The sequence below is a fragment of the Carex rostrata genome, chromosome 13, assembly GCF_964058835.1.
Source record: "Carex rostrata chromosome 13, lpCarRost1.2, whole genome shotgun sequence".
In the NCBI taxonomy this organism is placed as follows: Eukaryota; Viridiplantae; Streptophyta; class Magnoliopsida; order Poales; family Cyperaceae; genus Carex; species Carex rostrata.
In genome coordinates, this window is record NC_135930.1 from 2,199,467 (window position 1) to 2,323,948 (window position 124,482).

Genomic DNA, 124,482 nt, shown 5'->3' on the forward strand with positions numbered 1-124,482 from the left:
AATACCAGTCCAAGGCACCGCACGCGTAGTAAGCAGGAAAAGCCTCTCCAGTCCAAGAGATGTAGCCTTCTTTTCAATATAATCTGACAAATAAAAAAATTTATGTTTTGGTCTATATAATATAAAAAAAAAATTAGAAAGACAAAAAGTTTTATGCTTTGTATTTTTTGATAAAAAAAATTAAACTTTGTATTAACAAAAAAAAAAAGTATTTCTCATATTAAACTACATTTCTTTTAGTCCCGATTTTTTTGTTGTATATGCTTAATATTCTCATTCCAATAGCAGACTTAATTTGAAATGTATACATTTCATTCCAAATTCGAAAAGAAGAGAACAACAATTCAACCTTTTCAGTTAATTTATTGGAATATTCAATAACCAATTAAAGAGCAAAGGAATAACCAGAGAGAGAGAGAGAGAGAGATACCCAGCTTCCCTTGGCAGTCGCTGCCAAATTTTTCAAAAAAAAGAGAGAGAGCTACCCAGCTAACCAGCTTGGTAGTCACTAGTGTCACTACCAAGTTATTATCAAAAAAGAGAGAGAGAGAGAGAGAGAGAGAGCTACCGAGAACCTGAGGCGGGTCAAAACAGTGACCAACTCCAAAAACCCACACAACAGACCACACAGACGGGGTCACTACTGACTCGACCAGTAAGTGAGAAGGACAAAGCAGCAGACCGTTTGGAGAACAAAAAAAGAGACGCATCCCTCTGTGTTTTTCTTCTCCTAGTACAAAGTCAGTGGATGCAAGGGGAAAGAAACTGTCAGAACTCTGTGAAACATTAAATTCCCCTGAAGCGCATCGCGCATGCTAATGTTGAGCTGGTGCCAACCCACTCACAGGCCTGATAGTTCAGCTAAGAGAAGTGCTGGGAAGAATAAGGCCCTAAAAAAGCCCATTTCGGCCACAAAAATTCAAGAAGGCTTAATTGAAATCCAAATTCAATCTAGTCATGCAGCAGATCTAGCAATGGGCCTGGGAGTCAATCCAGGGGACATAATGGATGTTGTTCAAGAAGATAATGAATCAACGAAAATAATAACAGAAAAGAAATAGAAGATAACACAGGAGATGAACAGGTCTGTCTGGACTCCCAGTCAGAGGAAGAAGAATATGAGGATGAAGAACTGGACTTTGATCCAGAAGAAGATTTAGACTAGGTCTAAAAGTCTTCAAAGAAGTCAGTTTGTTGTATTTAAAATTTTTTTAATGTATTGGAAGCAAATGAAAATTTTATGTTGGAATGTAAGGGGCATGGGCAGTGCACAAAAGATGAATGTAGTGAGAGATGTGATAAGGTCGTCTAGGTGTGAGATATGTTGTATTCAAGAAACAAAAATGAACACACATGATTTCAATTACCTTTCTCGTATTTTACCTTCTTTTTTTGACATAAATTGTGCGGTGTTGTATGCACTCGGCACGGCGGGTGGATGCCTAGTTACTTGGAAGAGAAGCCATATATGAATTGATCAACAGTTGGACAACAAGACACACAGTGACGGCGGTGTTAAAACAGATAGCAACCGGAAATGTGATAGCGGTGACATCAGTTTATGGACCCTCGCAGGACCAAGAAAAAATTGTTTTTTTGGAAGAACTGCAATCGTTGGCTGAACACATTCAAGTGCCATGGATCCTAGCCGGTGATTTCAACATGGTGAGATTTCTCATCGATCGATCGAGGGACATGAGAGGTATGGACTTAATGTGTCGTTTCAATGATCTAGTAAGGCAAACGGGGATTGTAGATATTCCCCTCAAAAATAGAATATTCACATGGTCTAGTAAGAGACCACAACCAGTTTTTTCGAAGCTAGATAGAGTTTTTGTATCAATACCGTTCTCTAACAATTTCCCAATTATAACTCTAAAAGCTCTCGAAATGACAATGTCGGACCACGTGCCGTTGGTACTTCACTGTAGAGAAAACCACACCACATGGAAACCTTTTAGGCTTGAAAATTTTTGGTTGGAATATCCCCAAGTCAAACAGATTATAAACGATATATGGATGGCACCTGTGAGTACTAATAATTGAGCAAATGAGTTTATGTTCAGAACTCAGAAGTTGCAAGTGGCTCTTAGAGCTTGGCATTTGGCAAATTTCAAGCTTTCAAATGAAGAGCTGTCGCTATGTAAGGAGCAAATCCTTCATTTCGACAAGTTAGAAGAAACTCGGCCACTGGAGCAACATGAACTCAGGACCCGAATTCAAATGAAAGAAAAAGTTTTCCAATTGACAAACATAATTGAAGCGTGTTGGCGGCAACGGTCAAGGTGCAAATGGCTTCGAGAGGGAGATAAAAAAAACTCGGTATTTTCATGCATATGCATCGGCACGGTGTCGAAAGAATCGAGTGGAAGTAATCATGGATGAAAGGGGAGGGGCAGTAAATGACTCTCAAATAAAAGAGGTGTTTTATAACCATTTGCAGCGAACCATAGGCACCACAAATCAGGGTAATATTCTAGAGTTTGACCCTTTAATTTATTCTCTACAGAACGAACCCAGCTTTGAATGACCTGGATGGTCCTTTCACTGATCAAGAAATAAATGGAGCAATTGGGAATATGGCAAAGAATAAGGCGTCGGTCCTGACGACCTCACCGCTGAATTCATGCAAAAGAATTTGGAAGCATTATGGCCTCAAATAAGACAAATAGTGCAGGACTTTCATGGTAATCGGTTGGACCTGAGAGTTTTGAATCAAGCAAATGTGGTGTTTATTCCAAAGAAAGATATGCCGCAAGAAGTGTCGGATTTTCATCCGATTAGCATAATCAATATCATCCCTAGCTAAGCTAATTTCAAAAATTCTAGCTACAAGATTGGCACTGAAGATGCCGGAGTTGATCTCGCGCGCCCTTCCAAACGGCCTTCATTCGGGGTAGGCAAATATCTGAAAATTTTAATGCGACACGAGAGTTGTTGCAACATATTGACTCGATTAAGAGGCCGGCTATATTGGCTAAGTTTGATTCACAAAGGCTTTCGACTCACTAGAATGGCTGTTTCTATTGAGGGTGCTCGAAGCAAGGGGTTTCTCGACAACTTGGATCTCTTGGATTGAAAAATTGCTAGTTACAGCATCATCAAGGGTTCTAATTAATGGAGAGGCTTTGCTTTTTCTAACACACCGCAGACTGCAGGGGAGTCTGGCAAGGAGACCCGCTTTCGCCTTTGCTATTTAATTTGGCGGTCGATGTACTACAAAAAATGATTGAGGTAGCCAATAACACTTTGCGGGTGCCGATATCCGATAGAATTCCAGAATCAATTATTGCAATGCAATATGCGGATGATACGGCTTTCGTGGCAAATGCAGACTTGGATACGGTAATACGGACCAATCTGCACTATGCATAGACCAATCTTCATATGTAAATGTACTTATAGTCAATCTAAACCAATAACAATGTTTTTTACCTATCTAAAAAAAATGTAAAATTGGTCTATAATTACAATTTCATATGAACGTCATATTTAATTGTTTGAATCGACTATTTAAATTTTTAAAAATTATGACATGGATTTATAGCACTAATCGATTCATAATATACATATATATTCAATACAAAAAAGGAAATATAAGTTATTATTCTCCAACTCCAACAACGGTTATTAGAATTTTAAAACACTAACAGATAGTTTTCATTCAAGAGGGGACCAGTTGGAAACTAATGCAGGATTCGAGGATTAAATTGAAAAGTTTAATTTTTCTCAGCAACCTGAAAGGGGAATCGAGTATTTATTTTTCTTGAACCAGTTGTGTGTATTGCATCATCTTTTGTAGGCAACTCCAAAAATTCTAAATTAATCATACTAGATCTTTGTCTTTATAGAAATAATTGAATTCGTAGTAATATTTTAAAATGTGATTTTTTAAATATGTACAATTGGTTAAAAGTTGCTGGCGTGTTCAGGGGCGGACCCAGTGTATATCAGGGGGGACAGCCGCCTTCCCTCCCCCTCGGATTTTGAGTTTTAGTGGTGATCTATCGGTACTGATTGACTTTGCCTCCCCCCCCTTCTTCGGAAATTTTTTTGCCTCCTTCTGGATGTTTGATTTATAATTCGGGTTAAATTTAGTATTAAAATCAAAATAAATTTCTTGAATCATGATTGGTAATTAGAATTATAACTTAAACATCAGAAATTACAAGTCAGAGCATTGAAAAATATAAGTCAAAGCATTGTTTTTTATCAAGTACCCAATTAGTTAATGGATTTAAATCCGATAAGCTATTTCAATCCGATTTGAAATTTTTTTGTCCCTCCTTGCCGAAAATCCTGAATCCGCCCTTATTGATATTATAGTGACATGTCGGGTTATAATTGTTTTAAAAATCTATAAAATAAATTTCAAATGAACAAATTCAAATAATTGAAACCGACAATTACATACAAAACCGTTTAATTACATGCTCGGTCACATATAGTAAATTTTCTTTTGCTTATTTGCTTGATTTCTGAAAGTTAAGGAACTTATTATTCGATTATTGTGCTCATATTGTATTAAAATACTATCAAGACACATTGTGATACATTACAACTCGATGTAAATTTACAAGAGGATGGCTCAAATGCTTCATTGATTTAGTGCTCCAATTATGTTCAACATTTTTATCTTCATTTTAAAAGTCAAAATAATATGATTTTCATATTAAAATCTACTAGTTTTATTTTAATATTTACTAATTTTTAGATGGCTACAAAATCACTTTTTTGAGAAGATTGTGGACCATTAAAAAATAATAATTTTATACTTGTTTAAAAAAAATAGTTGGTTGAACTATCTACTCATTGACTTAAAAAAAAAATAGTAAAAGATTTTAAAAATTGTAAAATTTGATCTTTTAGTATATTTTAATATAGCAATAATATTGAGTAGTTTGAATTTTGAAAAAAATAAATAAAAATGTAGGACATGATTGAGACATAAAAATAAAATGGCATTTGTGTTTCTCTAATATATTTTGTACCATCTCTGTGTAAATCACTGTGTGACCAAGTAATTAATATATTATTTATTTAACTCGTTGTGTTGCTCTAATATATTTTTGTGAAATTAGGTCATGGAGTTGGTAATTAAGGAGCTTATAGTTTATGAAATTGACCTCTGAGTTTAGCAAAGGCTGAATAAGATATTTTACAGTTCTTTTGACATTGCCAAGAGACAATATATAACTAGCTAGGATACTTGAACAAAATACTCAAGAAAAATAAGATCATCCAATCATGTCCTTTGGGATGCATGGTATATATATTTTGGATCCAATTTTAGGCGAACTAATTATAAGAATAAATTCAGCTGAGACTATTTTTTCACAATTTCTGTGAATAAAAGAGAGGTTCATTAAGATAGTAACCAACATAAATTAATTATTATATTGACATACTTGTTCAGTAATTATTTTTGTTAAACTACTAATATACATGTATTATAAGTAATCACGTGTATCTTATGCATACAATATATATGTGTTTATATTCAAATTAAATTACAAGATGTTGGAGTGTTCCGAAACTTTTATTAGAAATATAAAACAAAATTAAGATTTCAACATTGTTGAGTTAATTTTGTTATTTATTTTAAAAAAATTGAAACACGTAAAACCAACTATTTTACTGGTTTCGATTATCAAATAAATAGTCAATTTTGTGAGTTCACCTGTTTTTCATTCATACTATAGCTAGTTGAGTTCGATTTTCTATATCTTTTGTTCAAATTGAAGCTGGTTCGGTATCAATTAAGATTGAATTTAAATTTTCAACATTCAATTTTTGACTGTAACATTCAGCTTATGAGTTCATATTCAAATTAAATTGTGAACTGTAATTAGAATATAAAAAATTGATTAAAAAAAATATAAAATGAACAACTCATTTTTAATGTAATATTTTTTTATTTATCTAAAAAAAAATAACTTGGCTCCGAGAAAAAACAGATCTAATCCAGCTGAGTTTTTATTGAGAAAATAACATAGTTGACTAGGTTTCAATTTTTAGACAATTATGTGAATTATAATTAAATTTTTATAAAAAAAAAAGTATTGATCTAGCATTTGATACATTACTATTTTAGTAAATGGTTTTTTCTCGTAATATACCATAAAATAATTATCATGCATTTTACATTTACTATTTTAGACAATGATAAAGTTTAAAATAATTATCATTCATTTTACAATTACTATTTTAGTATAAAATGTAGATTGTATGTCAATGATAAAAATTATCATTCATTTTACATTTTTTAGTACTTTATTTGTCTTAGTTCAACATGAGTCGAAAATCATTTCTGAACCGTAAAACTTAATGTCAAAGTTTAATTTATCAAATTATGCTTTATATTAATCACCGGGTCAATATGATTTCAATTAAAATATACAATTGTACGTAGATAAAAAAAAAACCTTTACTAAAAAAAAAATCAAAAGAATCAGAAATACCTCTACTAAATACTTCTATTATTATTTTAACCATTAAATTTTGATGCGAAGATCATGAGACCAAAAATAGAAATAATAATAATAATATGAGTAGAAGCTCATCAAGGTGTTTGGTGAGTTTAACTCCAAAACCTATTAAATTAGCTTCAAATAATAAATCTAAACCGTTGAAACAGATTTACTTTACGAGTGATGAATTTACATGTAAAGTTTTTAGAATTTCAAATTAATTTTGTATAAAGTCAAGTGATCAAAAAGTATTAAAAAAATAAATGCACTAAAATTAATTTATAAACCTTCTAATTTTGACTGCTTGACTTTATACTAAAATAATTCGAAAATATAAAATCTTTGCATGTAAATTCATCACTTGTGAAGTAGATAGATTTTAACGATATAAATTTATTGTTTGAAATCGATATAATATATTTTAGAGTTTAATTCACTAAACACTTTGGTGAGCTTACAAAAACCCTAGTTTTACTAATAATATATAACGTTTGCTTTTTTACTATTCAAGTGAATCCTGTGAGTTGGATCTATTTGCACTAAGCCCAAAAAACCCAGCCCATTTCATAATAAGCCCATCATGATTTTAAGTGTCCTATGCTATAACCGGCCCAATGACTCATTCTTGACATGTCTAAATCAATACGTCTAGATCCAACTTTTGCAAAGTATATACATCAATGATATGATTTTAAGTGTCCTATGCTATAACCGGCCCAATGACTCATTCTTGACATGTCTAAATCAATACGTCTAGATCCAACTTTTGCAAAGTATATACATCAATGATATTATTAGAATTTTTAATCTGAAGTAGCAATTTTTAATTCAGTTTTAAAAATGTAAAAGAGTTTCTTATTTAGAAACTATATATGAAAGTTTCTTATTAAAAAAACTGTTTATGAACGTCACACTTATTAAATAATTGGATCAAATTATTTCTCATTTTTAATTTATTATTGATGTGGCTTAATAGAAACACTAAATTAATTTCAAAGATATCAGAGTTTAAAATTTTTAGAGATCTTGATTTATAAAAAATGATTAATAATTATTTAAAAAATTATTTAAATTTGGGATATAGATGCTCTTAGTTCGTAATCATTTAAGAATCAAAAGGTCCGATGGCAATAGACTAAATTTTGTCCGATGATTGTTTAGAGTGTTTTCTAAACAGAATTGACCCAAAATTCAGAAAAAAAAAAATGTACAAATTGTAATCATACCCCAAAATTCAAATAAATACTTTTATGTAGAATCAACTGAAACAACTCGTGGTAGAAAAAAGAAGAATAGAAAAGCATCCTACCAAGATGAGCAGAAGTAAAGATTGTGTTAGGAAACGGCGCGACAAGAAGGCGCTATATGACGAAGAGAGCAATTTTCTAGGCTTAATTCATCTAAGAGTATCTACATCTCTGATACTATGAGAGTTTATAATCCAATTTTAGAGATGTGAAGGAGTTTTTTATTTAGAAACTATGCAGGAGAATTTCTTATTAAAAAACTATTTATAAACTCTATACTAGCTAAATGATTGGCTAAAATTATTTTTCCTTTTAATTTTATTGCTGATGTGGCTTAATACAAACTTTAAAATTAATTTCAGGAATGTGAAAATTAGAAACTTTAGAGACTATAATTTCTAAGAAGTAGTTAACAGTTATTTAGAAATTTATTTGAATTGCTGGGATATAGATGCTCTAAAGTAACTCAAAATTTGAGTTTGGATTTGAATTGTCTGATCAAAATCCACACTAATCCAGATCGAGGTAAATTCACATACTCCTTTAACATTAGGTAAATCCACTCTAATAAAAAAATTTTACTATTTTTTTAGATTTATTGAAAATCATTGTTTTTGAATGGTCCAGAATTTTCAGATCAAATGATTTTCTAAATATCTAAAAAAATAGTAAAATTTTTTTAAAAAAAATGTAAAATTTGGTCTCCAAACACATATTAATATGGAGAACAAGATGAACGGTTCGGATCGACCGTTAGGATTTTGAAAAGTTGAATATTAAGCCGTAACACGGACCAACCCGTGATATGCATAGTACCATAGACTCACTCCAAAACATATGCTTGCAAATTAATTCAATTTTTTTAATCTCACTGTTAACTATCTCTTTATTTTTTATTTTTACAAATTATATCACTTTTTTATAGTTTATTAAAATTTAAAAAGTATGAGAAAATTTATTTAAATATATGAATTTTCATATTGAATTTTGTTAATTAGTATTTATATCTTAAATTTCATATGACTCATATCCGACAATTATTCGTTTCGCATCCGTATTGGTGGATTATCTACTTACGTATTTGTTTAAAGCCACATTGAAAATTGTTGATCCAATAGTGGCTTAACAAAACAGTAAAATCAGCCGCCACCGTTGGATCAACAATTTTCAAAGTGGCTTAATAAATAGTAAAAAAATTCAGAAAAATGTAAAATTTGATCTCCAAGCACATATTAATATGGAGAATAAGATGAAATGTTCGGATTAACGTTTTGAATTTTAAAATTTCAAATTTGGACCGTATGCATATCAGGCCATATGCATACGAATGCACACTAGTCACTCTCTCTCTCTCTCTTTATATATATATAGCAGATCAATCCTTCAACGTTTGAGAAAAAAAATAAGAAGTTGAGAATCCGCCCAACCAAACCCATGTTAATTCCTCCCTTCCCCTCCTTGTGGCTGCCTAACTCTGACTGGAGTGAATAATTGGGTTAAATCTCTATTTTGTGTCACATATTTTAGTGAGGCCTATGAGCACAGACGGGCAGCTTTGGACTAAAACAACTTGTAACAATGATGTTGGTGTATTTGAAATTGAGTTATTTTTTTGGTAATTCACGTTGTCGATTTTGATGAACATAAAAAGCTGTTTTCTCTGTTTTTTTTTAAATTTTTTTTGATAGTTTCTATCGGTACACATCTGTATTACATCTTTACATCAAAAAAACTCAGCAAATTAAAATTAAAAAACTGGAAAACAGAAAGGAGAGAAATAAATGTAAAAAAAGATTAAAAAAAACATGAAGAGGTGTTTTCTCTCGGTAGGGTTTGAACCGGTACTTTTACAGGTAATTTAGTTGCGATGAATATCAGATTTCTTTGTTTGAGTAGTCTCTTGAAAATAATAGTGAAAAAGGATAAAGAGTTTATAATTGATTTTCTTCAATATCTCATTACAATATAAACATAAAGTATATGTCTTACAATTAAGACTATTTTATTTTTGAAAACTTTCACAGGGGCTACGAAGTCATGAAGGCCTTAAAATCAAGACTCGACCGCTATTTGTTACATGTAGTTTGTCTAAGTATCAAATGCATATTTCATGCTACAACCACATTTATCATTCATTTATCATTTTTTTGGTACTTAATTTGACTTAATTCAACATGACTCGCAAATTAAAAACTGCTGAGAGGAAAAACTTTATGCCAAGTGTTATTAAATGATACTCTTTATCAATTAATCACTAGGGTCAATATGATTTCAAATTTTAAATTAGCAATAAACAACCAAAGATCACAAAATCCTCTATCGAAGACTTCTATTGTTATATTGACCATTAAACTTTTGATGGGAGATTCATGAGACAATGATATGACATGACATTAGATTAGTATTTGCATGATAAAACCATTTATTCTTCCATCGATACACAAAAAGCATTCAACCCATTGCTTCAAATATGAAACATAAATAAATGAAACTGGAATATCTTTTGTTCTTGTAAATTTACCGAGACTTATACTGAAAATTGTAAAAATAATAAAATAACAAAACATATAACGAATTAATTATTTCTTATTGCACAAAGCCCAAAAAGTCCAGCCCATCTGGCCCAAATTGACTCATCCTTGAAGGGGTCCGATAGCTGTACAGAACGTTAGATTTGCATCAAAATTGGTGTGAAAGTTTAGATTCACGAGCAGTTCACAATTTTTTAATATGACACGAATCTTGATGCAGATAAACGGACCCGATCGTAGATGGATACATCCCGCTGAACCGGATGTTGGACTCGCTCGATCTTTTTCTTTTTTATTCTCTCGCTATTGTTTCGCGTAAAGATTTTAACAGAGCAGTTTGGGCTTAATGCATAGCACAAAACATATACAACGCTGTTTTGATTCTATAGTAAGTGCGCTGCACGAAGTCAAAACTTCTCTGTTGAACTATTTACCTACTCTCTTTCCTGAATTCGCTTCCTCTGAGATATCTCAATTATTACTTGTTTCTATGAAAAATCTCAATCGTTCCAATACGTTCTACACGTATCTCCAAGCAAAATTATACTGGCCCCGTGCTATTCTCGAATAGACATCGTACACGTCGGTCATGCAAAAGTTGAGATATCTCAGAGGATTTGCACTTTTTCTCTCTCTTGGTACACTTTTATAGAGCCATTTTAACTTCCTGCAGCACACACCTTATACAATGCTGTGTTAATTCTATAGTCATTGCGCTGCACGAAGCCAGAACTACTCTGTTAAACTATTTACCCCTTCTTTCCTCGGACCATTCGCTTGGTTTAGATTCACGAGCAGTACACTTTTTTAATTTTAACACGAATCTTGATGAAGATAAACGGACCTGATCGTACATGGATACATCCCGCTGAACCGGGTGTTGGACTCGCTCGATCGCTTTCCTTTTTTATTTTCACGCTCCTTTCCAGGTGAAATATAACAGAGTAGTTTTAGCTTTATGCAGCGCACAAACTATATACAACGATGTTATGATTCTATATTCAGTGCGTTGCATGAAGCCAAAACTACTCTGTTAAAGGTTTTTTTCCTCGGACCATTCGCCTGGTTTGGTTTCGAGTGAGAGCGACTGAGAGATCTCAAAAACACTGCGCTGCTCCAATTTCAAGAAAGAAAGAAAATGGGGTAAAGGCGAAAGAAAAGGGAAGAAAAAGAGCATGCGATAAATCTTCTATAAATCGGTGCTGTTTCTCATCGATCTACCTCATCAAATTCGAATCTAGAGCACGAATCGCGGTACTAAAATCAAAGGATTTAAGCAAAGTTTTGAAGGATTCAATGGATATTGTCTCTGCAGTTGAAGAATTCAATGGGTATAATTCAAAGGATTTGAGCAAAGTTTTGAAGGATTCAGAGAATTCTACCTTGAATTGGAAAGCTAAAGATGGAAGCGTAAATCAGGTACTTATTTACTGGTACTGACCAAAAAATTGGTTTTCAATTGTGTTAATTTATAACCAAACTAAAGATAAGAGAAGAATTTGTGCTGTGTTAATTTATATCCAAATACATTTGTTAGGTGTTTTTGGAGAAAAACCCAATACTTCAATATAGAGATTAGACCTAAATTATCTACAGGAAGCAACCAGCACTAATGCTGAACTGCTTGTTTAGCGTGATATTAGTAGTAAATTGTCAGATATCTTGATTTTGCCCCTGAGTTTACTATTTTTTACTGAGACCCAATAAAATCAGGCAAGCTCAATGCAAAATGTGTTAATTTATAACCAAACAAAAGATAAGAGAAAAATTTGTGCTTTGTTGACTATAGCAATTGTTTAAGTCTCAATCAAATCTGAATTACACAACAAAGCAGAAAATGGCTTTATCTGAGTAAATTTTTTTAGGGTTTATGGAGAAAAACCCGATATTTTAATATAGAGATTAGACCTAAATTATCTACAGGAAGCATTTAGTGCTTAGTATTTTTGAGGTATTACTAACACCAAACTGCTTGTTTAGCGTGATATTAGTAATAAATCGCCATATATATTGATTTTTCCCCTGAGTTTACTATTTTTTCTGAGACCCAATAAAATCAGGCAAGTTCAATGCAATACCTATTAACTTGTTTCGGACATATTCAGTTGTTAATGAGAGATTGGAGTAATATTGGGATTTGTTCTTGCGTTAATAATTGGTCGCTCTTTGATAATAACCCAATAAATGGTGATGTTAGTTGAAAAATGGGATTGTTGGGTGTTATTTGCACGTGCATTTAAATATTCGGTGCAATTTTCACCAAACGTTTTTTTTTTCTTTTCTATTGCTAGCCTTGAAACACCTTTTTTTTCAATTTTATTTTTGTTTCTTCTAGATTGATATAGAGAAACTTGCTGCTGCTCTTCCCTTAAACCTCACAGCTGTTCTACTTTCGCCTAATGATGGAGACAGAGATTTTGCTTATGTGCTTCGTGGGGTCCGCCTTTTAAATACACTGTCTGATGTGGCTATTCGACATGCTAGACTTGAGCAGGTCTTTTAAATTTAATGGATAGTTTATATTTATGCTTAGAGTAGCTGAATTTATCTGTTATATAGAGAACTGTCTGCATTTCGTCTCCTTTCCCGGAACTAATATATCTCTGTTTCACTATTTGGGGGTAATTTAGGGATTTTGTTTTGAAAAATTCCATAGAGGGCCTGAGAGAAGGAGGAATAGTTGATCCTCTCAATCAGGTTCTAAAAGTAATTATAGATTTGCAAGAATATATCAGAAAATTTTTAGGCTTTCGCAGTTGCACTTTAGAGCATACAACATATTAAGCAGGCACATGTTATGAATTGTCTGGTGTGAGGTGAATAATTGTTTGTGTTGTTGTATGTCCCTTGAAATGTTCATTATTTTGAAGACTTATCTTATATATTTTTTATTTGATTTTTTTTTTTTTAAAGATTTTGCTTGATGATGTCAAAGTATTGGAGCAAGTCATGGATTTGGTATTTTTCACCATGATTGTTCTTTCGCACAGATACCAGGTTTGTCTCATTTGATACCGACAACTAGTAATCTCTTTCTGTAAATAATTTGAAGTCACAAAAAGTAAAGGTCCAAAAAATGTATAAATTCACAATAGTCTAGTGATTTCATTCTTTTTTTTACTTTCTATAATTATTTTTTACCTCATTTATCAGGGTGGCAATCTTGATTCTGCTCCTATTATTCGCACCACTCTAGGTGCTTGTGTGCTTCATCTATTGAGCAGTTCTCTCACCTCTCAATGGAATGAACTAGCTGTTGTTCTTCTTGCACATCCAAAGGTGTGATCTTATTTTGACTCTTTCTGTTTGTTTCTTTTTCTTTGCTTGATTTATGTTTAATCCAAGAGTAAAGGGTTAGCAAACGGTAATTTGGTTCAATGAAGATTTTTAATTTTTTTAATTTAAGTATTATTGTAGTTTTTTCTCAAAATTAGGTGATTTAAACGCTCATTTGGGTGATATGACTTACTTCCACAATGATTGTTATATTGATGTTGAATTGTGGCTTAACTTCACAATTCATTGCCAAGCGGCGAGTTCATGCATAATTGGAAAATTGAGTTGGGTTCTATTGGGGTGACTAGAAAACAAAGTTCTTGGTTCAGGCTTAGCTGTGAGATATAGTTCCTAATTTATTTGAACTGAAATTGAACAGAGTGCTTTCCGAGTTGAATGTGGTTAGGGGTGTTGAAATGATCAGTTCGGTTAAAACCGAATCAAAATAGTCAAACAAAATTTATTTTGGTTTTAGAAAATCTAAATGAACCAACCGAATTAAACTTGTAAACTGAATCCAAGAAAACCGAAGTAAATTTCGGTTTGTTTGTTTGAACCGAAATAAGAGAGATTAAACTGAACAAAATATTAAAATACTGAATTTATTAAAAAATTCAACCGAACTGAACCATTTAAACCAAAAAACTGAACCATAAAATTTGTTGGTTCGGTTGAAAACCAAATAAACTGGATCCAATGAACACCCCTAAATGTGGTCAATTGCACTATAAAAGGTGCAGTTAGGTAAACTGTGCACTTTGATTTATATATTTATTTCTTCTTTCTTTGTTATCTCTAATGTCAGGTAGAGAGATTTGTGGAATCAGCCTTTGGCAGCCTTCATGAAAATACTAGGCTTTTTCGTCAGAAGCTGACAGAGTTATCTAGTGAAATTGTTGCTGATCAATCAAAATTACCAGATGCCATGAAAGTGTCTCACTTTCTAAGCCAACAGTGCGAAGCCTCCTTGCAATTTCTTCTCTCTCTATGCCAACAAAAGCTGTTTCGGGACCGAGTATTAAAAAACAAGGTACTTATTAATAATTTTATTTACTTTTCAATGATGAGTGAGGCCATGGTACTATGCATATCATATTGGTCCGTACTATGGACTGATATCTTTATTTTTGAAATCCAAATAGTCGATCTGAACTGTTCAACATGATCTCCATTTGAAAATCTACTTGTAGATCAAATTTTACATTTTTTAGAATTTTTTTACTAATTTTTAAAATAGGTAGAAAATCATTCGATCTATAGATTCTAGATAATTCAAAAGTAGTGATGTTCTACCTATCTTAAAATATTGTAAAAATATTATAAAAAATGTAAAATTTAGCCTGCAAGCACATTTTCATATGGAAAACATGTTGAACGGTTTAGATCAACTATTTGAACTTTGAAAACGAAAATATTGATTCATAGTACAGACCAATCCGCGCTACGCATAGTACCATAGCCTCACTCTTCAATGAATACAACATGAAGGCAGTATATTTGCCTAAAACAGCAATTAAACCCACAAATGCCGAAAAAAAAATGGTGAAGTTAGAAACCGAAAAGGTTCTCATAAAATGGTATGTACAATAACATTGGGAAATTATGACATGTTTAATTATGCAGGAACTGTGTAAAAATGGGGGAATTTTATCACTTGCTCGTACCATATTAAGGCTAAGGGTCCCAGAATGCTTCCAACACTCTTCTGAAATCATTGCTTCTGTCTCTCGATTCAAGGCCAAAATTCTTGCACTTGTGAGTACTAACACCTCCACTTCATAAAGTAAAAGAAACAAATGGACAAAAAGAAAAAGACAAAAAAGAGTATACCAAAGCTTAATTTAGCGTCTTCTATTGTACAGTTGTTACTGCTATGTGAGGCTGAGACAATATCATACCTTGATGAGGTCGCTGGATCTCCAAAGAGTATGCAATTGGGCCAGTCTGTTGCTTTAGAGGTTGGATCTCTTTTATTATTTTTTTTTTTATAAAAGTGTACCTATATCCACCAATTTCATATAGAAACCATCTAACAATGTTTTTTAGTGGTACCAAATGACTTTGGATCTCTTTTATGTATTTACTTACCTCTTCATTTGCTTGTGTAAACCTTGTTTTGTGTTATGCTGGAACTCGATGAAAATGCAATCCCAAAGAAACTTGCTGAAATTTTATGAAATATGTTTTCTGTTCAGTTTCTTAATATGTTGAAGACAGCCTTCAGGAGAGAAGAATCAAAACATGCTAATGCATATAAGAAGAATACAAATATGAATATTCCTAGGGGATTTCTGCTTATTAATTCACTTCGTCTGGTTGATATCTTCTCCGATGACTCAAACTTTAGGTTTTCTTTCATGACCACCACTGTAAGTATCTTGTTGCAATTTTTTTTTTAACATACTAAATGTATCTTTTCAGCACTTACTCTAACACAAACTAAACTTTTATTATAGAAGAAAAATATGCTTAGCAAATTGCAATATAGCAGAATCATTGTCAAGTTTCCTCTACAGATTACCAAAATGTCCTCCATAATTGCTTTCACTTTGTTTCTCAAGTTTATCCTAATGTAGCTCTCTACATATGCTAAAACCAAATTATTTGGGCATGTTTAGTAATTCATGAGAGGATGTGTAGGTGATATTTGTCATATCATAGAGCATCATTTTGCTTTTAGGGCTATTCATTTTATATTGATGTTTTGCAAGGAAAAAATGAGATAACTAGAAAGTAAAGAGGAAGTATAATCTTTTAATAGGTTCCATTTATGAGCGAAATACTAGCAACACCTCATGAAGACTTTGTCTCGAGTTGGTGCTCTGTCAATCTACCAACTATAGAAGAAGAGGCTAATCTGGAGTATGACGTGTTCAATGCAGTTAGTTTTGCTGCAACTGCAATGGCAGGTGGTGCAATTAGTGAAGCCAATTTTGCGTGCCAGCTCAGCCTTAGTAGCATGCATGCTGTCACTTATGCGCAGTTGAGAACCTCATGCATTGTCAAAATCATAGCCAATTTGCACATCTTTGTCCCCAATATATGTGAAGGTCAACTCTTAAACCCGTTCCTTTATTTTTCTGAATGAGTGAGGCTATGGTATTATGCATAGCGTATATTGGCCCGCGCTATGGACTCATATGAACATGTAGACTCAAGCCAAATTTTATATTCTTTTAGAATTTTTTTACTATTTTTTTAGATAGGTAGAAAATTATTTGATCTGAAAATTCTGGACCATCCGAAAACAGTAAGTTTCTACCTTTTTATTAAATAGTAATAAAATTCTATAAAATGTAAACTTTAGTCTACAAGTATATGGAAATCATGATGAATGGTTTGGATCAACTGTTAGGACTTTTAAAATGAAAATATAGATCCATAGTACTGACCAATCCGCGCTATGCATAGTACCATAGCCTCACTCTTTGAATTCCACTGGACAAGTTTTTTTATTTTGTCGAACGAGGAATTAAAGAAATAAATTATCAAGAAATTCTTTGTCCCTAGTTTGTCAAATTTTATTAGTAGGATATAGAAAAAGAAATTTGAAGGATCTTGTTGAAAGACGACACCCAAATTTGAACTGGAGATAAAGGGTTTGCAGTCCCTTGCCTTACTGCTTGGCCATCCTGCCAAATCTAATCCAAAATCGATAAAAATAATTCAGTTTTTTTTTAATCATATTTATTTTGCTTATATCTTTCCGAAAAGGAGGGGAGGATTTCTGGTTTTTATTGTATTCATTCAATTGAAATCATTTTCTTTGATGAATTCTATTTCAGAACTTTTCTTCAACCTGTAATGTTTTGACCATCCAACCAATACGTGCATGATGCATTTATCCTTGTGCTCATGCTTGTTTTAGCTATCCTTTATTTTTTCTTTGAGTGAGGCTATGGTTATATGTATATTACGGATCAGCCCGTGCTATGGATCCATATTTCTTTTTCAAACAGTCGCTCTAAATCTTTAAACATGATCTCCATATGATAATATACTTAGAGAGCTAATTTTACATTTTTTATAAATTTTTTTACTATTTTTTAGATAGGTAGAAAATCACTGCTTTTGGATGGTCCAGAATTTTTAAATCAAGTGATTTTCTACATATCTTAAAAAATAGTAATAAATTTCGAAAAAAATGTAAAATTTTGTTTGCAGGGACATTTTCATATGACGATCATGTTGAACAGTTTAGATGGAATGTTTAAACTTTAAAAACGAAGATATGACTCCATAGCGTGGGCCGCTATGTCATATGCATATTACCATAGCCTCACTCTTTTTCTTTCTTTTCTTTTGTACGTTTGCATACATATACATTTCCATCCATGCATAGTGGTATGGGACCAAGCCAACAGCAACCGGCCTGCAATAAAACTGAAAATATATAAATAACTGATTGCTGCCCCTCTGGTATTTCTGAGTAATTTTGTGGGTACTAATCTAACCCAAACTTTGTATGTGGTATTGGCAGAGCATGAGAGAGATTTGTTTGTTCGTGAGTTTCACAATCACCTAGTTCAAGAGAGACCTATGTCTTCAGCAGCTGAAGTTTGCAAAAACTTGAGTAATTTTTAATTTTTGCACTATTGTTTTGAATTTTGTACTTCTTTTGTTGTTTACTACCTTCAAGGATCTTCACCTATCATATCTTGTAAGTGTTATGAAAGGAAACAAAAACAAAATTGAATAAAAATGCTGGAAATTTTTCTGATTGGTCTGCTAGCAGTATTATATCAGTATCTGTCCTGACTTGCATGCTGTTAAAATGACTCATAAATGATAGTTTTTTAAAGTAATATGTTGTACTTACTGTAGGTTCTCTGGCTGAGTATGTAAAAACACTGATTCCAAGCTTAATAAATCAGGACGATGTGCAGCTTTTAAGGTAACCAAATCATTTCGTTGAAGTTTTGTAGTAGAAGTGTAAAGTGGGTGGGGCCAGGAACTGAGTGATACATTCATGATTTCAAGGAGCCTAAATATATGAACTCAAAAGTGCCAAATGAGAGCAAAATATATTGGTACTGTTTGGTCAGATTCCATACAATATACAATAGTGATATGTGCAGTAGGTAAAACTTGAGAGTTGAGATAAAAATTGATTGACTTGTACGATCTATAATTTTCATTTCTTGAAGCTCTTTTGCAGAGTGTTTACTGACACTCTAAGAGGTTATTGCAACTTGCAAGGTGGAGAAAGCACTACTGAACAGGTATGTTTTTTCCAAGATTTATTATGATTATTTTTTCACCAGTATGGTCACTTACAAAATTTCTGGAATTTGACCTAACTGGTATAATACCGATATTTGACGCAATTATCTGTTTTGAATTGTTAAGGCGGGGTCAGGTGAACTTGCAAAGGTACCGAAAGCTGAAAACATGTACCACACTGAGCAGTCTTTAATGAATTTGGCTGCTGCTTTCAACTCAAAGGTACTTGTCCATAAATAATTTGTATTTTTCCAATTCCTTCATTAATGAATGCATGTCTTACAATGGAAAGACAAGAAAGAGAACCTGTTTGTATAAAATATTTTTGAGTAGAACTCGTGTTTATTAGATAAAAATTTATAAAATGTTTTTGAGTTTACAATTTTCTTCTTCTATAATTAAGGATGAAAATCCTAATGAAGTCTTTTATTTGTGTTATCTGATAGAGATTGAGAGGAAATACAATTTCGTTTAGTTTGGGTAGAACTCATGTTGCTTTCATTTTTGGTCTTGGAACCTGTTATGCTGTAATCTTAGAATTAAAATAGTGTTCTTGTATATTTACTTATATTCAGTATGTCGAAGGTATTAGTAATGTTGAATTGACTTTCACTTTAGATCAACTAAACCATAGGTTTTATGAATTATAGGGCAAGGTACCATGCAGCCTAACCATTTCATGTTTTAACCAGAATTCTATATCCTCATAAAATTTATATTTCCCTGCCAAGTAGAATACAGCTCTGTCTAAATTGTAGATCACTTAAAAATATTGCCTTTATTTTTTAGAATTTCACCCTTTGAAAGAAGTAACATTTTCTTTGTTTTGCTGGATGTTAACTCTTATCTTTTTTCTTTTGTAAATATTGTTCAAAGGGTATGGATATTGACCCGAAACCCGAACCAGAGAAACTTGATATCGACAAAGCCACTGTTACCAGGGAAAATACCAAAGAAAGTGATCCAAACGAGGACGAGAGAATAGAAGCCTCAAACCCAAATTCACAAGACCAAAGGAAGAAGAGAAAGAGAAATATCATGAATGATGTGCAGATAAAACTTATAGAGAGGGCTCTTTTGGATGAACCCGAAATGCAAAGGAATGCTGCTGCTCTTCAGACCTGGGCAGATACTCTCAGTAACAAGGTAATACATGTCTTTCTAAATGTTGCTTATTACAGAGTACTGTTTTCTTTTTTTGGGAGAATTTCATATATATCCCTCAAAAACCTTGAAATGACATATTTCCCCTCTAAAATCATAATATCACATTTACCCTTCTAACTTTCAAAAAATCACACATTTACCCAATATATATGGGGTACTTCAAAAATTTAAAATAAGTGTTAATAGAAAAGTCAATAAATTTGGTAAATTTGTGAGTTTTTGAAATTTATAAGAGTAAATTTGACCTTAAGAGAGATGATTGAAAGAAAAATATGTACTTTTTGAAGGGCTTATACCAAAGGCGAAATTGTTTCAATTTGACTATGCCAAATATTTTGGGTTTATTTTGTACTCCATGGTTGTTAACACAGGTATTTACCTTTAAGAGGAGTATTATAGGTAATGTGTCGATTTTTCTGACTAATACAAAATTGTTAATAATACTTTTTTCAGGGCTCAGAAATTACGCCATCCCAGCTGAAAAATTGGTAAGATAATATTTTTATCCTTTCATTTGGCACTTTTGGCTTAGATGGATTTTACATTGCCTTGCTTTCCTATGACATAGTTCAAATTACTTCTTATCTCAGATAGCAAATATTTGAAAATGCCTAAAGAAGTATAGAAAAACAACTGTACTAAATTCTGAAATATATATATAAATATATATATTTTATTGCACAGGCTGAACAACAGAAAAGCCCGGCTTGCACGTGTGGCCAAAGAAACCCGGCACACATCTGAGGGAGAGAACCCTGATAGCCCTAATGAAGAGCAACCCAACATGCCTTCCAATTCAAAAACGGTAAACCAATCCAAACCCGAACCAAAACCATTTATCTCAAAGCTTGACCAGTTGGTTTATGAACCGGGCATGATTGTTTCAATTTTGGATAGAGATCGCAATGAGGTTGGTACGGGAAAGGTGTTTCAAGTGGAGGGAAGGTGGCAAGGGAAGAGCTTAGCGGATGCGGGTTTGTGCGTGGTGGATGTAATCAATTTGAAAGTAGAGAGTTCAAAGGAGGTTTTAAACCCCTCTGAGGTTACCGGTCGGACTTTTGAGGAGGCAGTGACACAAAATGGCGGTATTATGAGGGTTGCTTGGGATACCGAGAAATTAGTGCCATTGTTGAATTTTATTGAGGTTTAGGGTTTTGGTTTGGCTGCTGTTGCAGTGAATATGACGATTAGGTTTTTAGTTTTTTATTTCCAACTGCAAGTAGGGTTTAGTTAAAGGAGGGACTAATTCATGGTTGTTAGTCTTAGAGGTAGTGTTCGGCAACCATGGCTAAGGAGTCTTAAGCTCACTGAACGGGTGTTCCTTTATTAAGCTTAATGTCACCTCCTTAGGGCTCCTTTTGCCCACCTTTCTTAAGCTTGCCCAAGTTTTTAAGCCATGGAATCACATCGCTTAAGTATTTTGTCAAGTTTAAAGCTTTGTCTTAAGAAAGTTGCTTTTTAACTTTATTGCCGAACGGGTGCTCCTTAGTGCAGCTTAAAATTTAAGATTCATATGGTTGTTGAACACTACTAGAGAGATTGCTGATTGAGTTCTCTTTCTGTTTTACTTATAAATTTTAGTTTTTAACTTCTTGTAGTTTGGTTTATTACTTGGTAAATTTTAGTTCCTGTGTAAATAATATTTTTTCTTAGGGGAGGGTTTCTAATGTTTTCATTTTTGGACCTATTGGAAGAACTCATTTTTCTTTTATTTTCATTCCAGTAATGGTAAAATGGGTTGGAGTTTGGACATTTTGGTTTGAGGGGTTTGATTTGTTTGTCTTGCATGAAAGTCTAGTGATAGTACTAGGGGTGCAAACGGATCGGATATGGATTGGATAGTGGTAAAATCATATCCGTATTCGTTTTTATTTTTCAGATACGGATACGGATCGGATATTAGATGGATACGGATATTGATCGGATATTAACCGGATACATACGGATATCTGCTTTTTATAATAGTAAATAACATAAATTTTTTCATAATAATATTAAACTATATAGTATATATCTACTATTCGGATATGAATAATTGAAATTTAAAACCGTATTCGTATCCACATGGATATTTGGATATCGGATATCCGTATCAAATTTTCGGATGCGGATTCAGATACGGTCGGATAATATCTGTTCCGTTTGCATCCCTAGATAGTACTAAATTATATTAGCGTTGATTGCAACCGACTCTGAGATAGGGGTGTAAAGCGTAAACGGTTGGATATGGATTGGATATTGATGAAACTGTATCTTTATGTGTTTAATTATTTGGATATTGATATATCTGATTATTCGGATACATATATGAATACGAATAGTTTTAAATATGGATATAGATCGGATATTAAACGGAAACGAATATGGATTGGATGGATACAAATATGCATATGAATATAATGTGGATAATTAAAAATAAATTACTAATGTACATTCTAAAAAATAGTATCTAATTTTTTTTTTCATTCATAAATTGTATCTAATATTTTTCTTAATAAGTTTGTTGGTTATAAAATATGTACCATATTACTAAAATATTACTAAAACAATAGTTACTAATCATATTATAGATTTATATTGTTCATTAGAATATACAAATCAAGATTGACAATATTATTTTCTAAGCATATAGAATAAAAAACTAAAAGCACCTTGAACCAATTGTATCAATGATCATATGACTTTAACTTCTTTTGAAACAACTGCATTTTCCCGCATTTTGGTTTTATTTCTACTCTCTCAACAAGATCATTTATCCATACCATGCAACTAAACATATAAATAATAAATCATTGATATAACAAAAAAGTTTTAAGTAATAAATAATTGGTATATATATGCACTTTAATAAATTAATTTAAAAACATAGAATCTTTGTTGTGGAGTATGATGTAAATAGTCGAATACAAATAGTTATCAAACCATATTCCTATCCGTTAGAATTTTTCTGATATAGATACAAATATGGATAGCATAGAATACAAATATAGATCAAATAATTTAATTAATTTTCTGAATTTGATTCAGGACAAAATCGGATAATATCCGATCCTTTTACACCCCTGCTCCAAGATATTGCATTCTTAGATTAAAAACATTATTATATTTCAACTATCTGAGGAATTTTTTTTGTAAACCATAAATAATTAAATGAATTTTACGGAACCAATATGATGACTTTTTTTTTTTTTTAAAAACCATAAGGACCGTGGGAACCGTTCGGTCTCACAATTGCCTTTTCCCCAGACCGTGAGAACCGTTCGGTCTCAAATTTTTTTTTTTTTATAAAACATAAATTTTTTAAATTATTATTTTTTTTTATTAAAATATTAGAAATGTTGAATATATTTCTTTAAAAATAGATGAAATACAATATAATTTGATTTATGAGAAAGACTGCAACAAATAACCCGGATCAATATTTTTCAGGTCGGGTTTTTCGCGGCTGTAAGAAAAATTAATATATTTCTTTATGTGTTATTGGAAAAAAATAAAAATGCTTAGATTCTGAGTTATTGATCCCGGTTCAAAAGTCACTTCTAGGTAATCCAGAAAATATTGTTATCCTTCTAGGACATTTAATTTATAAAAAAATGTATCTATTTTGAGAATTCATTTTGAATAACAATCATTAAATAACTTAAAGTTTTTGTTTTTTTTTCAAAAATAGATACAACTTTTCATAAATTAAATGTACTAGAAGGATCACAATATTTTCTGGATTATCTATAAGTTACTTTTGAACCGGGATCAATAACTCAAAATCTAAGCATTTTTATTTTTTTTCAATAACACATAAAGAAATATATTAATTTTTCTTACAGCTGCGAAAAATCCGACCTGAAAAATATTGATCCGGGTTATTTGTTGCAGTCTTTCTAATAAATCAAATTATATTGTATTTCATCTATTTTCAAAGAAATATATTCAATATTTCTAATATTTTAATACAAAAAATAAAAAAAATTAAAAAATTCCTGCTTTATAAAAAATAAATAAAATAAAATTTGAGACCGAACGGTTCTCACAGTTTGGGGAAAAGACAATTGTGAGACCGAACGGTTCCCACGATTCTTATGATTTTTTTTTTAAAAAAAAGCCATCATATTGGTTCCGTAAAATTCATTTAATTATTTATGATTTATAAAAAAAATTCCTATCTGAGGGCCCGCTCATTTAGTAATACGACATCATTTTGATAATTTCTTATCAATAAAATTAATAAAATAAGATGTACAAAAATAAAAAATGTTTAATTTGCAATATTTTTGGAAATATCAGGATCAACAGTCCTGATTTAAAGTTTTTGGATCGGAATTTATTAGTCCTGATCCAAAGTTTTAATATTTTATTATTCATTTCGAACAACTTGGATAGGAAAAAAAATATTAAAATTATAGATCGGGACTAATGATTCCGATTAAATACTTTGAATCAGAATATACTTTTTAAAAACGTTGCAAATCAAACACTTTTTTTTATTTCTATACATATTATTTTTATTAATTTCTATAAATAAAAAAAAACACCATCATTTCCATTATAAGTATGCACAAATATATAAACATATATGGAGCTGAACTGCAAGTGGGCCTTTTTTTTTTTTTTTTTTTTCTGGACCATGTGACGGACTTGCCAAGAGGATACTCATAGATTTGATTCTTGTATCCTTTGATCGATGAAACAGGTCGTAAATCGATCTGATTAAAAATCTAGTAATCAGAGAAGTTGTCTTGCGGGACCCGCCTTCATTTATTAGGAAAGCACCACATAGATGAGAGTGTGAGAGTGGGGAAAAATGGGTGATTGAGGTAGGATTAGGAAGTAGGGTATTTGATCGAAGACGTCGTATTAGACAAGTGTTTGGCGGAGGTCGGTGGTGGTACCCCGGAAGGCCTTCCCAACATACTCAAAGGGATAGGTAACATGCTCCATGAAATCGATGTTTCAATTATATATAGTGCTTGTGATTATATTCATGGATTGTGGTTCTTTATTTGTGCATTGTCAGATTTAACAGTGTTCCGAATTGGATTAGTATCTTTAATTAGTCTATTGAAACACTACCAAAGTCAGTCTGCTTTGTTGGTTAATTTTCGCCCCAATTTTTAATTTGTTCCCTAAGTTTGAACAAAATTTACTCCAGGAATGGAGTTTGCCCATTTTTTTTTTCTCATTTATGAACTTAATTTATTTGCATTACAATGAGGCACCGGCTAATTAATATCTGCAGTAGCGAGGTGCTAGAATGTCAATTTACTTATTGAAAAATGCTTGGGCACAAATTGTGCATGCAGGATTTGTCGGGAAATTTTACAAAATACTCTCCTTTTATTCAATTTATCAAACAAATTAAAATACCCCTCCTCTAAAATAATTAACAAAATGTCTCTGTGAGTTCCAATTTCCCATTTCTCCCCCTCTCCCCCTTTCTCCTTTCTCCTTCTTAAGTATAATCTGCCAACATTTTGGAGGACAAAAAAAAAAAATGATTATTTAATTATTTTTTTTCAATAATTACAGTGCCATCCGATATATATATATATATATATATTTTTATTATTTTCCTGTGCAAATCAACTTGTCTAAAAACTCATTAATGCCTAGTAGCTTATTACTTTCCTAACCTTTACAATATTCTTTTGCGAAATTTTGCATATTTCTATGCTTAATAACATGAATTGTTTAATCTAAGTTGGTGTTGCTATTTATTTTTACTAGCTGATAGCTATTATCAGTTCTCTCAAAAAAAAAAAAAAATTATTGAAGCTGGACTTGGACGTAAATTGAACTCAAACAATGCGTTAACTCCTTTTGTATCTTAGTTTTATCTTAACGATCTGCTTTGTTTAATTATTATGAATTTCTGAAATGCATAGATTAAGGAGTCTATTGTCTGGAGTGTAATTAAATTCACTTGGGATGGATCGTATGGAGATTTGAGGTAAGTTTCTTGCCTTACAGTATAAAAGTATTAAAATTTACCACTAAATAACATAAAAAATAGTAAGCAAGATATGGTGCATTAAATATATTTTTTAATTTCATAATTTGAGAACATGTCATTAAACCGTAACAATTGTCTTACTGTACATTAAAAATTACAAGTTATAATTAGAGAATAGTTTGTTAGTCTATGAAAGAATTGTCTAATAAAGAAACGGGATACATTCCTAACATATTCTAATAATTTTGATCATTTTCATTAAATATATTTTATATTATATATTTTGACTAATATATTGCTGCTAATGCACTAACAATTCGATCAATTACCTCAACAATTCGACCAATGAACTAATGACCCGAGCTTATGTCGGATCAAGCGGTCCAGTTATGATAACACTGAAAATTCCAGCTACACTCCTGGTCAGCCTTTGCCAGGCTTTCAAAAAAGAAAATTCCAGCTACAACCATCACACACGCAAGGCGCTAAAATGTCATCAACTGTTTTCCTTTTTAACCAACATTTTTTTTTTTACATTCAGCAACTGAAAGGTACATAAAAGTAGTAATTAAGCCTCATATATATACATTCTTCTAAACTAAATGTCGTCGACTTCATCGTGTTCATCGTGTCATCCATGATCCATGTACCAGGTGGACCCCTTTTAGTGAGTGTGAGGATGTCAGTGGGCCTCGAATGTGCACAGCACTGCTATTGGTTGAGATCTCATGCGGCTTCAGCTTAAAAAAAAAAAAAAAAAGATTTATGCGCATTCTGTCACACATCAATTATGAGCATGTTGCTGAAAAAAAAAATTAATGTGATGTCAACCATATGCAACACTTTTGATATGGCGTACCGGTTGATCAAAATTATAAAACCCATATTGTATTATTTCGTTAAGAATTCATTTGTAGACTTCTTTATTTTTTTTATAAGCTTCTTGATATAAATTTAAATGTAATTGTTTAATTTTATTATTGCCAATATACTTTTTTTTTACTGTAATAATTCATCAAAGAAGAACGACAGGTAACAATTAATGATGTGCAGCTTTCAATTGTCATAGTAAAAATATAAGCAATAAACTAACACCAAAAGGAGTAAATGATGCGTTGGTTTGAATTATTTCTCTTTGTCAATTATGACAGATAGTGCTCTTAACTTTCCTGTTTCAAGAGGTCATTTTTATTTATTTTTATTAAAAACCGTATGTATTTTTATTAATGAGGATAAATGGATTACATATATCAATTTTGTATAAGTATATATATCAGTACATAAAAGTATATATAGCAGTCATACCAATACATAAAAATATTACAACGGAATCCTCTTTTATAAAATTAGACAAGAAAAAACTGAAAAATAACTAACCTCCAAAATAACCTTGTCATTTGAACTCTCTTGCCTTTCACATGCTATCAATTCATAGGTTTTCTTAACAGAAAAAAAACCATTTGTAGTTGGAGAAAAAAATAAAACGGTCAGAACCTTCACCTTGTAATGGTGGAAAGACATAGGAGACAATTTGTAAACATTTACTGTAGCCAAACAATTCAATTAATTTCTCCACATTCCAACTCCCACTTTCTTGCTCAGATAATTCGGCCACCACCATTTGCAAATTTTGGTTATTCCTTACCGTTGGCAAGAAATCCACAACACCTTTGAACCACGGCTGCCCATAAACCCTACAAGTTGCACCATCCCCTAGCTTCCATTGCAACAGAGGTAACAACAGATTTTGAACACCCATAGTAATTTTCCAAAAAATTGTACATTTCGTATTTCTTGACCTTTGCCATAGGGTACTTCTTGGTAAATATTTAGCAATCACAATTTTCACCCATTGCGCCTCACTATTTTGTGCGACCTTAAAAGGGCTTTCATAAGTAAAGACTCATTTACCTTTTGTAACTCTCGAATTGCTAATCCACCCATATCCAGCAGCAGTGAGACGTTTCTTTTGAGGATCTTGGTAGGACCAGAACTGAATCAATTGAATTGAGAGACAAAACTCATGACATCAAAATAAATAGGGACCACAAGAGTTGTACTTGTATCCCCTAATCACCTCTCAATGTGTCGCTCTCTTGCAGTTGTGTCTAAAGAATGTTCATATGCATATTTTTTCATTTTACATGATTTTTAAATGTCCAAATTTACTATTCTAACACTTAACTGACTATACTACCCTTTTGAACAGTCTGATATTGGGGCATTGCTACAGCCAATTTTTTACATGAAAATGTTATTTCTTTACATCAATATGCTTGTCAGGTCATGAATTGCAAGTGTTCAGGGCTTGGTCAATTTAGTGTGTTTGTGTAACTCAGTTTTGGTGACAGTGATCAGTATACTATGCAGTCACATTTTACCAGTATGGGATATCAAATGAGATATGTAAGGATTATAAAAATAGTTTTTGAGTTGCAGCTGATCTGGGTCTTGTTCTAACTAAATGTTTCATGTGGTCAAACTAGTACGCTTGGGTTACATATTTGGAATGAAAAAAAAATATGATCAGTGTAAAACAGGAAATGCAACATCAGAATTTGCACCAGCTTGCACCAATTTCCACCAGTATTGCTGCAATTTTGGAAGTAGTACATAGCTTCTTTTTATTTAATTTATGACACCCAAATTGTACATACTTACAAGGATGGACCGTGAACCATAATCCAATTATCAAAACATCAAGATTTGTAATACAAAACTCAGCAAATCTCGTTTTAAGACAATAGTAATTGGTTCAGGCAGGAGCTGATCCAATAACCCATTAGACAGCTGTCTGCTGTAGCAAATCGTGAAATGTTCGCCACATCAGCAACACAAATGGCCAGTGGACTTGTCAGCTTATGACCCTTTATTTCATAACTACGTTTAACAACAATGGACTTCTGCAGAGCTGCAATTTGGGACTTCTAAAAAAAAAACCTTGTGTTATTCAACTGAGGTGATTTGTGATCTTATTTACTAGTACTGGGATGACTAAAATGGGTACCATCTGATCACCATAGGGGCTTAGAGAAGTACTTAATAGAAAAGACCAAAGGTCATATTAGGACTTCCAAAAAAGTTGCCTAATGGCAGTCTCAAGTCCATGAAAAACCAATTAAGTAAATTACGTGATTTTTAACTCCTCTTTACCGGGGAATAACTAACCAGGCATCACAGGCAAATTGATAGAAGGTATCAGTAGGAACCACTAAGACCTTCCCGTCCTTTATTACGTCAATTGCCTCTTTTATTGCATCGATTGCCTCTTCAACATGGTCCTCAGATGATAGGAGAATGAACTCAAGCTATGACCCAACACCCATCTGTAGTTGTTTTGCTCTTTGTGTCATTCTGACAAGCTGGGCCCCACAATAACGCGTCTGATATGAGGAAGATTGAAAGCTCACTGTGAACCACTAAAGGAACAAACTATAAAGAAATATATGCATTACTACTTTATTGTGTTTATACCCCAGTTCGAACTGGTACCAAACTGTACCAGTTGTGTGCATATACTGTGCTGTGAAAAGGTGCTCATCTAACTCTATATTTGAACCAGCAGCTTTTCAGCGGGGAATTGATACAAACACCTGAAGTGCAAAAAATATTTTATAGCAGCCACATGCTGTAGTTTTGTAAGTAGAGTAAATTACATTTGTTCACTCATTCCTTGATTTTTTAATCACGCAAAAGAATAAAAGAAAATAAGGCACGCAATTAATACCAAACCAATTGTTAATAAAATACTTTAATGAATTGAAAAAGGCATGACATGAATTGAAACCATCAAACCATGAAAGGCTTGTTATACTGCCACAAAGACCTTCTGATGCTACATCAATTTTCAAACACCCAGATTTTCCATGTTACAAAATAAAATAAAAATCCAAAACAGTACTATTGAATACTAATTTTTTTTTATCAAATTATTCAGCACATTAATTACAGGTGAAACTAGTTTTGTATTTAATAATATTGTTTTACTAATGTAAGAATTTTTCTATTAATAGTCCAACACAACTACCAAAAATGATAAAATAAACAAATTACATACCTACAGCCGGACAAGGTCTATGAGCTGAGGTGAACGAAACGAAGTAAAACGAAAAAAAACTTAAAAATAAGATCTTAACTAGGACTTGTTGAAATTTAGGGCCATTGAGCTCTGGCTCGAGTTTTCCAGATCTGTCTTGTGAAATTGAGGCCGGTACCAGTTCTGCACAAATTGAATATGCAGTTTTTAGGTGAAAGTATCTTGATGTTATTGGAGTCCAGAGATAGCGTCGATGAATATGCCGAAGGAGGAGAGTAGCAGATTTTTGGGAGATGAGCGGATGAGAAGTATGAGAAGGAGAGGGTGTGACGGTGGGAAGGAGGTAGAGCGGAGGGAGGAGAAGGGAGGCGACGGAAGAGGAATATTCTGGAAGGAGGTGCCGAAGGAGGAGAGTAGCGGTGGGAATGGAGAAGGGGGCGAAGAAAGTCACGAGGAAGACGAAAGGAGTGAGCGGTGGGACCGTAGGATTAGGAAGGCCTTTTTGCATCTTTACCCCCAATGAAAGTTATAATATGACCACACTATCCAAAGTATTTGATCTGGACAGGCTTAGCTACCAGCCCATGCGGTTGCAATAATCTTCTGACGGGCAACTAATTTTAGTTGTTGTAATTGGTATTATTTCGTTGCAATAAATATTTTCTGCCGCAATTATTTTGGTAGCAATATAATTAATGTAATGCAACTAACTAGTCTAGTAGTTGCAATTAATAGGTCATTGCAAATTAAAGATTAAATTTGCAGTAGTAACGTATTTTTGTGAATTTCACTTACATTAATTTTTTAGCAAAAACTGAAACCCTAAATCAGTGGTAAAACTATAAGTTCCTCTTTGTTTCATTTTTAAATGACATTTTTGTCAAATCACATTTTACAATGCAAATGATTAATTGTAATTTCAGATGCCCAACATATTGAATGGTAAATATCACAGTTTTGATCCATATTGTTCTCACCGATGGTTGATTTTGTGTTTAGGTCTGTTACAAGATTTTGTGTTTAGGTCTGCTTTTGTAACAGGGATATTCAATAGAAAGTTGATAATTATACTTCAAACAAAGTACTTGTCCGCGTCCCTCAACCTTCTAGAATGTCGGTGACAAAAATATCAGGTTTTACTTCATACAGCGCAATAACAGTACCAATTTTTATTTATTGTATAGAATTTCGCTGCATGAAGAGAAAAACGCTCTAAATTTGAACCAAGCAAAACAAAAACGAATCCCCGAATTCGTCACCGAGCAAAAATTTACAGCTCTAAATTTGAACCAATCCCCAAGCGCGTCCCCTAGTACGAAATTTACAACTCTAAATTTGTACTAATTCCCGAGGGCGTCCCCCAGCACATATTTTTTTTCATTTGTGCAGAATGTGTCAAGAACAGTACCTGTGAACAAGTAAAGCATGTAAACCAATATGTACTGGCAAGCAAACAACATAAACAAAGCATTAAAAATTCTCTGATTAATATCAATACATGTGAATTGTTTCAGGTTCTAAAACATGTCTAACACCAAGACCAATACTTGTGAACAAGTATCAATAAGAAGTCTGCAATTTTGTACAGAAGTTTGCATCAAGAAAAATGTTATCGGGTTTTGACAATTCCATCTCCTATATATATATTTCTAGAAATATGAACAAAAAAGAAAGAAAATTGGAATACAAAGGAAAAATGAAATAATGTACCTCCAAATAATAGATTCAATATAAGAAATGTCGAAGGCACGAAGAGGATGGAGTCAGTTCTATAAGCCAAAAAGAAATGCAGACTTGTATGTCCTTGTGCGCTTCCTACAATTTAATTGAACAAGACATCAGGCTCCTGCAGCTTCATCATCATAAGTTATTATCGACCAACAAATATATTTCTGATTTTAAGAGTACATTAAAATTTTAAGAATTATACTAAGCAAAGAGGATATAAGTTGAACAAACACATGAAATTTGAATCTGGACACTGCAAAAGAACATAAATAGAGTTTAAATATGTACTAGCTTTATACATTCATGAAGCTATTGGGAAGAATAACAGACTTGATGACAAGCTTTCATGTGCCCTTCAAACAGCAGCTTTATAAATCCAGGATCGCAACAGTAACATCTGCACTCAGTAACAGAGGTAGGAAGGCTATTGTTTGGTAGCGAATGTGTTAGGAACAACACCAGTAAAGCATATAAACCAATATGTACTGACAAGCAAACAACATAAACAAAGCATTGAAAATTTGTGCATATAAACATGTGTTTACAAACACATTTTAAAGCATTTAAACCTGTATTTACAAACATTGAAAAATCTGTGTTTACAAACATATAAACATGTGTTTTCAAACACATTTTAAAGCTTATTCTTCAAACACATTTTAAAGCATATAAACATGTGTTTACAAACATTGAAAAATCTTCATTTAATAGATTAATTGTTCAAAATGAAGACTATTTTTTTAGTTATTAAATATCAAAAGCTGTTAATTTGCATAATTAAAATTTAAACAAATCTCCCACCGCGTCCTCGAGTTAACTGGGTTTAAATTGTACTTTAAAGTACGTTCAAGTACTTATAACTAGTTTAACTAGTTAAAGTACTTAAGTAGTTAATTAATGATTATAGGACTGTTAACAAGCTGGGGAACTAGCTCGGGGATTAGTGATTACAACTCCTCCTAACAGATTGTTCACGAAATTAAAACGTAGAATAAAACCGTGCAAAGCTAACATTTAAAACAATCAATGTAAAACAGCGATTCGTTAATTAATGACAAATTAATACATTTCCGTTATTAGCAGATGGTTAAACCCAGTTAAACCAGTTCGGGGACAAGCTCGGATTTGATGGCTCCGAGTACCAGAACATTTCTCTATTCAATATAAGCAATATTCTAGCTAGATCGGGGTTTGTTGTAGGTATCAGTCCTAAGATTCGGTAATTGCTAATTACCTGCTTGCATTCAATCTAGATTTTTGGTCAATTTTGAATCAAGTGTACAGTTTTGAGTTCAATTCAATTTATTATGTATAGTTTTGGGTTTAATATCAGTTAATTATCCTGACAAAATTTATCCAAGTTGCCACCATGGATGGTGTAATTTTGGTAAAGACAAACAACTTTGGAACTTTTGTCTAGTCATAAGTATCAGAGACTTAAAGATAGGATCGAAAATGAATGATTTGACAAATATTACATGAATAAAACGTGAAAACCAGTAGAAAGAGAGACATAAATTGCACAAGGGTAAAATAGGAATCAATACATTTGACTGGTAAAATTGAGAAAAACAATATATTTTGGTAGCTTAATTTACATGCATTATTGCTCTAAAAACAAATTTCCAATCAAAAGATCGCCGTACGCATATTTTTTTTTTTCTAATACCTTAACTAACTGTCGGTATTACATTTCAAATTTCCATGCAGTATTGGACCTCAACTAACTGTGGGTCCTACATTTCAAATTTTCATGCAGTATTAAACCTCAACTAATTGTCGGTCCTAATTTTAAATTTTTCCAACAACACTGTTCCCTTTTATAAATGCAAATACTCAGTATTTAATGCAGAAGGTCCCTTATTTCATTCAAATTAAATGCTTTGAGATTTATGAATAATATAGGGCATTAAAAAAATTCCATTTGTTATATGCTCTTGATTTAGTTGTGTACCTTTTGCATGGCTGAGAAAGAGTGAGTTGCACTCACTTCCAAGATTTGAAAAAAAAGAGCGAGTGTGTTGGTTGGCATATTTAGTCAAGTACTTAAATGAAAACTAATTAATATAGGATTATATAGAATATATGGACCATGTTCATTTAGTCTGAACCAGTGCGATAGACCTCTCCATTTCCCACTTCCAACATAACCATGTACCCAGATTTACAGACGACTGTTAATTAACAGAAATCATGTACAATTTATACAAATCATACGCAGTTCTTCGTGAATAACCGTGAATGATACTCTTATGTACACAGTTATTTTAGATGAACCGTGGACAATTTATATATACATATTTATAAAATGTTTCTATTTAATGTGCTAGCTTATCCATGGTAAGTATGATAACATGTCATAAATTTAAGAATCGTACAAACGTATTTGGAAATTGAGTAGAGTTAGAGACGGTTTGTTTATAATAACTGTGTATGAAGGAATACAATCTTGCACGGTTGATCAATAAAAAACCGTGTCTCCATATTTTACATAATGTTTTATTGGAAATTAGCTGGAGACGTGTACGATCTGCCATGTGTGGTTAGTGTTTTTTTGTAGTAGTAAGGAGCTTTACCACTTATAAATTAAAACCAATTAATTCAAAAGAAAAATCAAAATTAAGTGGTAGCATCAAATTATAATGAATGTCCAGGCAAAGGCATATGTTCTTCAAATAATATTAGCATCTTTAATAAACTTAACTTACATATTCCACAATTGAGTGATTGTAAACCATTAAAGAAAACAAATACAAATTTACATCAGCCTACTATATTCAACCTGTTTTTGGAAAACTTACCGCCTTTGGAAATTAAGATACTTGATGCAAATACAATAAATGAATCCGAAGAGCATAATTGCTACAATGTGAAGGGATATGATTAGATTGAAGTACTTGTCATGTAACCCAAGATAATCCCTAATGAACTCCTTTACTGGTATGTCGGGTCCTGGAGGCACTTTTACTAATTCTGTTCTATCACCTAATTGAGAAAACATGAGGCCATATACTGTCCACGCAGCAGGATCTGCCCAATATAACCACCTCCACCAAGGTGGTATCATCTGTATAAGCAAATTTTAATCATCTCCTCTATCCAATTAAGGGCTTAATTTTCAAATAAATTCAGATATAGTCTCTGTGATTCATATTTCATTTACTTCATAATCAAGCCAATCAATGAACTATCAAATTGTTTATTATCCTACATACAAAGGACCAACAACCTTGCTGAATTTTGGAACAATGAGTTTGCCTAACATAGCTTGCTAGTTCATTTGCAAAGTGGATCTGGGAAAAGATAAACTTTGGTAAAAACATTGTTCAAGTATTTTGGAAATTTACCAAGGATATGAATAACAACTATTTCATTATATATTAAAAAATGCTCACAAGTTTACCTTTATGGAAATGATAAATCCAGAGAAGACATTCCACAAAACGAAAACAAGAAATGCTACACCTCCTGCTATTTCTATGTTTGGCGTCAGAGCAACACACATCATTCCATAAAGCGTGTAGTACATGAAACTCAGTGTTATGAAAAGTATGAACCAGAGAAATTTCACAACTGTGAATTGAAAACCGACCATCGAATAAATTATAGTACAAAAAATAAACACCTGGACCATCATGTATGGTACTTCTATCGCCATCTGTTTAAGGAAATAAAATAAACAAAGAACTGTTAATTCATCCTTCTTATGATGTTTCAAAATGAGAGAAATATATGTTTTTACATTGCCAAACTTCATCAGATCATATTTGATACCTGGGCAATAGCATATGGCACGGAAGAGTACATGCCAGCTGATCTCTCTCTATAAAAAACAGCTCTCTCCATTGCAATAACAGGTTGCATCATGTTAGCATTTGCAAACCCCAGAAATAATGCTGATCCATATGCAATTCCGAGGATGTTAAACACGTCTTGCTCACTTGTTCTGTTTCTCAGATATATTAAAACATATTTTTTTAACTAAGACACATAACTTAGAATACCAGATTCTGGCATTCAGTTTTGGTGTGCTGGCATTTTAGCGAAGATGGGTTGAACTGAGATTTGATTGCACAACTAAGAGAAAATTGATGGTAAAAGCACTTTGTTGAGGCCTAAATTGTAGAATAGTTGAATAGCTGAGGGTTGATCTAGACAGTTTTGATTACAAATAAGGCCAGTTAGCAGAAAAGCAAAAGAATCAAGGTATACTTGACCAAATTGGATGTGGCATTAAATATTAGCCTCATTTTCTTTTTGTTTGTTTTGATGAAGGGTGCATAAATGAAAGACAACGATTGATTTTGGGATATATAAGAATTACTTAGGTGTGGTAAAATGTGGTTATATTAAGGCAGAATTAGCAGAAAATTAATGAGGATCAGTTAGAATTTTAACTTACATGTCGGAACCAATTTGCCAGAATACAGTGCCAAGCAAAAGTGCCATAGCAAAAGTGTTCACAAAACGAGCAACATTATGATCTGGATTCTTCCAATATGTGCAATTGTTCTTCCATAGACATGCGAGGCATTGAGAACTGAAACCCTGCCAATATCTCTTTGGAAAATGGAGATCTCTATTACCTGGTTTTGGCTGGTCCAATTCTTCAATTAAAGCCTTGTTGCTCCTGCCAAATATTATAACATTAACTTAGTATAATTAGGTCTTTTAGGTTTAACTTTTCAAATAGAAATTTTAAGCTTCGTAAAAACAAACAAATATACAGACATACTTGTAGAGAGAGGAATTTTGAAAAATCTCAGCATAATCGACATTTATCATGTATTCCATTGTTTGCGAAGAAACATTAAGCATCCAAGCAGCTGGGTTCTGGTCTTCTATTATTTTCGGAACTCCTGGTATAGACTACATGCCACATCCCAATTTAAAGTTTATACAACATAAACTGTCAATTTCCAAGTAATAGTTATTGAATCAAACATATTACCTCAAAGTATTGTATCATGTTGCTTGAAAATGGGCCCAAAGAGCCGCTGTAGAGAAGCTGACCTCCCTTTTTCATTAGCATCAACTATGGAAAGGTAATATTGAAATTAGTTTTGTAGCAATCTTGCAGAATAAACTATTGCACCAATCCTTGTGCTCCTTGGTACAATATGCACATTTTATGTGAACTCGTCATCCCCCAAATTGAAAAACATAGGACATTTTGGAAACTTCTTACCTCATCAAATGCTTCAAAAATCTCGATACTCGGCTGATGAATGGTACAGACGACAGTTCGGCCTGTGTCAACAGTCTTTCTTATTGCTCTCATGACAATGGCTGCAGCTCGTGCATCGAGGCCGGTTGTCGGCTCATCCATGAATATAATTGAAGGGCTAGATATCAATTCAACTGCAATGGTTAGCCTTTTCCTCTGTTCAGTTGAAAGGCCATTCTGTCCAGGCACACCCACCATTGCGTTTCTCAGGTTCGATAGTTCTACTAACAACATCACTTCTTCTATAATCATCTGCGGGAGAGAGAGATGAATAAAATGACAAATGACATTACTGTTGACAAATAGAGTTAAAGTTCACTCTTAAAGGACAAATTTAACTCCCACATCAACTATTTCATTTTATATCACATATGCTCTTGGCCTCCCTTATCTGATTAGGTCAACAGAACTCCCTAATAAGAGGAGAAATCAGTATTAATGATTAAAGGTGATAAATCAGAAAGTTTACATGATATAAATAATGTACATAAAGTATACTAGATCAGCAATGAGCTACAATGCATAATAAGCCGGAATGCTACATCACATCAATATCGTAGGTTTATTAAGACAAACGTTTATTAAACTATATAAATCAGGAAATGGTTAATTAAACTAAAATTTTAATTTGATGAACAATTATCATCTTTCGCTGTTTTAGTGAGCCTAATAGTTCCACAAATATAATTTCACTATAACATAAGCCACTTACATATCTTTCTTGAGGCTTGACATTGGAAGGGAGCCGAAGCAGTGCACAATACTGCAAACTCTCATAGACTGTTACAAACGGGGAATGGATATCTGTTTGTTCACAATAACCTGATATCTTTGAGAAAGTCTGTTGGTTCTTCTGAAAGCCTTCTATGCTAATGGTGCCTTCAATATAGCCTCCGGTTTTCCTTCCAGCCAAAACATCTAATAATGTGGTTTTACCAGCCCCAGTGACTCCCATTAATGCAGTTAATACACCAGGCTGAAATGCACCACTTACATCGTGCAAGAGTTGAAGTCTTTTCTCATTCACTCCATATTTTTCCATTTCCTATTGAAAATAAATGTTAAAATCAAATCATGGCTATCATTGAAAAGTAACAGCAATTAAATTCTTTACCTTAGGCATGTTGACAAAATAACTAATATGCTTGAACACAAGTGTGAGGGGTTGAAATGGCAAAACAACTTGCTGACCTGGAGCCAACCCACTTTTACAAGCAAGTTCAATCTCCTGCATTTCATTCTCTGGTTTAATGGCTTGTCTCTTGTATGGGGCTGCATGCAACAAATCATTAAGCTTGAAATAGGAAATGACAGTTGATCAAAATTAAATGAAAGAAGAACCACTCGTTTTCTTTTACACCATTCAACATTTCATAATCCAATTCTAATTAAACAAAACAAACCCTAAGTACACCAAAATATTCAAGTAAATAAACAAAAATAAATATACAAGAGAAAATTATGACAAAAGAGACATACGATTGAGAAATTCCAAAGCAAAGATACTGAGGATATTGAAAACAAGCGAGAAACCAAACAAGGCAACGACAGAAATCCAGAACCAGTGCCATGCTGTAAACAAGCCTCTAAATTCAAGCACAGCCTTGCCTATTGTGTCCGCTTTCATATTTCCATAATGAAATTCCTGTCAAGCAAAATATGCTTTTCAGTTTAGTTTTTTGTACATACAAGTTTTTATGGGAAATTAATCGGTACATACATATACTGAACCTTTACTAGTATAATTTGGTTAGTGCTAATGCTCCTTATCAAATTTGACTCGGCAATGTTTTTAATGACTCGGCACTGTTTTGGAATTTTTTAACACAAAAAACTATCAGCCCTAACATTTAACAAATTATTTAGAATTTACAATTTAGTTTGGCTTACTGTAGACCATCGGCTGTCGAGAAATTCATTAAGTGCAATGGCATTCAGTGAGTATGAAAATGGAGATATCCAATAACCCCATTGCAACCATGGTTGAATGTCGTCTGAATGAAAAAAATGATATTTTAGAAAAAATAAAAGCTCCTCTAAATTTCCAAAAAATTGCAAAAAGAACTCTCTGATTTTTATAATAAAAGTGAAAGTTGTGTGTTTATTCTGTAGGAAACTTCAAAATGAGTCAACAGTTAACTCCATAAATTGTTGGCTTCACATTGTTTTGCAAGTAATTTAGTAATTACTAGTATTGTCCTTGATTACCATCATAATCAATATTAATTTCAGTGTCACTCTCTTGAAACTTTTCTTCCTGAAAAGGTGATTGAAGTGCATTTCTACATCTTAATTTCTACAATTTGGAGTTTTCTGCATAACTTAAGGTTCTCTAACAAGTCATTTAAAATGTATGATGTCAAATTTATGACTTAAAGATAACTTTGTAGTACCTCCACTAATTAAGAATCCTGCAAATAAGATAATGGTAGTAAGAGCAGCAGTGGCAACTACATTGGCCACAACTTGGGTTCTTGTAACTGTGGCAATGAATCGGTATAGACTCATTGACATTTGATGGATTGCAAAAAGGATCAAGAAGTGACGAAAAAACCTGAAGGAAATAAATAAAAAGAACAAACTATTTATCATTAGTAATGGGATTTGTATGTGATTTTGACAAGTTATCAATCATATGAATTGATACTATGGCACCAACTGGAGCAAAAAAAGAATTTACCTGGTGGGTGAAGGCGTGAAACCAATACCATAATAGGTCAAGCCAGTATATATACCCGTCTCAAGTAGCGAACTTGGTATGCTCAATATAAAGATTGAAGAAAGGACCACCCAACCAGGTAAGTTTAACAACTCCCTTTGCTTGAAGAAAATTGGTAGTCGTTTTATTGTCATGGCCAATTCTGTCATTCCATTAAAATTCACAACCATAATACCCATAAATGAAGCCCCAAGATATATGTTTCCATCCATCACAGTTTGGTGGTTCATCCTTGTGCGTAGAAACAATGTTGTTATCACAAATGCAACAAAAGAAATCTGTATTGTTTTGAAAATATGCAGAGGTGAGTTTCTCTTTAGGAGTAGTAGTTCTCTTGAAAAACATGCCAAGAAGATTTGCCATTTTGAGATTCGCCAAATTTTGATTGATTTGGTTGAAGAATTGGTGATTAATCTGTTGTTGCTTTGGTTTTGGATCATTCGGCTGATACAGAAGGATCGAAAGGATTCAGCCAATTTCTTGGTTGATTGATAGTGGTACTCACTGGGGTTCCCGGCCCAATATTGTTCTTGATCTTTCTTTGAGGTAACCTATCAATAGTTAAAGTACGTTACTCAAGTTGAAGAGAGAAATGTTCTAAGCTCAACAAGGATATCAGTTATAGCAACGACAATTATACCAGTTCTGGTTGTACTGATTTTATTCAAGATGGAAAATACACCATGACAAGCTGGCTGTAGACTTTTCCTTAATGCTTAAATAAAATGTATTGATGCAGTTATTTGGTAAAGTACCTCTAGAAGAAAATCAGCTACATTTTTCCTCTTTGGACATTTAAATCTGATGGAATCAAAAAATTCAGTGGCATATTCACGAGGACCTTGATATACAATTTGCCCCTCGCATAGCAGTATAATATCATCAAACAATTCAAATGTCTCAGGAGGTGGTTGAAGCAAGGAGATAACCATAGTTAAATCCATTAAATGTGCCATTTGTTTTAAATATTTTATTATGTCAAATGTCGTGGAGCTGTCTAGGCCAGTTGATACGTCGTCCATAAAGAAACACCTTGCCATACCAACAAGCATCTCACCTACGACTCAAAAAATAAAAAAATCTAGAAGAAAAGACTCATATTTTGTATCATATAACTAAAAGAAATTGCCTCCAGTTTTTTGCTGGAAAAATGGAATAACAATCATGGTTGTGCGTACCAATTGTGACTCTCTTCTTTTCACCTCCTGAAATTCCTCTTCTCAGTTCATCTCCTATTATTAGATCAGCACACTCATTTAATCCAAGCATCTGCACAAAAGTCTACTCAGAGATATTCAAAAGAAAATGTTGAAGTATCCAAAGTACTATCGCTAAAACATATACCTTGATGATATAATTTGTTATAAGGTTGCTTCCATCTCCACATGTGGTGGCCTAAAGACCATAAAAGTTCAGATTTTAATCAAACCAATAATGTGAGGGAACAAAATTTGAATATATATAGAAACTATTGATGTTTAACTTTACCTTCACAAAAGTATCAAATTCTAAGTCCATTTTGTTGATTGCAGCCTTGTTCCTTCCAATATTTTCTCCCAACATTTCTACAATTTTGCATATGATGCCATGTTCTTGAAGATGAGAAAAATGATATCTAGCAATTGCTTTAGCATATGGTAGTATACTGTTTTGTTTTAAGAAACAAAATAACAAAATTGAAACACCAACTTTGTAACTTTCTAAATTATAGTTAAATCTAAAAACCATTAATTAACATAAATTTTGAACAGAACATGGTGTCCAGATGGTCAGTGCCACTGCTGTTCAAAGAGAATGGGTTCAAATCCAACGACGGGCAATGGGCACGGAGAATTATAGATAATTTCACTAGAGAAATAGGAGAGTAGTTAGGAACATTAGGGTGTAGAATAGGGGAATGAAAACATCTTTGGATGCCTGACCTTGCCCTTCTGAAAGAAGGCCTTAGATCAAGAACAAAAAAGAAAATATTTCAAACAAATAAATAATTACTATTTACTGTATAAAAAAACCAGCAGGAAGGATTCCAAAGCTATGGTAATTAATTGGAGTGCAAGGTATTGCCCACAAGCAATTTCATTAACTAATAAAGAAAATATAACTTAATATCTAATCTTCCAAAAACCAATCAAGGTTATAATGACAGATTCGACGCACTGGGAAATTGTGCAAAAATTAAGGGTGGAAAAATAAAGGGAGTGCTACTTTATGTGTTATATACTTTATATAATGTTGTTTGGTAGTATTGGAGGAGCAAGTAAGAAGCAGGTGAAGTTGGGGGCAGTCCTAAAACTGGAATTTAGCATCTCTAACTCTTTTGCATGTCTTGTTCTGGACAAGATGCTAGCCCACAGTGCTAGCCCAGGTTGAGGAGATCACGGAGATCACAGAGACTGAGCTTGGAGACTATGTGGACTAAGATGGCAGGATTATGCTGGATAGAATTATGGATTTGTGTTGCTTCAAATTGAAGGCCTTTTTTATATATATTTTTGCCTTTGATGGATAAAATGTGGTGTGGTTTTGTATTGTTATGACTGAAAAGTAGGGTTTGGATTGATTTTTCCAGGGTTTGCTTTGAGAAATTTTGTTTGTGATTCTGTAGACTGTTGAAATTAATGTTTTTGGAAAAAAAAATATTAAATGGGTCAATTAATTAGTTAAATTGTTAGATGAATGTATTTGGGATTTCTAGATAGATTAATTGTTTATGATTTCAAGAGTCATGTTGGGGTGTGCAATTCATGCACTTGGTATTTGTGTTGTGTTTAATTATATTTATATTTTTGAGTTTGTAAAAAGTCACCATATGGCCTATAAATAGGAATTATATGTTATTTGTAAGAGTACTTGATCAACATAATAGAATATAATTTCTGCATAAGACTTATTCCCTTTTCTCTTTCTTTCTTCCACTAAAATACTAAACAAAATAACGGTAGTTTGGGCCATGATGAATCGAACAATTGTGGAAATGACGGGGACCATGATGAATGAGAAGGGCTTGCCAATGACATTTTGGGCCGAGGCGACATACATTTTACTTGTTAAAGCGATGTCCTACGAAGGTGGTTGAGAACAAGACACCATTTGAGGTGTGGTCCGGTGGTCACATGCCATCGGTGAATCACTTGAAGGTTTTTTTGGCTTTGTTTGCTATGTGCATGTTCCGAAAGAAATGAGGCACAAGCTTTAAGATAAATGTGAGAAATGTGTGTTTGTTGGTTATAGCACAAAATCAAAAGGCTATAGACTCTTTAGTTTGAAAAGAAATAAGATGGTAGAAAGCTGGGATGTGATATTTAATGAAAAATACAAGTGGGATTGGAAAGAAAAGGGTGTAGAGAGTATTTCTTTTCCGATCCACGAGGAGCCACAAAAAGAGCTAAATGATGCTAACATTCATGAAGAAGAAGAGCAACCACATTCTCCAACGACAAATGACAGGTCAAATTCATCTTCTCCAAGTGCAACACCGGTAAGATTTGGAAGATTAAGTGATATTTATGTTACATGCAATTTTGTGTTGTTCAACCAGAATGCTTTGAGCTAGCAGTTGAAGAGGAGGTGTGGGTAAAATAATGGAAGAAGAGAAAAAAATAATTGAAAAAAATGAAACTTGGGAATTGGTTGAAAAATTGAAAGGAAAGGATATAGTCGGGGTGAAGTGGATTTATAAAACAAAAACAAATCCGGACGGTTTGGTGCAAAAGCATGAGGTAAGGTTAGTTGCTAAAGGATATTCACAACAACTCGGAGTTGACTATCAAGAGACGTTTGCACCGGTGGCAAGGCCTGAAACAATAAGGTTGTTGATTGCATTAGCTACAAATAAAGGTTGGAGGTTATATCAACTTGATGTGAAGTCGGCTTTCTTGAATGGAGGTTATATCAACTTGAAAGAAGAGGTGTATGTTTAGCAACACTAAAGCTTTGAAGTCAAAGGTGAAGAAGCTAAGGTGTACAAATTGAAGAAGATATTGTATGAGTTAAAGCAAGCACCTCGAGCATGGTATGGTAATATTGATGCATACTTCACCAACAAAGGATTTAGAAGAAATCCAAACGAGCCAACATTCTATGTCAAGCATGGTGAAACCGGTATGCTTATTGTTTCTCTTTATGTTGATGATTACCGGAAATGATGAGAATATGATACATAAATTTAAGAATGACATGATGAGAAAATATGAGATGAATGATTTGGACTTACTTCATTATTTCTTCGGTATTGAAATTGATCAAAAACAAGTTGGTGTTTTTATTTCTCAAAAGAAGTATACCAAAAATATTCTCTCTAAATTTAAAATAGAAAATTGCAATCCGGTAATGACACCATTGTTGGTGAATGAGAAGTTAGTAAATGAAGATGGTAATGGTGATGTTAATGTGGTACTTTATAAAAGTTTGATAGGAAGTTTGTTGTATCTTACTACTACAAGACCCGATATCATGTATGATTCACGATTATTATCTCGGTTTATGCATTAACTGAGTAAATGCATTTTGGTGTTGCAAAATGAGTGTTACGTTACATACAAGGGACCAAAGACTTCGGTTTCATGTATGAGAGAAATGAAAAAGAAGATGTGGAGTTGTTCGGATTTTGCAATAGTGATTAGGCTGGGAGTATGGATGACATGAAGAGTACATCCGGGTACGCATTTACTCTCGAATCATGAGTATTCTCGTCGGTCTCGAAGAAGCAAGAGAGAGTGGCACATTTCTCTACGGAAGCCGAGTTTGTATCGGCAAGTGAAGCAACTAAGCAAGTTGTTTGGTTGAGAAAGATTTTAGAAGATATGGGGGAGCAACAAGATGCCGCCATGGTTCTATTTTGTGATAACAAATCCGCTATTGCCATGTCGAAGAATTTGGTATTCCATAGCCGAACAAAGCATATCAATTTCAAGCATCATTACATTCGAGAAACGGTTGAAAATGGAAAAGTTCTTATCAAGCATGTAAAGACCGGAGATCAATTGACAGATATTTTCACGAAAGCACTTCCATGTGACAAGTTTATTTATCTTCGGAAAATTATTGGGTATGACAACCAAAATAATTAGGAAGTGTTGAAATTAGTGTTTTTGGAAAAAGAAAAAAAATATTAAATGGGTCAACTAGTCAAATTGTTGGATGAATGTATATGGGATTTTTAGATAGAATAATTGGTTATTATTTCAAGGGTCATGTTGAGGAGTGAAATTCATGCACTTGGTATTTGTGTTGTGTTTAATTATATTTAGGTTTTTAGGTTTGTAAAGGTCACCATATGAGCTATAAATTAATAGAAAGTATGTCATTTGTAAGAGTATTCCAACATAATAGAATAAAATTTCTGCATAAGAATTTTTTGTCTTTTCTCTTTCTCTCTTTCACTAAAATACTAAACAAAATAACATAGATCTTGAATAGGCCAACATAGATAGTACCATGTTATGATCAGTAGTTCAGTATGCATATTACAACGTAATGTTTTCCAAGCTAATCAAGAATGAACTAGTGTCATAAGTGCCTCAAAAATAAATAAAGAAACGAAGATAGGGAACTTACCAAATGTATTATTTGTTTGTAATAAGTGAGAAGAGAAATTAAGAGTTTCTCTAACAGTCATCTCAGGATGATGCCAATCAAACTGACTGACATAAGCTTTCATGTGTTGAGGCGTTGATGAATTGAGCTCTTCTCCATTGTACATGATTTTTCCTTTTAACTAATTTAGTCAATAAAGAAAAAAAAATGTTCAACTATCAACTAAAGTGCAATTTGTTAATTAAAAATAAATAAAATAAATGAAAACTTGTTAACTGCATACTTTCATATTAGAGCAGATATTTCCTGACAATGCTTGTAGAAATGTTGACTTTCCCGACCCTGGAGGTCCAAGCACAAGTGTCAACCTGATATAAAAATAGTTTTTTTTTTTAATTAATTACATTAGTGAACTTAGAGAGAAATCCGATTGAACATTACCTCGATGGTCTTATCATTCCGCTTAATTCATTCAAAATTCGAATAGGATATTTCTTCTTGGCGTACAAACAAGACCACTTTACTATCTCCTGTAAACATAATTGAAAAGCATCTTTTGAGATTTGACTTGAACAACATGAAAACAAAAGTAAAATTTTATGAAACGCACAAAAGCAGACAAAATTAAACGATCAATCTAAAGACTTCAGTAAATTTGAACAATTATTTCCATTTAAGCTAATATTTTAAAATGTTTCACATTAACTTAAGAAGTCACTGCTTGTTTAATCTAGGAGGAATATTTCTCAATTAATTCTACAACATTTTCAGTAAAGCCTAGCGCTGTCAATGGCACCCTTTTACCCATTTACCCGACCCGTATCGTATCCGAAAACACGGATATGGGTAAGATTTTTTTTTTCGTTAGCTCATCGGGTACGGATAAGGGTAACGATTTTTTTCGTTATCTTACCCGTTTTCATATAATATAATTTAAAAAAATAAAATTATATATATAAATATATATTTGTATGAAGATGATACATGATACATGCAGTAAAATTTTGAATTTTATTAAATTTTCATAATACAAATTAGTTGTATTAATTATTATTATTTTATTTTCTTGTTTTGAAAAATATTTTATCAAAAACACAAATTAAAATGTCAATGTTACTTTTTATCTGTTTACCCGACCCATACCAAATTCGAATAGACAGATAAGGATAAATATTTTTTTTTCGTTATTATAGCGGGTACGGAAAATGCCTCCATCCAACTCGTATCGTATCCGTTGACACCCCTAGTAAAGCCACTCCAGATGTATGGTTCATATATTTTTTTTTCTGATTCAATGTGTACTATGTTGTCTTGGTGTCTTTTGGTAATCAATACAGTCACAACAACGTCTGGCTTCTTTAATGCGAGTCTTTTAGGAATGTTTTTTTTTTTTTTTTTAATTTCCAGTTAAAGGAAGGAAGGCTTGCAATTACTGATAGTTATTCTATCTGCTATAAAGCTCCAAAATATTGAAGCCATTTCTTTACTAATTCCACCTTTCCTTAGCATTAAATTAGACAATTCATTTTCCTATTGGATTCCCATTTTTCTTTTTTTTTTTAGAAAACTTGATAGAAGCTACCAAGTGTTAGATTCCCATTTTTTGTTCTCTCTCTCTCCTCCCTCTCTTTCACTCACGCAGTGTGCTATAAACTTAACAACACCTTTTATTAACTTAATGTAGTTGGGCCGGGCCATGCAGAATGGGCGGGCTGGGTTGGACCTTATTTAAAACAATCACCAAATGGTACAATTAACTTCTGCAAGAATTGTCAATGTACGTTCATTTTTGATGTACTGTCGTGTTCAAGGGAAAAGTTTAGGTCCAATCATGACTCTGAAAATCATAATCTGTCACTTGACAGTGGAATCGGATCAGATGAATTGGTAAGAATCGTCCAAATCAGATTGGAAACTTCAAATTTTTTGACAAAAACTTGTTGTGTAAGAAAAAATTTGGAAAAAATTGAGAATTTTATTTTTTCATAAATTATATTAAGACAAAATTGAGCCTCAATCAATTAGAGTAAAGCATTTTACTCTAAACTAAAACTAAATTAAATGGGAGTCAATTGAGCCCCATTCAATTAGAATGCATCCGCCCCTGATTCTAATGACGTGCAACTTGGGATTAATGGTCGTTATGGCTTATAGGAACGTTTAATTTTTTTTTTTTTTTTTGTGATTCCTGTGCGGCCTTGTGCAGCACGTCAGGAGACCTAAAATTGTGGAATTTGAGCTCTAATATATGTTCTCCTCTCTCAACCTTGGAGTGTGGTCACTACGACCAACTTCTTTCTATTGGTATGGATATATATATAATGGCAATAACTCATTGACAACATGATGCACATACAAAGAATTTTGGTGAAAAAACTATTCCTATTCTATTGCTCGAAACCTTTTCCTCATGCAGTTGTATGTCTCTCACATACCTAGATAGCATTTATTTAAAAAATATAAAAAATATAAAAAATAATAATAATAATTTATTATCCAGAAATTTTTTTTGATAGAAAGGCTAAAAGCCCGTTTCTATTACCTAGAAGCTAGAACTTAAACAGTAATATAATAATTTACTTGAATATTAGTTAGAAGTCCATATAAGTTTTAGTGAATCAAATATTCCTTGTTCATATCGATCGTGAAAGTGAATTAATTATCTATAACAAATTAAAAATATCACCTTAATTTTCAGTCGTAGCATATAGAGTTTAAAAAAAAAAAATTTGTATAAATTATTATCAATACTTGCATAAGCAACATATTATGTTCAAGTTGATCAAATTATAGAAGACAGATAGAAAGAACAAATTTATGAAAAGCAAGAAACAAAACACAAAATCTAATTTATACCAACCTCAACACCATTAAGAGTAGCATTTAGCAAAGTCGGAAGAGCTTGACGACCAGTCTGCATCTCTGCCTCGACTGTCAAATTCTCAAACCGAACTTCTACTTGTGTAGCTTCATCTCCGCACATCCTATATTAATTTTAAAAATTAAATAAAAGATATATTGTCTTCTTAATTAAATATGAATATCTACGAATAACTATGCGTACATTGTGTAATTAACCCTATATTTTTATTAGTATGATTAATAAAGCCTGCAAAAATATGTCGATATGTAAGAAGTTATGCAAGAATTAATAGTAGAATAGGCCGGGTTGTACTTATTCTAGATGTAGTTATGGAATATATATATTCTTATTCTAGCGTACAGTAGAATAGAGTGGGTTAACCGAAGGGACTTCCAACCTTTAGTCAAAAAGAACAGAATTATAATAGCAACTTATTTTTTCAATTTTTTTTTTAATTTTAGTGTGTAAATATTTTTTCAATTATTAATATAATTATTAGTAGACATTGAGGTCATTAACCTACAAAAAGTAAAGCCTACACAAAATCTGAATTGAAATTCTGTTATTTCAAATTCAATCTTTTATTTGTTTTAAGATTCGTACATAATGCTATTGAAATTAGTGCATTCTACAAAAAACAAAGGTTGGATTTGAAATAACAGGTCCTTGCAATTCCAAAGGATCACACCAGATTTATTTCCATTTGTGGTTAGTTAGTCACGTACCTTTGATTTCTCTCCCTGAGCATCCTAAGGAACTCTTCATTGTCAGCATGAGTTAAAGGTGGCTCGTCTCTGCTCTTCATACTCTCTCTCTCTCTCTCTCTCTCTCTCTCTCTCTCCCCTCCTTTTAGTACACTTAGCAGTAGTTCTTAAGTTCTCTCTGTTTTTTCCTCTTAAGGAAGCTGCTGTTTTTCCTTTTTAAGAAGCTAGACAGCAAAGTATTTTAGCAGTTCCTAAGTTTCACTTTCTTTGAAAATTTTGGCAGGTGGCAAGTTCTCTCTCTCTCTCTCTAAGCTGAGCTAATCTAGCTTGGCAAAGTTCATATTTTGTTGCATAGTGCCAGATTGATATATATAACGTACTGATGAAAGATTTATATGGACGCATAATTTACACATTTTGTTGTATTCAAACTAGCTAGCTAGTATTTTTCAAATATATATCATTCTATGGATATGCGTGCATATATGTCTATTGCAATACTTGAAAATAGTTGAACAATATTATTTAACCACAACGTGGCCTTCAAATATATATGTCATGTACGGCCGAAACTTTTTTAGTTAGCATCTCATATTTCAAAATTTTAACCTAGAAAAAATAAATTATAAGGATGACTAGGTGCAAGGTATTAAACATCAGCGCATCATAGATATTTTTACAATAAATATCGATGTATTGTTGTCGGATTAACCATGGTATAAATATTTTTACAATAAATATCGATGTATTGTTGTCGGATTAACCACGGTATAAATATTTTAACAATAAATATCGATGTATTGTTGTCGGATTAACCACGGTATAAAACATCGGTGCATCATCGATGTATTGTTTATAACATTTAAATGGCTATAATTATTGGCAAGAAGCTCCATTTTTAAGCATATGACCTATATTCGGACAGCCCGCGAAGAGACAAAATTAGAACTGCAAAAATATGTCATTAAGCAACCAAAACTTCATTTGAAGTATATCTGATTCTCAACCCTTGTGTATTTTTCTTTTATTTCAATCAGAAACGACCCATTAATTATACATCTAGAAATTCAATTTGACAATAAAGAACATTTTAAATTAAGAACTAATATTTAGAGATTTTTTTTCTATTTTATTTATGTCATTCTACATAAGGCCTTAGATTTAATTAAATATTAAAAAAAAAAGAACTACACGTAGCCAAATTCTGCACAAAGCCTCTTACTCTACAAAAATGCTGCGTAAATGGTTAGAATGAGGTTTTCTAGAAGTTAAAATTCTAAAATTATAGGGGGGTTACTAAAAGAATGTTGGCATGGGAGACCAATATTTAAAATTTTGATACATGTGCATATAATTAAGTCTGACTTATTTAACTAAATATTACGTATCTTATCCCATATCTCCTCCAATATTTAATAAATATACGATTCCGTAGAATATCACGCGAAGCACGCAACTAAAAATATATACGATTCTCATGAATATCACCTGCAAAATGTACAGCTAATATACAAAGTCAAAAACAAGAGAAAAACAATATCCCAATGGTTTTGTTATATTACCAACTGTTGCTTGTTTCAATTTTACAGTACAAGCAAATTAATTAAGCACATATGCTTTGAAAATGGGCCCAATGTCAGATCAATTATGCAGAAGATAAACTAATCCTCATATTGTTCAATTACTTCAATTAATCAGGTCTAGTTTAATTGGTTTAAATCAATCTGCTAGAGTTTGGATTAAACGATTCGATCAGTTCTTCCAGTTAAATCAATCGGTTCGGTATATTTTTTAAACTATGGTTTAATGGTTTCGTTTGATTCAGTTTTTTAAAACTGATTAGACCGAACCAAACTAAATATTTAAATATATCTTTAAAAAATTCAAAAAATTAAGAAAAATATATTTATTTAGATTATTAATCTTCTTTTGACGTTAACTAAGCACGGACCTTTAGTGAAATACCAAAGTTATTTGCGGTGCACTAGCAAAGTTAAAAATTATTAAATGTATCTTTGTTTTATTGAAGGAACATTTGGCACCCACGATGAATTTAAGACAACAGGCACCTGTATGGAAAGACCGACCCGCCTTTATGTGACAGACGATAAAGTCTCCATTGACCCGATATTGCGCAGCACTAGGTTCCGTTTCTCAATAAGGTGGGTTTAAAACCCGATATTGCGCAGCACCAGGTACAAGCACTGTCTTTTGACGTTATGGAATGATGATTTGATGTGTCGATTAATGATATGGTTACTACTTAATTTGGACATGGATTGTGCTGCAATTTTTAATTTGAACATCCATTGTGCTTCAATTATTAATTTGAACATGGATTATGATTCAATTATTAAAGTATAGCCCAACGTGCAACTATAACACATCCAGTTGTACCAACCACCGTGACATATATATGCTCAATGCATTTAATTTAAGAAACAAATCTTGTGATCGATATTAGATAATAAGTAAGTTCATAGTTTAATCTAACTGGATCACTTTCAATCTTATATTATATATATGCATGCAGCAGATGTCTTGTGTTCATCGGTGGACCAGAGCAACTGGCTGATGAGATGCCCCTCGACGTGCTCCGGACACAACGAGCCATCTTAGGTCGAGTGAACTGAGTACGACTATAAGACGTATTTGCAAATGTTGTTTTTCCAGAAAATTTGGGTATAATTATGGAGCAATTCGGAAATTTTTGTAGGACATTGTTACAAGTTTGTTAAATTACCAAGATGGTAAATTTTGTTAGTTGTCTAGTAAATTGTAGTACAAATTTAAATAATTTTGGAGCAATTTGGATACAATTAATATCGATAGGATGTAATTATATCCGACACCTTGGTTGTAATTTGGAAATAAATAGGTACCATTAATTCCAGTAAAAATTGGATAATTTTAGTACCATTTGAGTAATATATTTTAAATATTTTGGGCAAATCTTTTGGTTAACCATTTATTTGAATTACAATTTACTATATTTGGTCAACCATTGGCCTACCCTCAACTCTAAACCTATATCTACGACTGGCAAAATTAAATTAGTTCAAAGAAGAAAAATATTTCAAGTTAGAAATACTGTGGAATGGTTTCTCTTCCCGCAAGACCGCAACCGTAACCCCTTTATTTATTTTTATTATTGTGTAAAGTTGTGGGATTAAGATACCAAACTAATTTAATATGCACAAAGAATTATCCATCAAGATTTAGAATCTTCGACCTCACAATGAAGGCATTGTTTTTTCCATTAAACTAAAGGTTGATTCTCTTTTCAACCCCTTCTATAATCTGACCATTGTCACAAACAGCTTTTTCTGCACCGAGCCATTGCCTCTATGCAGGCAAAACCAGCATAGACCCCGTTGCCTCTATACGGATTCTCTCTGCGTGAATGGTATGGTTAGAAGATTTATGAATTCGATGGTAAAGTTAATTTTAATTAATTGAGATGGTAATTACTAAAAAAAAATTCGGCACGAGTTTTTTTAGTTACTGATCCAGATCTGAAACTATTTTAAAATCTCCAAAACCATCTTGATCCAGATCGAGAATTATTTTCAATAGTGTTTAGCCAAAAATTGTTCTATGAAATAATAAATTATTAACTATAAACAATTAATATATCTTATAAATGTAGTCGTGTGCTCGTCGTGTCATGTTCAAGAGAATCCTATATTATTAAATATTAGAGAAGATATATCAGAGAAGATATATATGTATCTTTAGTAAAATATGTCAGACTTATATATATTATTAAATGTTGGTCGTACAAGCCAAAATTTTGTTAGGTACCACCCTAAAATTTAAGAATTTTGAATTTATCATTGATTTCTATAAAACTTCATTAATTCTTCCTATTCACGCAACCTATTGCTTCGTAGAGCCAAGGGTCTCTATGTAGAATTTGGGTGCGTGGAGTTTATTTCTATGTTTTAGAAAATTGTTAATTCTAAGGCATGGTATAAAATGACATAAATAAATTAGAAAAATCCTTCAAATATTTGTACTTAATTTAAAAATTGCCAAATTAAATTTCCTAATGAATAATTAACGGACCGTTTCTGGTTGAAATAAAATAAAAATACATGACTGTTAAAAATCAAGAACTTCAACCTAAGTTTTCAGATGCTAAACGATATTTTTTGTAATTCTTATTTTGTCTTTTTGCGAGCTTTCTGAAATGGGGTCATACACTCAAATCAGAGTTTCATACCAATAGTCCAATAGTTATAGCCGTTGAGAGGTTATAAACAATGCATAGAAGTCTATTGAAAAAAACATTGATGATGCGCCGATATTTTGTGTATGATTCTTTATGTCATTTAGAGTTCAGATAAAACTCCCAACCAGAGATAGAGGGAAGAAGATAGAATGGGAGCCAATTGATCTCTTCTTTAAAAAGAAAAATGTATTTATGTATGATTCTTTATGTAATTTAGAGTTTCTCTATATAAATTTTTTATATGATTGATTTCTATATGTATTTTAATCTCATAGTTTGAAACTCTTACTCTGCCGTGCTACCAACTGTACTCAAAATAAATACAAGGGACTGAGGAGAGAAACAAACCCACAACATTTCTTACGATTTCTACCTTAAGGTAATTAAGTTTTATTAATTCTTCTCTGATCTTATTTAACTTTCGTAGTATAGGTATATGTTTAGGGTAAGCCAATAGTTGACCAAGTAATTGTAAATTGTTATTCAAATAAATGCGGAACCAAAATAATACCATAGGTTTCCCAAAATGTTTAAAAAATTGACCCAAAGAATACCACAGCTCATCCCAGCTGAGAAACACATGCTCTCTGCGCGCGCGCCGCATGCATACAAGTAAGAATTAATTTGATATAACTAGGTCAAAGCTTAAACTTGTTATCTAACTAACATCACATTATTTTTCTCTTAAATTTAATGCAGTGCCTATCTCATGGGTGTCGGCAGAACGGGATGCGTTAAGGTGTATATATATATATATATATATAGGAGAGTTCCAATGCCTCATCTTTTTCATACCTCATCACACTTCATATTTTATATCTTTATTTTCAAAGTCCAAATTGTCGATCCGAACTGTTCAGCATAATATTTATACTAAAATATGCATGGAGATAAAATTTTATATTTTTTGGAATTTTTTTGCTATTTTTTAAGATAGGAACAAAATCACTGTTTTTGAACTGTTCAAAAAACAATGATTTTCTACCCATCCTAAAAAATAGTAAAACATTTCCAAAAATTATAAAATTTTATCCCTAATCATATTTTAGTATGGATATCACGTTGAACGGTTCGGATCAACAATTTAGACTTTAAAAACGAAGATATAACATATGAGGTATGATGAGGTATGAAAGGCATGAGGTATTGGAGCCCTCCTCTCTCTCTCTCTCTATATATATATATAGTGTGAGGCTACGCTACTTTGCGAATTAAACGGGCTGTTCTAAGTTACGCTCATATCTCTAATTTCGAAGTTCAAATAGCCGATTCAAACCATTAGATGTTTAATCTATATTAAAATGTGCTTGAAGACCAAATTTTATATTTTTTGGAATTTTCTTACTATTTATTATTAAGATAGTTTGAAAATCGTTATTTTTATTAAAATTCTGCGCCATTAAAAAACAGTTATTTTCAAACCATCTTAATAAATAGTAAAAAAATGTAAAATTTGGTCTCCAAACACATTTTAATATGAGCTATTTAGCCTTTGAAACTAGACATATGAACGCGAATTAAAACAGCCTGTTTAATTTGCGAAGTAGCGTAGCCTTACTCTCTCTCTCTCTCTCTCTATATATATATAATAGTTAAGTTCAAAACATTTTTGTCTAGTTCCTGAACAAATGATTTTTTTTTTTTTTTAAATTCAAACAGTCGATCCAAACTATTAAATGTTCAATCTATATTAAAATATGTTTGGAGATCAAATTTTATATTTTTGAAACTTTTTTACTATTTATTAAGATGGTTTGAAAATCGTTGTTTTTCAATAGTCCAGATTTTTAATAAAAACATTGATTTTCAAACCATCTTAATAAATAGTACAAAAGTTCCAAAAAATATAAAATTTGGTCTCCAAGCACATTTGTTTTTCAATTTTCAAAGTTCAAAATAACGATCCAAACCGTTCAAGGTAATCTCTATATTAAAATGTGCTTGGAGATCAAATTTTACATTTTTTTTGAATTTTTTTACTATTTATTAAGCCACTTTGAAAACCACTAATCCAACAGTGGCTTAACAAAGCAGTAAAATTAGAAGTCACCATTGGATCAGCGATTTTCAAAGTGGCTTAATAAATAGTAAAAAATAGTTAAGCGAGAATTTAACTTGCATATTAAATGGGACGAGGGTTAGAATAATTTAGAGTAGATATTAATTAGTTATAATTACGTAATTTCATATTAGCAGATCCAGTACGAGTCTGATCCATGGACTGATCTAGCTAACATGCAGTTCGGAGCATACGCGGATCTCGCTGATTTCACAGAGGGTTAGCCATCGCGTCTTCAGCCATTCAGGTGCTGAATTATCTTTTTTGTGGGCATACTCTTACCAGTCCATCCATCTGACTTGACATCCGCACTTTATTTTTAAGTAGTTGCATTAAAACTATAGAGCATGTTGATCCTTTTCTGCACTGTAGATAGAATTGCATAAAACCTGAAAAACTCGAATTTACTGTATTTTAAGAGTAGAGTAATTAAATAATATTATATATATATATATTTCTTATTAGAATATTAGGTTATTAGTTGTCTTCTTCTCGTAGAAGACAATATATTATTATTTTACATGCATATGCATGCATTGGTGAGAGCTGAACAGGGCCGAGTGACTTCGTTCCATCTTGTGTCACTTGGTATGGGACGACCCGATAGCCACTGAGCCGAGCTTCACTTGATTCTCGGATGGCCTTAGGATTTATATTATATGTACTAGTTGGAACTATATATATTTTTCGTTTCATTTTATATTTTTACGTGCACCGGTTCGAGTCCGGATGTATGAACGATTCAGGAGTTTTCCCACCTACATTAGGAGCTACATGCCTAGGACGGATTACCCCATCGATGGTTCGAGGCCCCGATGGCATTGTTTCAGGGCTGGGCAGTTGGACTGGTAGCCTTGATATTATGCTACACGGTTCAAGGCCGTGACGTTGTGTTGCACGGTTCGAGGCTGTCGCTCTTTAGTGCACCAGTTCGAGGATGGCACTACTTACTGATCCCGTGAATCTGGTCGGATGAATGGAGTTCTCTCATGCTCATGAGGGATGAGATTGACTATTTTTACGACTTGCATTGTATGATTTCTCCTATTTTTTATGTTTGATTGATGAATCGTTTAGGCGAGATAACACACTGGATTTAGATATAACCATCTGCTAGTGTGCTAGTGTAATGCTAATCTTATGGGCAATGCGCGATCTCATTAGGCAACGTGTATCATTGTTCTCTTATCACAGTACTTGGATTATATCGTTACGGATCACTTGATCCTATTGGCAAAGGTATAATCATCGGCAAGTGTGCTAGTGTAATGCTAATCTTGTGGGCAATGCACGATGTCATTAGGCAACGTGTATCATTGCACTCTGATCACAGTCCTTGGATTATATTATTCGATTCTTTTGGCAAAGGTGTAACCATCGGCTAGTGTGTTAGTGTAATGCTAATCTTGTGGGCAATGCGCGATGTCATTAGGCAACGTGTATCATTGCACTCTGATCACAGTGCTTGGATTATATCATTCAGATTCTTTTTATCCTATTGGCACGGCACGAGGTGATTTACTTAAATCCGTAATATTATTATTATTATTATTATTATATTTGTTCACACGGTGCTTTAGTACTGGACTCCGAATTGAATACTATCTGCTATTGTATTTTGATTTTGAGTTTATTTCGCATGTTAGCATATTAGAATAATCGCATCATGGTATTAATTAAAAGTATTGTTCATCTATTAGATATATATATTAAGATATGTTCACACATGTGCATATTTAATTACTGGCATGATTGTACGCAATTTTATAAATAAAAGTGCTTTGACCATAGAGGATCCTTGAGGGGATAATTCTGAGTCACATACTGGGCGATTAGTCGCTCACCCACAAGTTGTTTCGTGGGTTTTAGGTATAGCATCTGGCGATCCGCAGCATAAGTTGTAAGGAGCTGTCCCCGATGGCCACATCGTTTGACTTAGTTAGGGTTAGGCTTTGATTAGGTTTATGAGTCCCGTATTTCTTGTATTATATATACGGGCTCGATAGATCATGTATCCCCTTTCATTAGATGATGTTATTTTGGATCCGAGACGGATCGTATTGTATTATATGCATGTTTATTTATTTGCTATGTGACTGATGCTGGATACTTTATATTATTATGCTTCCGCTGTTGTTTGATTTATTATTTTATTTATCTTAGCCTTGCGTGCTTAATGATTAATTAAGCACGAGGCGAGATTGATCATACCTTAATCCAGAAAACCTGGTTTGAGGTGTGACACTTATCTTCACAGAAATTTTTTATTTCATAAACAATTATTATTATATTTTTTTATTAAGCCAAAATAAAAAATAAATGAAACAAACAACTGTTCACCATTTACTTTAGTTAAATGTTTAATAAAAACAATACTTTAGTCAAATAAAAATAATAATAAAAGTATGTTATTATTAATTACTGTCCCTATTTACTATTTAATAATTTATTCTTGTTTGGACCGTACACTCCTTTTTAATAAAATCATGTTAATAACTGATCTATATTTAATAACCGGTTTGAACATGGTCCACAATATAATGAACCAAATTATATTTTCAACACAAAACTGTACACCATATGTACACCAAGGTTATTTAAAATTTTATAATCATTTCTGAACAGTGACTCTCCCAAATTCTTCCATTGTCTTGCCAAAAATACAAAATTGGTCTGATTTAAGTTAAAATAACAAAAACTTTTGCTCCAGAGACAAGAAAATGAGTGAAAATTCAGCCAATAGTTTCGATTTAACCCTGATTTTATCAATTTTCTGCATTTAACTCGTCTAACCGAGATAACTCGGGAAAAAATCAGATCGTCTCCTACTGATACCGTTCCGACTAGTTGACTTGGCCGATTTTCCAAACCATGATTTATGAATCTATGTATTATTATACCTTAGTTGGAAAAGTAGTTAAATAAGTAGTCATTAGCTTGAGCATTAACCGCATGACATAGAATCCACAGCTCTTAGCTTCACCCTTCGATTGCTTAGGACACTGTATTGCATATTTCAGACAAAAGTATTAGTATTGTAAAAAATCTTTTTTAAAGTTGATTAATTTATATTTTTAAAATTTCGTTTTGCTTCCATGAGCTTTGACATCGATGACCTTTGGTAGGAAAGAATGTTATTATTCCTTTAAATGAAAAAAATGTTAGAAAACTTAATTAGTTAATTAGAGGTGCAGTTTCATGAACTCTTTGGTTGGAAAGATATAACATAATATTTAGTAAGTCTACTGTAAAATCACCAAAAATACTGTAAGATCATAGCTCTGGCATAAATCAAAAGGTGATGACTAACTGGTACAGGTATACGGACGCAAGACGATTTGGTGGTAGAGGAAATTTCACATCTGACGGATGTTGGGAATATGGTTCTCAGGCTTAATTAACTACAAAAATGTGTCACTATCCGTTAGAGCATGCATGAACCGCCAAGCTTGCCAAAGTATCCACCAAGCAAGCTGAGGGAGGAGAAATAATCCTTAGTAACACATATTACATTTATTTATTATGATGATACACAGTGTATATTTTTTTCTCTTAAATAATTAATTTATCTTCAACGCAGAAGATGAGATTTACATGTCAACTTTGATACAAGTCACTTTCCGACACCAAAAATTACTGTGGTGTCCTCTCAAATGTAATAATGTTTTTGGAGGGTGATGATATTAAAACAGCAAAGTATTTTATTAATACAATATAATCAAAATATTTTACGATATAGACAATTTTACCCTTCATTAATTATTTTCTTTAAAAAATAAAAACTGATTCTCTCTCTCTTACCACATAACTTTTTTTTTCCTTAAAAGTTATATTTTATAAAGTAAGTTATTATGTCCAAAATCTATTTCTATGTCATATGTTATTATATGATTTATTTCTTTAGAACTTAGATTAACATAATAAATATTCTTTGTTTATTTTCATTAATTGAATCTTTAAGATTTTCTAAGAAAATTACAACAATGAATGGTTGTATTATATTATTAATTTATCATCATTGTATATATTAAATTTTTTTATAACTTCACAATTTTTTTAACAATCTACAATAAAAAAGATTGTTTTGTCACTTAACATTTTATCAATTTTTACGCAAAATTCACTAAAAAATGACATGATTACTTATATAAAAAACATATTGAATTTAAATTATCATAATTAATTTTAACATTCAACTTATAATTAAAAAAATAAATTAAAAGTACAACAAAACACTACAATAAAAAATTACATCAATCATGCCAAAATTAATAAATTGTTTGCATTAAACTTAAATTGATAAAATATTCCAAAAGTTCTCAGTATCATATTGAAAAAAGTCCATCCAAAAAAGTGGATAAAATGTTAAGTGAAAAAACAATTTTTTTTATTGTAGATTGTTAAAAAAATTGGGAAGTTATACAAAAAATTGATAAATACAATGATGATAAATTAATAATATAATACAACCATTCACTGTTGTAGTTTTTTTTTTTAAATCTTAAAGATTCAATCAATGAAAATAAATAAAGAATATTGAACAGGATAACTTACTTTATAAAATATAACTTTTAAGGAAAAAAAGTTGTGGTAAGAGAGAGAGAGAATTAGTTTTTAAAGAAAATACTTAATGAAGGTTAAAATTGTCTATATCATAAAATATTTTGATTATGTTGTGTTAATAAAATATTTTGTTGTTTTAATATCATCACCCGTTTTTGGATAGGTACAAACCATATGTTAGGGAAAATCATTTTTCTAGGTACCAATTCCTCTTAACATTATTCTATATGTAGATCAAATTACTTTTGCATTTATACGAAAGCTTACGCAATCTAATACTTGCATAATATGTACAATTCCGTTTTGTTGTTCAAATACATTATAAATCAATGCTTGCATATATACATCAGTTATTATATATTTAATTGTCCTGCTGAACATTTCATTAACAATTGTACTATTTAACTCTATTATTTCCACCGTACATAAAAATAGGAAAAAATAATCACTCATGTATGCTAATATACACAAGATAAATGGTTGCGGCATAGCTGCAACAACAATGCAATCTACACATTTGTAGGTTTTGTAATTTAGAATAAGTTCAGGTTATTATTCATTCAGTGGCCTATAATAACTACTAGTTATTATATTGATTATATAATAACGGCTGGTAATCTTATACTAAAATGTCTAATATAATTTCAGGTTCTAAACAATTCTAATAATAACTTCAAGTTATTATTCTTTTCGAGTAATATGAACTTTGGGTTCTTAATTAACTTTTAGTTTTGATAATAACTTCAAGTTATTATTTCATCATTCTCTTAAAGGAATGATTTTTATAAACTAAAACAAATATAATAAAAATTTAAATGAAATTTAAATTAATAAAATATATAATAATTAATCATACTAATTACTTAAGATATAACTTTGCAACTTCCGAGCAATTCGTGCTGATAATGTGTTGTAAAATAAAGATAAATAAAAGTAAACAACATATTGAGAATGTATAAAGATGGCTATCTTTTATTCATGTCTTTTATTTGTGTGTGTAGAATACAATCTTACAATCCTCTATTTATAAGTAGAAAATATAAGTAACAATCCATTGTAAATTAATTGTATTGATAAATGAGAAGAGAATAACATAAATCTTTATAGAGAGTATCGAAGTAATTATGGAAGAGTTTTTAATTAACATCCATCCATAACTTATTTTATTTATAACAAATTCACATTAATTAGTGCAAACCCTGTCATCTTTGGAAACCTTTCTAGGCCTGCAATAGTATCTTACATAAATCTGAGATATGAACTAGATCGAACTCTCATCAGTGCAAACCCTGGCATCTTTGTAAACCTTACCAGCCCTGCAATAGTACCCCTTATCAGGAGCACAATGCACATGTTTAGAGCAAATGCAAAGGCCTTCAAGAGCACAACCTGCCTTCTTAACAATCACACTGCCATTTAGCCCTAGAATTTGGTCCGACCACTCGCTTGAGAACAATGCATTGGGGTCATACCTGTCCTTCACCTTGAGAAAAGCTTTACCATTATTGTATTTTTTCATCACCTTCTTAAATGCCAGGTTGCGGTTTTTACCCCAATGGGGAAGCCCATTGTATTTAAACAATGCCATCTGCTCGATCTCCTCAAAGAAATCCTCATATAATCTTGGAGTCATTGGGTCTCGGCTTCTGGAAAAAAAAAAGTAACTTGTAATTTCAACAACAATAATAATGTTGTATGCTGGGTGATTTGGAAACACAGAAATGATATGTGTTTCAATGAATGCTCTCCTAAAACATGTAGATCTCTTATACTACTAATCAAAGCTACTGTTGAGTACTGGACAGGTAATCTGAAGAAGAAGATCAAAGATGAAGCTACTGGATGGATGCCTATTATAGAAGAAGCCATTCCTTTGGATATCATTCCCCCCGATATGAAAATAGTGTTGTTCCACCAGCCAGGAGTTCCAGCAAGTGATGAATGACAAAACAATGTCAAAACAATTTTGTAATTAGTTTAATCCTCAGCCTCCTCTTGAGTGGCTTAATTAGTACTAGCTGTTAAGCTCTACTTTTGGAACTTAGCTATCACTAAAATTTGGATCGTTTGTTGTTTGCTTGGTTGTCTTGATAACAAGTGAAAGAAAAGCAAGTCCAGAATTATCTGGCTATATATACTAATGCTTGTAATTATTCGTTATGCCTTTTAAAAAAAAAAAAAACAATAATAACAAATTATAATTTGGTTTGTTGACCATATACTAGACAAGAAGCTTATGAGTCTTACGTCGAACATACCCTATCCATCCATTATCTTCTAATATCTAACTTAGCCCACATAGAATCAATTGTTAAATCTATGTTTTTTTTTACAATATGTAATTGTTAGCAGAAATTTTGCAAGTTAATAATGCAATCACAAGCTTTTTATCCGAAACTTTTAATATACCATTTTCCAAAAAAAAATAAACAAAAAAATCATCTTTTCTGACAAATTCTATTTCTACCATGGCCGCACCTAGAAGATGCGGCCCCCGTTTTTTTAGATGAGGTATTTTATTTGTTTGGATTTTTGTTATTTGATGAGGTATTTTGACGAGGTATACTTAACCAGTTACATTATTAGCTGGATTGGATTTTTACAGGAGGTATTTTGAAGAATATTGTTTATCTCATGTTTGTTAGACATACTTTTATTGTAATCATGATAACATTAGCATGATATTGTTCTATTTTGGCTTCTTCATTTTTCCCAACAAAATGGCATTTGAAACACTAAAACCCTCTTCGTTGTTATTTTTAAAAACCAAAATAAATGAAACATAATAAAACCAAAACAATTAAAACATAACAAATAACAAAAATCCAAACAACTAAAAAACCTCATCTGAAAAAAAAGGGGGCCGCATCCCCTAGGTCTGGCCATGATAGAAATGGAATTTCTCAGAAAAGAGTGTTTTTTTGTTTTTTTTTTTAGAAAATGATATATTTAAAAATTTCGGACTTTTTACATTATATATTTGCAAATTTTATAATTGCACAGTAAAATTGAATAAAAAAAAACCATACCTGTAATAAGTGATGTCGAAGTCGAGTGTATCGGACTGTTTCCCCAAGTATGCCGATGAGGCCTTCACATACCGCATTAGTATCCCAGTATTGAGATCCAAGCCACAAAAAGCACTCCGTTTAAGATCCCTTAACTTCTGCACATCCAATATAAACTCCTTTACTTTATTCAATGCAATGCTGACCGCTGTCTGGTGGAAGAAGGCTCCCTTAATCCTGGGGTCCCATACGCATGCTGTCAGGAGGCCATCTTCTGATCCAAAGGCACATCCACCAGATGCCTGAATTTTGTCCTGATAACCTATCACTGGGTAGCCTGTGAAAAAATGGCCGTTGTTGTTCAGACCGTAGGCTGCAAGCGCAAGCGTGGATGTGGTGACTTGTGAAGCCGCACACTTGCCATCGGCACTTTTGGCTGCTTCGGCAGTGTCCTCTACATTTGTATATATTCATCAACAATAATTGAATGAGATCTATATTCATCAACAATATTTGTATATATTCATCATCAACAACATTTGTATATAGTCATCAACAATTTTTGGCTGCTTCCGCGGTGTCCTCTACATTTTTGGCTGCTTGCCATTGGCATTTTTTTTTTTCTTTCTTTTTGTGAAGTTACAGAATAGTTAACTCTAATTACAGAAAAGATGAAAGTCTTTCTGGGGATGGGACCTGAAAAATACATTGATTACTTGCCCAGCACAACTCCTTTGGCACAAAAAGTGCTTGCTTATTTTGTGTTTCATTTACTACAAAAAGTGCTTACAAAAAGTGCTTGCTTATTTTGATTATTTTGCTTATTTTGTGTTTCATTTACTCCTTGGCACAAAAAATACATTGATTAAGCTAATAGTTTATTTTGAAAGAGGCCGTGAACAAAAGGCTATATCTGAAATCTATAGTTACCGACAATCCAAAGGAAAAATAATATCAACATTTAATAACTTCCCTTAAAATTCCGTTTATCAAACTGACATTTTTGAAATGGCTTTTCTTTCTGAGGAGTGAAGTTAATTTTTTTTTTTTTGTTTGGTTGGAAAAGCATGATTAGAGCGTGTACCAGCAGAACGGATAGTTTGTATAGCCAAGGTTGGAGTCGATCGGAACTCGATGAAGTCATAGGTACCATTACCAGACGTATTTACTGGGACACGATCATCTTTTCGGTACAGAACCTTGCTCTGGCCAGGATACCATGTCAAGTCAGCAAACTCATGTTGGTGCCCAAAGTTGACAGCCTGTTCTGCCAAGTCTTCATCACTGTACGTCACAAAGGTGAGCGAACGCTTAAACATTGGTTGCAGTTGTAGAGTGACCTGAAAGAGAAATAAAAAATAATGCTATTTATTGAAGGCTTGTTCTTTAAAATTTGGTTATTCAATACTTGTATGAAAGGCTCTTGTTAATTAATTTGGTGAGAAATTGCTCATCGCATTGCTTTTATTTGTTATATATCGACCGTCTGATTTTGGCTGCAATTGGTAATTTTCAAGACCTATATCTTAAGGTAAATTACTAATTATAAAATTATTATCAGCTAGCTTTTATAGTATGTTTTATTTAAGATTGTGTTGGGAATCCAATAAACCAAAAAAAAATATCATTGAACATTTCAGCATATATCTTGGGGGCACCATATAAAACATAATGACATACATAAAAGGTTCGAGATGCACGACTCCTATTCTTACTCAAAAAAAAAAAAAAAAAAAAAAAAGTTCGAGATATTGGATGGTTTCCAAGTTGGGAAAATACATGGGAAAAAAAATATATTCTTCATTATTTTATTTTGTTTATAGCTAGCGGTGAGATTTGACCCGATCTAGTTTTCACATGCGTTATGCGTAACGCTGTAGAGAGCTTGGCTGGACTCTTTACTTCTCTATTATTTTTTTATTAAAGAAACCCCTTCGTCAAGGTTGGTGCTTCCACATGACATGTACATATTTTATGATAATTAATTTGAGTTTTGATTGTTATGGTATTTTCTTATAAATTTTTTATGGTATCTCTACCATCATCATTGATTTTTTTCATAGTTAAAATTAATTTAAAGCAATCAATTTGATAAAAATATCTTTGTTAACTTTAACTATTGTATATAATATTAATATGTAATAATTAAGTTTAAGAGAAATGTTCAAATATTTTTAATTTTTGTGTTTCCATATGAATCATGCATTCATTTTTTAATTTTCTAATACTAAAAATTCTAAAACTTATATATCAAAGTAAAAAATTTATATGTGATATATATATTATTTCCTCTACATGCATGTCCATAAAATTTTCTCTTTGATTTTGTTTTTATATGAACACATTAGTTGAAAAAATTATCGTTCAGAAATTATCCATAAGATGAAAAAAATAGTTCAGAAATTATCCATATGAGTGATTTTTTTTATAAATTCTTAATACAATTCAAAATGAAATTGTGTCATGATCTTTTATATATGCATAAAAAAAATGTCCTTAAAAAAAAATATGCATAAAAAAATAAAATAGATCATATTTGTAACGGATTTATTTGGTTACTTAAGCTTAATTTAAATTTTAAGTTGAAGCTATAAAAATGAAGATAATAGAGATACAGACAAAAATACGACATTTGAAATGTCTAATTTTTCAATTAATTAATATATTGTACTACATATATATATATATATATCTAACAAAATAATGTATTAAAGTTTCCTCCTCGTAAGCTCAAGTACTTAAAAGTAAAAACTCGTGATCCATGCATAGACTACATTATTATTCATACATACCTGAGAGATAACCCCAAGAACACCAAGGGACACCTTAGCTGCATCTAGATCCGGGTTGCCGGCCTTTAACACCCTAATTCTTGCGTAACTCTGGTCGGCCGGTGCAGGTGTGACTAGCCTCATCTCGGTCACGTACTCGTGGACTGCGCTTCCCTTCTCGTGAAGTGAGCTCCCATGTGCTCCAGTCGACAGCAATCCACCAATTGTCAGACCATACCAATACGGTGTATAGGGAAGTGCTAGGTTAGCCTTGGCCGCCGCCTCGATTAATGCCTTCAGCGTTGTCCCGCTTTCAACTGTTATTTTCATTGTACATTTGTCTATGTTCACCACACGGTTAAGATTAAGTGTGCTTATTATTAATCCTTTAGTTCCGCCTGGACATACCAACTTTGGGAGGCTGTGAGAAAATCGCGTTGCGACCTTCATTTTGGTCTTAGAGGCGGTAGCATTCGCAACAATTTTCAGGAGTTCTTGTTCAGAGGAAGGGTACATGACACTGAGAGCATGACACGTGGAGCGATCGGGAAATGCCCCGTATGCATTTGTGACAATGCAATTGTATGTGCCGGTTGTGCACTGAACTGTACTAGGCGGGGGGCTTGCAATGGCAAGGTAGGGGAGGAAGAAGAGTACAGGGATTGATACTAGGAGTTGAATAGTTTTTGTTAGTGTTGGGCTTTTCATCATCTAATTTGGTGATTAATGATGATATAAAACTTGGAATTTAATTTAGTTTGGAGATAGGATAGTTATGAACTTCTTCTCATGATCGATGTCTTCTTATAGTGGATTGTTACATTATTGTGTATACGTAGAGCTCATGCTTGGTTATGTTTGGATTTAGAATTTTCTATTGCCATTACTGGTAGCGCTGGCTTTGCAGTTACTAATTACATTTTTCTGATTTTTTTATTGAACCAATGTGAAAACTCAAAATTTTATCGTCATTTCTAATATTAATAAACTTAAGGACTAAACTGAATATTTCATATATCCAATTGAATTGAAAATGAGAGAAGTGCCCCGTGCCGAATTCACATCCCCTCAGGTTAACTGACTGAGTACAATTAAATCGGACGGTCCAAGGTTGGAAATTTTAACTTGGCACAAATCTCAAAGCACAAATAATACTGCCCTTATATCATCCCGAACAAGCACCGAATGATATTAAATCTGGACTGTCCATTCCAATTTTTTTAAGTCAGGTACCTGGGAGGACACAGATCCCTCGTGCCTGCGCACTCTTACTCTCTTCTCTTCATTTTCTTATATATGGAAATAAATCTGCTGTGATCGATTCCAAAGAATCGTAGGGTCCCTGTTACTTCAAATCAAACTGTTCATTTGTCTTGATATTTGTTCATAAAAACCAGCTGCTTTTGAGATTCATACATTTCAAAAAGTTAACGATTTGATTTGAAATAGAAGGGACCCTCCGTTAATTTGTCTATCTCCTCTCCACTCTCCCTGTTGTATCCGAAAAATGAAACAAAAAAAAAAAAATTTTCCTCAAATTCCTTTACAGATTTCAATACGATAAAAACTAAAGAAAAAACTTTGATTTGATACCCTTTAATGTTAATTCGACTAAAGAAAGTATTGAAAATTACATAGTTATCGTCAATTATTTTTATAATCGTTTTCTAAGTAACGATTGGTGGATTATCTTGGTGGTGATTCAAAATCTTGCATGATGAAGACAAAATACGATAAAAATATTATTTCACATGATCCGGATAATAATGTTCAACTTAATTTATTTTGATTAATATTTTTAACTAGGGAACGACTAACAGTACCCCCCATTCAGTCTCCTATCTGTCCCCCGCACTAAAAGACCAATAAAGAGTATAACGGGGGACCACTAATTGACGTGCATGTGGTAATTATCGCCAATGAGCAGGATTAACGTGATTTTATTCATCATCAAAACGTATAGTATTCATACCTACGAATTTATAGTATTCATATTTATTAATTATTATCTATAATATTCATCATTGTAAACACAAACTGGAGGGGACCATTAATTTTGAGGACCAGTAACAACCATGGGGGACCGTTGACGACGTCTGACAGCCTGGATTGGGGACTACTACAGCGAATCTATACAATGAAGTATTCATATCTAAATAATGAAGAATTTTTTATCTAACGAATGAATTATTCATCTAACTAATGAAATATTCATCTAACTAATGAAATATTCATCTAACTAATGAAATATTCATACATGTACGAAATAATTTATACAATTCAAAATCAGACATCTCTTCTAGAACATCTCTTTCAAGACACCTCTTTCAAGACCTCTTCAATTCACTTAAAGTCTTTTTTATAGTAAGTATTCACACCTGACACTAACACTATTTATACTTGAAGGTGTGAAGTATTCATATCTAATTAATGTACAAATAAAGCATTCATATCAAACAAATTAATTATTCATATCTAACAAATGAAGCATTCATATCTAAATAATGAAGTATTCATATCTAACTAATGAAGTATTCATTGTTGCACTCTGACTTCGCTGGACTAGCATGGACCCCCTCCGACGGTGCACCACGCTCTCCACGCTAGATCTCATCGGAGACGAGGTAAGATTGTGCCGGATCGCATCAGATCTCGACGGTGCACCACATGAAGGCAGAGAAGAGGCAGAGGCGGAGGCCGTGAAAAGGCGGAAGCGGAGGCCGTGAAGGTTGTGAAGAGGTGGAGGCCATGAAGAGCACGCACCTGATTTTGTTTTTTGCTAATCGGGAGAGAGAGGGGTCATTGCTCATCGGAAGAGGCGAGAACTAGAAGTAGGGGGATAATATCTTTACTCTTTTAACTATATGAATTTCTAAAAAATTTACTCAAGCAATCTTAATCATACTTGTATAATTCGGATTGTAATCTTATAGATTATTATTTTCATATTCTAAAATTAAATTTCAATTTTTTTTTTAACATACACTTCAATAATTTTGTTTTGAATATCGATTTTTCATATTAATATGGATTCATAATTTTCGCTTAATTTAATTCTTTAGAAGCTTTTTTTTTTAAGTTAGTGGTTTCACTAGTGGAAAAACAGGAATCAGGATCGGCTTATCTGGATCGGGTGTACGAACCAACCGATACTAATACCTATCTGGATCGGTTCTATCACTAAAACCGATACTAAAAGCTAATGAAAGCACAACACATGCACTATCAGGATCGGTTCTAAGCTTAGAACCGATCCTGATAATATCTGGATCGGTTCTAAGCTAAGAACCGATCCTAATTATCAAGTATCAGGATCGGTTACCGATCCTGATAGTATCTGGATCGGTTCTAAGCTAAGAACCGATCCTAATTATCAAGTATCAGGATCGGTTCTAAGCTTAGAACCGATCCTGATAGTGCATATTTAGCTTTATCCCAAAGTCTGATTCTTCACAGAATCATTTTTCTTTCTTCTTCCTCCATTGCTTGGCGCAGCAGCTATCTTACTGGGCATTGATCAGCTATCTCACTCTTCGTTCTCAGGTTCATTAATTGATTAATCATCTCTTTTCTCAAGTTTGATGTTAGATCTAGCACAATTAGGCTCTAATTCGGCTCATTTTATAAACCCTAATCTATCTTTTAGGTTTTAATACATTTTTATATTTTAAGCTTTTCTTTATATGTGAAGATGAGCAAATTCATGATATATATGAATTTTTGATATAACTATATTTGCACATCCATGCTATATTTGAGCTTTTGATATATACCCATATATACCCTAGCATGCATCATATATATGTTATATAGTATTTGGCTAATATGCTATGGGTTGCATAGAGGCCTCCCGTGCTACGGCTCAATATTTGAGTTTTCAAAATACTAACGGTCGATCCGAACCATTCATCTTGTTCTCCATATTAATATGTGTTTGGAGACCAAATTTTACATTTTTTGGAAATTTTTTACTATTTTTTTAGATTTATTGAAAATCATTGTTTTTCAGACAAATCTGGACCATAAAAAAATAGTAAACAATTTCCAAAAAATGTAAAATTTGGTCTCCAAACACATATTAATATGGAGAACAAGATGAATGGTTCGGATCGACCGTTAGTATTTTGAAAACTCAAATATTGAGCCGTAGCACGGGAGGCCTCTATGCAACCCATATATAGCACCGTAGCCAAGTCCATGTTATATATATATACGAGTTAGGCTGGGGTGCTATGGATAGCATAGTGGCCTCTATGCTACGGCTCAATATTCGAGTTTTTAAAATCCAAACGGTCGATCCGAACCGTTCATCTTATTCTCCATATTAATATCTGCTTGGAGACCAAATTTTATAATTTTCTGAATTTTTTTACTATTTATTAAGCCACTTTGTAAAATCGCTAATCCAACGGTTTTACTGTTTTGTGCAGCCACCGTTGGATCAACAATTTTGTAAAATACTTAATAAATAGTAAAAAAATTCAGAAAAATGTAAAATTTGGTCTCCAAGCAGATATTAATATGTAGAATAAGATGAACAGTTCGGATCGACCGTTTGGATTTTGAAAACTCGAATATTGAGCCGTAGCATAGAGGCCACTATGCTATCCATAGCACCCCAGCCTAACTCATATATATACATCTCTTATTTAGGTTCCAATGGTTTAATTTTGTAGTTTGGCTATTATTGAGAGATTTGGTGCAGCGATCTTCATCTCACTCGGTACGGCATCTAAAAAAGTTGTAAGTACAACATAAAACTCATGTTTAATTAGTTTTGTGCATAAATGTGTATTTCGATAGCTAGACTAAATAGATTTGTAGTAAGTATGTAGCTAGAGTATTGTCTTAAGAGCCAAAACCGCATGATTAATGCCTTTAAGTCATGATACCCGTTCAAAATTAATCTATTAGGGATTAATTTTGAATAGTCCCCGTTTTGGGACTGCTCTTTGAATACTTTGTCTCAATTAGGATGTGACCACTTGTTAGTCGTGTTTTAGTATTTAAGGAAATTTCGGCAGCATTTCTCCTTATTAGTTCCCCGAATACTCGGGGAACTAAGGGGAAATGCTGCCGAAATTTTCTTAAATACTAAAACACGACTAACAAGTGGTCACTACTGAGACGAAGTATTCAAAGAGTGGGATAGGATGGTAACCAGGCCCCATGTAAGCCTTACTGTGAATAGAATTTAGTACCCCAAGCTTGTTCTAAATTAATTGTGTTCTACTATAATTGCAGATGGACCGCAGTTTGATGTACGAAACATCACGTCTATCAGATGAATATACGACAGGTGTCGAGGAATTTATCAGAGTTGCTATGGAAGATATGGCGAATAAGGGGAGTACAATGATGTCGTGTCCTTGTCGTAATTGTAACAATGGTCAAAAATTTTCCAACCCGAACCAAGTGAGGAGCCATTTAATCCGTCGTGGATTCAAGCAAGGATATAAGTGTTGGATATGGCATGGTGAGAGTTTTCCAACCGACATAGGTACTGGTACTGAGCATCAGGAATACCATACCGTTGGAGATGAGGGGAATGACTTACGGGGATTGGAAACTGACGTAGGTACTCGTACTGAGCAACAGGAGTATCATACCGAATAAAATGATGATATAGTGGTAGATAAATGTGATAATTTTGATCAAATGTTACGTGATATAGAAGAGGATTTTGATAATGATAAGCAGTATTGTTTGTTTGAGAATTTGTACGAAGATTCTAATAAGGAATTGTATCCTGGTTGTTCTAAATTTTCAAAATTGAAAGGTGTATTAAAATTGTATAACCTTAAAGCATCTAACGGTTGGAGTGATAAAAGTTTTACTGAGTTATTACAAACTTTAAAAGAAATGCTTCCAGAAGGAAATGAGATACCACCCAATGTTTACGAAGCGAAAAAAATATTGTGCCCAATGGATTTGGAAGTTCAAAGAATACATGCGTGCCCAAATGATTGTATATTATATCGAAATGAGTATGAAGACCTTCACGAGTGTCCAAAATGTGGTGCATCACGTTACAAACCAAAGCAGATTGCCAGTGATAAAAGTGATGATTGTAAACCGAATAAATGACTTCCTGCAAAAGCATTGTGGTACCTCCCCGTAAAACCGAGATTCAAACATTTGTTCTCAAATGCTAAAGATGCGAAATTAGTGTGTTGGCATGCCGAAAACCGAAAGAAAGACGGGAAATTACGACACCCCGCTGATTCTCCTAAGTGGAGGAATATTGACATAGAGTTTTCTGAATTCGGACGTGACCCTAGAAATCTAAAGATTGGGCTGAGTGCAGATGGAATAAATCCGCACAGTAGCATGAGCAGCAAGCATAGCAGTTGGCCGGTTCTATTGTGCATTTATAATCTTCCGCCTTGGTTATGTATGAAGCGCAAATACATCATGTTGTCCTTGCTCATATCAGGACCCAAACAGCCCGGGAACGACATAGATGTGTATCTAGCACCATTGATTGAGGATTTAAAGGAAATATGGCAACCCGGAGTGCAAATATTTGATGCATACAGCAAGGAGAAATTCACTTTACGGGCCATGCTTTTCTGCACCATTAATGATTTTCCGGCTTATGGAAATTTGTCGGGTTATAGTGTCAAAGGAGAGAAAGCGTGCCCTATTTGCCTGGATGATACAGTCGATGTGTGGCTACCCAACTCCTCTATTATTATACTAAAGTAATTTTTAAAAAATAAAAAAACACAAATATCAAATAAGCTACTAATAAAAAATAAAAATAAAAAATAAAAAATAAAAATATAATAAACCGACAGAAAATAAAATACACTATCAGGAACGGTTCCTAGCTTAAGAACCGTTCCTGATAGGTCCTGAGCGTTTTCACATTTAAAAAAATAATTAAATTAACTATCAGGAACGGTTCTGAAGTTAGGAACCATTCCTGATAGTTATTTTAATTATTTTAAATATTTTAAATACTATCAGGAACGGTTCCTAGCTTCAGAACCGTTCCTGATAGTTAATTTAATTATTTTTTTATAATTAAAATAACTATCAGGAACGGTTCTTAAGCTAGGAACCGTTCCTGATAGTGTTATGTTATATCCTTAAACCCGAAATTCAAATCTCTCCTCCTAAAACCCTTCTCCTTCCTTAGCCGTGACCTCTTTCTCCGTGACCCCTCCTCCTCCGTGTCCCCTCCTTCCTTTGCTCTCCTCCTCCTTCTCTTCCGTGACCTCTTTCACTCCTTCTCCTCCGTTGGCTCCGTCGGCTCGTTTGCTCCGTCGGCTCGTTGGCTCCGCCGCCCTCTCCCTCTCAACTCGGGTAAGATCTCTAAATTCAAATTACGGTTTTATTATAAATTGAATTTAGAGATTTGTTAGGCATTTGATGGTATCAATTTTGACAAGCTGGGACAGACATTCAAGCATATTCGTGATCGGTTTTTGGAGCTAGATGGCAGTCCAATCAAAATCGATTCCCCAGCTGATCTTTTATGTTCAGATGACTCCGTACGCGTCTATGCAGATGATTATGCGGCCTTGCTTACACCACGGGAGTGGCTCACTGTACCAGTTGTTCAGATCTGGATGCTGTGAGTTAATATTTGTAATAATTGCAGAATTTTAGTACTTGTAATTCAAATTTCACAAAATTGAGATCACCTTTGTGTCTTTATTTTGTAGGTATTGGCACAAATACCTCAAGGAGGAATATCCCGATGAGCAGGTTGGTTTCATGGACCCCAATCAAACGAATGCCACCCTGTTGAATGATGACCGAGGACGTGTTCTTCAATACATAGGGAAAGCACTCTGAGAAAATCGGGACAAGAAATTAATCTTCATACCATACCATCAGATGTTAGTGTTATATATATATATATTCTAATTTTATTATATTTCTTTCAATTCATATAAATTGAATAATATGACATGCTACAAACCTAACATGCAGAAATCATTGGATATTGGTCGTGCTTATGCCAAGAGAACGTGCATTGTACGTGTACGATTCCGATAAGAAGTGTAAAAGAATGCTGATGATCAGTGCTGCTATCGAGGAGTAAGTGCCTTTCCTAAATTTTACGTTTGTTTAGAATACTAATGATTTTATTATTATATTATCATTTCAAAAATGTCTCGTAAGTACTGATTGTTCAATGTTTTCATATTTCAACAGCGTCTTCATGAGGGAAATGGGTGCTTCTTTAACGGTTCGTAACGATTGCAAGGTAATAGTTTCTATTGCGATATGATTATAATGACCTAGATGCACACATTTGTGAATATACATATAAGCCATTTGTATGCTCGTAATACAAACATTTTATTTTTTTGAAACTTGTTATATAGTGCCCACAACAACCAGCAGGCTGGGAATGTGCATATTATACCATGTTGCTCATGCAAGACATAATAAAACACTGTCTCGATGTTTTTCCGCAATTGAAGGTATATATGCATTTATAAATTTTTCAAAAATAAGCATTGTTGCTTCAAATATAATAAAATACACAATTTAATTGTATATATATGCTCTTCACAAATTCTAAAAATGCAGGATATTCCCGCTAAATATACGGTACAACGCTTGGCCTACTTTCGCCAAATGTGGGCCCAATTTTTGCTGAAAGAAATTAAGTCGAGAAGAAGTACAACAATTTAGGGTGTTTTATCCGAATTTGCATGCATATATGAACATGAATTTTTTGTAATAAGTTAGGATGTGTATGATATATAATTAATTTAGGATGTGTTTTATTGATAATTAATTTAGGATGTGTTTTATTGATAATTTAGGATTTGTGATAATTTGAAATTTTGGCCAGCTAAATAAATATGGAAGCTGGCCATTTAATAAAAATTATTTTTTAAAAATTCAATAAAGTATCAGGATCGGTTCTTACGTAAGAACCGATCCAGATAGAATTTTTTACAAAAAAAAATTCAGAAAATAATTATCAGGATCGGTTCATACGTAAGAACCGATCCTGATAATTATTTTCTGAATTTAAAAAAAATCTAATTTAAAATATACATCTGGATCGGTTCTACAGTACAACCGATCTAGATAGTAACTATTAGGATCGGTTGTAACAACCGATACAGATTTGTTTGGTATCTGTATCGCCTTGATCAGGATCGGTTGTGAATCGATACTGATATCCGTATATAACCGATCCTGATTCTATTTTTTCCAATGGTGTTTTAAATGTAATCCTTTAGATGTTGCATCGCAATTAATTTGCCAGCACCGATTTATCTTCTGACAATTTTTATTTAAAATCATATTGAAATTATAATTAATTATGGAATGAGTTTGATTTGTTATTTTAGTTAACATTAAAGATAGGATACTTTGTATAAATGGTGCTTGGCACAATTGAAAAGTTCGGAAAGATATGTTATATGTTAACATCTTAATTAGATGTATTAAAAAACTATAAATTATACTATCAGATAACAATTGAAAAGGTGATAAATAGATTATATTTCACACTTCAAAAATATATGGTCTGGTATATAAGAAAAAACTCATAATATCATTTATTTTTATCAGATCGTCTTTCAATTGAATGGCCACTTACATCAAATTTTATTAAAAAATAATATACAGACAATATTACTTGGGCCATTTGAATTTTTCTTAATATATATATTTTGTAGATCCTAGTTTCTTAAAGCTTTACTGTTAGATGAAGAAATTGGATCGCCAATAATAAGATAAAATACTGTATAAATTAACAAAAATAAAACTGGATGCTATAACATTCATTAAGTGCCTAAAATTGATACCTATACATCTGTATTGCATCAGAAAGGACCAGAATGAAATATGTTTTTCATTCATATTTTTAATTAGTTATTATTTCTTAATCCATCTCAATGTTAAAAAATTTCAAGATAATGGATGTCTCCATCTATATGTTTACTGGAGAGCAGTGAAACAAAAAGCTTTTTTTTTTTAATTAATGTTCAGAGAAAAGTCAAATTTCGGATAATATAATCAAGCATGTTTTCCAGGCTTCCAACTCAATCTCATCATTTATACATAATTTTATACCAATACTAATCATTTTAATAAAAAATTTAATCCACAAAATTTTATTATATATAAGATAACGAGCATTCTGTGCATCTATTTTTTATTGTATTTAACATTATTTCCATCCTATCTGACAATTGAATTTTTTATCTTTAGCATCACATTAATTGTTCTAATTTCTCAATATGATCTTCTTTACATGTTGGAAATATATTAATTACTCAACTAAATTCAAGTTTTGAATAATGTATCAATTATTATAGCTTTGGATTTCTATCATGTAATTAATATTGAATAATTGTCTAAATTTATCACATTTTTTTTAATTCAGATTGGATTTGTACATTCAAGACATTTATATTTGCTGACTTCATTTTTATAATATGTGCTTCATGTTTCTTAATTATCCAAATTTTAAAACAATTGAGATCTGTGAATCGATATATTTTTAGTTAAATAAAATTAACCACTATTCTTATTATATTTCTTTTTTCTAAAATATAAATGACTTATTTATAAATTTTTTTTTATAGGTTGGTAGCTTGAGGGAGAGAAACATGAATGGGTGTATTTGGAATAACAAGGTCATGTGATTCCAAAGAATCACAGCAGATTTGTATCCAATATCAAGTGATCAAGTGAATTAAACAAATGCATTGAATAGACTCAACATCTGCCTATAAGTTTGACTAATGAATTAAATACAAATTAACAGTTGGTAGTGTGCTATAAACTAAATAACAAGTGATCAAGTGAATTAACTAAACAAAAACAATGATTATATATACCTCAAGATCTGTCTTGATCGAGTTCACTTGCTATCTGCTAGAATTATTCCCTCCATGTGATCAATGCTTGGTTTCTTACCCTTGTAGCACAAATGCTTGGTTTAAAAATTGAGATGATTTTTGAAAGGGGTATTTTAAAGAACAAAATCAGAACACAAATTATCATGGAAATTGTGGATCATCATTCAAAATATTGTCCGGTTGAATCATTAAAGGTACGTTGCGTTTGGATGTTGTAGCAAGAATAGCAAGAACAGCGCTGTTCTAGAATTAGCACTAATTTATGTTTTGAACGAATTAACGAGAACAATACTAATCCAGAGAATAGCGCTATTTTTGTGTGATCCAAACGGAAAATAGTAGAAAAGAACAGTACAGGCGGAACTAGAAAATCCCGATAGGGGAGGCTAAAAATTAAAATGCACAAATTGTGGCTAGTGGGAATTGAACCCAAGCTCTCTCCAAACACAACATAAGCTCCTACCACTAGACTACAAGTAGACAAATTAAAACAATACTACAGAACTCTATAAACCATCTCCATGGTGCTCTTTAGGTACAAGCATCACATTTTGTAGTATCTGTTTTTGGTGGGCTCACTTGTCAGAAGAAACGCCTAGTTAAGAATCACTAAATGTCCTTAAAAATGACTCAAACACTTTGAAATGAAATAATTGGTACAATGTCAAAAACTCAAAATGACTGAAAACAGATAGGTCCAAAATTGTAAATTGTCCTTAAAACCGGACATTTTTATTTTTACACATTTTATAATATATTTTAATAAAAATATATAAACAGGTTACTTGGATTTTTTTTAAAAATACCCTGGTTATTTTAGTACAAATTTAAATAATTTTGGAGTATACAATATCGATAGGATGTAATTATATCCGACAACTTGGTTGTAATTTGGAAATAAATAGGTACAATTAATTGCAGTAAAATTTGGATAATTTTAGTACCATTTGAGTAATATTTTAAATATTTTGGGCAAATATTTTGGTTAACCATTTATTTGAATTACAATTTACTATATTTGATCAACCATTGGCCTACCATCCACTCTAAACCTATATCTACGACTAGCAAATTAAATTAGTTCAAAGAAGAAAAATATCTCAAGTTAGAAATACTGTGGAATGGTTTCTCTTTCCGCAAGACCGCAACCGTACCTCCTTTATTTATTTTTATTATTGTGTAAAGTTGTGGGATTATGACACAAAACTAATTTAATATGCAGAAGGAATCATCCATCCAGATTTAGAGTCTTTGGCCTCACAATGAGGGCATTGTTTTTTCTATTAAACTAAAGGTTGATTCTCTCTTCAACCCCTTTTATAATCTTACCATTCACACACAGAATCTGTGCAGAGGCAAGTGGGTCTACGCTGGCTTTTTCTGCAACGAGCCATTGCCTCGTTGCAGACAAAACCAGCATAGACGCCATAGCCTCTTTGCATATTTTGTCTGCGTGAATGGTATGGTTAGAAGATTTTTGAATTCGATGGTGAAGTCAATTTTAATTAATTGAGATGTTAATTACTAAAAAAAATTTGGTAGGACTCTTCTTAGTTACTGATCCAGATCTAGAACTATTTTAAAATCTCCAAAACCATCTTGATCCAGATCTAGAATTATTTTCAATAGTGTTTAGCATAAAATTGTTCTATTAAATAATAAATTATTAAGATCCGTTGACTTTATCTACTACTGTGTTGTACTCCTTTTCATTGCAATCTGCTTAATTTGCTCGTACTCTAGAAGTAGAAACAAAGAGCATGGTAATATAACCACTTTGTAAATAATTAGTCAAATGTAAATTATCTATCTTGTGATTAAATTAATGATATGCTAGAATATAAGCAATTAAAAATCTTATAAATTTAGTCGCGTGCTCGTCGTGTTATGCTCAAGGGAATAGTATATTATTAAATATTGGAGAATATATCAGAGAAGATATGTATATTTAGTAAAATATCTCAGATTTATATTATTAAATGTTGGTCGTACAAGCCGAAATTTTATTAGGTACCACCTAAAATTTATGAATTTTGAATTCATCATTCATTTAAAAAAAAATCATTAATTCTTACTATTCACGCAACCTATTGCTTCGTAGAGCCAAGGGGCTCTATGCACAATTTGGGTGCGTGGAGTTTATTTTTATATTTTAGAAAATGGTTAATTCTAAGACATGGTATAAAATGACATAAATAAATTAGAAAAATCCTTCAAATATTAGTACTTATATCAAAAAGGTTGGTTATTGCCAAATTAAATTTCCTAATGAATAATTAAGGGACCGTTTCTGGTTGAAATAAAATACAAATGCAAAACTTTTAGGAATCAGACACTTCAATCGTAGTTTTCAAACGCTAAACGACATTTTTGTAATTTTGATTTTTTTTTCTTTTTGTGAGCTTTCTGAAATGGAGTCATACACTCAAATCGGACTTTCATACCCAGTACCTAGTTGAAAAAAAAAATATTGATGATGTTCCGATATTTTGTGCCCTGTACCAAGTTGTCCTTATAATTTACCAAAAAATATTGATGATGTTTATTGCCAAATTATCAATGATACGTGGATTTTTTATACCCAGTACCTAGTTGTCCTTATAATTTACCATTTCTAAGAAAAGAACCTCCATGCAACCTAATTCTGCGAAGAGCCAAGGACCTCTATGCAAGATTTGGCTGCGTCGAGTAGGAGTGGCAAAAAAAATTGTAGTTCGTAATTCGATTTGAGTTTAATTCGATTCAAAATTAGTTCGTTCTGAAACAAATCAAACCAATTCGGTTCGAATTTTATTCAAATCAAACACAAACTGGGTATAATTCGTTCGAAATTGATTTGTGAACTATTTTGGTTCGAATCTAAAATAATGCAACTAATGGATTCAACCATTAATCTTTAATAATGCAGAAACCAAACTTATATCATAGCTCAAAATTGTTAATATTATGTTAACTTATAATATGAAAATAACAAATTAACAATAGAATAAGTTTTATTTGACTAGGTCCATGTCACGATTTTAATCAATCTAGGAGCATAAAAGGTAAGGAAATCTTGAACTGACTCATAATCCATTAGTGTGAAATCGTGAAAGGTAAAAGAAAACCGTTTGAATTTTGTTCCGCGAGAAGAAAATTAATGCATAAACTACCAGTATAACTAGGACTGGCAAAAAAAATTGTAGTTCATAATTCAATTGACTACGATTCGAAAAATTTGTAGTTTGCAATTAATTCGATTCAAAACAAATCAAATTAGTTTGATTCGAATTTTATTCAAACTCAAACTCAAACTCAAACTCAAACTCAAACTAGAGTAAGTTGGATTTGATTTAATTCGTTTACAGCCCTAGCGTGGAGGCAATTTCTCTGTGCAGTCACTTGTGTAGAACCCCTTGGGCCTTGGCTCTGTGTAGAATTAGCTAGGCTGCCTGGATGGTAAATTTGGTATTTTCCAGAAATCGATAATAAGTTCAAAACTTTGAAATATGAGGATAGTAAGTAAAAAAGTTTCGGTCGTACATCACATCTATTTGAAGGCAAGTTGTGGTTAATAATATTATTGTTAAACTATTTTTAATTTTTGTAACACCCTTATATGCACGCATACCCAAAGACATATATATTTTAATAACTTAGAGAGAGAACTTGTGACAGCCAAGTTCATATTTTAGCAAGTTGCTACACAAGTTCTCTCTCTCTAAGTTAGCTTGGCAAAGTTCATATTTTTTATTGAAATAAAATATGCATATAATTATGCGTCCATATAAGTCTTTCATTAGTTATATATATATATCAATCTGACACTAGGCAACAAAATATGAACTTTGCCAAGCTAACTTAGAGAGAGAACTTGTGACAGCCAAAATTTTCGAAAAAAAAAAAGAAACATAGGAACTGCTAAAACACTGGGCAGCTTCTGTCAAGCTCTCTAAAAAGAAAAAAAGAAAACAAGAGAACTTAGGAACTGCTGCTAAGTGTATAAAAAAAAAGGAGAGAGTATGAAGAGCAGAGACGAGCCACCTTTAACTCATGCTGACAACGAAGAGTTCCTTGGGATGCTCAGGGAGAGAAATCAAAGGTGACTGACTAACCACAAGATTGATTAGGCTTTTAATTCAGATTGTTTGCAGGCTTTAAGTTTTTTTGAAGGTTACTAGTCTATATGCCTACTAACAATTGTATTGATAGCCAAATTTTTTTTAAAAATCAAGTCTCTATTATTATGCTATTCTAGTCTTAACCGTCTATATATATCCTAATATATGCTAGAATAAGAATCTCTATTCCATATCTACAGTTTTCTTAGTCCCCTTAATTCTCCCAAAAATCTGAAAAGTATGACACTATTCTACTATTATTACAGATCTTTTTACATAATACAATTTTTAGCATGATTTATTAATGATACTAATCAAAATATATGGTTAATTACACAATGTACGTACATAGATGTACTTTCATATTTAAGTACTTAAAAATGACAATATATATTTTCTTTAATTCTAAAATTAACATAGGATGGGTGGAGTTCGAGCTACACAAGTGGAAGTTAGGTTTGAGAATTTGACAGTCGAGGCAGAGATGCAGACTGGTCGTCAAGCTCTTCCGACTTTGCTTAATGCTACTCTTAATGGTGTTGAGGTAGGTATAAATTAGACTTTGTGTGTTTGTTTCTTGTTTTTAACATATTTGTTCTTTCTTTCTTTCTCTTCTATTATTTGATCACCTTGAACATATATGTATGGAAGTTTTGATAATAATTTACACAATTTTTGTTTTTTAAACTCTATATGGTACGACCAAAAATTAAGGTGATACTGTTAATTTGTCATAGATAATTAATTCACTTCCACGATATGGTCAAGGAATATTAAATGCGCTAAAATATATATGGACTTCTAATATTCAAGTAAATGGTTATATTACTGTATAAGAAATGATTTCAGTTTTATTTATGAAAAATAAATGCTATCATAGGTATGTTAGAGAAAAAGGTAACTTCATATTGTAAACATACAACTGCATGAGGGAAATTACTTTTCTGGCAACAGAACGGGAATTGTTTTGTCACCAAAATTACGTTTCTAGCAACAGAACAGGAATTGTTTTGTCACCAAAATTCTTCTCATTGAGTTATTCCCATTATAGATCCATACCAATAGTAACAAGTTGGTCTTTGTGATCAAACTCCAAGGTTGAGAGAGGAGAACCCACAATTGATTGGAGTCCCAATTCCTCAATGTAGGATCACCTGCTGTACTGCACTGTGCTGCACAGGGATCGCAAAGAGACCATTGCTATCAGCCATAAACGACCCTTAATACTGCGCCGTGCATGATTATGATACCCAAATTCCTGGAAATTTTCATAACCTTATTATCTTAGTGATTAAACAGCGCTTCCATCCGATCTGCTTCAAAATTTGTGTGTGCTTGATCAGCACAAATCGGATGGAAGTGCTGTCCATTAAACTCAAAATTGAGCTGATGGACATTAGACCTACCATATTCCCTTGAACACGATCGTACGTGAAAGATGAGCTTACATTCACAATTCTAGCTTGAAGAAGTTAATTATACCATTTGGACGTGATTGCACAAACATATCCAAACAGCTATATAAAAAAGGTCCAACCCAGCCCGCCCATTCTAAATGGCCCGGCCCACTACATTAAGTGAATAAGTGGTGTTATATTAAGTTTATAGCTCAGTTTGGCAGTTTGCGCATTATTCACTACATTAAGTGAATATATAAGAGGTGTTATTAACTTTCCCAGTGCCTATATCTCACTACCTCTTGAGATGTTCACCTAACAAGGGACATATACATGAGAAAAAGAAATAAATTCTAATTTAATGCTAAGGAGGGGTGGAAGTAGTAAAGAAATGGCTTCAATTTTTTGGAGCTTTATAGCAGATAGAATATGTATTAATTAGTAATTGCAAGCCTTCATTTCTATATATAACTGAAAAATATTAAAATGAAATCATTACGTATACTGATCAAAGACTAGCATTAAAGAAGCCAGACATTGTTGCAACTGTATTGATTACCAAAAGAGAACATGACAATAGAGTACATACGTTCAATCAGAGAAAATATAAACCATACATCATGGGGTTGGATTTACCGAAAATGCTGTACAATTAATTGAAAAATGTCCCTTCTAGATTAAACAAGCAGAGTCCTTCTAAGTTAATGTGAAAATGTTTAAAATATTAGCTTAAATAGAAATAAGTTACTTGTTCAAATTTACTGAAATATTTAAATGGATTGGATTCATCAGCTTTTGTGCATTTCATAAAATTTTACTGTTGTTTTCATGTTATATTCACGTGTTTATCTGCTTTTGTGCATTTCATAAAATTTACTTTTGATTTCATGTTATCAATTATAATCACAGGAGATAGTAAAGTTGTCTTGTTTCTGCGCCAAGAATCCCATCAGAATTTTGAATGAATTAAGCGGAACATTAAGACCGTCCAGGTAATGTTCAGTCAGGCTTCTCTCTAAGTTCTCTTATTGTAAATTGTTATGTTAAAACACATTTCTCTTGGCTTATAGAAGGAGACATGACTTATAAGGAGGAACATCATAAACAACAATTATCTAATTAATTTGAAAAATATTTGAAAAATATTTTTAAATTAGGTTGACACTCACTAGTACAAAAAACCCCTTCACTGACTGTTAAAATACCCCTACACCGACTGTTATAGCGGCGTCAGTAAAACCAGCGCCAGTGAAGAATACCTTTTACTGACTCTCTAAAAACAGTCAGTGTTGGGTTCAACACTGACTGTTTTAAAGCGTCAGTGTTGAGCACCAACACCGACTGTTTTTAAAACAGTCAGTGTTGAGCATCAACACTGACTCTTTTGAAAAACAGTCAGTGTTGACACCAACACCGACTCTTTTCAAAAAGAGTCAGTGTTGAGCACCAACACCGACTCTTTTCAAAAAGAGTCAGTGATGAGCACCAACACCGACTCTTTTCAAAACAGCCAGTGTTGTGCATCAACACCGACTGTTTTTCTGTGTTGGCATGATTCTGTTTTGCTAGCCATATATTACCATTCAACATTTATTGACATTAAAAAATTAATATGCCACAATCACAAACAAAAGACACCAAACAAGTTAATTGCCATTAAAAATTATCAAATTACATGTTATCCAAATTACATGCCATATATCCACAAAACACACAAAAGACACCAAATTATCCAAGTTAATTGCCATCAAAAATCTATTTACTTGACTTAAATAAAAAAATGCTTCCCTTTCTTGCAACCTATAACTAATATAAAGGAGAGTACCACCCGAGAAGAGATGACATTCAATTGACGAGGCCTATTCAACGTAATCAATCTCACATTGCCACTTCACCTAGTACAACCTACGGATAGCAATTAGTGAAAATTAGAATTTGTGCCATTAAATTCAATTGACGAGGCCTATTCAACGTAATCAACCCTTGCGTGCAGCCGTGGAGGCAGTGTGGGTCCCGTGTCCATTGTAGTCTCTAGGTGACAGGTATTCCCCTTCAAGATCATTGGAAGAAACATCACTGGCATACCAACGCGCACCAATGATTTTATTGCTGCAGTTACTGGCACCAAATAAGTCACCAGTTTGACATATGCCTCTCCACCGTTTCAGTGCGGGTCCAAAACCGGTAGCGTCAAAGCTTTTTGATTCAGGCCATATACCTCGTGAAAGTTCAAAAGAAGCCATATCAGAGAGTATATAATTTAGGAGAAGCATTGCGGATGTTGCAATTAACTTGTTAATTTGTGATGCACACATGTTGCAATTAACTTGTTAATTTGTGATGCAAAAAAAAAAAATGATGCATTCAATGAACCTGAAAGAATTTGTGCTTGAGACTCGTTAAGCATTGCGGCAAAACCCGAGAAACCATGCTTATAGCTGTACACAATTGAACTCACTGCTTCCTCCTTACTGTTTCATATATGTAAACATAATACATTTAATCAGAACACTTTATTGTACTACATCTTAGTTGTATACACATGTAAATAACTTCAAGATGTATAAGCCACTTGATGTAATTTAGAAAGGGAAGAGTTGCTTTTTAAGTTCTAAAATTAAGTGGATTTTATCAATAGTCACCTAATTTAAAAGAAAGAATAAAGCTTGTAATGAAAAAAAAAAAAAACACCTTTGAAAGAGAGGGGTTAGTTTCTCATGGTGCGAAGCTGTTACAAGTTCCGGATCATTGTGCCTTTTCTCTCCCAGATACACAATATAAAGCTGAAATTAACAACAAGTTTTAGCAGGAAGAAATTCAATATATATGTGTGTGTCATTTTAATTGACGTACGCATTACTTACTTGCTTGATGCATCTACTCCATGCACTGTTAATTGGAAAATTTGAATGCAGAAAATCAAATTACATGTACAATAGAAGAGGAAGGTTTGATGCAGAAAATTTGCTGTGTTAATTTGAAGAGTGCGCTCCATCTTGTGCACTATGGTTTACTGGTTTATGGGTTGCGCATACATGTACCAGTCAACATACATGTACCAGTCAAATACATTGCACGCTTAGAGTAAGAGAATCATATTCTGGAATCCAACTAATAGTTACACTGATGGTAACTACTTGAATTTTAGGAGTATGCAACTCAAATCTTCAAATTGACCAGTACGCATCATGCACCATTATAGATATTGTATAACCCACTGAAAAGCCAGTGCATGGCAAAAACAGTAACAGTAAAAGCAGTATATCAGCAAGGGTAAAGTATGCCTGTAACAGTGACGGCAAATAGTACCAGAGACTTAACAAAGCAGTAGCCGTACCAGAGACTTAACAAAAATAGTACCAGTGGCTAGAAGAAAACAGTACCAATGACCCAATGAAACCAGTACCAATATCCAAAGGGCAAAATGGGAAATCGGACCAAATTAGTGTTTGAAGAGCACAACTGCGTAGGCTCTTCTGCATAGGCTCTTCTGAAGCAGTGCACAATAATTTTGGAACATTGATTAAGCAGTGCACAATAATTGGTCTAAATCCAATCACACTAATATAATCCAGAAATTTTGGAACTAAGATTAATTCATAATGAACTGTTTCTTGTTATGATAGTAGATAAATTAGTTTGCCTATTTGAACTAGTGCACATTCCTTGTATATATTTAGGTCAGCGTTAGTACTGATATATACATAAACTCAAAAGTTGAGACCTTTCAACTGAAACAAAGAAGAAAAAAAAAACCCGTAAGAAATAAATATAAATTAGGAAAGAGACCATGGGCTTGAATCGGGTGGGTGGACCACGAGCTCCATCTTTGATTGGTCAAATCAACTCAACAAACCAAATTCAATCAACGACGAGCACGAGCTCCATCTCCTTCTCCCAAACGAAATTGATGAATAACTAAAGCTTTGGACACAGAACTTACGAAATAACTCTTCAAAGGGGCGCTGAGGCGGGGTAGAGAGCAAGGGTTTGTGCAAGGCGGAGGCGGAGAGCAAGGGAGACAGCAAGGCGGCGGCGGAGAGAGCAAGGCGGAGGCGGAGAGAGCAAGGCGGAGGCGGAGAGCAAGGCGGAGGAGGACAGCAAAAGAGAGGCTGAGGCGGGATAGAGACAGCACAATTAGAAGAGGAAATTTAGAAGGTATGCTTCGTGGTTCTCAGAACTTCGCAGTTTTTTAGAAGAGGAAATGTTCGCGGCTGATCGAAATTTTGAGTTACAAACCCGGGAAATCAAACTCAGAGCAGCGAAAATCACCGACGGCTACTGTTTTTTTTTTAAAACAGTCAGTATTTGAGTGCAACACTGACGGTTTTTGCCAAAACAGTCAGTGTTAGCAGCAACACTGACGGTTTTTGCCAAAAAAAGTCAGTGTTGGCAGCTAATACCGACTGTTTTTACAAAAACAGTCAGTATATTTTTTTTTTTTGTAAAAACAATAAGTATTTTTTTTCAACTAAAATGAGATAAAAAATATTAAACATAACTAAAATAAAATTTTCGAAGTTCGATCATGTCTAAGCTTCAATTCAACGTGAAGTGTTTACAGTGCTTCAATGTTTCAATATTTCATCCTCTTGATTGATAGGTAAAATGAAAGTAAAATATCATTTCATTGCAAATCGACCGTTGATTGATTACGTAAAAATGAACGGTATGAAATTATTGGCTCAATTTCAAGAGACAAATAATGATAAAATTATATAAAATTGACATTTATAAGTATTATTTGACATATAAGATGTAAAAAGAGTAGAAAATATTTATTATACATTAACATATAATTTTCTTAGATACAATTAAATTTAAATAAATTAATTTTGAATGTCTAAATTAATTCTATATAATGGAAAAAAAAATTAATAAAAAATAAGAAAAAAAACCAATTTTTAGTTTTTGAGATTTTTTTATATATCTTATCGGATTAGAATTTTGTTCATTCTGAAATATAAAACAATTTTTGAATATAATTTCAATAGAAAAATAGTAAGGAAATGTTCAATGAAATGTTCAAGCCAAAATAGTATATTTTTAATTATTATATTTGAAAAAAAATAATTAAGGAAAAAATATAAATTAGAATGGAAAATGAAACAAACAAAAATATGAAAAATATACATAATTGTTAAATATCTTCCAAATTTAGACAGATTTATAAATACAAATTTATTATGTAAAATAAAAACCATATTGTATACGATAAAAAGCTTAATAATTAAAGTCAAAATTTCATGTTAATATAATTCTTTTAGTATGTTATACGAAAGATCATACTACTTAATCAATTTAAACAATTTAAACAATTAAATAATTAAACAATTGTACTAGTAATTTAAACGGTTCCAATCGACCCACGGACGACATTTGGGGTGAATCCAATTTGAATGGTAATTCTTTTAGCATGCTCTCTGTTTTGCTTGTGTTTGACATAATTTCAACTGTTGGCTTCCCTTTGAGGTGAATCCAATTTTTTCTGCAATAAATATATACACAACATTAGAATAATTTTATGCAAAATTTGAAGTTAGAATTAAATTGAATTTAGAACAACCCACCTTAATTTATGCAAAATTCATATATGCAACATGCATGTAATGCTATCTAATTTGATGTTCATTTACACATCCATCCAAGCGACAGAATATAACGAGATCGTAAGGCTATAAACATTACACATTGGATCGAAGCTTACAATTGTTGGAACTCCAATTTTTTTTTTTGTTTTTAAGGTTCCTGGTACTAACATGATCATTTTAAAATAAATTAGGAATTATTTGATCGCAGATCACCCGTTGATTATTCATAAGAAAATGAACGGTCCACAGTTATTAGCTCAATTTGTTTGAACAAATATTGATGAAATTATATGAAATTGATAATTACAAATATTATTTGGTCACAAGTTATGTATAAAAGTAGGAAATATTTTTTTTGGAATTTATTCATATTATTTGCTGTACAAAAATCATAAATTTCATTATCTGCTGATATTGCTACCCAACATTGACGCTTTACAAAGAGTCAGTGTTGAGTACCAACACTGACTGTTTTTCAAAAGAGTCAGTGTTGAGTACCAACACTGACGCTTTACAAAGAGTCAGTGTTGCTACTCAACACTGACGCTTTACAAAGAGTCAGTGTTGAGTACCAACACTGACTGTTTTTCAAAAGAATCAGTGTTGGTACTCAACACTGACTGTTTTTCAAAAGAGTCAGTGTTGAGTACCAACACTGACTGTTTTTAAAGAGTCAGTGTTGCTACTCAACACTGACGCTTTACAAAGAGTCAGTGTTGAGTACAAACACTGACTCTTTTGAAAAAGAGTCAGTGTTGGTGCTCAACACTGACTCTTTTGAAAAAGAGTCAGTGTTGGTACTCAACACTGACTGTTTTTCAAAAGAGTCAGTGTTGAGTACCAATACTGACTGTTTTTAGAGCGTCAGAGTTGGTAATCAACACTGACGCTTGAAAAACAGTCAGTGTTGGTGTTCAACACTGACTCTTTTTTGAAAAACAGTCAGTGTTGATAACCAACACTGACTGTTTATAAAGTGTCAGTGTTGAATAACAACGCTGACTGTTATTTAATAAAAGGGTCAGTATAGTGTGAGCAACACTGATGCTTTGCTTAAAAGAGTCGGTGATTAAGGGTCGGTGAAGGGGTTTTTTGTACTAGTGACTTGTGCTTGGACCTCCGGGGTCGGGAAAGTCAACATTCCTACAGGCATTGTCAGGAAATCTCTGCTCTACCCTGAAAGTATGCAGTTAACAAGCTTTCTTTTATTTTATTTTTTTATTAAGAGATTGTACTTTTAGTTAATAATTAATTTTTTTTTTCTTTGTTGACTAAATTAGTTGAAAGGAAAGGTAATGTACAATGGGGAAGAGCTCAATTCATCAACGCCTCAACACATGAAAGCTTATGTCAGTCAGTTTGATTGGCATCATCCTGAGATGACTGTTAGAGAGACTCTTAATTTCTCTTCTCATTTATTAGAAACAAATAATGCATTTGGTAAGTTTCTTTTTTTTATTTATTTAATTTTTGGAACTTACATACCAAACCCTAGTTTTCAGACAATAACAATACAAGAACATACTACATAATTTTATCCATCAAAGGCCGAAATATCAAAAGGGCCTTTTAAGCAACACCAAACCATAACGCACTTTGGGGTGGTATATATATATCCTGTCCAGAACAGTACATGCAAAAGGTTAGAGATGCTAAATTCTTGTTTTAGCAAGTATCATACCCCATGACAACTCGCCATGTATTTATACGTAAGACGCGAGCATACTACACACATTATCAATAAAAATAAAAATAAATAAAAATATATATATATATATATATATCTCACAGACATAAATGGACACGCCTATCAAATGTATTTTTCTCATTCAAGATCAATTGATGATGTCTATCCAAGGATGCACTAGTTTAGTTATTTATTCAAAAACATTTTTTCTTTATTTTCATTTCCTCTAAACATTCCAACAGCGAGACTCAAGCAAATTGGGCATTGATGTCGCCTTAATAGTGAAAACCACAAGCAAATTAGGGTTACACTCGTGACAGGATTGTTTTCGCCTATAGTTACGTTAACGAGAAATCTAGTAGAATACTGGACCCAATATAAACATCTCGATATGTAAAACATATCAGCCTTTTTCACTGATTGTATCCTATCCTTCTCCAATCACATATATTACGTTCCTATCCAAAATCCATTTCAATAACATTCATTACATCTTTCATTAGATTTCTATATGTACAATTCAATTGGTTAATGTGATACTTTTGTATCTCATTAGATTTCAATAACATTCATTGCATATTTTTGTATCTCATTTATCAGTGGTTTATAAAAATGAAAAAGGATTGTTCGCTTCAAAATGTATAATTCTCCTATCAACAATAAATAAATAAAATATGTAGAAAACGGTAAAGTAAATGAACAACTATCCGGGAAATACACTGCAACTGTAATTCAATAAGTTCCTGGAGTGTATGTCACGTTCCTCAATTTCTAGACTTGAACCTAAATTATTTAATTTCTAACTTAAACTAATATCATTTCTAAATAAAAAATAATTTTATTATTTAATTGTCATAAAATTAAAATATTAATTTTAGAAATTTAATAATAATAATAATTCTGGACATTGTCATTTGATTGTTTTTAATAAACACTTATTAAGAATTTATTTTTAACATAATTACAGAAAATACTTATTTATAAAGAAATTTTTCCAAATTTTAAAGAAAATACTCCACCTGTGTAGCTTCTATGTAGACTCTCCCAAGCCAGGAAAAAGGAGGAGGGTTGTGATAGGCTTGGTGACCCAACATAAAATACAATATCTTTACCCTACTGATTGTAACTCCGGTTGGATTTCATTTCTAGATTACCCAACTTGTTTGGGACTAAAGGTTGGGTTGTTGTTATTGTTGTTGTAATATAATTGAAGAATTTACTTATTAATAGAGATTATTTCTAGATTTTAATTTACCTTTTCTACATATTTAATTATAGGTTAAATATTCAGATATAACATAATTAAAGTAATTTTTATAAATAAATTAATTAAAATTCAGTTTATAACATGACAAAAATGAATTCTTACTAATAATCTAAATTTTCAGATTTTAATCAAAGAAAAATTTGTTAAAAATTCATACATCATAAGAACAATGATTTATTCTAAATAAATCAAGTTATCATATCTAATCAATGAAATTCATGCACAAATTTTTTTAAAAGCCTTGATAATATAGACAGCAAGTGACGTAGTAAAAATAAGTTAAAAAGCATTGAGAATAAAGATAATGTTAACAGAGACGATGATTATGACAGTAAAATTAAGATTATTGTGCTAAGACAGAATATAGATAGTTATTGAGAGATTGTGTTTGACCTTAGTCATTCGAAGTGCGAAGTAAAATATATAGATAGTAGTATTTGTGAGAGAGAATTATGATGATCATATATAAGATTAAGTATAACTGTTGTGGATAATTTTGATAAAGTAGATACGTAGTGTTTGACATATGAACATGTCCCTAGATTGAGCAATTTCACTTAAAAGAGTAACTTGTAGCGTGTTAGTTATGATATAAAATAAATATCAAATATTAGAGTACCTTAATGCATAAATTTCCAACACAAAAGAGAAATTCAACTCGGTTTGGGAAGGGAGTTGTTCTTCTTGATCGGTTCTGCAGGATATGAGAGAGAGAGAGAGATGTGGCAGCGGGGGGGGGGGGGGGGGGGGCACACTATTGACGGTATTGTTCACCGGTTACTGTTCACATGGTTACTGCTCACGGTCCAGTGGAGATCGGGTGAGTGTGTGTTAATTAGTAGAGAGAGAGGTATTATGTGGGGGTCAGCCGAGAGAAGAATAAGGAAATTCTAAACATTTTAAACTGGTTTACTTTTGGGTCGGTTCTGCATGCAGGCTGGCAGCAGATGAATAAGTGTAGCATGATAATAATACGATGAACATGATAAGATAAGACAATATAGTGTATAAGATAACTTGAATAGGACAGAACTATGATAATGATGAATAAGTGCATGGATTGTTGGATGAATAATATATAAGACAGATATTTGAGAATTTGAAATATTAATAGAATTGTGAGAACCTGATGATTATTTTAATTGATGATAAACATGTAGAGTATAAGTAACATAATATGATGCAGTGATATATATAAATGAATTAGGAAGATCAAAATTTATGTTAATTAAAGATTTTTTTATCTTTCACTATAATTCAAAAAGTTACCAAGTTATTGTTTCAATTTGGTGATTTTTTTTCCTAAAACAAAACAGTAAAGTATCTGATGCACGAACGATCAAGAAATTAGAAAAAAGTAATGGAAATATAGATTTGGTTCTGAGATCACACAGATTCTCAATTCTTTGATAAAACTTGATACATAAAAACTAACTTCTGCCAAAAGACATCACGTATGTTTAAATACAAACCCTAAAAACAGAAAATACATAAAAAATACATAAAAAACCATAAAAACTCTAAAATTATAAAGAAAGGCCCAAAAATCCATGAAGGAAGACTCGGATCGCGAATCTAAGCCAAAAAATTGGCGAAACGAATCATAGATTCGTTTCAGATCCGGTTTTGGGCTGTGGAGGTCCTGTCAAAATTTCAGCCCGATCCGACGGACGGATCAAAAGTTACACCCCTTTTCGTGAAGCATGCGCAGGACCATATTGCATCAGTATCGTATGCTAAAGCAATTGCTTGATATCAACATGGTATGATATGCAAAATTGTAGAAATGTTGGGAGATAAAGTTGGAACGAACGAGGCTGCAATGAACAAAATGGACTTTGAGCTCGATACTTTTGTGAAGGTAAATTTCAACATCAATAGTTTCTATATTTATTCAAATTTTGTTGCTTCACATTATTGCTTCATATTTATCTGCTGGAGGGAGAGATACACAAGAATATTCAGAGAAGAAATCAGAGAGGTGGAGGAGTTGGCTCAAGAGGTGCTATTTCAATGGCAGATATTAAATAACAACTCTTGAAGAGCAGTTAGAAGAGTTTTAAATTTAGAATTTTGGCTTTTTATTGTTTCTCAAAAAAAAAAAATATATATATTAATTTAATCTATTACTCAACATGGTTGAGTGAACTTTTTGAAATATGTAAAAGGTTTCACATCGAAACCTTTAAAAACCTTCTCAAATTAATAAAATAAATAAGGACTTTGATCCTTATTTTTACTCAAAAAAAATCTGAACTTTTATGGTCTTTAGGCCACCACATGTGGAGATGGAAGCAACCTTATAACAAACTAGCCAATTATGCTACCTCCCCTTTCTCGCTAAAATAACTTTCTAGTTCAAAAAAATTGAGATCCAATTTCAGTTTTTTTTTTTTCGGAGAATGGATTGTTTGGTCCAAAAACAAAATTTCTATCGTATGGTGTCTGCACTGACTAAAATGTTAGCTGTTGAAATTGTACTTCAAATCTGTACTTGTGATAACATGACTTGATGATATGCGGATACGCATTGTGAATGAACAGTGTTCCTGCTATCTCTGCTTTTCCAACTTCAATCATTGATTTGTTTCAAGATGCGTGCACATAAAAGTTTTGAAAAAAATTGCTTTGAGATTTGTTCCCAAAAAATATTGAACAGCTGGATTCAATAAAACAGAGATAGGAGGGTTACTGTTCACGGGAAGAGAACAACAGAGGATTTGATTCCGATGATATGCCACGGGAAGCTGGATAACATGACTCTTGATGATATGCCACGTGAAGCTAAGCTGTACTTGATAACATGACTCTTGATTTGTTTTTTAGAGAAATACGTTTGAATTAAGACTTGAGAGTAAGGTTGGTAAGAATAGCTTGCTAATTTTAAATTCAAAATAGCTGTTAAAGTGCTAATTTAATTTTGAATTTGTATCATCTTCTTTAAGAGTTAATGAATATTGACCATCTAATCTGCTTTAAGAGTCGTGCAGACTAAATCCGCACTAATATTAAAGGACCCTCTATATCATAAACAGGGGCTAGATTGGCTCCATTTAAAATCAGACATTTAAAATTCCTTTTTGAGTTAAAGCAGAGGATATTCATTCCGAAGTAACATGACTCTTGATGATATGCCACGTGAAGCTGTACTGTACTACTGTACTTGATAACATGACTCTTAATGATATGCCACGCGCGTGAATGCAGCTTCGCCTTGTTTGTTTTTATTATTATTTTTTTTTGGTGTCATTTCTAGTCAAAATGAAAATTTTAGGGTGCGTTTAGATCATTGAAAAGATAATATTATTTGCATTAACGTATCAAGATAGCGTGAGAAAATTACTAAAAAAAATAATATGAGTAGACTGATAAATTACCATTGTAAATAATGCATGTTGCTAGTGAAAACTTTAGATTCCAATAATGTTGCCTGTAATTGTCCGATCAATATATTTTTCATTAATTGGTACAAGTCAGGTTGTAATTACTTGTAACAGAGCTATTTTTAATTAAATCCAATTTCATAAGATTCCAATAATGTTCCATTGGCACAATAACAACATTAGTTAGAACTTCGCATTATTGTTTTTTTTTTTTTTTTAATCACATTTGGTGAGAGTCGTGATGACATGGGGCCATCTTCGGGTTGTAACGATTTTAAAACTCATTTGTACCAAATCAGTTTTTTTAAATGTTTCTTTAAATTAACCCCAAGGATTGGCAGTAAAGACGTGATTCAAAAATTTGAACAAGAAATTAAAGTGGCAATAAAGTTCCACCACACACAGTCGTGGATTTAAGAATCTATTTTTAAAATTTCTTTTGGTATTTATGTATGATTTTATATATAATTTTAAATAAAATGTTATAGATATTATAAATTGACTCCATCCTCAATCTGAAAATTATATATAATTGACTACCAATCTATTGAAAATTATATATGACTGACTCTGTCCTGACCACACGAAAAAGAAAAATATAAAATAATTAGATAAAACACAATGCATTAGGTATCTATTTTGTTATAAAGTAAATTACATTAGTGATTCTTACAATATCACTTATTTATAAGGGCGGATTTAAGTCCAAAGAAACGGTCAATTAAGTTCATTTTTAATTTGTCTTTGTATTTATATACAATTTTCTATAAAATTTTAACGAAAATACCTTGGCAATATATATAAAATTCACTTCCATTTTTCACATAATTTTTTTTTATATATGATCAATCTATATATATATTTGACCTCCATACTCCACTCCTTGTTTATCATCATGTTTCTTCCAATTTTCAAATATAACATTTTGATCTTAAAGTATAACCCGCTTACAATTTTGATCCTTGAATTTTTAATTTGTAATAAATTAGTCCTACAATATGTCAAAAACTAGATGATGTATATATCCATGCAACCATATAAAAATTGTTTAATTAATTATTATTGTAACGATATTAATGTTGGTATCAATTTAATTGGTAATTGATTAATAATTTTATTTGTTTTCAAGTTATTAGTATTGTGTTCATGTGTTGTAACAGAAATACTATAGAACTGCATACTTCTATCGGATTAAAACTGGAGGAATAGATTCTTTTCCACTTGAGTCCAACCCTATATTGCATGGATACAGGTACAGGTATCGTATCCGATAGATACGGATACGTCGATACAACAATTTTCAAAATCAAGGATACGATAAGCCTATTATATTATATTATTAGTTTAATAATACTTATATTATATAAATTAAATATAAAATGTTTTGGATATACATTAAATATAAATGCTACTAGATTATAACACAAATGTGAAGTAGAGTAGTGGTGAAGGCCTCTGGCGCTTTGGCAAAGAACGCCGGTTCGATTCTTCCATGGAAGCACTAGACAAAAAAGGTTTTGGCGCAGTCCACAGCGATTATGTGGAACACAGGAAGCAACGACCTCGTGGTGTATGGTGGAACATGCGCAGTGAATGATATTCAGGTATTATCCAAATGTGTCAGAGCAGTGTCCAACCCGTATCCAGACAATTCAGAGTGTATCAGAGACTGTATCAGAGGACTAAAGATACACCACGTAAGTTGATATGACAGCTAGCGTATCAGATACATATCGAAGTTTTATCAGACGCGTATCAATATCGAATATGTGTCTAATACGGGTACAAAGCTCATACAGGAGTATCCGAGTAATATAGGTCCAACACGATAGAAAAAAAAATTATTTATCTTATATTGGTTTCTTGCCGAAAGAAGAATCATCTTATTCTATTTTTTTTTTTGATGTGTAAATGCCCGTAGGCTTCCATTACTTCACAAACCTTACAATACATTCATATTTCCACAAGAGACGGTTTACTAACACAGCCAAACCCACTTGTGATTCATATAGAAATCCTTTTTCCTAGTCCAACAAAAATAAAAGAAAGAAAAAGCTAAGGTAAACAGATAGGAAAAGTGAATCCCAGTAGTTCCCATTGCTCCTTTCTCCCTTTCTTCGCTAAACAATCCGCCAGTTCATTTTCAGCCCTAGCAATTTGGGCACATTCATACCCCCTGACTTCTTTGAATTTGAACCAGCAGTCCATTGTTTCAGTGAAGGCCGTCCAATCAGCAGATGTAGGGGGACCTGGTTGGTTACAAGCAATTACCAGTGATGAGCAATCCGAGTAAAAATCACAGCTTGCAAAACCCCTTTCCATCGCAAAGTTTAGAGCCTCCAGCAAAGCCTGCGCCTCCATTTGTTGTGGAGAATAACCATTCCTCCCTGCCGACTTGTAAGCCACCAGTTCTCCATTTTGAAAAAAGGCAAAGCCTACCCCCCCATGCCATGCCTCTCGCCATGCCCCATCAACGTAACAGGTAAACTCTGCATTTGGTTCCCCTCTCGGTGCCACATGTGGTGCTGGATTAACTGTATCCGGCATTCTCTTGTTTGCCGACTTCAGAATCGATTCCCTTGTTATTGCAGCATTGAATTTTGCCCATTTTTGATGTGTTGGTATTTTACCAGCATAGACAAATTCATTCCTACAACGTCATATGGCCCAGAGATTATTGGCGACACTTACCCACTGCTCCTCATCACAAGAATCATAGAAATATCTCATTGTTTCACAAAAATCTGCTGGTAATAGGTCTGATCGTACCGGTACCGGTGCGGCAAGCCAACATGACCTTGCAAAACTACATCTGATAAACAGATGTGAGATATCTTCTACACCCATATCGCACAGTGTGCATCTTCCATCCCCCCTTCTAGTTCTGCTTGCAATGACATGGGCCAGTGGCAGACCCGAGTGCATCGCCTTCCATAAGAATAGTTTGACCCGTGGCATTATGTGACCTTTTTTCCATATTGCCTCCCATATTGCCTTCAATCCCATTGCCTCCCATATTGCCTTCAATCCCATCTTATTCTATTGGTATGTAATAAAGTACTAATAAAATAAAAGGACATATTCTTTCGATATATACAAATGACAACATCTTAATTTATAATTTATAGGCTACATGGTTCCAAAAATCCAAATATATTCACCCAAACCATTTGACTAACCACTAGAACATTTAATTAAGTTTTCTATTTCCAACACTCATGCAGAGTTGATTGATTACACACATTAATTTGTAGACACCATATGGCTAGCAATATGCGGCACGTGGTGTTCATTGAATCATAAATATGCATTATAATATCATGTACCCAGTTATTGTATTGCACTATTTTATGCAATACGAAGTTAACTAGCATTGCAAAACTGTCTGTTATGATGCTCAAAATCTCATAAATAAATTGTCCTTCAGAGTTGTCCAATAATCTTCTGTTAGGGCGCACAAATTCTCTTTTTACCCTGAAATTTGCAAAATCACAGAAAGTGCAGGAAAGAAGGGAAAAAGAGCAAAGAATCAGTTGTAAGTGACAATAACTATAAGATATCAATTTTCTTCTAGATCTCAATCCGACACACTAGTGTACTCCCCTCTCCTGTCTCTAACTCCTTAAGCGGAGAAGAGAATGAGAGAGAGGGGAGGGAGCCGAGTCAAGCAGAGAGTACAGTATCGTCCGAGCTTGGAGCGTATAGTTTCTACCTATCACAATCAGAGTGAGGCGGAGAGTGAGGCGGTGAGTTGATTCGGTCGTCAGAGCACTACGGTGAGTAGATCCGGCCGTCGGAGTGCGGCGGTGAGTAGATTCGGCCGTGGAGTGCGGTGGTTAGTAGATTCGGCCGTCGGAGTGCCATGGTGAGTAGATCGGACCGTCGGAGTGCGGCGGTGCGTGTCAAAGCGCGGCGGTGAGTAGTTCGGACCATCGGAGTGCGACAACTATCGGACAAAAACAAATCAAATCAAATCGTGGAGAGAGTTAGAGAATGATGTATTAGAGTGTTTAAGAATGTAAATAAGTAGGATTAGATAGTGAAAGTGATTTAGATAAATTATTGAGAATAAAGGAGTTTAGATTTATAAATTAGAGTCATTTGACTATTGTAATTACGTTTTTTATCAATGAAATTATTAGTTGGCATATAAAGTCACTAACCTTCAAAAACTATAAGATATCTCCCTTGTTCAAATTAAAAGAAATATAATGCATACGATTAGAATATGTTTTGTCTTTTTTTTCTGGTCAATTATTTAAGTTCATTTCCTTTGCTTCATATATATATACATTTAATCTAAAGCTCAGGACCTCAGTGTTGAAGTCGCCTGACAGGCCAAACCCACAACAATAAGCTCATAAATTTCGAAGAATTCAGAAGAATGGATCAGACTGGTTAGGTATGAGTGATGTTCCTGAGAAATATACTTGACAGAAAAAAGAAATGCAATTGATAGCTTGATTGTAGAAGAGAATACCAATGAAATGATTATAACTCAAGTCAAACAAGTAAACTATGTTAATACCTGACCCAATTTGACACCTTAAGTTTCTATTGCCAGAGTTTGTTATACACATGCCTTACAAATTTTGATATCTTATAATGAACTTGCAATGAAAGAATTAAAGAACTTATCTATGCGTCCTCCTATAATTGTCTTTCAAAGGAGCTCTGAAAGAATAGAAGCATCTAGGGAAATCACGGGAAAGGAGGATGGCCCACAAGGTAGGCTCCTGTGTCAGCTATTTGAAGCGTCTGTTTAGAACTTTGAGGGAGCAGAGGTCCACATGGTGTTAATTTCCTATTGTTCTTCCCTTCTATTGGAGGAAAGATAACTGAATATGGAACAATATTTTGTTGTTGGTGTTAATTTCCTATTGTTCCAGTTTCTTTATAATAGTATGTTTGAGTTGACATTCTATTCATTATTTTTTTCCAGGGTGAGAATCGGTCTGGGACCATTGAAATGGTGAACAGGGGAACCAATTCAATATTGGGCTTCAAACAATACTTTGGTATTATGGGCTTCAAAGAAGACCATTTATTACAATATTATTTTTCAATCCTTTTTTAGTTTCTTGAGGAGATGTAATATTGTTTTTTTCACAAAAATAAGAAATTGTAGAGTACCTTAAATTTAACTGTAACTATAACTATATATATGTAGTCATTTAAAGCTTCAACATACATGTTGTTCACCACCCTCAAGTATTCTTGAACATTCTTGAGTATCTTTCCCTCCAGCATACAAATAGGGAAATTAATAGTAATTCCCCTGTTTGTTTTTTTACTGTTTTATTTTCAGATTTGTAAGGAACCTAAAGTCACTCAACAATGTTGAGTATCTTTTCTTATTTACACATGTAATAGGTTTCAAATAAAAACCTATACCTTCTTTCTTTCAAATATCAATAAAATTAAAATAAGGACTTTGATCCTTAATTTTCCTGAAAAAAAAAAAACAATAGTACAATAGCCTAGAGGTGGACTGCAGAGCTCCTTGGAGGGTCAATCAGAACAGTTATAGAACTGCTCTTGAGGCAAAGAAAACAGAGGTTCCAATTGAGTTACTCTGTTTATTTCTAAACACCAAAGTTGTATTAAAATGGGCTGAAACCAGAATTAACCTGGGAGCATATCTTTAATGTCACTGTTTCTACTTTTGATTAACTCCACAGGCAAGTCAAATAACGGTGATTTCCATCCCTCTTCATCACTCATTGGATTAAAGACTATACCTGTAATAAATCATCTCAGTTTATGAGTAATCAACGCTTTTCTTCAAATATGTGAAACTAATCCCAGTACATTCGTCCAAGAAACATTGACATTTGCAGCAAACATATACATTGCCTTGTTTTTATAAAAGATTGAGTACCTGAGTTGCAGGAGCTACGTGCAAAATGGTCAAAGGATGATGCCCTTAAAACCTCATTGGTAGCAGAGTCTGTAATGTTGTCAGGTTCAGGTTCTTTGTTGAGTTCCTCAGGAATCTCTGCTGCGCCTCTCTTTTGACTTGTTAGATGCACCATTGATTTTCTCTTGGAAAATACAGACAAGTATAAGCATGGTGCAGTACACTTGAAGCTCTCTCGTGCCATTGAGTTTGATCTCTCAGATGATTGTAGCCTATTGGAAGAACTCATTTTGTTATTGGTTGTCCAATAATGGGACAAAAATCTATTGGGTTTTGAGGTTGTGCTTGAATTGTTTGTGTCTTGCATGAAGGTCTAGTAATAATACTTATATTAGTCTTTAATGCAACTGACTACAAGATAATTGCCAATAGTAGCATGACACCTGGCTCAATCTTAGATTAAAAACAGTACTTAAACTATACTGTGGGCTCGTTGATTAGTAATGCACTATGATTTCCTATATAAGTATACAAAGTAAAGCTAGCGTGTGACATGCTCACCAAGAAAGTTTGGTGAGCATAACTCCAAAAGTATATCGGATCGACGTCAAATGCCAAATCCAAACCGTTGAAATCCATGTGCTTCATGAGTGATGCATATATATGCAAAATTTTGAAAGTTTCGAGTTTATTTGCTACACGGTCAAGTGGTCAAAGAAATGAACATTTTATTATAAGTTATTTTATATATTCAATTTTTATTATTTCTTTGACCACTTGACCGTGTAGCAAATAAACTCGAAACTTTCAAAATTTTGCATGTATATGCATCACTCATGAAGGACATGGATTTCAACGGTTTGGATTTGACATTTGACGTCGATCCGATATACTTTTGGAGTTATGCTCACCAAACTTTCTTGGTGAGCATGTCACACGCTAGCTTTACTCTAAGTATACACATATATTTCTATAGAGAGATGAACTACAAGGTGGGGGCATCATGTCCCTCATGTTGCCATTTCTTTATGAATACCAACAGCCTAGCTGTCCAGGTAATTGGCAGCACACCAATCGTATAACAACTTATAAAATAAAATAAAAAATAATAATAAAAAAAATAAAAAACAGAGACAGAGAGAGAGTTGTGGTGTCCTCAGCACACATGAAGGGGCATTGTAATTGTTGGGTGAAATGTGTTTGCTTAATTGTTTATTTGGACTAGATTTGTAGTTGTCCCCTGATATTCTTATTAAAGTTAACCTTTTCATCTAAAATTAATCTCCATAATAATTTTCCTAAAGCACTAGGAGTTGGCATTACACACACACACACACACACACACACACACACAAATATATATATATATATAGAGAGAGAGATAGGCAAATATACAATCAATTGCACCACGCCTCTCGTGCAACCAAGTGGTTTTCCGATTTTTAAAGTCCAAATGATCGATCCGAACCGTTAGATGTGTTCTCCATATTAAAATCTGCTTGGAGACCAAATTTTACATTTTTTGAAATTTTTTTTACTATTTATTAAACCACTTTGAAAATCGCTGATCCAACGGTAGCTTCTGATTTTTACTGTTTGGCAAGCCACCGTTGGATCAGCAATTTTCAAAGTGGCTTAATAAATAGTAAAAAAATTCCAAAAAATGTAAAATTTGGTCTACAAGCAGATTTTAATATGGAGAACACATCTAATGGTTCGGATTGATCATTTGGACTTTAAAAATCGGAAAACCACTTGGTTGCACGAGAGGCGTGGTGCAATCAATTGTATATTAGCCTATCTCTATATATATATATATTTAAAAAAACAGCGATTTTCAATAAATCTAAAGAAATAGTAAACAAATTCCAAAAAATATAAAATTTGGTCTCCAAATACATATTAATATGGAGAACAAGATGAACGGTTCGGATCGACCGTTAGGATTTTGAAAAGTCGAAATCCAAGGCGTTGCATGGAGGGGCTCTATGCTATGCATAGCATGCTAGCATATTCCTATATATATATATATATATATATATATAGAGTCCGGCTAAATTGCTGCTGGCAACAGTTCTGCCCAAGTGCTGCTGGGGCTATATTTAGCCGTGTGATGTCCAAACAACAAATCCAAACAGTTAGCTGTTTAATCTATATTATAATCTACTTGGAGACCAAATTTTACATTTTTTGGAATTTTTTTACTATTTATTAAGCTGGTTTGAAAACCGCTGTTTTCAATGCTGCAAAAATTTACTGAAAACAGCGGTTTTCAAACCATCTTAATAAACAGTAAAAAAATTCCAAAAAATGTAAAATTTGGTCTCCAAGTAGATTATAATATAGATTAAACATCTAACGGTTTGGATTTGTTGTTTGGACATTAAACGGCTAAATATAGCCCCGGCAGCACTTGGGCAAAACTGCTGCCAGTAGCAATTTAGCCGGACTCTATATATATATATATTTATATATAATATAAATGAGATGAGCTATGCTACTCCATGGAGTAAAATGTGTTTGTACTCAACGCCGTATTTTCATTTTGAATGTCCAAACGACCTATCCGAACCGTTAGATGTGATCTCCATATTGAAATGTCCTTAGAGACCAAATTTTACATTTTTTGGAATTTGTTTACTATTTATTAAGCAATTTTGATATGGAAACACATTTCAAATATGGAAATCACATCTAATGGTTCAGATCGGTCATTTGGACTTTCAGAATGAAAATACAGCATGGAGTACAAACGCGTTTTACTCCATGGAGTAGCGTAGCTCATCTCATATATATATATATATATATATATCGAGAGAGAGAGAGAGAGAGATGGGCTATGGTGCATTGCAATGCATGGAGGGGTTTGTGCATTGGACCATAAATCTAAAATTCAAAATTCAAATGGCCGATCCAAACCGTTCATCTTGTTCTCCGTATTAATATGTGCTTGGAGACCAAATTTTACATTTTTCTGAATTTTTTTACTATTTATTAAGTATTTTACAAAATTGTTGATCCAACGGTGGCTGCTGATTTTACTGTTTTGTTAAGCCACCGTTGGATCAACAATTTTGTAAAATACTTAATAAATAGTAAAAAAATTCAGAAAAATGTAAAATTTGGTCTCCAAGCACATATTAATACGGAGAACAAGATGAACGGTTTGGATCAGTCATTTGGATTTTGAATTTTAGATTTATGGTCCAATGCACAAACTCCTCCATGCATTGCAATGCACCATAGCCCATCTATATATATATATATATATATGTGTGTGTGTGTGTGTGTGTGTGTGTATATTCTCATATATATATATATATATGTAGAGTTAGGCTGGGGTGCTATGGATAGCATAGTGGCCTCTATGCTACGGCTCAATATTCAAGTTTTCAAAATCCAAACGGTCGATCCGAACCGTTCATCTTATTCTCCATATTAATATCTGCTTGGAGACCAAATTTTACATTTTTCTGAATTTTTTTACTATTTATTAAGTATTTTACAAAATTGTTGATCCAACGGTGGCTGCACAAAACAGTAAAACCGTTGGATTAGCGATTTTCAAAGTGGCTTAATAAATAGTAAAAAAATTCAGAAAATTATAAAATTTGGTCTCCAAGCAGATATTAATATGGAGAATAAGATGAACGGTTCGGATCGACCGTTTGGATTTTGAAAACTCGAATATTGAGCCGTAGCATAGAGACCACTATGCTATCCATAGCACCCCAGCCTAACTCTATATATGTATATATTCTCATATATATATATATATATAGAGAGAGAGAGAGAGAGAGAGAGAGATGAGCTATAGTACATTGCAATGCATAGGCATTTTTGTGCATTGGACCATAAATCACCGGATTCAAAGTCCAAATGACCGATCCAAACTGTTCTTCTTGTTCTCCATATTAATATGTTCTTGGAGACCAAATTTTACTATTTATTAAGCCACTTTGAAAATCGCTGATCCAATGGTACCTTTTGATTTTACTATTACCGTTGGATCATTGATTTTCAAAGTGGCTTAATAAATAGTAAAAAAATTCCAAAAAATGTAAAATTTGGTCTCCAATCACATATTAATATGGAGAAGAAGATAAATGGTTTGGATCGGTCATTTGGACTTTGATTCGGTGATTTATGGTCCAATGCACAAAAATGTTTTGCATTGCAATGTACCATAGCCCATCTCTCTCTCTTTCTCTCTCTCTCTCTCTCTATATATATATATATATAGAGTATGGCTAATATAACATCAGTGTCATTTCAGTCTATATAACACCAACTCCAAAACCTATCAAATTGAGTTCAAATGGTGAATCCAAACTGTTCAAACCAATTTACTTTATGAGTGATGCATTTACATGCAAACTTTTTATATTTTCGTGTTATTATAGTATCAAATCAAGCGGCAAAAAAATAAAAAAATGAATGTATTAAAATTAACTTAAAAACTCAAACATTTGACCGCTTGACTTGATACCAAATAAACTCAAAAACTTATAAATTTTACATGTAAATGCACAACTAATGAAGTAGATCGGTTTGAACGGTTTGGATTCACCATTTGAACTTGATTTGATAAGTTATGGAGTTGGTGTTATATAAACTGAAATGACATTAATGTTATATTAGCCATACTCATATATATATACGAGGAGGGATCAAGTTACAATAATTTCTGAGTTACCACAACCATTTTCTACATTTTCAAAGTCCAAATCGTCGATCCAAACCATTAGATGTGATCTCGACAATAAAATGTGCTTGGAGACCAAATTTACATTTTTTGAAATTTTTTTACTATTTATTAAGATGGGTACAAAATTCAATGGTCTGAATTTGACTAGTTTTGGTACCCATCTTAATAAATAGAAAAAAAAAATTCCAAAAAATATAAAATTTGGTCTCTAAGCACATTTTATTGTAGAGATCACATCTAACGGTTTGCATCGACGATTTGGACTTTGAAAATGTAGAAAATGGTTGTGGTAACTTGTTGTAACTTGATCCCTCCTATATATATATATATATAGAGATGGGCTATGGTGCATTGCAATGCATAGGCCATGGTGTGCATTGGACCATAAATCACCGATTCAAAGTCCAAATGACTGATCCAAACCGTTCATCTTGTTCTCCATACTAATATGTGCTTGGAGACCAAATTTTATATTTTTTGGAATTTTTTTACTATTTATTAAGCCACTTTGAAAATCGTTGATCCAACGGTGACTGTTTGGAACAGTAAAATCAGAAGCCACCGTTGGATCAACAATTTTCAAAGTGGCTTAATAAATAGTAAAAAAATTCCAAAAAATATAAATTTCGGTCTCCAAGCACATATTAATATGGAGAACAAGATGAACGGTTTGGATCGGTCATTTGGACTTTGAATCGGTGATTTATGGTCCAATGCACACCATGGCTTATGCATTGCAATGCACCATAGCCCATCTCTATATATATATATATATATATATATATATATAGAGTTAGGCTGGGGTGCTATGGATAGCATAGTGGCCTCTATGCTACGGCTCAATATTCGAGTTTTCAAAATCCAAACGGTCGATCCGAACCGTTCATCTTATTCTCCATATTAATATCTGCTTGGAGACCAAATTTTATAATTTTCTGAATTTTTTTACTATTTATTAAGCCACTTTGAAAATCGCTAATCCAACGGTTTTACTGTTTTGTGCAGCCACCGTTGGATCAACAATTTTGTAAAATACTTAATAAATAGTAAAAAAATTCAGAAAAATGTAAAATTTGGTCTCCAAGCACATATTAATATGGAGAATAAGATGAACGGTTCGGATCAACCGTTTGGATTTTGAAAATTCGAATATTGAGCCGTAGCATAGAGGCCACTATGCTATCCATAGCACCCCAGCCTAACTCATATATATATATATATATATATATATATATATATGAGTAAGGCTACCATACATTGCAATGCATAGGCATTCTTGTGCATTGGACTATAAATCACCGGATTCAAAGTCTAAATGACCAATCCAAACCGTTCATCTTGTTCTCCATATTAATATGTGGTTGGAGACCAAATTTTACATTTTTTGAAATATTTTTACTATTTATTAAGCCACTTTGAAAATCACTGATCCATCGATGCCTTTTTATTTTATTGTTACCGTTGGATCATCCATTTTCAAAATGGCTTAATAAATAGTAAAAAAAATCCAAAAAATGTAAAATTTGGTCTCCAAACAAATATTAATATGGAGAACAAGATGAACGGTTTAGATCGGTTATTTGGACTATGAATCCGTGATTTATAATCCAATGCACAAAGGTGCCTATGCATTGCAATGTATGGTAGCCTTACTCATATATATATATAGAGGTTGGCTAAGATCAAAGTGGTAGTTCCTGAGCTTTGGTGCTACCAATTCGTTTTTTAATTTTCAAAGTTCAAAATGTCGATCCGAACCGTTCAAGTTGTTCTCCATATTAAATTGTGTTTGGAGACCAAATATTACATTTTTTTGAATTTTTTTACTGTTTATTAAGCCACTTTGAAAACAGCTGATCCAACGGTGGCTTCTGATTTTACTGTTTTGTTAAGCCACTGTTGGATCAGTTGTTTTCAAAGTGGCTTAATAAATAGTAAAAAAATTCAGAAAAATGTAAAATTTGGTCTCCAAGCACAATTTAATATGGAGAACAACTTGAACGGTTCGGATCGACGTTTTGAACTTTGAAAATTGAAAAACGAATTGGTAGCACCAAAGTTCAGGAACTACAACTTTGATCTTAGCCAGCCTCTATATATATATATATATAAATGCTCTTCTGAATTTTAAATTGGATCAATCCGATCCATTTGTTGTAAATCATATACGATCCAAATTAAAATAGTAGGATATATCTTACTTTTTATTTCCAAAACTAGCATATATATATAGATCTAGGAGTACGTAGGAGTCAATATCCTCTGTAGTGCTACACCACACCGTTCTTCATTTTATTCGGACCTAACCACATACACCCCATGTTATTAAGGTAAATTGGATGTTGATGCATTTCGGATCTGCATTCCTTGATGGGCCGAGGACCGGTAATCCGTATCATCCTAGGTACCGGAAAAGGGAATCTCTTATAATTAGTGGATTCAAACTGTTCTTTTAATTAACTTTGCACGAATCTCAAAACATAAATAATATTGGCCTCTTTGAACCATCCTAAATAGGCACTGTTTTAAAATTAATCTGAGCCGTAAAGTAGTGGATCCCATTCGTCCAATACCCCTAATAGGATACTTGTCCGAGAGCTGGAGGGTGTCATGTACTCATGTCTAATATGTCTATGTTGGTTTTGGTGGGCTCATTTGTTACTAAAAATTGGGCCATAAAGAAGAGGCTATTATAGTAGTTCAAAACTATTTTGGGCCTACTGAAATTTAAAAATGTTGGATTTGGTAATAAATTATACAATTGTATTTAGGGGGAATTTGACGTATACCCCTCAAAAACCTCAAAGTTACGTATATACCCCTTTAAATTTTGAAATTACATATTTTCTCATCTAAACTTTCAAAACTCAGAAATTTATCAATTTTACTGTCTTTTATATTAATCTCATTTTAAATTTATAAAGTATCCATTTTATTTTTCATTAAAAGAAAAAAAAAAGTTGAATGTTGCTTTAGAAAAATGTTGGTTTCGTTTGGAACCAATCATTAAATTCCTGAATGATCTCTATGGTAAGTACATTTTCTATTTTATTTAAAATGGAGGTTTGCTTTTCTCACATCAGATCAGATTGAATCGGATATTCATTTCCAACTAAAATTACTCATGCGGTTATATTCGTTTATTTAAAGTTTAAACACAATAGTTTCCGCGAAAGGGCCGGAATTTCAGTAAATCCTGCTCATAGTACCAAGTCTATATAATTCTGATCTGAAATTATTTATATCATATATATAATTCCAAAAAAATCGTTATATTTTATAATACAAATAATTTATCATAATACTAATAATTTTTACAAAAAATAATACTAATTTTCATGTGTGTTTACTACTTTACATGGTCATATTATTTATGAATTTGAAAATAATATAGAGAAATATTGATAATAATTTTTGCCCTTTTTGTCATTTCATTTTCCAGTACTTCTATCAATATCGATATTGACAGAAGACTTCTGTCCATCCATTTTCTAGCAGTACTTCTATCAAATATTTGTTTTGTACTTCTATCAATTAATATCGATATTGATATTGATAGAAGTACTAGAAAAATGAATTAATAAGGACAGATGGCACAAATTATTAGAGATGGGCACAACGTAGGGTTTCATATTGGGGACATTAATTAAGCACATCTTGAAGCACTTCTATCAATATCTATATCTATATACACATCTAATTTTTCCATTTTTGTTTTGTTTTTGGTTGTTTTGCAAGAAACCCATTGAGTTCACCAATTTAGTATCTCTTCTCTCAGGTACCGCATTTACCTGATTTAAATTTTCTTGAGCAATTTTAATTCCAACATGTCTTGGATGTACGGGGTCTTTAAGATTCGTCATTTAAGTTAGTTATTTATAATTTCACTATTTATCAAGATCTAATGGTTCTGATCACGCTAACTATGTCTCATATATATCGTGATCAGACCAGTTCGATCGTGTGCCGTATTAATTTTTTGAAAGATGATCATGTCACCCAAATAACACACGTATCGTGCCATAATGTATCCAATCACAAGATAACTTTTTACATCATCACGAATAAAAGGGAACTATTTATTTTCCTGTACTGCAAAGTGCAAATAATCATTAATAACTTTTGTACTTGTCAATCAAGCAGACTTCTTATCTGGAAAAAAGTATAAAACACGGACACATGTAATAGACATGATACCATGCGCCATCACATGATATGACCAATGACAGAGTTGTTAATTAATTCCAAAATATACATCGCTTTCAAACAGTTGCGAATTGTTTATTTTTGCATTAAATACCACATGCACGTCGCCATGCCCATGCATGGCAAATTAAGGATAAGCACCACCCAAGAGCCCAACTGCCCAAGAGATCAGAACAATACTAGAAATTTAATTACCTTGTATATAGTGGGTCAGAATTTTATAAGAATAATTAAAATTCAGTAGAACAAGATTAATGATAAAAATAAAGTATAAATTTAGTAAGATAAATTTCTAAAGGGACATTAATCAATTCAAGTAAATTTAAGAGGGTATCTACCGTAAAACTTTTAAAACTAATTGAAAAAAAATATACATAAAAAATATAATTTTGGCACATGGGAGCCATAAAATTGAAAGGGTTGATCTCCTCTTCAATTATACGATTTATACAGAAAATACTCATGATTTATAATTAAATGCACGATCGATTCATAACAGTTCAAATCATATACTTTTGTTTGTTCAGGCCGTCCCATCGAGAAATATTAGCTAGACTACTATATCTAGACCATCTAGTTTACAATCAACGATTAACATTTGTCTGAGACTCTAATGAAATCTATATAATTATAGAGGACCCGAATTATTCAATGAATGCTCTAATTTTTTTAACACCCTCAAAATCACGAATAGTATTATATTTTTTTTCAAGACGTATATATAAAGGCTCACATTTTCCTCATCATATATGTTATACTCCATATTCTTAATGGTAAGCTATAACTACGCATAAGCTGTGGTATCAGTCGTTTTCCTTCCATCATAATTTTAAATAGCTAACTATAGTTGCGCTATAACTTTTTCGGACCTTAAAAGAGATAACGCAATAATCACTATTTAGAACCTTATACTTCCAGGTTAAGTATTCGTTGATATTTAAAGAACGCATTTTATGTACAGATTTTTCATTTTACATACAATTTTATTGATATTTATTAAATAAACAAGTCTTACAAGTACATAATGGGTCTAAATCATGGTAGCTAGCGATACACGGTATTATACAAGAAAAGCCACATATATATCATGATGATTTAGACCCACCAAGATAACGTATCAATTATACAGGTACATGATTGGCCTAAATCATGATTGGCCTAAATCAATTATACAGGTACCTATAGAGGATAACTAATAAATTTAAATTACCTATGATTATTATTTATTTATAGATATAGTTATATAATTTTATTATTATAGTTAGATTGATTTATATTACATTTCATATATTATTTTATTAGTAATACATTATAAAATTAATTTATCCAATATTGTATATAGTTTTCAATTTATGACAAAATTAATTCATACAATAATTTATCATTTCATTTAGTTAATAGGGTAAATTTCGCTGGAGGTCACTAAACTTTGTTATTTGTCACGAATTGGTCACTCAACTTTGATTTGTCCCTTTTGAGTCACTCAACTTTGTTATTTGTTCCAATCAAGTCACTCAACGTTTTCCATCCAAATTTTTAACGGAATATGCTAATTCCGTTAGTTTTTTGGATGGAATATGCTAATTCCGTTAAAATTTTGGATGGAATGGGTATATTCCGTTAATTTTTTGGACGGAATAGGAATATTCCGTTAAAAATTTGGATGGAAAACGTTGAGTGACTTGATTGGAACAAATAACAAAGTTGAGTGACTCAAAAGGGACAAATCAAAGTTGAGTGACCAATTCGTAACAAATAACAAAGTTTAGTGACCTCCAGCGAAATTTACCCTAGTTAATAATTTATATCTTTTAAAATAATGGGATAAAAAAATTTAATTTTTAATTTTTTATATTAAATATATGATTTGTTTAAGATATAATTATTTGTTATATTTTTTGGATTTAAATAATTATATATGCTAACAATTTATTACCTAATTATTGTTATATTTCTTTACATGTTATCTTATTGGATAAGCACAGGGTGAGAGTATGCTAATATTTAATGGGTAAGGGAAGGATATGGGTAAAACTTTTTTTAAGCAGTTATGGGTATGAAAATGCCTCTACCCAACCTGTAATGTACAAATTAACACCTCTATTTTGTGTTTTATTTTTCCTCAATTCAGACAATAAAATTTATTTCTTGTTCTCAAGTTCAGATTCATCAATATATATGTGTAAGACTAATTTTAAGTGGGTATACCTGCATCCAACCCGTACTGTACCATTGACACCCCTAATCATGTATGAGATCTGAACCTGGCATATGGATCCCTTCTCTCTCTACCTCACCAAAATTACTATTCACTATAATTGCGAGATAGAATGATATCTCAACCGTTTTTTTATTCTTGCATAGAATCGAAGAAACAAACTTGTTTATAACAATACAATAATCTAAAAAAGACTTAAATTTTCAATCGCTTGACCCAAAATTCATTCTATCTCTTACTTACAAATTACTTAATTAAAGCAACAATATCCTTACCTTGTAATTGTCAAATATAAAGCAACACGGAGATTAGTTCAATCTATAGTCACATCGTACCTACTACGTACATACCTATTTTGGATTGTTAAAAATCAGTGTTGTAAACAATGTTATGTGGTTATCGGACAGACATGGTACCGCCAAGCGATTAATCGGAAATAATTTGAAATAATCGGTCATAGTTGGAAATAATTGGTCATAGTTGGCAAGGATCTAGCCCCAATAAAAGGAAATATACACTAGTTTCATGGCAAATTTCATGTTTTGCAAAAGAGTTTGGTGGATTAGGCATCTTAGACTTGAAACAAATGAATCTAGCTTTACTCATGAGATGGTGGTTGAAATTTACCGATACTAATTATCAAAGCAATTGGAAATGCCTAATACATGCTAAGTATTATGCCTCTCCTAGTTTACCATATTCATAATTCTGGGCAGCCATTGTAGCTCTTGATAATCTAGATCAAATTAGTATTTCATATACTCCAGGAATGCAATCTTCAGTATTGTTCTGGCGAGATATTTGGTATCAATCATGTTCACTTGCATCTAGATTTCCTCATTTATTTGAAATATGCACTAACCCCGACATTCAAATTCAGGAAGTCATCGGTTCTCAAGGTCAAAGTATTTGTTTTAGAAGGAATCTCACTGATATTCAATATAGAGAATGGTTAGAAATATTAAGTATAATTAGTCAAGTATCCTTCACTCATGCAACTGACCAACTGAGTTGGCGATGGGACTCCTCTGGCAAATTTACTGTTAGGTCTCTATATAAACTGCTCAATTACAGAGGAAAGATTCCCCTCAACCCCTATTATGGTGGTCCATTCCCACACCCTTGAAGATCCGAATTTTTATGTGGCTCACACACAAGAAGAAAATCCTCACCAAAGATAAACTGCTTAAAAGAGGATGGACAGGGGTCAACATGTGCCACTTCTGTAACCAGCCAGAAACTGTTGACCATTTATTTGTCAATGTCAATTTGCAAAAAAAATATGGTTTTGGATGGGAGCCTGCCAAGATATCAGTCCCTCTTGGCATAAATTTTCTGATATTATTCAATTTGCTCTACAATTACCATATCAATCTAGAATTGCCTTTTTATTAGTAGTCAGTGCAATTTGTTGGTCAATTTGGAAACATCGGAATGATTTGTGTTTTAATGCCGTACCAGTTAAATCTACTAGACAAGTCATATTTTTAATTCTCTCCTTAATTCATTATTGGACAGGTAATGTGAAGCCAGAACTCCAAGCACTGACAGCCCTCTGGCTCCCTATCGACACGGATGAAATTCCTATCAGCAGCTGGCACCCGGATGATTATTACTTGATGGTGGTGTATGGAGGGGAAGCAACTGAAGAAAATGATTAGCGCTAAAATCTGCTTTGCTGTTTTAAATTCTGTTTTGCTAACTAGTTACTTAGCACTTGTGAATGGCTTAGAATCTGCCCTGTTGTGGCTTAGACATAGATTTTATCATTTCTGTTGGGATTATGCTGTGCATGTTAGGATATTGCGGTTTCAGTTTCTATCGAGGGGTATCATTTTGATTATGAGATATCCCTAAATCCAGACATATTTTGTAACTTAAAATTTCTGCAATGAAATGGGCTCAGGCCTTTAATCGAAAAAAAAAGTTGGAAATAATCGGTCGATTAATCGGAAAAATCCGTAACGGTTTGGTCACCACCAACGACTAATCGGCCTAAACGGATGTTTTTTACAACACTGGTTAAACTTGTACTTGCGTTTATATACACGCTATATTGTATATTTGTGAGGGCCACAGAAAATCTTGAGAGTCATTACAGTTACAGGATAGAATGACATATCAAATTTCCAACAGTTTTTTTAATATCGCATTAATTAATCTCAAGCAGACCTTAATAAATAGACTGAAATTTTCAATCCCAGACATAATTTGAACAATCTCCATTTTCTCTTGTAAGCTCTCTCTCTCTCGAAACCTTGACAAAGTAGCTGTCAAGTCTCTCTCTATCTCCCTAATCTTTGTCCTAGTTTAATGGGAAATAAATCTGCTGTTATTCTAAAGTAATAACAGGAACCTGTTATTCAGATCTCAACCGTTAATTTCCATTGAGATGCATGTAAGAAAAACTTTCTTTCTTGAGATTCGTGCATGGAAAATTTTGAATGGTTGGGATCGGAATACCATCAGATTTATTTCAGGTTTAACAATATTCACATCATTCTATACTCCAAATATCTCTTTTGAAACTTAATTGGACCCTGTCACCTTGCATTTGATACTGTTGTTCCTCGATTTAGTTCACTCCAGTGTCGGTAAATTATTTGTTAATCCTCTATTATTTGTTTTCTTAAGGTTGGTGACAAATTGTCAAAGGTAATAACTACCTTACTACTGTAGTACAATATTACAACCTTACTACTGTACTACACTTTTACAAGCTTTACAACTCAGTTTCTAAGTTTCTATACAGCTACTTAACTACCTTGCTACAGTACTACAATATTACAATCTTACTACTGTACTACTCTTTTACAAGCTTTACAACTCAGTTTTTAAGTTTCTATACAGCTACTTAACTACCTTACTACAGTACTACAATATTACAACCTTTACAACTCAGTTTCTAAGTTCCTATATAGCTTCTTAAGTACCTTACTAGTGTACTATATTATTACAAATTTCATAACTCAGTTTTTAAGTTCCTATAGCTACTTAAGGGAAATAAATCAGCTGTTATTCCAAGGGAATAACAGGTTCTTGTTATTCTGATCCCATCTGTTCAAATTTTTCAATGCGCGAATCTGAATGAAAAAACTTTTTCATGCGCAAATCTCAACGGTTGGAATTAGAATAACAGGTTCCTGTTATTGGAAACAGCAGATTTATTTCCCTACTTAAGTACCTTACTGCTGTACTACATATACTATTACTACCTTTACAACTCAGTTTTTAAGTTACTATATATATAGCTACCTAACTACCTTACTACAGTACTATACTATTACCACCATCAACCGTGCAAATAATGCAATCCTCCATCATTTGTTTAAAGGTGCTATATATTGACCCATTGTTTGGTTGCTTTTAGACTGTTTGACCTATATAAAAAATCAACAAATTATACTATTGTATTGTTATAAACAAGTTGGTTTCTTCGATTCTATGCAGAACAATCATACAATGTCAAAGGCAGGGGCTTTGGATCTTGCTTCTGGATTAGGAGGAAAAATTTCTAAGGATGACGTTAAATCCGCTGCGGAACAGTAAATTAATTATTTTTTTTTCTTATCTTTGATATTTTATTTTTTCAAAATATTTTGAGAGAGTAAAGTTTGTAGGTAGCACTTGCACTCCAACTTTTAATATATACTAAGTCTTTGGAATATATATATATTTTTATTATTGATATAGGATAGTAAAGTTACAGCCCTTTGTTTGCTGATTTACATAATTTAGACAATCATGCCTTAAAAAAGATTGTTTTTTACCTTTTGTATCTTTACATTTCTCCCTTGGATGGAAACACATCTCATAGTTAGGGGTTTAAGGTCTTTTTTGTTAGCTTATCGGGTATATATGCATGGGTAAGAAAATAAATTTCATTAGCTTATTCGGTAAAGGTATGGTTAAAAGCTATTTCATATCCTTTACCCTATAGCTAGGGTAATTAATAAATATAAAATTATATGTGATAAGTTTAATATATATAGATAGATAAATTTATTATCATGATTAGATTGATCTACATTACATTTCATATAATTAATATTTAGAAAATTATGATAAAATTTATTTATCCAAAATTTTATATTTTTATTTTAAATCAAAATGGATTATTATAACATTTTATAGTTTAGTTTAATTAAAAATTTATAGTTTTTCCAATAATGAATTTTTTTTATAAATGGGCTAATTTATAGTTTTTTATATTTTGTCATATTAGGGTACATGATGTATTTATATTTATTTATTATATTTGGGTTAAATTGTATATTTATTTATTATATTTATTCGTTAATTACATTATTCATTTTGTTATCCATTATCTCAATGGGTAAGGGGTAGAGTATGGATAAGCTCATCAATGGTTAAGAGTAGGATATGAATAAGACTAATTTGAAGTTGGTATGGGTATGAAAATATCTCTACCCGACCTATACGGTATCCACTGACACCTCTACTTGTAGTTTCATTTATTTATCAAAAAAAAGAAAAGAAAAAAATAATAACCCTTTCCAATTAAGGCACAAAATAAAATATATGCACCTTTGTTTTTGTAAAATTTGTGACTGCGTGATTTAATATAAGGGTTTCAGTTTGTTCTCAATCTCAAATATAATTTTATTGTCATAGATAACTTAATTATTTGAAATTTAGAAAAAAAATTGGACTTGAAATTGGGATAAATTGTAGAACTGTATAATTTGATAGGGAGTGCTGCATATAGAATTTTTTTTGTGCAAATTCATTATTTAGAATGGCATTTTGTACGTATTCTTCTGGAACAATGAGAACAGTTTTGTAATCTTATGACTTTGTTTTGCTAAATTATGAAGTTATTTTAACTTCCGAGTATTTGAACTGTACTTCTAGATATGAGAAGTATCATACTTCCTATGGAGGTGATGAGGAAACAAGAAAATCCAACTACGCTGACATGGTGATTATTTACATCTTTTATTTTCTATTGAAATGGCTATCGAATTGCAGTAATTGATACAATTAATTCTCAACAGCAATTTAGATTATAACCTAATTACTTGGTTTATTTTTATAAACTGTATCTTTCTTTGAACTTGAATCCTTGTAGGCATATCTATCTCATTTTTTTTTCTTTCTAATTGTCAGGCTAACAAGTATTACGATCTTGCAACCAGCTTCTATGAATATGGCTGGGGTGAATCCTTCCACTTTGCTCACAGGTCATAACTATGTTCTCTTTATTGAAACTAAGTTTTTCTTTTACAACTTAGTCGCCAACATCTGACAGTATTTGCGAAGCTTACCTAACATTTATCATGTATGATGCTAGTATACATCTATTCCAGATATGTGCATATACCACCCTACATTTTTTATATTTGCAAATGTTGACTGTTTTGTATATAATGCCTTTTCTTAAGTCCAAATTTAATGGAAAAGCAACACTAGACCATATATGTTGGTTTCTTAGTTCATAAGCCGGGTACTAAGATATATTTTAAATTGGCACTATGAGAAATACCACGTGATCATGCAAATAATTAAGATTTCCTACATAATTTGCAAAAATAAAGCACCAAATAAGAAAAGAAAACTTCATAATCTTTTTTTTATTTTTTTTATTTTTTCATATGATATGTACACTAGTGTTAGCCCCATGACATAGTAGAGTGTGGTGACTTATGTACTTTGATATTATGTTAGATGGAAAGGTGAAACTCTACGTGAGAGCATAAAAAGGCATGAACACTTGCTTGCACTACACCTTGGATTAAAACCAGGAATGAAGGTATAGTAATTTTATAATTTTTTTCCTTGTTGACATTAAATGTTTAAATTTCATTATGATTCCATGGCAATAAATTAATACTGGTCTGCTATTATGACTTCATATGTAGGTCTTGGATGTGGGATGTGGCATTGGAGGCCCACTTAGAGAGATTGCAAGATTCAGGTACAAGTTCTTGAATCTTAGGGGATTTATAGACATGCATGCGGTATAGCAGGGAGTAACACAGAATTAATCTTTTACCAGTTTATTCTTAGGTAGAAAAGAGGATTATGTATGTTTCTTCTCATAGCTTGTTGGATCTTATATAACTGTTCTTGCTGTATTACTGTCACATATCTGAAATCAAAAAATTATTGCAGTGGTGCATCAGTTACTGGACTGAATAATAATGAATACCAAATTTCGAGGGGTAAGGTATGATTAACGTTTCCTTTACTAAACATTTTCCTGTTTGTTTGTTTCTTTTTTTCCATGTGAAGCATCAGTTAACTTGGAATTTTATATCTATTGTGAAATAGGAACTGAATAATTCTGTTGGGCTGGGTCAAACTTGTGACTTTGTTAAGGTACAAGTTTTGTTCTGTACAATTTTTCCTTTGTATATTGTAATGAAGATTCGCCAATTTAATTTACATAATTCGTCTAGTGTAATGCTCAAAAGTTTGTAATTTTATATAATTGTTTACATCTCGAAATATTCTTTGTATTACTTTTTCAGGCAGATTTCATGAACATGCCTTTCCCTGACAACACCTATGATGCGGTTTATGCAACAGATTCCACTTGCCATGCGTCCGACCTGGTAAAAAAAATTATTTCTATCATCTCTCTCATTTCCCACATGAGCTTGTTTTTAATTATAAAAACCACTTATGTTACAGTTCTTATCTAGAACATGTTTAATTTGAAAATCAATGAAAAAATTAAGAAGAAAGTTGCTTGCAGGAGACACCTTTATTTTATCCTATCCAGAGAATTAGATGGTTGAGAAGGTAGTTTTTACTGACCCAAAATGAGTTCTAAATGAAATAAAAGTATGTTGATGTTCATGAACTAAAGAAAAGTTAATAATTTTAGAGTCATGTTAGTTTTGGGTGTTTTTTGCAAATGCAAAATTATAAATGTATTGGGCAACATGATTTAAATTTTAATATGAGAAATTTATGCGCAAACCACTAACCTTGGGAAACATGATTGCACTAACCACTAGCATGTTACATGCCGTAGCCAGCATCATTTAAAAAGTATCATTCTAGGTATTTGAATCTCATGTAAGATTCTATAACCTGATGTACCAGAATGTAAGAAAGAAAAATAATAACCACAGGGATATGCTTCTATTCCAGTCAATGCAGAACAGTAAAATAATTGTACATTATCCTGTAATGTCTACTAATCTGTTGTAGATGGGGTGCTACAAGGAGATATACCGTGTGTTAAAGCCTGGCGAATGCTTTGCAGCCAATGAGTGGTGCTTAACTGAAAATTATGATGCAACAAACCCTGTACACCAAAAGATAAAGGATGAGATTGAACTTGGTAATGGCCTTCCTGTTATCAGAAGCACTAAACAGTGCCTTCAAGCTGCCATTGGTGCTGGATTTGAGGTTAGCCCACTAGCAACTGAGTACTAGATAATATTTTTCCATTTTCTTTCCTTTGGCATTTTAGGGGCTTATTTGTTTTAGCTTGAATGAGTCTTAAACTTAATGTCATTGGTGTATGCCTTGGTAGAATATTAGTCCTGCTTAGTCATTGTTGTAGCTTGAATACTGTTAGATACATGTAACAGTATGCAAATAGTCCTAATGTAGTATTCCTGTTAAATAGCACACAAAGACAAAAGCAAAACATATGAAAAGTGTTCAAATTTTTTTGTGTAATTCTATAATATTTGGTTAAAGGTTGTTTGGGAGAAGAATCTTGCGGAAGTATCTCCAGTGCCCTGGTACTTGCCATTGGATAGGAGCCACTATTCTCTTTTAAATTTTCGATTGACTGCTATCGGCCGCCTCTTTACTCGCACTTTGGTACAAACCCACATCATCTATGTTTTTTTCTTTATTATTGTCGGTTATTATTTGCAAATATCATCCCATTTTTTATATTTGCAAATAGCATCTCACAATTTTCATAATCCAATCAAAATCTGGCTTTATTTTTTTTCTTGTTATTTATAAGGAGATGAAGAAAACTTGTTTGTTTTTGTTTACAGGTGAAGACATTGGAATATATAAAGCTGGCACCTGAAGGGAGCGAGAGAGTCTCATCCTTCCTAGAGAAAGCAGCTGAGGGCCTTGTAGAGGGAGGAAAGTAAGTCTTTTAACTTTGATTTTGTAGAGGGAGGAAAGTAAGTCCTTGATAGTTGTAGTAAATAATTTATGTACTCCGAAACAATAATTAAATATTATGGTACCTAAAATGAAAAGTATCACATTTGCAGCCTTGCTGTAAAACATTTCACTATATGTCATTCTCCAATCTTCCCCTCAATTATTCGAGGCGGCTTGCTCACATTTCATTAGTTTGAGCATCTTTAAGAGAACAGAAATTTAGATGTGGGAAACACTAAATCGGTATTTCAATGATTTTCAAATATTGACACAAATGCACTTTGTCCAGGAAAGAGATCTTCACACCAATGTACTTCATTGTGGTCAGGAAGCCTCGGTAGAATTGTTTCAAGGTACTATTGCAACAAAATTCTTTCTACTAAAATCCACACTATATAAGTGTATAACTAAATATCTCGAGAAACAAAAAGAAGACAAAATAAGAAAATAAGAAAATGACATGGATGTCTACTTCCAAGTCTACTCCAAGGTTATAAAGCTTCACATAGAAAGATCTTCTTATCACACATTCACTGTCATTTCTTGATTCTAAAATTTTGACTACAGTTGCAGAGACATAATAAGGCACGACTGAGCCTTGCTCTTGTTGGGCACAATTAAATGGAGGATAGAGAAGTATTAAGAACAATTCATTTTTGTTATATGTTGTGTTAATCGGTTTGTTGAGAATCGCGCTTGATCTTGTTTAACTTTCCTTGAGACTTCTAATGTGATCAATAAATTTGTTATGTGGTGGTCGTTTGGTGCAGTAAGGATAAATTTTACTTTTTCCTGGCCACCTTGCTCTTTTTTCCTGATAGATGTTGTCAGATTTACTTCTTATGTTGTCATACACTACCAGAATCTGGATTTAATCAGTGGTTGTAAAAAGAGTTACTCATCAGTAATCTAACGCGAAATACACCATCGCTCTTGCAAGAGCTTCTAGAACGCATATCCTCTGTGCCAGTTGGAGATGTATTGTCACACCTCAAATAAAGGTTACAACAACCTGCCGTGTAACTGTAGTCAAAATTTTAGTCAAAATTTCTTGTGCAAGACTTAATAAACCGTGTACGATAACAACACAGTTACAGAGACATAAACCGAATACATATATATACATAGGAAAATGCTAATATGTTATACGTAGCATAGAGGGCCTCCATGCAACGGCTCAATATTTGAGTTTTCAAAATCTTAATGGTCGATCCGAACCGTTAGGAGTTTGAAAACTCAAATATTAAACCATTGCACGGAGGCCCTCTATGGTACGAGTAGCACCGTAGCCAACTCCTATATACATATATATATATATATAGACATATATACATATATATACATATATAGACATATACATACACATATACATATACATATACATATACACAGACATACACATACACATATACATATACACATACATATATGAGGAGGGATCAAGTTACAACAATTTTTGAGTTACAACAAGCAGTTTCTACATTTTCAAAGTCCAAATCGTCGATCCAAACCATTAGATGTGATCTCTACAATAAAATGTTCTTGGAGACCAAATTTTACATTTTTTTGAATTTTTTTACTATTTATTAAGATGGGTACAAAAACTAGTCAAATTCATACCATTGAATTTTGTACCCATCTTAATAAATAGTAAAAAAATTCCAAAAAATGTAAAATTTGGTCTCCAAGTACATTTTATTGTAGAGATCACATCTAACGGTTTGGATCAACGATTTGGACTTTGAAAATGTAAAAAATGCTTGTTGTAACTCAAACATTGTTGTAACTTGATCCCTCCTCTACATATACATATATATATATATATATAGGAATATGCTAGCATGCTACGCTTAGCATAGAGCCCCTCTGTGCAACGGCTCGGATTTCAACTTTTCAAAATCCTAACGGTCGATCCGAACCGTTCATCTTGTTCTTCATATTAATATGTGTTTGGAGACCAAATTTTACATTTTTTGGAATTTTTTTATTATTTCTTTAGATTTATTGAAAATCGCTGTTTTCAGCAAATCTGGACCATAAAAAAATAGCGATTTTCAATAAATCTAAAGAAATAGTAAAGAAATTCCAAAAAATATAAAAGTTGGTCTCCAAACACATATTAATATGGAGAACAAGATGAAAGGTTCGGATCGACCGTTAGGATTTTGAAAAGTCAAAATTCGAGCCGTTGCACGGAGGGGCTCTATGCTACGCGTAGCATGCTAGCATATTCCTATATATATATATATATATATATATATATATATATATATATATATAGAGGTAGGCTAATAAACAATAGATTGTTCCTAGCCTCCCATGCAACCAAGTCATTTTCTAATTTTTAAAGTCCAAATGATCAATCCAAACCGTTAGATGTGATCTCCATATTAAAATGTGCTAGGAGACCAAATTTTACATTTTTTGGAATTTTTTTACTATTTACTAAGCCATTTTGAAAATCGCCGATCCAACGGTGGATTAACCAAACAGTAAAATCAGAAGCTACTGTTGGATCAGTGATTTTCAAAGTGGCTTAATAAATAGTAAAAAAATTCCAAAAGATGTAAAATTTGGTCTCCTAGCACATTTTAATATGGAGATCACATCTAACAGTTTGGATCGATCATTTGGACTTTAAAAATTGAAAAGCGACTTGGTTGCACGGGAGGCTAGGAACAATCAATTGTTTATTAGCCTACCTCTATATATATATATATATAGAGAGAGAGAGAGAGATGGGCTATGGTGCATTGCAATGCATAGGTACCCTTGTGCATTGGACCATAAATCACCGATTCAATGTCCAAATGATCGATCCAAGCCGTTCATCTTGTTCTCCATATTAATATGTGCTTGGAGACCAAATTTTACATTTTTTTGAATTTTTTTACTATTTTTTTGGATTTATTGAAAATCTGAAAATCCGGGTGAACAGTAAAAAACTGTAAAAATTTATGGACCACCGGATCAGCGATTTTCAAAGTGGCTTAATAAATAGTAAAAAAATTCCAAAAAATGTAAAATTTTGTCTGCAAGCACATATTAATATGGAGAACAAGATGAATGGTTTGGATCGGTCATTTGGACTTTGAATCGGTGATTTATGGTCCAATGCACCATAGCCCATCTCTCTCTCTATATATATATACACCCACATATATATATACATACACACACACACACACACAAATATATATATATATAGACACACACTCACACACAGACTAGTATAGTGCCCGTGCGTTGCAACGAAGACATTATAAGAGAACAAAGCTTATAACATGAAGTAAGCAGCTCAAAGAAAAATATATATATCATAGTTTTGTCACAGTGAGTAAGAACAACAAAAACATGCATCGGTACACCACTAAGTGTGCAAAAAATAAATGTCAAACTGAAAAGGTGAATCCTGAAGCTAGTGTATGAAAGTAAAAAGACAGAAGAAAAAGTATCCTGAAGCTAGTGTGTGAAACACCAGACTTGCCACATAAGAAAATTACCATGTCAATACGTATCACAATTCTTTTCAAACATTCCATGTTAATATTAGAATTGTTATTTTTGCTTGCAGTTCCAGATAAAAATTGAATAAGTGATTGGAGGTACTGGTTCTTCCATGTTCCAATGAATTGAAATATATAATACTATAATACAAAACTAAGATTGATTGGCATATTCTGAAAATTAATAAGAAAGAACAACAAATAAAAAAAAGATCAAATATAACATGAAAAAAATCTTGAAATATCATTGCCAGTATGATTCTCTTCGATGTACTACAATATTTCTGAAAATGAACCATAAAAATATGAAAAATATATTATAATTGCTCCAATTGAAAAAATAATAAAATTAAAAATATTAAAATAATATGGTTCGTACCTTATTCCTCATTTAAGACTTCCCGACACCATTGGAAAAAATAGAATCAGGATCGGTTATATACAGATATCAGTATCGGTTCACAACCGATCCTGATGAGGGCGACACAGATACCAAACAAATCTGTATCGGTTGTTACAACCGATACTAATAGTTACTATCTGCATCGGTTGTAATTAACAACCGACACAGATCTATATTGTAAATTAGATTTTTTTAAATTCAGGAAAAAACTATCAGGATCGGTTGTACTGTACAACCGATACAGATGTATATTTCAAATTAGATTTTTTAAATTCAGAAAATAACTATCAGTATCGGTTCTTACGTAAGAACCGATACTGATTTGTGTTTAAATTCAGAAAATCACTCTCAGGATCGGTTCTTACGTAAGAACCGATCCTGATACTCTATTGAATTTTTAAAAAATATTTTTATTAAATGGCCAGCTTCCATATTTATTTAGCTGGCCGAAATTTCAAATTATCACAAATCCTAAATTATCAATAAAACACATCCTAAATTAATTTTCAATAAAACACATCCTAAATTAATTATCAATAAACACATCCTAAATTAATTATATATCATACACATCCTAACTTATTACCAAAAATTCATGTTCCTAATTTCCTCTCGTCTTAATTTCTTTCAGCAAGACTTTGGCCCACATTTGGTGAAAGTCGGCCAAGCGTTGTACCGTATATTTAGCGGGAATATCCTGCATTTTTAGAATTTGTGAAGAGCATATATATACAATTAAATTATGTATTTTATTATATTTGAAGCAACAATTCTTATTTTTGAAAAATTTATAAATGCATATATACCTTCAATTGCGGAAAAACATCGAGACAGTGTTTTATTATGTCTTGCATAAGCAACATGGTATAATATGCACATTCCCAGCCGGCTGGTTGTTGTGGGCACTAAATAACAAGTTTCAAAAAAATAAAATATTTGTATTACGAGCATACAAATGGCTTATATGTATATTCATTATAATTATATCGCAATAGGAACTATTACCTTGCAATCGTTACGAACCGTTAAAGAAGCACCCATTTCCTTTATGAAGACGCTGTTGAAATATGAAAACATTGAACAATCAGTACTTACGAGACATTTTTGAAATGATAATATAATAATAAAATCATTAGTATTCTAAACAAAACATAAAATTTAGGAAAGGCACTTACTCCTCGATAGCAGCACTGATCATCAGCATTCTTTTACACTTCTTATCGGAATCGTACACGTACAATGAACGTTCTGTTGGCATAAGTACGACCAATATCCAATGATTTCTGCATGTTAGGTTTGTAGCATGTCATATTATTCAATTTATATGAATTGAAAGAAATATAATAAAATTAGAATATATATATGTAACACTAACATCTGATGGTATGGTATGAAGATTAATCTCTTGTCCCGATTTTCTCGGAGTGCTTTCCCTATGTATTGAAGAACACGTCCTCGGTCATCATTCAACAGGGTGGCATTCGTTTGACTGGGGTCCATGAAACCAACCTGCTCATCGGGATATTCCTCCTTGAGGTATTTGTGGCAATACCTACAAAATAAAGACACAAAGGTGATCTCAATTTTGTGAAATTTGAATTACAAGTACTAAAATTCTGCAATTATTACAAATATTAACTCACAGCATCCAGATCTGAACAACTGGTACAGTGAGCCACTCCCGTTGAGTAAGCAAGGCCACATAATCATATGCATAGACGTGTATGGAGTCATCTGAACATAAAAGATCAGCTGGGGAATCGATTTCGATTGGGCTGCCATCTAGCTCCAAAAACCGATCACGAATATGCTTGAATGTCTGTCCCAGCTTGTCAAAATTGATACCATCAAATTCCTTGCAGTGACTCGTTGCTTTCGGACCTCCAGGAATAATC

At 32.6% G+C, this 124,482-nt stretch overlaps 7 protein-coding genes and 4 long non-coding RNA genes across 14 annotated transcripts; 6 read left to right on the plus strand and 5 right to left on the minus strand.

Moving 5' to 3' along the window:
* Positions 1-11,286: 11,286 nt before the first annotated feature.
* Positions 11,287-21,509, plus strand: LOC144564740 (sequence-specific DNA binding transcription factor ATNDX). Of its 2 annotated transcripts, XM_078314342.1 has the most exons (18): positions 11,287-11,667; positions 12,584-12,742; positions 13,162-13,245; positions 13,402-13,527; positions 14,330-14,554; positions 15,148-15,279; positions 15,387-15,482; positions 15,720-15,893; positions 16,286-16,574; positions 18,005-18,097; positions 18,349-18,418; positions 18,683-18,746; positions 18,874-18,969; positions 19,624-19,893; positions 20,368-20,402; positions 20,599-20,719; positions 20,812-21,182; positions 21,451-21,509. In XM_078314342.1, the coding sequence occupies exons 1-17, from the start codon at positions 11,545-11,547 to the stop codon at positions 20,821-20,823; spliced, it is 2,169 nt and encodes a 722-aa protein (XP_078170468.1). In that variant the 5' UTR covers positions 11,287-11,544; the 3' UTR covers positions 20,824-21,182; positions 21,451-21,509. The 2 variants fall into 2 exon arrangements, with proteins under 2 accessions (XP_078170468.1, XP_078170467.1); XM_078314341.1 differs by having other exon boundaries at positions 20,599-21,182.
* Positions 21,510-26,453: 4,944 nt separating this feature from the next.
* LOC144564870 (uncharacterized) lies at positions 26,454-29,977 on the minus strand. Its single transcript, XR_013514767.1, has 3 exons — positions 29,015-29,977; positions 27,239-28,772; positions 26,454-26,601 (listed from the first exon to the last, which is right to left on the minus strand). It is a non-coding gene; the product is annotated as an uncharacterized LOC144564870 (long non-coding RNA).
* A 4,261-nt stretch (positions 29,978-34,238) lies between these two features.
* Positions 34,239-49,029, minus strand: LOC144564742 (ABC transporter G family member 45-like). 2 transcript variants are annotated; one of them, XM_078314344.1, is made up of 22 exons: positions 48,695-49,029; positions 47,967-48,090; positions 45,548-45,636; positions 45,390-45,474; positions 45,128-45,287; positions 41,060-41,136; positions 40,916-40,966; positions 40,750-40,840; positions 40,327-40,628; positions 39,533-40,122; positions 39,246-39,406; positions 38,743-38,846; positions 38,332-38,497; positions 37,967-38,124; positions 37,565-37,897; positions 36,814-37,104; positions 36,577-36,660; positions 36,361-36,494; positions 36,028-36,255; positions 35,400-35,571; positions 35,029-35,283; positions 34,239-34,692 (listed from the first exon to the last, which is right to left on the minus strand). In XM_078314344.1, exons 1-22 carry the CDS (start codon positions 48,772-48,774, stop codon positions 34,423-34,425), a joined length of 4,005 nt encoding a protein of 1,334 aa, XP_078170470.1. In that variant the 5' UTR covers positions 48,775-49,029; the 3' UTR covers positions 34,239-34,422. The 2 variants fall into 2 exon arrangements, with proteins under 2 accessions (XP_078170470.1, XP_078170469.1); XM_078314343.1 differs by having other exon boundaries at positions 41,060-41,163.
* Positions 41,225-41,735, plus strand: LOC144564744 (uncharacterized). The gene is made up of 2 exons (XR_013514730.1): positions 41,225-41,608; positions 41,643-41,735. It is a non-coding gene; the product is annotated as an uncharacterized LOC144564744 (long non-coding RNA).
* A 6,072-nt stretch (positions 49,030-55,101) lies between the features above and the next one.
* Positions 55,102-57,084, plus strand: LOC144563796 (uncharacterized). The gene is made up of 2 exons (XR_013514437.1): positions 55,102-55,213; positions 56,836-57,084. It is a non-coding gene; the product is annotated as an uncharacterized LOC144563796 (long non-coding RNA).
* A 3,706-nt stretch (positions 57,085-60,790) lies between these two features.
* LOC144564451 (L-gulonolactone oxidase 2-like) lies at positions 60,791-66,016 on the minus strand. Its single transcript, XM_078314050.1, has 4 exons — positions 65,330-66,016; positions 63,622-63,877; positions 62,559-62,991; positions 60,791-61,175 (listed from the first exon to the last, which is right to left on the minus strand). Exons 1-4 carry the CDS (start codon positions 66,014-66,016, stop codon positions 60,791-60,793), a joined length of 1,761 nt encoding a protein of 586 aa, XP_078170176.1.
* Positions 66,017-80,140: 14,124 nt separating this feature from the next.
* On the plus strand, positions 80,141-82,645 carry LOC144564452 (ABC transporter G family member 45-like). Its single transcript, XM_078314051.1, has 3 exons — positions 80,141-80,233; positions 80,673-80,796; positions 82,559-82,645. Exons 1-3 carry the CDS (start codon positions 80,154-80,156, stop codon positions 82,643-82,645), a joined length of 291 nt encoding a protein of 96 aa, XP_078170177.1. The 5' UTR covers positions 80,141-80,153.
* Positions 82,646-83,290: 645 nt separating this feature from the next.
* LOC144564826 (uncharacterized) lies at positions 83,291-84,476 on the minus strand. The gene is made up of 3 exons (XR_013514751.1): positions 84,341-84,476; positions 84,023-84,120; positions 83,291-83,867 (listed from the first exon to the last, which is right to left on the minus strand). It is a non-coding gene; the product is annotated as an uncharacterized LOC144564826 (long non-coding RNA).
* Positions 84,477-88,349: 3,873 nt separating this feature from the next.
* On the plus strand, positions 88,350-92,508 carry LOC144564453 (ABC transporter G family member 45-like). Its single transcript, XM_078314052.1, has 4 exons — positions 88,350-88,422; positions 88,521-88,680; positions 91,979-92,055; positions 92,467-92,508. Exons 2-4 carry the CDS (start codon positions 88,536-88,538, stop codon positions 92,506-92,508), a joined length of 264 nt encoding a protein of 87 aa, XP_078170178.1. The 5' UTR covers positions 88,350-88,422; positions 88,521-88,535.
* A 3,124-nt stretch (positions 92,509-95,632) lies between these two features.
* Positions 95,633-96,610, minus strand: LOC144564454 (uncharacterized). Its single transcript, XM_078314053.1, has 2 exons — positions 96,273-96,610; positions 95,633-96,227 (listed from the first exon to the last, which is right to left on the minus strand). Exons 1-2 carry the CDS (start codon positions 96,608-96,610, stop codon positions 95,633-95,635), a joined length of 933 nt encoding a protein of 310 aa, XP_078170179.1.
* Positions 96,611-113,990: 17,380 nt separating this feature from the next.
* On the plus strand, positions 113,991-119,447 carry LOC144564743 (cycloartenol-C-24-methyltransferase 1-like). 2 transcript variants are annotated; one of them, XM_078314346.1, is made up of 13 exons: positions 113,991-114,114; positions 115,445-115,511; positions 115,700-115,773; positions 116,258-116,342; positions 116,452-116,507; positions 116,705-116,759; positions 116,864-116,911; positions 117,064-117,147; positions 117,752-117,952; positions 118,250-118,375; positions 118,561-118,658; positions 118,968-119,031; positions 119,246-119,447. In XM_078314346.1, exons 1-12 carry the CDS (start codon positions 114,014-114,016, stop codon positions 119,017-119,019), a joined length of 1,047 nt encoding a protein of 348 aa, XP_078170472.1. In that variant the 5' UTR covers positions 113,991-114,013; the 3' UTR covers positions 119,020-119,031; positions 119,246-119,447. The 2 variants fall into 2 exon arrangements, with proteins under 2 accessions (XP_078170472.1, XP_078170471.1); XM_078314345.1 differs by having other exon boundaries at positions 119,252-119,447.
* Positions 119,448-124,482: the final 5,035 nt, after the last annotated feature.

Excerpts from the sequence above, each read along its gene's own strand:
- LOC144564740 (XM_078314341.1), top strand. The coding sequence starts at position 11,545 with ATGGATATTGTCTCTGCAGTTGAAGAATTCAATGGGTATAATTCAAAG. Across the intron at positions 18,747-18,873 it reads GAGAAAGCACTACTGAACAG|GCGGGGTCAGGTGAACTTGC; the intron begins GTATGTTTTTTC and ends TGAATTGTTAAG. Across the intron at positions 20,403-20,598 it reads CCATCCCAGCTGAAAAATTG|GCTGAACAACAGAAAAGCCC; the intron begins GTAAGATAATAT and ends TTTATTGCACAG.
- LOC144564742 (XM_078314343.1), bottom strand. The coding sequence starts at position 48,774 with ATGAAGAGCAGAGACGAGCCACCTTTAACTCATGCTGACAATGAAGAG. Across the intron at positions 40,629-40,749 it reads AAAGAAGAGAGTCACAATTG|GTGAGATGCTTGTTGGTATG; the intron begins GTACGCACAACC and ends TTTGAGTCGTAG. Across the intron at positions 37,898-37,966 it reads ATTTTGTCAACATGCCTAAG|GAAATGGAAAAATATGGAGT; the intron begins GTAAAGAATTTA and ends TATTTTCAATAG.
- LOC144564451 (XM_078314050.1), bottom strand. The coding sequence starts at position 66,016 with ATGAAAAGCCCAACACTAACAAAAACTATTCAACTCCTAGTATCAATC. Across the intron at positions 63,878-65,329 it reads TTCTTGGGGTTATCTCTCAG|GTCACTCTACAACTGCAACC; the intron begins GTATGTATGAAT and ends TTTCTCTTTCAG. Across the intron at positions 61,176-62,558 it reads TTCGACATCACTTATTACAG|AAGCCGAGACCCAATGACTC; the intron begins GTATGGTTTTTT and ends TTTTTTTTCCAG.
- LOC144564452 (XM_078314051.1), top strand. The coding sequence starts at position 80,154 with ATGAAGAGCAGAGACGAGCCACCTTTAACTCATGCTGACAACGAAGAG. Across the intron at positions 80,234-80,672 it reads CTCAGGGAGAGAAATCAAAG|GATGGGTGGAGTTCGAGCTA; the intron begins GTGACTGACTAA and ends AAATTAACATAG. Across the intron at positions 80,797-82,558 it reads CTACTCTTAATGGTGTTGAG|GAGATAGTAAAGTTGTCTTG; the intron begins GTAGGTATAAAT and ends TTATAATCACAG.
- LOC144564453 (XM_078314052.1), top strand. The coding sequence starts at position 88,536 with ATGTACAATGGGGAAGAGCTCAATTCATCAACGCCTCAACACATGAAA. Across the intron at positions 88,681-91,978 it reads AGAAACAAATAATGCATTTG|AAATGTTGGGAGATAAAGTT; the intron begins GTAAGTTTCTTT and ends GCAAAATTGTAG. Across the intron at positions 92,056-92,466 it reads AGCTCGATACTTTTGTGAAG|GCCACCACATGTGGAGATGG; the intron begins GTAAATTTCAAC and ends TATGGTCTTTAG.
- LOC144564454 (XM_078314053.1), bottom strand. The coding sequence starts at position 96,610 with ATGGGATTGAAGGCAATATGGGAGGCAATGGGATTGAAGGCAATATGG. Across the intron at positions 96,228-96,272 it reads GATTCTTGTGATGAGGAGCA|GAATGAATTTGTCTATGCTG; the intron begins GTGGGTAAGTGT and ends ATGACGTTGTAG.
- LOC144564743 (XM_078314346.1), top strand. The coding sequence starts at position 114,014 with ATGCAGAACAATCATACAATGTCAAAGGCAGGGGCTTTGGATCTTGCT. Across the intron at positions 115,774-116,257 it reads TCCTTCCACTTTGCTCACAG|ATGGAAAGGTGAAACTCTAC; the intron begins GTCATAACTATG and ends ATATTATGTTAG. Across the intron at positions 117,953-118,249 it reads CCATTGGTGCTGGATTTGAG|GTTGTTTGGGAGAAGAATCT; the intron begins GTTAGCCCACTA and ends ATTTGGTTAAAG.